The sequence below is a fragment of the Nilaparvata lugens genome, chromosome 3 (genome assembly GCF_014356525.2).
Source record: "Nilaparvata lugens isolate BPH chromosome 3, ASM1435652v1, whole genome shotgun sequence".
In the NCBI taxonomy this organism is placed as follows: domain Eukaryota; kingdom Metazoa; phylum Arthropoda; class Insecta; order Hemiptera; family Delphacidae; genus Nilaparvata; species Nilaparvata lugens.
This window is the reverse complement of record NC_052506.1, coordinates 41,664,807-41,778,077: the sequence shown is the minus strand read 5'-3', so window position 1 is coordinate 41,778,077 and position 113,271 is coordinate 41,664,807. Positions and strand designations below refer to the sequence as shown.

Genomic DNA, 113,271 nt, shown 5'->3' with positions numbered 1-113,271 from the left:
TGTGGCATCCATCGAAAACTTGACGGTAGGATCCAACTTCGACTGAATCGACACACAAGTACGACCTCGAACTTCACTAGTACCACCACCGAATCCACGAACAACGGTTTTCATGGGTTGGAATGGTAGTCTCAAACGCCGACACAATTTGGCTGTAACAAAATGACACTGACTCCCGGTGTCAATCAAGAAACGAACATCACAAAGCTGACCATTACAATCTCGAATATGTGCAGTGACGGTCGACAACACAACGGTCGAATTTTCTACATCATTGGATGTAGAACAACAACTAATAGGTGATGTGCCACCTGCCTTGGAGTTCGACGAGGACGCAGCACCTTCATTGGAACTTGATCTGGAAAAGTGCAATAAAGAATGATGAGATTCTCGACATTGAGCACACTGAGTTTTACTACGACAATTTTTACTCAAATGATCCACATCAAGACAACGAAAACAACAAAACTTTCCTTTAATCAAACAATAACGATCCCAAGGAGTCATTTTCAAGAAACTAGCACAATCTACTAACCGATGACCCGGTTTTAAGCACTTCAGACAATTTGGATTTTTACTAGATGCATCGTTAGATGAATCATTGGATTGAACCACAAACACCTTTGATTTATTATCTTTTTTGTGCTTCATATTAAACGATTCAGTCTGTTTCTCATCAGAAGGAAGAGTCTTAATTTGCTTTTCAATGAATTTGACATAATTGGCATAAGTTGGCATAGCCTTGTCACGTACGGCCGATTCAAAATTTCTACGAGAACTTGGATCCAGCAATCTCAAGCCATGATAGAGGAATATCGAGTCTGACAAATCAGTGAGTCGCAATCTCTTCACTGCATTGATGGAACTGCAAAACCCATCCAAAATCGCAATACAACCTGCCTTTGATTCAGATTTTATTGGACGAAATTCAAAAATTTGTTTGAAATAGGCATCGACTTGCGCTCGTGGATCGTTATAGCGGGTCAATAATGCCTGCCAAATTATTAGATAATTATTAGCCAATGGTGGCAAATGACGACAAATATTTGCTGCTTGTCCAGTAAGTCTACTTACAAGATATTGGACCTTCTGCTGATCGTTCAAACTCTTGTTGTCATGTACCAATGCCTTAAATAATTCATAAAACACCGACCATTGAGTCTGATTCCCATCAAATTTTGGAAGGTCGATTTTGGGCAGTACTGACTCGGACACGACCGGCTGTGCACTAGCTGCTGTAGCTGCCGAAGATTGAGCAATAGCATCAGTGGCCTCTTTCTGTTTGATAGTGTTAGCCGCTACTTCAATATACTGAAACAGATCTAGATGTGAGTCGTTGAATGCTACAACATAGTCTTTATTCAACTCAAGTTCCAACTCATTAACCACTAATTCTGTCTTTTCATAATCCGAAATGGTCTGAGACACCCGAGGATACAACACTAAAAATTGCTCAGCAACTTTTGGATCAGAGACATTTTTAGACAGTTCATAAATCCTTTGCAGTCTGGCATACAATTGTTCCAGTTTAGCGCGATGCACAATGATTTGTTTCTGTAATTTTTCCTCCATCTTGAACTCATACACAAAACAATTCAGCCCCGACAATACAAAACAACAGACAAAAAAAATGAGTTCAAAACTAAATGGAAGGAAGAATCACGACTAGTAAGTTATCAAAGTTAAACTTTGATTATCAATTCACAAGACAAGTTATTGCTGAAGACAAAACTATATGATTAGATAATGTTCTTCCAACAACTCACAAACAAACGATAACTTGTTGAATTGAACAAACAAAATCATGCTGTGATTAACCTTCACTAACATGTATCAAAATGGACAATACAAAATCCAACAAACAAATTCCTGAGAAAAGAGCACAATGAGCCTAGTTTCAGGAAAATTACAATTTTAACTGAAATAAATTTAATTTCAGACAAATACAAATTGACAAGAAACCTTGCTCTAGAACAAGGCTACAACAAACTAAAGTTGTGCATAGATCAGACAATTCTGAACATGCCAACATTGGACAAATACGAAATTGCTTAAATCTAATGTGTGTGAATTAATCAACAAATTACAAATTTAAATTCATCACGGTTCGGAGGCCAGAAATGTTCTGAACAAAGCTCAGGCTAGAGCTACCAGTGGACTGTAATTTACTATTCAATTTATCAAATAGAAACGAGGAGCAAAATTTAATCTTCAATTTGAGCCAGGTTATTGGTACAGTTAAACTCTGCATTAATGAACAATAAAAAGAGCAAAAACTCACCAGATTTAATCCAATTTTGTCTACTCGCCCTTCGAAGCCTTTATTAGGTGTTTTGGTCAGATTCAGGGGTGGAAAGAAATCTGGGAAAAAGATAGGTTTTCGCTTCCAGGCTGGTTTTCCGTGTTCAACTTGCAGGCTCCGTATACTGTACTATATTCCGAACGAAGCTCAAACTGGATTCTTTATAAATTCAAAACTGATGCAAATTAATTCAATTTAACACTATTTACGATGTTATATTTATAATCCACACACATGACACTTAAACAATCAATTAATTGAATATTGATGAGAAGAAGAATAAACTTATTATACATGCAAACACAAATACTATGAAGATTGAAATTCATTCTGATAAAGCTATTGATTTAACACGTGCTGATTCGATTGCTAAGATACTCGGTTTTGATAATGTTGTTTTGCAAGCAAATAAATGGCATTATTCCCAGCATTTGATTAACATAACAAGCATTGGCAGTACTGTACTCGAGTGTAATTGAGCATGTGGTAGTTACTCTGACGGAAAACAAAAACATATAATCTACAAATTTTTGCCAATGGTTCCTAGCGGTTATTTAATAAACAAAGTACCGTCACCAATTATTTATGTACCTTTGAATACTCATCGAATTCAAACTATTAATGTAAAGGTAACAGACCAGAACAGATCGTTTATTGATTTCTGTAGAGATACAATTACAATTAGGTTGCACATACGTGAAAAACAAAAGTAAACGTAATGGGTTATCTTGTTATCAATCCACGTTCAAATAAGACATGTACTCACAATGTCATTAGAGAGACGAACGTGAGAGTGTCAACACTAAAAACAAACGTGCTTTGTCGGCTAAAAGTGCGAGAATATTGGAAAAGTTAGGTTTTATAGTTGATTGGCGGAATGTCAGGGGGAGGAGCTGCAATTAGTGAAATTCTGGACGTGGAGACAGAGCTTCAGTTTTATAATGATATGACCAAATTCCAATTTCACACTCATACAGTTTATTCGGGACAAGAAATAAAAAACTCTGACGAGGCGCATATGGGCATAAATTCTTTAGATGTCTATTCTTTACCTTGCAAATCATTTATATTTATTGAGGGAACAGTTAGCTGTACAAAACCGGGAGCAGAGCCAGCTGCCCCACCGGTTGCAGCAGACTATAAATTAAGCAGTAACATAATCGGTAACCTTTTTGACGAAATACGATATGAATTAGCAGGTCAACAAATTTCTAAATCAAGATTAATTGGATTAAAATCTACAATTGAAGCTATACTTGTGAAGAATATGCTTGATAAAAACACATAATATCAGTTGGCTGGTTTTGACAGAGCAGGATATTCGCTAACAGATAATAAATTCACTTTCTGTGTACTGCTGAAATTAATCCTTTCGTTTTTTGAAGATTTTCAAAGAATAATTTTAAATTTGAAACAGGAACTCGTCTTATTGAGGTCACCGAAAGACCTAAATTACATTGAGTCCGCGACTGGAACAAGCATTAGTGTAAAATTACAAAACTGCAATGAAGACTGAAATTTTTGAGACGCTGAGATGCTGACACTCCACTGAAATTAAGTTTCCGCCATTGGGAAATTTGTAAATTACAAAATTTGCAAAATTCACTTAACCATTCTTGGGCAGTCCGCACCACATTGGTTTTTGATAGTCCAAAATATGTTATAATTGCATTTCAAACCGATAAGAATAAAATTAAAAAATCAATATCTAATTTCGATAGCTGTGGTATTTACAATGTGAAAGTATATTTGAACAGTGAGTATTATCCATAAGAAAATCTGCTAGGTAAAAAGGAACTATTGTACAGAATGTTTCTGGATTTCGCTCCCTCGTATTATAATCATACAATCAATAGCAAACTCGGAACAGAAATCGACTTTTAGACGTTTTGTGATTCAACACCGCTGGTTGTTGTGGATTGTTCACACCAAACAAGTCATTTGAAATCTTTGACAGATGTTCGTATTGAAATGGAATTTAATACTGCAGTACCTGCAAATACTTCTGCTTATTGCGTTTTAATTAGTGATCGTGTGATGGAGTACACACCTCTGACGAGCATGGTGAAAAAGTTCAGTAATTTTATTGATAGAGTGCACTGCGCGCAATATTATATAAGTTGTGCACCCTGACAAATTTGGCTCATTATCAGTTTCACCTTTGAACAGGTAACATCTAAAATGTCCTATTCTTTGTGTTCTGATATTTTGGAGAGTAAGAACAAAGTGCAATCTCAGTCTATTGGTATCCAGTGTGATCTCGATTCTGATAGTTTCTATTATGAGCCAAGGTGCAGTACATCGATTCAGAAGCCACAGGAGGTGGAGGAGCAGAAACGTGAGGAGGAGGAGGAGGGAGAGAAAGACGGCGGATTCGATGAGCCCGCCAAACAGAAAGAAGTGGACAAGCAGATGACTACGAAAATTGCTACAGTTGATCTTCACTGGTTTAAACAAGATTGTAATCAAATTATTGTGAAAGAACTTGCCATAATTGATCAGTTTAATAATTATATTGTATTCCATTTCAAATTGCCATTTGCAAGGACGGAATTGAGTGCAAAATTGTATAACAATGTAACATGGTTAGAACGTCACTATCATAAAATAAAATGGGAAGATGGAGATTTAGAATACACTGACTCATTAATATGTGATTACCTTGTAGGTTATGAAAAAATTTTTACAAAAGGAACTGAGAAAGCAAAGTTTTCAAGAAGATTGCATACTAAAGTTCAATGTATACCAGAGGATTTTGCAAAACCCAATTTCAGCTTTTTCACTAGTTCATGGTGTTATGGTGTGTGTAACATTCATAAAAATAGACCTGATGGAAGATGTGCTTTGTAAAGTGCTCAACATTATAATTCTTTGTTGTTCAAAAATATGTATCAAACAAATAATTTCATGTGTAAAAACAATTGAATGCAAAGTATGAAAATGGCCGCAATGTACACAAATTCACAGAAAAGAAACTTCGCTCATTATGGATTTTTCTATAATGGAAAGAGATTCAGTGTGTTTATTGCATGCATGCATTGAGACTGCATAAAGCACGTACATGTTGCCTGTCTACAATTAATGAAGAAAGACCGCTTAATTACTCTATAATAGTCCCAGCCTACACTTAGTTTTGTTCATTCACTTATCATGGACCCGAGAAAGTGGTTGGCTGCTGACAACGAGTTGGAAGTGAGGTTGGAAAACTGTATTGATTGGTATGATGAGTGTGAAAGTGCAATTAGGAAATCAACTTGTAAAAATTATAGTTTGGCGAAACAATTAAAAGACATTTTTCTAAGCATGGTTAATTTAAATGACATAAGAGACTATCTATGTTATTATCGTCCTCATAATTTGTGTATAGATAAGTTAATTAAAATTGAAGATAAAATTATGAATAGTTGTAGTGAAATGTGTAAATAAACTTTTTCTGTGTTCAAATGATTTTTCATTCCAATATTCCTCTCACTTTTTAGTTTAGTAGCAGCTCAGAGCTAGAGCTGATAAGACCAGCACGTGTGCCGCAATCTTCTTATAGAAGTGAGACACACCCCCCTCAGCCATCTGTTGATGCTAACAAGTATGCAACGTGCACGTTATCAATTTATAGAACAGAGACACATGCCAAACAGGCGCATTAACATGCAGTGTTATGGTTCTTCAAAATTCAGAAAATTAACTTGTCTCTTGATGGCAATTTCATTTAACGAATTTGATTCAATTGCGAAGAATATGGGAGAGGGGTGAAAGGGGGGAGGGGGATTTCGAGCAAAAAAGTGGCCTCAAACTGTCAGATTCCCCCTACTGAAATCACTACCTTTACAGTAATTTTAAAAACCTACCTTCCTTTTTGGGACACTATATAAACCAATAATCAAGTCAAGTGAGGCATTACTTACCAAGGAATTGTGTTTTTTGGAAAGCTTTCTATGAGGTGACAGGCAGACATAACTGGCACTTTTATTTTTAAAAAGAAAAACGTATTAGTAGAGTTAAGTAGAAGAAATAATAATCAAAAAGATTGAATGCATCATACTAGAGATTAATCTACTCTCAATCCACATAAAATTTATATTGATTTTTATTTCTAGGGGTTGCATCCATTTTGCACGTATCCTATAGAGCACTAGCTGTCTGAAGAGTGCAGCCTTAGTTGTCTTAGCTATCATGGCTGAAATATTCCCTGTTTTGATATTAACTGTTGAGTAGCCTAACAGATTGGTCAGAATGGACTCCCTACTTTCAAATCAGTTAATAGTGTGCAGGTGGATAGTGAAATAAGAATGGTGGTGTTATATGGCGGAAACTATGTCATTTTAAGTATTCATGTTCATCATGCAGTGGAAAGGTGAGCATCGAGGCTTTATTGTTGGAATGTTCTTTAAAAACAATGACAATGTGGTAGCGACACAGATTTTTGTAGGCGGTTTGGTTTGAATCTTCATGACAGTTCCTGATGCTAGAACCAATAGGAAATGGCTTACTACTGTTTGGTCGAAAGGATCTGCACTTCCTAGAAAACAAGCTGGGCAACCTAAAAAAGGTGGGGTACCTGAAAATATCGCGGCAGTGAGGGCGTCCATTGAACAATCCCTATCGAGCTCTGTGAGGAAACATCCAGCTCCACTTGGAATATCGTCCAGAAAAGCAAGGTGAATTTTACACTTTGATCTCCATTTACACCCCTAAAAGATTATGGTTGTTTCAGACGACTGGTTAAAGCATACAGATGCTTGCAACGCACTCTTAACCTCTGTGCAACACGACACTATTCTGTGGTCTACAGATGAAGCATATTTTCACATCTCTGGATCAGTAAATACAGGAAGTGCAGATCCAGTCGAACATACAGTAGTAAGCCATTCCTTAATGCTGTCGCATAGGTTCATCAGAAAGCCAGTCTTGATGATTCAAACCAAACCACCTAAAAAAGGTTTAAAAGTTGAATTTTTCAGCGTTTTGCTTCCACGCTCATATCTTGAAAACAATGCATTCAACCGACATAGCTAACTATTCAAAAATTAAGCTTGATACATTCTCTACACTTCTTGTTAAGTAGAATTTTGTGATATTCCCAACAGTTCCCCAGATATTTGCTCTTGAAGGTGTGTAATTGTTGAAATAACAGGTTTTTATCCAATGTTTTGCTCTTTCAGGGCTTATAACTCTCCAAAAATGCAACGTAAAATGGGGACTTTTGATATGTTCTCCTCCTAACTAGTCTCAACAAAGCTGAAAAGTCAAAATTTTTGTTTAAAACATTCCCTCCAAATTCCTTTGTCAATTGGTGTATTGTTGCAGAAATGGATATTTCACACTTAACACTAAAGCTGCTGCAAAAGGTATAGAGAAATTTGTAAAAGTGTGAAATTATACATCAAATTGAGGAGAATTTAATTCTCTATAAGTTCATAATCAACATGGATTTTCCCATCCATTTTTAAAAATTTATAAGAGCAAAAATAGAAAACAATATTGGTGGCAAATGTGTTTTTTTTAAATGTCACACCTTCAAACTAGAGGAGATATAAAAAAAGTTGTAGAATGAATATTGTAGGAAATTATGTAAGCTTTAATTTGTTATAATTATGACAGTTAAGTCCTTAAGATACATAGTTTTTGAGTTTTATGCGAGAAACCAAAAAATGGTACCTTTAAACCACCCCCACCCCCTTAGCACTGGGGTGGGGGCTTTTTATATGTTTACCTCCTTATTACACTAAAAAGATCTGCGGGGTCAAAAATTGTCTTCCAAACATTTCCCTCTATACCCTTTTTTGAGCATTCATTGCCTGGACTAAATGTCAACCAGGGGTTGGGTGACTTTGTCTAACTTTGAAAAATATATGGAAAAAAGTTAATTTTTAAGATATATACAAAGTAAAACCAAATGTCAACCTTTAAAATGGATAATTAAATTAAAAACAAATGAAAACCACTTTAAAAAATCACAAGTTATTTATTGAGGAATATTTATGTTTCTGCTGCCTAAAAATTTTTTGTAACGTTGAGGCATGTTGGTTCCAGCTACAGAATAAGCAAAAAATGAATATCGAGAACATATTAATTTTAAGCAAAATGAATAATTATGTTTTATCAGGTAGAAAACATTATATTTATCATATTTTGAATTGTATTCGCATAATATATCCTGCATAATAACACAATTTTTATATTGTGACAAAGTCACCATAATTTTAACCTAAAATGACTTTCTAAATGATCACTATCTATACCAATTAAAATAATAATAAAAAACAAAAATGGAATGTACTTGCCGATATTATAAGTCTTTTAGAAATAAGTTTTCTGATAGGCTACAGAGTTTTCAGACAACAAAATCACAAGATGAAGCAAGAAGCTAGGTTTTATGTCAATAATTCAAGTAATATATCAAGATTCGACAAGATATCAATTGTAAAACCTAGATAATGATGATCAGGGCTACGGATATAAATGTTAAACATCGATTTCGGATAACAGATATTGGAGATAAAACGATTTTAATCTTTTTCCGCAACGTGGGTCAAAGTCACCCCAGTCGACAGTATTTTACAAAGGTGACTTTCTAGAAGTATTTTAAGCCTAACTTAGGTGATGAAAAATGATACAATATAAGTAGTGTTATGATGAATGAGGTTATGTAGAGTTTTTTTTTTATTATTGTATTAACTTAATGATAAGTTAATAGGAAAAATATTTAAAAAAATAATAATTGCTATGGATTCACAAAAAAGCTTGTAGTGCACCCAATAAAACACAGAAAGCGAGATAGGCTAAGGGGCTGAGCTATCAATCTGTGATAATAGGAAAACAGCTACCATATAGGAAAACTTTATTCTCTATATGAAAACATAGAAAATCAAGTATAGGTGCCTCAGTACCTAGGTTTACTTATTGCAAATGTTAATTAATTTCATTAGATTATTAATAGATCAACTTATATTTTATAGCTTTTATAGAGTTTCTAGTTTTTCATGTTTCTGAAGACCTGGCATTACTGGCAAGCGCTGAAGAAGTTAAATCATAAAGAAGTAAATAAACCATTCACAAAACTTAGTTAAATCTAGTTTTAATAGGTTGATATTAAAAGAAAACTCACTTGTTAGGTTTTTGATATTCCATTAGCTTCATTAACTTGAGCCATTCGTTCACCACAGAAAACTCAAAATATAAGGTACAATATAGGCAGTAGTAAGGATAATACGCAGGAAAGCAATATTTCTATTGTTATCTGAAAAATAGTTTCCAATTAGGCCTAGCATAAATTAAATAAATATAGGCTAAGTGAATTATGATCAGAATAAAACTAAATAGCCAAAATAAGTTAAATAAATAAAATTAATATGGTATGCTACTCTAGTTTTAAGTTTGCTGTTTTTGAAAACATTGGAAATATAAAGTTGTTTTTCTTATTGTATTACTTTATGTGATACCCATGATTATAATATAAAGTGATAAACAATGAAACAATGTTGATCAACCAATCTCATTGATTCACAGTGAAACTTGCTTATTGTTCAACTTTATATGTATAGGGAAATTCTGTTAACTAAGTTAATGACCAACAACCTTGAAAAATAAACATTAATTGTTATCATAAATAAATAGCAACATGAACTGTCATAATATTTCAATAGAAAAATTAAAATTAACCTAAATAATGAAATACTTACCAACATGAGAGTCAGTTTCTTTCTTGTTATAATAACGATTTTACTTATTAGGTAGGCTAAATTATTGCTACTTTATTTTATAACTTATATCATAACCAACCGTGAAAACACAAATTAAAATTATATTGGTTTATAAAATAATAGTCATGTACATATTATGCAAGTTTTCAAAACTCTGTTATCTGTTTCAACAAACAAGACTGATGACTGTTGATGTGTTGATGAATTTATTTTAGGTTAATTATAGAACCCTTCATTTGTTTTGTGATAAATTTGTTTCATCCCACACCTACACAGTGACACAGTCTCGCTAATAATGATCGATATTGTGAATTCGTTCCAACTTTTCAGGAGAGCAAAAAACAACTATGAGTTCACACTCCCTCACTATTTCTGAGGCCTGTATTAATTTCAACAACCTAGAATTCACATATCAATGTTGTATGAATCTTGTGCTTCTACCAGTGCATTCATTTCGATGAATTATTGAAAATTCAATTAAATAAAATTAAAAATGAAATACCTTGTTCTAGTTACGCTATTGTGACCGTAATCAATTTCCAAAAATGTATCATTTTCTGGAGATAAGCTATTCTGAGAGTGATCAGTTATGAATAGTAACAATTTATTAAACTGTTCCATGTATTTTATAGATGTTTATTGACATTCAATAACAAAATATGAGAGATATATGATAATATATAAAAAGTATAGAAAATCACAGGTGCCTAATAAGTAGGTACGGCATTATTGAAGGACTGGAAAATTAAGTACTGAAATGAAATTATAAAGCTCTGAGAATGATTGAGTATAACAAAATATGAAACAATAACATTAAAACTAAATTCGAAAATTCCAGCCTCTTCATATAACACTTGAATCAAACTCGAAAATTTTACTATCTTCAATGACTACAGCCTATAGATATTTATCACCAAAGCTCATCATTTCTCAATGTCATTTTCTTTAAAGGACTGGAAAAGTGAATACTGAAATACAATAAAAATACTCTGAGAATGACTGAAAATCACATAATATTATGAAACAATTACACTAAAATTACATTGGAATCTCTCTCAATGACTCTCTTCAATGAATATAATAGGCTATTTATCACCAAAGCTCATCATTTTATGCAGGTGGAAATACAGGTGGTCCATAACAATGCTCTCATAGACCATGGCAATTACAGACTGTATTGTAATAGGTCTATAGTTTTTTACATCACCTCGATCTCCAGATTTGTATATAGGTACAGTACCAAGAAACTGTTTTTGAAATCTCTGGGGAAGACACCAAGCTCCAGCAAGGCAGAGCCAGTATGGCCAGGTGAATGGCCAGAACAGAAAAACCTAATTACAGGAAGGGATATTTCATCAGGCCCAGTTCCTCTGCCAACATTCAGAGCTTCCAATCTGCGTTGAATATTGATTGGAGTAATGCAGCAGGATGGAACTAACTGGTTTCAACCAAAATCAAATGTCGGGACATTAACCATGTCCTGCACAAAAATAGATGAAAACAGTGATGAGTTCACACTACTTATCAACAGGAGTTGCAGCACTTCTTGTGTCCAGTCTCATAAAAGTAGGTCTGGCTGAGCCTTTTCTCAAACCATCCACATGAGTCCAGAAAGATTTAGAATTTGTCTAAACAAATTCCTCTAATCCAAGTAAATAGTTATTGTATAACACCTTCTTGTCAAAACACGACATTGATCCCTCAAATTGCAAAAAACTTCATAGAGCTGAATACTACCAATTGCCTTATACTTTCTATGAGCAGTTTTCTTGGCTACAATCAATCTTCTTAATTCATTTCTCATGAGTGTGAACCTCTTGATGTGAAGCTCATATACCTACAGAAATTACTGAAATGTTTCTCAGCTCTAATGTTATCATCAAAATTTGCAACTGGGTAATTCATATTCTGAAACTCTAAAAATATGGAAGCTAAATCGCACTTGTGAAAATCAGGTATTTGTTTTACATAGCAGGGTTGTGTCCACCTCCTGTTCCAGGAGTATGTGATGAGTGCCAGTGAGGATGCCTGCCAGGTCGATTGTCTTTATTTAGACCTCTCAAAGGCCCTCGACAGAGTTAACCACTCTCTCCTGGTTGCCAAACTGGATGATTATGAGGTGCATGTGTCATGCTCAAGTGGTTAAACAGCCATCTGAGGGACAGAACTCTGAAGGTCATATGTCATCTCCTTTCCTGGCTCCCTCTGGAGTCCCTTAGGGATCCCATTTGGGCCCCCTACTCTTCAATTTGTTTATGAACGACATTAAAAGCTTCATATCATCCATGTTTCTAATGTATGCTGATGATGTCAAGTTATTCGACAGGGTATTGCAAGACTTAGGACATGAATCTCTGCAGAATTCTCTCAACAACCTTGATTTGTGGTGCCTTGATGATGGTATGGCTCTGAATGTAACCAAGAGTGTATTGTAATGTCTTTCAAGCGTGGAACAAGTATACTTGATTCTCAATACTCCTTGAGAGGCATTCCTTTGAAAAGAGTATGCAGTTTCAAGGACCTTGGAGTGACTATGACTCAGTCTCTTAGCCCACTGGATCCATAAGTGTGATCACTGGAGAGGCTAGATCTCTGCTTGGCTTCATATTTAGGTCCACCAGGGATTTCAGTTCGAAGCAGAGTGTCTTGGTTTTGTTTAGGGCTCTTGTTCTTCCAGTGTTGGAATATGGCTCTATTATTATAAATATTATCTGTGCACCATTCCATCTGTACCAGATTAACCTGCTGCAAAGTGTGGAGAGACGTTTCGTGAGGATGCTGAGCTGCAGGATGGGTTTCAAGTACTTTGAAGTTCCTGTGGAGGAGATTAAGGGACAGTCCATCTCCTCCCTTTGGTTCTGAGGTGGGAACACAACGACCTGGTCCTTCTTTTCAAGACTGTCAATGGATATTTGGACTGCCCTGAACTTCTGGCTAGTATTAACATCTGTGTTCCAAGAGGAATGTGTTCAAGGTTCTATTTTCCTAGATGCTCTCACACAACAGCCTATGCCTATGATAGTGGGCTTTCTAGAATACTTCGCTATGGTTGTGAGGCTGCTGCAGCTGATGTTGATTTCTTTGGGGTGTCCTTGAGCTTTCTCAGGAGAACTATGAAGAGATACCTGCATGTGTGATTTTAGTGTTCCCTTCCTTGTTTATGCCCCTTGTGGTAAACTTCCACGGGCCTTTTCACTTATATGTAATATTGTATGTTAACTATGATTCATTCTGTATTCTAATTTTTGTCTTTCAAACTATCCACATAGATGTCTTTTTATTGTTGTATATTATTATTTATCTATATATTCTTCGCTTGTATCTCTTTTTCTATGTTATTTTCATGTGAAATTCGTGTTGTACCGTTGGAAGTTGAATGAATAAATAAATAAATAAATTTTTTTCCAACTTACAATCATCAGCTTCCTTCAAGCATTTCTTTGCTAACTCACACGAAAAAAACTCCTCTGTTTTTCGTAATCATTGATCAGAATAAAACACAAACAGGAAAAAATACAGAAGCTAGTCTGATTATCTTGTTGAATCAAGACTTATGGGCTATGAAAGTTATGTTAAAATGAAGACTTATGGGCTATGAAAGTTATGTTAGCATTGATTTTGTGAGCTTTTTCGCGCTCAAAGTTACTGTCACACTAGCGTAAGTTGACACATAAGCTATTATGTAGGTCACTAACTGAAGCGTAACTGAAGATAAGTTTTTGTGTCATTCAGTTTTGTTCAAGTCAAAGAAGCGTAACAGAACATATGCTTTTGTGTCATTTATTTCATCACTCGATTGTAGATACGATATCCACTTATCTTTCCAATGGCTAATGCAATGAGATAAGCGTGTGTGTCACTAAATAGACCACGAAAAGTTATTTAGATAGGTCAGATAAGCTAAAAAGCGGAATTTTGTAGATACGCTACTATGACTCTAAACCCTCGCAGAGTTCCGCTGGTCTGCACAATATTTGGAGTTCCGCCTGACAACATATACATATTTGGAGCTCCATATATTTCCAATTCCGGCCAGCTGCAAGATATTTTGAGTTCCAGATATTCCCAATTCATGCGACCCAAAAAATATAGACATACAGAGTTATTGGAAATCATGGAGAGAGCTTAACATTATTTCTTTAAAAGGGTAATTTTAAATAAATAAAAACAAAATAAATAAAATTGAAAATCTGAATAAAATATCAAATTCTACCATTTGAAGTATTAACAAACCCTAAACTTATAGTAACATCTACCATACTTATATATTTAAAACTACTAAGAGAGAAGTCTGATCTGTAAAATTTCTAATGTGGCCTATCTACCGTACTCATTTATTTATATTTTCCATCTTTCCATGGTGTTAGATGTAAGCACTACTTTCCATTTGCGTTCATTTGTGCTGTTGTCACGTTTGAATCTGGCGCGCTTTCAGTGCCAACCTAATTTGTTTCAATATCTTAGTTCTGAGTTGACTGTCACGCACTGTCTTGAGTTATTGCTTGGTATTAGTATATTTTATCCTCTAAAATCATTTTATAGTTATTGAGATTGTATTTTGCAAATCTTGTTCAAGGCTTTCTGTTAGGGATGGGTATCAAAAGACAAAACATCAATGTTTTGAACATCGATGTTTTTTTCATCCTAACATCGATAAGTGAAAAACATCAAACAGTAAACATCGATGTTTATGAACATCAATGTTTTTAAACATTGTTTATCGCCATATGTTTTTATGGATGATACTATTAGTCCAGTCAATATAGACATAAAAAAAGGGGTGTGCTTGCAATTTATATTGTAGTTCTGATTTTTTAATATATTATTTGGGTACAAAAGAGAAGTCCAGAATCAATTTCTTCATGCAAGATTTCCTTGTGCTAGATACAAGATAGCCCAAAAACCTCGTATTTTTGGCTCATTTTCCAGTTTTCAGCTATTTCTGCCAAATCTCTCCCAGATTATATAATTCTGAAAAAAATGAGATCACTCGGAACTCTCTATCTCCAATGAGTACTTTGTTATAATTTTTTTAAAATGAGTAAAATTTAAAGAAAAAATCAATTTTGATGAATTTTAGCTTTTAATCAACAATATCTTCCGATTGTTACAATTTAGATGTATATTTCAAAATCTCTCTAGGCGTTTTTTTGTGCTATACAATCTGAGATCAGGTAGAGCCCTCTATGTCATATAGATTTCCAGATACACCTGACAACAATGTTCCTTGTATTGTGGAAAACACCTAATTTTCAGCTTCAACCATCATTACATCTACTTTGTCCTCACATTGATATTTCACATTGATATTTCGCACAATGACATAAGTTCATGGGTAAGAATCACCCGTTAGATGCACTCAATTTCAGTATTTCCTAGTAGAGGCATGCTTAAGGACACCTCAAGGATCAAAATTTCAAACACTTATAATTTCCTTTTGACACAATGCTCAGATTTCATCGTACTACACTTCATTCTTCTTGGCTTGCCAAGGCGGTTCTAAATCATGCATCAACAGTCAAATTCGGTTAAAAAATAGAAAATTTATTGTTGAGTGTAGGTACTTATTCATATTCAATACATAAGAAATGGCCAATTTCTATATTCAAAGCTATGTATCTCGGTAACCCCTTATTATAAAAATTATTACATTATCTTGAAATGTACAATATTCCATCTGCTGTAAACAATTCATGAAAAAATATGTTCGTAAAGTGAGATTCGATTGTTGAAAAAAATCCGGAAATTGTAGATATTTTTCTCATATTAACGGTTTTGGCAGTTCTATGATAGGGAAAAGTGATTCAAGATGGATTTTAGGCAACTGAGCTCGTAGAGGATGAATTTATCTACAATTTGTAATCAATCGTAAGTTTCTATGATATATCAGACTCGTTTTAGAAACTCTTGATCAACAGTAAAATTACGAAAAAAATGTAAAAACTGAAATCGCCATTTTTAAAATCTTAACTTCCAAATTGTTTTGGAATCGAAAGTATTATTTATTGGAGTGGGTAGAGGGAGACAATTTTCACATTCTCACTAGATTTGGAAATTTTATCTGAAGTATTTCACAAGACATGCAACTTTGAATATAGAAATTGGTCATTTTCTGTGTATTGGAATATGGGCTTAAGTACACTCAACAATAAATTTTCCATTTTTCGACCGAATTTGACTTAATATGCATGATTTTGAACCGCCGTGACGAACCGAGAAGGATGAAGTGTAGTACGATGAAATCTGAGCATTGTGTCAAAAGTTATGTGTTTGAAATTTTAATCCTTGAGGTGTCCTTAAGCGCGCCTCTCCACTAGGAAATACTGAAATGAAGTGTATCTTACGGGTGATTCTCATAGAACATAATCTCAAGAACTTATGTCGTTGTGCGAAATATCAATGTGAGGACAATGTAGTTGGTGATGATGCTTGAAGCTGAAAATTATGTGTTTTTCACAATACAAGGAGCATTGTTGTCAGGTGTACCTGGAATATGAGATAGATCGCTATTCCTGATCTCAGATTGTAGAGCACAAAAAGAGCTTCTAAAGTGACTAAAATTTTATCTGGAGCTATTGTTCCAATATTTCAACAGTTACTAACTGGAATCACAGCAATTTTGGACTTGTGGTATTCAAGTAACAGTCTTTCGAATAATTGAAGTCAGGTTGTGACTAGAAAGATACATCAACTCTAGTTCACAAGATTTGTCATCTTCATAGTTTAGTCTGAAACCTCTCGGGATATCCTTGAGGATTCGGTCTTGAAATTTCACCCTAAGCTAATTTTAGCAATCATTGATACTCATATCATATTCATTCAATACCTGATAGATTTTTTTAGGAAATGAAAATGGATTAAGTTTTTTTACATGGATATCTGCACTCCTTACAATACGAGGACCTCTTTTCCAGAGCTAGATTAATTATTGTTAAATACATGTTGAGGAAATAATTGTAGTAAGAAAAAACTCTTTCTTCCTAAGAAACGAAGAATACGACCTTTTATCCCATTCTAAATAACTAACTATCTAACCTTGACACGGGCCACAGAAGTAATGTAAATCTTCAAGAGTATCCAACAGTCTCACATAAAAATACAGAGAGCCTGATTGAAAAATAAAAATAGCAATCTGCAGGAAATCAAAACTTATGCAAGATCTTTTACAAGAGTGATCTATATTCACAAAAAACACTAAACAGAATACTACACTAAATATGATAGAGATAATGATTGTAATTCTGTTACTATTGCTTATTGCTCTCAAGATAATCCTCTTCAAACAAAAAAATAAAAAAAAACTTGCATCAAATTAAAAAACTAGAATTGTTTTTACTTTTTAGTTGGGAAAAACATCGGATGACCGATGTCTAGGTAAAACCATCAATAAGTGAAAAACATCGAACAGTAAACATCAATGTTAAAAACATCGATGTTTGATGTTGAAACATTGATGTTTTTAAACATCAATGTATCGATACCCATCCCTACTTTCTGTGAAGTTTTGAGTTCATACAGTGGTTGGTAGTGTTGTGGTTTTCTTGTCATTTCCTGTTCGTTTCACATCTGTCTGCTCGGTTGTAGGATGCGTTACTTTTGGCAAAATATGGCGTCTTGTTAACATCTTGCCCATGTCACTAGTCATTCAAAATTCTAAATTTCATCTTTTGGCTTTTATGAAACTTTTTGTGATCAATCTTGTTTCACTATTCATGTCTGACGTTTTGAGACATAAATTTTCAATTTTGCTCCTTTATTTATTGAAATAGCTCAATATTTCAATTTCATGCACCATGCCAATCACGCCATCATGTTCAACCTTCAATCAAGTGTTGTTTCATCGCCTAAGCCGTTCTCCTTCAGCATCTCCGACTTCCTTCTAAGCATGGCAGCTTAGAATAACCTCTACGAGGATTTGGTCTCTGGTTTGATCTAGTTCTGGGTCGTCTTCCATCTTCATCAGTATGGTCTTACCATGCTTTCATCTCTCGGGGGGGCCTTCAAACTTAGAGGGTTCCGTTGGAAGTACACTGCTGCTTTCAACATCTTCTGCTGTGAACACACAGTATTCGTCGTAGAGGGTCGTCAGGAGCTCAATCTTCATTGGGTGACTCCTGCCAACCAGTTACCGCATCATCGCCGGTCCCGGATCCATCATGGATCTCTTTCGCTTTCCTGTGCCTTACTCTGGACAAAACCTGGCCCATCATACTTTTCAGATGAGTATAAATGTCAACAGCATTTAATTTGTTTCATTGTTCCTTATTCAGAGATCAGTTCCTTCTAACAACGTGTTTTTCACTCCATTATTTACATTTTGAATATAACTATCAAGTTAGGTTATGTTTTCAGCATTAGATATTTTCTTATGGGATAATTGGTTGCTTAGTATTGTTGCAATCAACTTTGTGTACTATCATATGTTCACCCATATGAGGTGATACACGACAATGTGCACAATCTTGGAGATCATTCATTGATCACCAAGAAACCAATATTTTTGAACTTGAATCACTAACCTTACCAATTTCTGACCTAGATCTTATGTTCATGTTTTGGACTGTCTCTAAATTTGATAATGCTACACTTTGAGACTGGGAAAGATTTAATTCCTTGAAAGACGAGCCGACTCTTGATCACTTGTGGGAATTTTTTAGAGTCTCAACACAATGTAGCACTACAGTAACTATATTACCCACAGTATGGCCATTGACTGTCACGCATATGAATGGCTAGCTCAATCACTTGGTACAAATCTGCCATTAAGATTCCAAACAAACATTTAAGTCCTATCTTATAGCATTGCAAAATCTGAATTGATATTTTATTTTCGTGATTGTGAACATATTTTCCAACGTCTTATGAGTTTTTCATAGAGTTTTGGAAGGTGAGTTAATTATATTTCAATATAGAGCAGTAGAATTACTTTGAAAGTGTGTTATTATAATAAAAAATCATACGAGTTTGAACAAGTTTTTTAATGAGGTAACAAATAACTCAATAACAAATTTTGTGTTCAAAAACTTCAGTATTTTTGTTTACTTTTGTTATTGTATTAATTTTTATCATCTTTTGCAGGTTACATTTGGGAAATTTAAGCTTCCCTCTCCAGTAACAATGATGTGAAAAGGTTTGAGACCCACTAGAAAAAGCTGTATGTAGAAATATTTATTATAATAAAAAACTATAAATAAACATTAATAATTTTTCATAACTCTAGTCATCACTGTATTTTTATGATGGATTATAATTATATTTTAATCTAATTCCCCATCCAATCAAAACCTATTTAACTAATCCAATCCCAATAAAGAAAAAAGAGTCAATATGGAAACAATTTTTCAATACATAAAATATTGTTAATGTGAATATATACTCAATCCAATCCCAATAAACAAAAAGAATTAAAATGGAAACAATTGAAAGATTCAGAATATTATCAATGTGAATATACAGAGTGTGAGTCATATGTATGGGAACCCTTCAATAAGTTGTTGACTGTTGTAGGTATAATACTGCAACTTTCAGGATAAGTTATTGGTCGAATACTACACCTTTTAAAAAATTATTAGACAGTATTATATCTACAACAGTCTCCTACTTATTGAAGGCTTCCCATTCATATTACTCACTCTGTATAATTCACAATATTGATTTTTTTATTTATTTTGATGTCAACAATTAATTACTGGTATGGTGTATAATTATGATATATATATAATGTTTCAGATGGTTGCATGCTCAGCATTTGGGTGCCCAAATAGTTCTGAAAAAGGGTTTTTTGTAAAAAAATTTCCAAAGGACCCAGTGAGAAGGAAGCTGTGGACAGTGAAAGTGAAGAGAAAAGGATGGACCCCAACTGACAGATCAGTACTGTGTGAGGCACATTTTGAAAAATCGATGTGGGAGAAAACCAGGGAAGATGGAACGAAGAAACTGGAACTTAATGCCCAGCCAACTATTTCTGCTTTCACTAGAAAACAAAAAATCAGAAAACCTCCAAGAATAGGCCTACATGAACCATTGCAAAACATTAGTGCATCACTTGCCTTTGTGTCTTCCACGTCTGCTTGTACTGAACCTAGTGATGAAATATGCTTGGAAGGGGACATTGTCCAGTCAGACCTGCTGCTAGATGATCATCCAATGGAATGTTCTTCCACTGAAGTGGAAGTTCCTTCCACTGAAATGGAAGTTACTCCCACTGAAATGGAAGTTCCTCCCCCTTCACAAGAAGAGAACCCCAACTATTCAATAAACAAAGAATTGCTAGCCAGAAACCAGCATTATAAGAAGCAGTTGAGAAAGTTGAAGATAAAATTGAAACAGAGTGAAGCTTTAATGAGAGCATATTTTTTAAAGTTTTCAATTCTGACCAGGTTAAAGCTTTACATCGCCCATCTACAAGAAATCTGAAATGGAGTACAGAAACGGTTTCAAAAGCTTTGAAGTTAAAATTTTCATGTGGGAATAATGGATATGAAGAGTTATTGTGCCAGAATATGCCATTGCCATCATTGAGAACTCTAAGAAGACGCCTTGAAAATCTTGAGTTTGACAGTGGAGTATTATATGAAGTGTTTGAATTTTTACAGTTAAAAGTCAGCACATTCTCCTCTCCACAGGAAAGAGATTGTGTAATAATGTGTGATGAAATGGCGATCACACCTTCAAACATATATGATACCAAATTGAAAAAGTATTTTGGTAACATAACATTGCCTGAACATTCTGGCATTGCTTCACATGCTCTTGTTGTGATGCTAGGAGGTGTCACCTCAAGGTGGAAACAAACTGTGACATATTATTTCACAGGAGATAAAATTAATGCTTCTTTTTATGAGAGCATTTTTTTGAAATAATTGGAAAAGCAGAAGCTGTAGGACTCTATGTTAGCAGTATCACATCCGACATGGGGGCAGCAAATCAAGGCTTATGGAAGAAGTGGAAAGTCAGTGCTGGTCGTCATTGCAAACAAAAAAATTTCATAATGCATCCACAATATCCAACAAGAAAAATATATATTGTAGCTGATGTTCCTCATCTTTTCAAAAATATAAAAAGCATGATTGTGAAGAATGAAACCATTCTTATTCCACAAGACATATCAGAGAAAAATAATTTGACCAGTTGTATTGTGAATACTAAACCCATACAAGAATTGGTAAATTATCAAGAGAAAATGGAATTCAAGTTGGCACGTAAACTCACGCAAGATGATCTTACACCAACTCACTTTAAAACTATGCGAGCTTCAACATCAACCCACGTTGTAAGTCATGATGTAAGTAGTGGGCTGAAGTTTTTAGCTGATCAATGCTGTCAGTCAGAATATAAAACAACAGCTTGGTTTATCGACCAAATAGAAAAATGGTTCAAATTAATGACTTTATGACATCCAGTCCATGCACTCAGCAAGGAAAATTTTACTGCGTATGAAGATGCAACAAAATTCTTGAAAGATTTCATCGATTTGTTTGCAAGAATTAAAGTAGGCAAGAAGGGACATTGGAAGCCATCTCAAAACAGGTGTTCGAATTGCTACGCAGTCAATTCTAGACATCCAAGAACAATTATTAAATGAAAAAAAATATAAGTTCGTATTGACATCTCGTTTCACTCAAGATTGTTCAGAAAACTTGTTTAGTAGTGTTCGTTCTAAACAAGTGATCCCTAATACATTACAATTCAAAAACGTTCTCAGACTAATAAGTGTTTAACAATTTCTGAGCAATGCATCGAAAAGTAGCTATGAAGAGGATGATAGGGAAATGCTCAGTGGCTTTCTAGACATTTTGGAACATAAAAATAAAACTGCGTCTGTTGAACACACAAATTCAACCAACATTGAAACTGACTACGAACCCCCGAACGTAACATACAGTGAGCTAAGCTCACTGTACAATATCTGTGGTTATATAATTTCTAGCATTGTAAAAAATGGAAAAACCTGTGAGGTGTTTCTTGCAAGTGTAGGAACTTACTACGAGACATATTGCAATATGCAGGATTCACGCGCATCAAATGCTTCCGTGAAAAGTGCTTGTTTTTCTGTAACAACTTGACATATGAATTTGTTTGCAAATTAGAGAAAGTTTTCTTAAAGTATTGGAATGTTTCAAGAGATCGTGATATGAAATTGAAATACTTTTTTCATGAGAAGATGGAGATAGTTGAGGCAAATCACATACTTCCCTGCCATAGACTAAAACAGCAAATGGTTTCCAGATTTATTGTTTTCAGACTCAAAATGTCTAGTAAGAACAAATTAAAAAACATTAATAGAGCAATAAATTGGAGCAGTAAATCGGCAGCGATGCATTCCATTTACACAGTTAGTTGATGATGGTTATTCAATGTATTTTAGAAATTCAATCTAATTGCCATAAGTCAAATGTTGTGATTGCCATTAATAATGAAAACTTATAAAGATTTGCTAGATATGTAAATAATTAGATAGATGATATAAATATTTTTATTGTAAATGAATAAATAAATAGATTTGTAAATAGGTAGGTAGATATTTTCATTGTATATTTCAATTCGATTCATTGTACATAATATTTATTATTGTATAAAACTATTGTTAATATTTTTTTTGTATTTTCTGTTCACTCTCCAGTCCTGAGTACTCATAATAATAAAATGTTCAATAGCTGTTGATATCTATAAGTTTTGAGTCACAATACCACGAGCAGTGGTTAAGATTTGAAATATCATTAAATATAATTATATAATAATAGTTAGTTATGGGTTGTGTTTTCTTTTTCAACTGTTTGCATGTTTATTAAATTCATCAAGTAGTACTATGAATAGGAAAATTGGTTCTTCCAAAATTTATATTCAATAATGCTGTGTTTTATAATATTTTTTTCCAGGCTCTTGGCTGTCAACTGATAGAACAAACTATTTAAATATTATGTAATCTATTGTGATGAGAGTTCCTTCATATTTCTACAAATAAATATGAGAGCTTGATCACTTTTTATTGAACAAAATATATTACAATATCATGACATAATTAAAAAATGTTTTGGTATTTTTTTGGAAATTCAGCTTTCAGGTTACGTTACCCACCTTTCATTTTTATTTGTTATTATCTACGATTTACTATAAACAATTTCAATGGCCATACTGTGGGTAATATAGTTACTGTAGGTAGCACAAGCTATTGCTTTCAATAGTAATAACGTTGCAAGCGCCAATCAGTGGAGCACTCCCTCCAATCAACTGAGTTCTAGTAAACCACTTTCTCAATCGAAACCCAATAATTTTCATTTTGGCACCGCCAATGTATTCAACAAAATTGTTGTTTGTATTTTTTGTGGTGAAGCATCTCATAATGTGTTCAATTGTCCCACTTTCAGTAAGATTCCAGTTTCTGAACGAGGACAAGCTGTCAGACGCAAACGTCTTTGCTATAATTGCCTGCAACCGTTTGTAAAAGGTCATCAATGCAACGGTCAATGCCGCACATGCCAGAAGGCACATAACACATTGCTTCACGGAAGCCCATTATTGAATTGCAGGTATCGATTGTACAAGAAGGTAATTCTAACACTAAATAAATATAGTTAATAATCTTATCTTATCTAATAAGGACTTACTAAATAGAACTGAGGGATACCAGCTATTCATTATACAATACAAGAATAAGATATTATTGTAAGTGCTATTGCTACAAGAAGAGCTGGTGGATAGTATTTATTTATTAGTGTCATTCCAGGCAGGATGTTTTTTCCAAACAGTCAATTAGTCTTCACTACTTGCAAATAAAAAAACATTTAATTTGGAATTATTAAATTTTTAAAAATGCTACTATATTATTGTACATGGTCCCCTAGATTCATAGCAGCTTGAATTTTTCTTCTAGCCTGAAAATTAACTGTTTTATCAAAGAAGATGATCATTGAAATATTACACTTCAACTCTGTCAAACGACGGAAACTCTTGATAATTGCTTATGGACGGTGGAAATTATGTTTTTGAATAATTATTTTTTTATAAAGGAAATTAGAAAAGTAACCAATGGAGAAATATTAAAATGTTATTTAAAGAATAAAACTAGAAAATAATCATTGGCCTGTTACAATACTTCACCCAAATAATAAATTATGTTGACTGTGCTTTGATATTGATCTTCCGGTAAGATTTTCACTTTCAAGCAATCAAAGGATTTTTTGGAGCTGTAGTGATCAAAAAATCCTTGGACACGGTATGTCATAGTTATTGACACTCTTACGGTCAGCCTCCTAAAACTATGAAATAGCAATTCCTATTTTTCCTATTTATAAAAAACAATGGTCAGTCTAAATTCCGATTTTGATTGATCTTGTTGAATGGAGCTCCGAGTTTTTTTGTCTGTATTAGCATTTAGAATAGTAATTCATTGATTATGATTAGTTTGAGAATTCGTTGATACTGCCGTGCTACCAATTTATCCTAATAGGTTGGATAGCATTCACCTATCACCTAAGGAAAGTCATTGGTTCCTAATAAGCTTATATCTTGATATATCATGAATGGATCTAATGCTTATGAATAAGAAATCCAGTTCAGAGCGAAATTAAATTATAATTTTCATAATACTTGGGCAATTTACAACAAAAAATTACTGAACAAAACCATTTGACACTTTAACATAGAATCTTACAAGCTAAAATACTTATCTCTTCATATTGAATTAATTTGTTTGGCTACAGACTTCAAAATTACAGGATACATTCAACACACATTTAGAAAATGATCAAATTATTCAGATCTCAAATAAAAACATTTTAAATTTTACATGAACAGAAAATTTTCAACAGGACAAAAACGATTCTATTTCAGCCAGCAGCCATTTTTCCTGAGGCAGAACCATGACTTGCTTTCTCAAAGGACACACCTTAAAAACGTCATCAATGCCAACCTCCAAAATTATAAATTTGCAACTATTACAATTTATTATTCTCAATAAAACTTTATTTTTAAATTTATTTACACTTTATATTGTTCAGAATTATCTGTTTATTCAGAAATATAAATTTGTTACAGTGATTCAGTGGAATGTTCAACACTAGTATATATGATAAATTCCCTATGAAAAGTTTAGTCCGTATATCAATTACACTGATATTTGCTATCAAGTTTTTTTAATATCGAATTGAAGATTCAATTTTAATCGAGAAAAAATGTAATATTACAATACTTTAACTCAAAGTCCATAAAAATCACTGATATTCCACGAAGTAACAAATTATTTAATAATGTACAAATAAATATAAATAAGCACATCGAAAAATGATAATTTCAGTAAGATCCTTGACTATCAGTAGACACATCTTTCACTGATATTATACACTGATAATAGAATCACAAAATAATACTACTACTGCTCACAAAATAGCCCCTAGCATATTAATTGACCGAGCAAAGTGAGTTCTAAGACTCAAGTCAACGGTTTTGCATTTCTCTCTATGTTTATATATTTTATGTTCCACATTTACGGTGTAATGCAGCAATAGATTTTCATGAAATTTGACATGTATGTTTCTTTTTGAATTTCGTGTCAATGTAGCCTATAGGGGTGAGCATAAGTCAGGGTGCAAAATTGCAATTACGCAATAAAATGATATTGAAAACAACATATTTACTCAAAAAGTGATTTATGTTTATTTGATTTGTGTACATAGGTATAAAATAGGTATTAAACAAATTATAAAAGATGTTGAAAATGTTTACCATCTAACTCGATGCACTTCAGGTACCGTTGTACATTCGCAGAAACCATCTGACTCAACAAAGCAGGGTCTCCATTTATGAGGTCAAATTCGTAAGTGATGAGTTCCTTCAAGTGATCCAAGTTATTTATGTTATTTGCGAACACTCTGTCTTTAACAATGCCCCATACGGAGAAATCCATTAATGTTAGGTCAGGAGAACGTGGAGGATAAGCAGTACGGCCACCTCTTCTAATCCAGTCAGGGAAATTCTCATTCAAGAATGTGCGAACTTCAATTCCAAAATGAGCCGGTGCTCCATCTTGTTGCAAGATCATTTTATGGCCTTCAAAACGTATATCTTCATTCAAAGTCTGTCTTAATTCTACCAGTAATTCCAAATAAGATTCTGCATTAACATTTGTATCGAAAAAATAAGGTCCAACCACTCCGTGATAACTAACACCTGCCCAAACCATGACACCTGGAGCATTCACTTCTCGTTGCATGATTAAATGTGGGTTTTTATCAGACCAATAAACACAGTTGTGCCTGATAACTCTTCCATTCATTTTGAAGATGGCTTTGTCGCTCCAAAGAATATTGTTTGCAAATTGTGGATCAGCTTCATTCATAATGAGATACCACTCACAGAAATTTAAGCGCTTAGCATAATCTGATTCTCGTAATTCTTGCAACAAAACTGGCCGGTACACATTCAATCCGATCTCCTTCATTATCCGGTGAAGTGAACGACGTGTATTACCCATCTGCATAGCCGTACGTTTTGCGGACTGGTGTGGATTTAAGGCATAGGTCTGTGCGACAAGATTGGCATTTTCTTCTGTATGAAAAGTGCATGGTGCACCTTGGTGCGGAGCATCAGCGATACTGCCAGTCTGAAGATAATTGCGACCTGGTACACAAGAATCAGGAAAGTTATTCGAAAAAAGTTGTGTAATAACTTCTCTATCACCATCAAACTTGTAATAATTCTTTAACAAAAAAACACGTTCTTGAAGCGAATATTTGATTCTTTGGTTTTGCGCCATTGGTAGCACTGATAACATCAAACAAACACTTTAACACGTACTACTAGGCTTGCTAACTCCTACCTGAGTCATGCCACCAGTCTGGGAATCTTACCAACGCGTTATGATAGTTGGAGTGGGGGAAACCTGCTCATGCGCATTCTGAGACAGTGCACCCTGACTTATGCTCACCCCATAGGGGTTTTTTAAATTTTGCATTTTGAAAATAATTCATAAGGGAAAGGAGTCTCCTTCTAACGCCAATATTACCGTAAAAATCAGACTAAAGAATTATTCATCATAAATCAGCTGTCGAGTGGATTATTAATTGCATGCAATTGATTTCTTAAAGTAACTTGGTAAAAAATCAACTGCTATGTGGACTATTAATCGCATGCCTATTGAATGAAACTTTTATGCACTATTAAATGAACTATTAAATGCATGCAATTAATAACTAAAATAACTAGTATTGTCTATCAACCTTTCTCTGCTTTGAACTCGGGCTGACCTGTTGCCAGTGAATTAGTTTGTGTTTTATTTCTGGTTCAAAATTTTTCTTAATAACTCAATATTTTCAAGTTCTGAGAGTTCAATGTAATCATTCTATTATATACAATTTCTAATCAAATCAAAAATTTCTAGTTTTTTATCTCTAGACTGAAAAGTGGACTTGAATAAATTCAAGTGGACAGCATAACCTATAATTTTCATTCATCCATAACTCTACCTTCATTGTATAATCATTCATCCCATCATCATCATCACCTAGGCTTAAAATACTTTTAGAAAGTCACCTTTGTAAAATAATAATAAAAACATGTCTTGATGGGGATTAGCTTTTGATGTTAGCATTATTATACACCTACACTGCTACACATAAACACCAACCCCAACAGCCATTGGCCGTTTTCACATTGATATCTCGCTGACATGACATACAGACAGGATTTACTCTGATGGACAGTATAAGAGGAGGCTGTGGTTTATAACTGTGCGTGGTCCACTGTTTCTGTTCACAAAACTACTAGTTATGTATAGATCCACTCTCATTATTTGGAAGTTTTTTATTATTTTGTAAAATTAGTTTTTTTATCTTATAATCTTTGTTGTACAGTGTTTTAGTTTTACTAAGAATTGTATTGGAGGGTTAAGTGTAAGAGAGGGCCGGCTGCACCCTAACTTCGCCCTCCTAGGTTTTAATAAAGGCAGTCAATCAATCAATCAATCAATCAATCAATCAATCACTCTCTCTTACTCCCTCTCTCTCAATTTTCAATCTATCTGTATAGTATCTTAGCCTTGAATATTCTTCTCCAAGAATGAACGTGAATCAAATGAATTTCGATTATGATGCAAGACATAAGAAACTAACTTAATACAGAATAAGAATAAGAAGAATAAGAATACTTTTATTCCATTAAGGCAATATACAATGCAATAGGAAACGTCAATAAATATAACAAGAAGTCAATAAACATCAATAAAACTATCACAAGAAAAAATAACAAACATTATAAAAATATGAATTAGGGGATATAAAGCACTATGAGAATTAATAAAAGCAGACCTAATACAAGAGAAATGACATATCAATTCTTAAGTCTAAAAATAATCTAGCACGGGCAGATGAATGAACTCAGAAAAGGAATAAATGGGATTCTTTAAAAGGAGATTCTCCAATCTTTTCTTGAATGAAGCAAGTGGTAGTTCCCTAACAGTGATAGGGAGGATATTGAAAAGTTTCAGCGATAAGTGTCCAGGACTTGTCAATATTTTACTTAATCTTGTAGAGGGCACGTCTATTCTGATCCTATTCCTTGTATTGTAGCTGTGAATGTCCTCTCTACAATGATGGTTGTCAATATTTTTCCTTACATTCATTAAGAGTTTGAAAGCCACCATCCCATAAATAGTCATAATATTTCACTTATGAATAGTGGCTTACAGTGCTCTAGATAAGCTGCACCAGAAATAATACGCAATGCCTTCTTTTGCAACAGTAGCACCCTTTGAACTTCTGGAGCACAACCCCACAACACCAATCCATAACTATAGACACTCTGAAAGAATGCAAAGTAACACATTCTCAAGTAGTGCTTAGGTACACAATCTTTTATGTTTCGAAGCAGGTAAATCACTCTGCTGAGATTGGAACAAACATTTTCAATATGAGGGATCCAAGTAAGTTTCTGATCTAGAGTGATACCTAGAAGCTTTGCATTCTTTGCTCCATCACTGACCTGCCTCAAGCTGAGCACCAACATTTGGGTCTTATTTGTGCTCAGGAGAAGGCGGTGTGTCCTGAACCAAGCTGCTGCCTCATCCTGATGTCTGGACATTTTCTGCTTGAGAGCACTGAGATCACCATCAACAGCAACTATGGACGTATCATCTGCATAGCACACAACCCTTGACGCAATACTGGATTCGATATCGTTCATCATCACCAGGAAAAGCAGTGGCCCCAGGATAGAACCCTGAGGGACGCCATATGGTACAGTTAGAGGCTTTGAAAAACTTGAATTGACACAAACTGTCTGACTACGACCTTGTAAAAATGACTTCAAGATATGAAGAGAATTATTACGAACCCCAAGATATTCCAACTTGCTCAACAGAATGCCGTGATCCACTACATCGAAAGCCCTACTTAAATCCAGTAGAAGCAGGCCCACATATTTCCTATCATTGAACCCATTCTCAGCATCGGTCACCACAGAACTAACAGCATCTATAGTACACCTACCTTTTCTAAAGTCATAATGAGAATTCGAAAGCAAACCATTGGACTCGAAGAAATCATATAGTTGAATGGTAATAACATATTCGAAAATCTTGCTGAAGATAGGTGGAACAGATATAGGCCTAAAATTTTCCGGTGAGTTTTTGTCCCCTTTCTTGTGAATAGGCATTGTTTTGGAATGTTTAAGCAGAGATGGAAAAACGGCTTCTCTTATGCAGGCGTTTATACAGGTTGTTAATGGCAATAATATGAATCTGATGACTTGCTTGATCAAAGAGCTAGAATGAGAATAAATGTCTTTACTGGTGGAGGCTTTCATCTTGGAGACTATATCGAAAATTTGATCACAAGTTACCTCTTTCATTTCAAATAACGCCTGTGAATTAGGAGTAGAGACTAGAAGCTCCTCGTCGAGATTTTCGGGTGCATCAATTTCTTCATGAATTCTCTCCACAGTACTTTGTTGTTTGGAGACTGTACATTACAATAAAATATTGAAAAGACATTGAGATTTCTACTTAAATTGTGAACACTTAAATTGTTTTGTTAAGAAAAGGAATTGCTGAACTGTCTAAAAAATCGGTTTTATTCATGGACTGATGTAAGGATTGAATTGGAAAATCTATCTCTGTAAAGATTGTATCTTCGAGAGTTGGGTCACAGGATGCAGGTGAACTTGGTGGGATGGGTGTCACAGGAAAGGAACCAATGTATTGAATGTCGAGAGATTCAGGAATTTCGAGGGATTGAATCGTATGCTGCCTTGTGGAAACCTCATTTACAACGGACATAGACACGCTGTTAACATTATTAATAAAATTCTGCTTAACAAATGTTATTAATTGTTTTGAAATTAGTCTTTTTCCTTGACGATTGAAATGTAGACCGTGTCTCGTGAAATGAGTTCTCTGGAGGAAGATGTTTATATCGAAGTAGTGAAGCTTCATTTTGCCATTGCAGTTGCGCACCATACAAGACAAGTAGGAATTGGAGTGGAGAATGTTTTCATTGAGCCGCTGGTCATCATACCGTAAGGGCACACTACACACGATGATGTTCGTTTTCAGGTTTAATTCGAGAAGAGAACTTATTCCTTGAAACAGGGTTAGCTGATAAGGTTCATCCAAGTGATGATCGTTTGAGCCAGCTAATATGATGATAAAATCGTCCTCAGTAAAATCGCTAACAAAAACAAGCCCATCTTGAACAACATGCTTTAGTTTGGCTCCTGGCTTGGTGTAAACGAAGACGTCGAAGTCATCATCGAGATGCTGCAGATATCCACTCAATTGTTTACCTTGACTATCTGCCATAATAGTTACTCTCCTTTTCTTTTTGTTGGAGCTATTGTTGCCTACTCTGCGTTTTGAGAAAGATTTATTTTCGGGTGTAGTGGATCGATGTATTTGCGCCTTGACCAGTAGTTTATCGGATGTAGACCTATTTGAGCAAGTTGATGTTGATATATTTTCTGAGAGTACTGTAAATCTGTTATTCAATTTAATAGCACAAGTTGCATTGTTTCGAGCTCCAACTGTAGTTCTCGGAGTGATGAAATCGTCATTATTATTTGATGAATCGATTGAATTCCTCCTCATAGATTTCAATTCAGTTTCCAGTTTTAAAATTTTTTCAGCAGCATTTTGCGCATCGTTACTCAACAAATTGATTATTGCGTCTTTGGAACTAATTTCAGTCTTTAATTCATCAACTGATGTCATATTGAAACTAAGCTTTGATTTAAGTTCACTAATTTCAAAATCTGCTTTCTCCTCATTGGTAATAGACTCGTCAAAATCGTTTTTTCTGTTCTTTTTCTCTTGTAATAGTAATTTCTCTAGTGCAAGTTTTTCTGAGGACAAGTCGGTTAATATCCTTTTCAGGTCCTCATTCACTTTAACCGAAGCATCATATTTATTTAAAAGTGATGTAATTTCGGGGATTATGTCAATCACCGCATCCTTTGAGAATTTATGCGATATTGTGTCAAGTATTCCGTGTAAATTGATAGCTATCTCTAACACTCCGCTATTGAAAACATTTTCTCTCAGATTATTTAGATCATGCTCAAGGTTTGTTATAGGATTATAGCGTCCAGTACGTGTAAGCATGATTGTGTGTAGCCAAAACCGGACTTACAGAAAATGTCGCGAAAATGGATCGCGATTTATATCCAAATGCAAACAGCTGAATGGAAAAACACAACTGTAGCCCAATCCAATAGCTTTAATGATAGCATATTCTATTATTGCGGGTAGGGAATATAGAAAGGATGATTGAAGCCTAGAGAGCCATCAAGACAGGAATATATGGAAGCTCCTGGAAAATGAAGGATCAATGACTATATGGGTAAAAGGTGAAGACAATCAGGATAGCAATAATATGACTCAGCTCAGATGATTTTTCTTATTTTATGGGTCATAACAGTTCTAGAAAAGAGTGAAAGTATTGCAGTACTTATCTGAGATTAGAGGCTGACAAGTGATAAGCTCACTAACACTAACAACAGGCTTTGAAACTGACCGGCACAGAAAAATTTTGTAACCTGCAAACAAGATACTCTTTAAATTGTCGACTGAATAAAACAACATTAAATCTATTAACACGTCACTTCAGATTATTTGAGACGTTGAAGTTGAAGCCCGTACTTAGTTGATCACAATGCACTAACACACGACACTGAAATACATTAATTTTACAATGAAAATGGATTAATTATACGGAGCTGCACAAAACTCGACTTGACACGGCCAAGCCTACTGTTATCTTCATAACATCCAATACAGGGGCGGCTCCTGATAAGGTTGCAGGGTTGCACAATCCCCAGTAATCTTTAAACAAAATAATGAATACTAGTAGGTAGTTTAAGTTAAAATTACATTCCATATTCACATTCATTTGCACACAGATCGACAAACGATTTACGTTCTGATGTTTGGCGCGGGAAGAATGTGTTTAAAATACCGCACATAACTATCGGAGTGCATGCACCAGGCCTACTAATAGATAATAGAAGAATAGCAGAGGAATAAATTGTTGTTATTTCGGATTCTACTGTGGTTGCCATGGCAACGTTTGCTTTGTAGCCATATTTCTAGGTTGCAGAGTGCTTAGCAACTATGCTACCGGGAGCGCTAGTGTATTTTGTAAGTGTCGTAACGTAAGTCATAGCTCAAGAAGGCATTTGAACTTCCTAAATTATTTTTGTTATTGGATTGCAGGTTATGTTTGTTTGTATTCATGTGGCATGTGGCATAAATATTTTGTATTTTTGTTTTGCATAGTTTGATCTTGATGTTGTTATTGTGTTGTTGTTCCTATGAAAAATGTGATATTGATAGTTATTAATAGTTCAGTGCTTCGGTTGATTGGTTCTATGACTTATCGGATCCAATGAAAAATGAATTCAGTTACAAACTTACTGGCTGCTTCCTTCAATTCACGGCTGCTTCAAGAAAAGATTGAAATAAGAACATTATGTAGGCCAACACCGGACCTCCCAAATTTCATTAGAATTGTAAAATCAGGGAACATAACTTTTAATAGGAAATTCAACAGAGACTTATACAATAAATGCATTTGGCTCTGTGGATGTGAGACTAAAATGGCACTGTTTTGTTTCCCCTGTCTATTGTTTGGAGGTGAGGATACATGGACAAAAACTGGATTCAAAGACTTAAATCACATTTCAACAAGAACAAAAAAGCATGAGGTTTCAGGTGTACATATGAAGAACAATTTAAAATTAGCATTATTGGGAACTACAAACATTGTAGAAAAATTAAATAATGCCTACAGACAAAACATTCTACTGCATAACGAAAAAGTCAAGCAAAATCGGTATGTTCTGAGTATCATTATAAACTGTGTACGAGCTTGCTTTAAGAGGGCATGATGAATCTAAAGATTCATCCAATCCAGGGATTTTCAGAGGATTGATAGATTTTAGTGCAGAACTTGATAGTGCTATGAAAACTCACTTGGATTGTGCTACAGTTTTTTGTGGAACCTCAAAGACAATTCAAAACGAACTTTTAAATGTAATGCTTGAAGTTTGTCATGAAAAAATTTCACAAGAAATAAAAGATGCTAATTTTTTAGCAGTCATTGCAGACGAGACTAGTGATGTCTCAAATGTTTTTCAAATGGCTGTAGTTTATAGATATATTGTGAAAAATAAGCCAGTAGAGAGATTTTTGACTTTTGTTAATCCTCCACAGCATGGTGCTGCCGCACTTGCTTCCTGTATTCAAGATCAATTGAAGCTACATAAATTGAATGAAATGCCTGATAAGTTTATTGCTCAGACTGGATTCTCTAATGGTGTACAAGCTATTGTTAAAGAGGCTTATCCTAGTGCTCACTTTATCCACTGCCATGCACATCAACTCAACTTAGTGATGATGAGAGCTGCTTCCATCAACAGGGATGTGCGAATATTCTTTGCAAATGTGCAAGGTCTATGCTCCTTTTTTCGAGTAGTGTGCAAAGAACGTCAGTATTAGATGAAGTTGTGAAGAAAAGATTGCCACGTTCTGTTCCTACCAGATGGAACTTTCAATCACGCAGCGTAATGACAATTCATGAACACAGACAGGACCTCATTAATTGCATGAAGCCTCTTTTAGAGTCCGAAAACATTAAGAATGACAGTACACTATCTCAGGCTTCTGGACATTTAAAAGTTTTAGTAAGTGAAAGTTTCATTTTTTGGTTGTCACATTTTGAAGAAAAACCCTTCCGTCTCCAGTTTTTTTAATCTTTTTAGCCTTATAACTTTTCAACGATCTATTATGAAAATCCGTGCTAATCATGAGCTCATAGAGCATAAAATTCTCTACAATTTCATTTATTTCCTCATTTTACACATCTCCCTACGATTGTTGTAGCCGTTATAGTGTTCAGTATGAAATCTTCAGTTCAACAATAGATCAATTGACAGGGAAATTTGGAGGGAACGTTTGAAACACAATATTTGACTTCGTAGCTTTTTTGGACTAGTTAGAAGCTAAACATATTAACAGTCCTCATCCCTACCCCTTGTGCTTCAGTGATGAGGGTGGTTTAAAAGTTTCGTTTTTTCTGGCTTACACACATGTATCTTGGAAACAATGCATTTCAGCAACATGACTAACCGAACAACAATGAAGCTAGATAAATTTCCTAAAAGTTTTGTTCAGTAGAGTTTTGTGATATCTCCTTTAGTTTTCGAGATATTCACTTTTAAAAGAGTGTAAAATCTTTGAAAAGCAAGTTTTTCTTCCAACTTCTTTTACATTCAGGACTCAACAACAATGCATCGAAAAAATAAGTACTGAACGTTGGGTTGTAGAGGATACAATTCTCTTCAATTTGAAGTATTATTTCAACATTTATAATAAAATGTGGTTCCCATTCCAAATGAAAAACTACTTTCTGTCACTTTAAAACTTTTGTCCGCCATCTTGGATTCGTCATAAATGGATCCAACTTCATTTCGAATCCAGCATCATTTTGAATCCAAGTTCATTTCTCAAATGGGAACGTGGTCATGCGATACATGATTCGATACAGAATTTTGAAAGAAAACTGATGGCGGAACTCGCACATAAATATCTCAAACCGTTTTGATGATCTCAATATTTAAATATAATCATAAATGATAAAAAAATTAAATAAATGAGTAGCACACGTACATTGGATAATCAAGTGTTATTGAACACTAATAGTTAATTGCTTCTACTCAAAAATGTACGGTAACACTTTAAAAAACCTTTTTCATAGCAAATTTTTCAACGTCATAGAAAACTGCTATCACAAGTAGTATTATTAATTACGCATAGGCATATGTTACAGGCAGACAGACAGACGTTAACGGAAGCGAGAACTTTTAAATTGAATATGTTGTGTATTATTCATCTGAAATAATAGTGAGAACTCTTGTTTTTAAGGTAGAGCGTATTAGGTTTGTTCACTCCGAGTCGAGAGAATACTATTTAGAGCAAGTGTTTACTAAAGGAGAGAAGACTTAATTGGGAAGAACTACAGTAACTATATTACTGTAATATAGTTACTGTAGGAAGAATGTACTAAGTTGAGTATACTCGTTTTATTCACTTGGCCCATGTTTTTTTGCTGTGATTATATTAATGAAAGAAAAGGAGGAAGATAAAAGGAGTCAGTGGCGGCTGGTGCTCAAAATTATAGGGGGTTGCAAAACAAAATCATCTTTGAAGATGACCCATTTATTATTCTGAAATTTTTTTCCAACTCAACTTAATTCATTTTCAATGACACTTGAAGAATATATTTCATACAATTATTTTATTTACATGTTGATAATTATCACTCACCATTACTTGAAGAGGAAGTCCATCCGTCTTTCTTTGAGGTGAGCGAATTTTTCAATCACCTTTTGATTGAAATCAGGAATTTCCATTAGCAGATCCATCTCAATTGACAGCATAGCTAATGCTGACAATCGCTCTTGAGCCTTGCTGTTTCTTAAGAAGGTTTTCACTCTCTTAAGAGTAGAAAAGCACCTTTCTGCTTCAGCTGTTGTCATGGGTATGGTGATAATTATTTCAAGAAGTTTCATTATTTCACTGAACGTTTCATTTAGTTTATTGTCTTTCAAGAAGCTATACAATGCCACAGCTCCTGATATTCCTCTGAATTCAATTGCACTGTAAACTGTTATAAGTTCAGTGCGAAGTTTTTTAATGTCTAGAAATTTGTAAGCATTGTACACTGCATTCAACTTGTTTTCAGGAAGAAGTTTTTCATAAGTTGGAAATCTGTCAGGAATGAAAAGACTAGCTGCCACAAGATGCCCAGTAAAACTGAATCGTTCTTTCGATTGGCAAATTATAACATCACAGACTTCTATGGCTTGTCTCCTCCATTCGATTCTGTTGATTTTTCTTTTTTTTAATGTTGAAGGTTGTTCCTCAGTTGTTTCTGTAGAGGTTGAAGGGTCTGTTTCGATGCTATTGCGAATTTTTGATATGTTTTCTTCAAATTTTGAAAGAGATTGTTCAACTTGTGTGGGTTCTATTTCAACTTTCTGTAGCTGGCCAAACAATAATTACAAATAAAACGATAATTACACTATAAATCTCAAAAGATGCTATTAAAAGGTATAATGTTGTAATGACAGCAAACGTTTGCTGAGATCCAAAGAGTAAATTAAGACTGACAAAAGGTACAGAATTTACTAAGGAATCAATAAAGAGGTTGAAACATCGATACTTGACAAAATACAAAATATTATTGTTCAAATTCATAACAATTTTTGGAATATTGAATTGATATTTTCAATTCATTTAAATCGTGCTTTTTATTGAATTGGTGTTGGTGTGGGACTGTTCCAGTCATAGATTTTTCCATCGTACCAAACATAGTCTCCCTTGGGGCGAGATGCATTTTCTGGGAGGGTTGCCAACATAATAGATGCTTCTGCGCCCTCATCTGGCGTAAGAGGTCCTGTTCAAAAAATGAATAGTTTTCAAAAAATCATTGAAAAGTATTTTCAATAATTACGAGTAGGCTATATTCTGATAATTCAAAGAGATTTTTTGTATAGTGTTCATGAAACATTTCCCATTATGAAGCTCAATGAATTTAGCACAATCAAAGCTTACCCTTGTGACTGGTCATGTCAGTATCAACGTAACCGGGATGAACACAGTTTACAATTATGCCAGGCCGTGGATCGTTGAGCAGTAGCTTTTGCTGAATGAAGGTCAATGCAGAAACGGCCACTTTTGAGACATTATAAGCTGAGCACCCAAAGCCTGCAAACATGAGCATAAGTATCTCAAATTATTGAGTAACAAAAATGATCATAACATAAACTAAGCTATAAAATCATAAGACTACATGTTGGCCAATTGTTTGCAGATTGAACAATAAATACCACAATTTTATAGATTAACTTTCAAATGTGTTTGCTCAAGATAAAATAAATTTACAGTTTGCATGTTCGATAAAATTCTGGCACAAGACATTAATGTGAGTAGAACCTCGATAATTTTAACCTCTATAATTCGTATTAGAATATTCGTCCCATCAACTACGAATTATGGAGGTTTTACTGTATAAACTATTAAGTAGTACAATCATAGAACAATATATTTTAGCACCGCTTCATGCGCTACAATGTTAAACTATGTCATAGAACTAAAACAGGAGTTTTAAAATGTTAGTTGATTTGAATGATTCAATCATACAACAATGTTTATTATTATTCTCTTCCTATTTTGATAACTTATTTTTATTATTGATTATCATTATTTATTCTAATTACAGATGATTTGAAATTATGTTAGGGACGTTCCTTGTCCTCCATTTTCCTTCTACATTTATATTATTAAAAATGGGATTTAGTTAATCGACTGCTGCAGGCAGTTTCCAGAATCAGACCGAGGTAGTCGGTCTGAGAAAGCCATGGTGAAACCACAATATATTATGGCACAACCACAACAGTGAGTAAGCTATGATTTATAATTTCTTCAAGGTTTTCATCCGGACTTGAACTATTGGTAATAGACTTCGTGAAGCACTTCCTTCACTTTTACAAAAGTACTCTTACTTTGTACTACCGACGTAAAAAGTACGTTTGCTTACTTTATAAGTCTGGACGCGTTTCAAGTCGCTGAGCGATATATTTAGCAGGTAAGGAGTACCTTAATAGTCAAGCATCAAGGAGTGTCAAGATACTCCTTGCCTGCTGAAGATGGGGCTCAGAGTACTGAAAAGTCCAGCGTCCAGACTCGAAAAGTGAGTAAAAGTACTATTGTGAGAATGAAAAAAAAAACTTCATAAAGTATATTAAAATTTCTACCCACTAGGTGTCTGAACAAGTACCGTACCGGTCACTAGGATAAAACTTTGGACTGCTCCATAGTGATTAAATAACAAATTTCGTCTGCTAAAAGATCAATATTTTTTCTGAAGTATCTCAAGGTTTTTTCTTAGTTTTCTCCAGGTTTCTTTGATTCAGTTGACAGAAAACTCAATTCAGGTGCGCCAAAGTTACAAGAAACAATAGTCAGCTTAAATGAAAAAATGCAGGAAATCAGTAATACACCACCCAGTTTTGCTGAAGTGATTGAGTTACCAAAGAAGGCATCAACAGCAGAAAAAATAGGAAACGTAAGGAGAATCCAACCTAAAGAGCATATACTTCTTCCAAAAAAATTGGAATTGGTAGGAGATAATGAGAATCAGAGTAGTGAAAAAATAAGGAAAAATCTGAAGGAAGACATTCCAAAGAAAGAAAATATAAGAGTGAAGAAAACTGTTAATGTTCGAGGTGGCGGCCTTCTTATTGTTCTGGATACATTGGATGATAAGAATAAATACTAACAAACAAACGCTTACAAAAAGGAGGGATAAAAATCACGGAGCCAGCAAACAAGAAGCCAAGGATAATCTTGTACGATGTCCCATCAGATGTAAATAAAGAGGAGCTGTCAGAGATCTTCTATGAAAAGAATTTCTATAACTCTGGAATCCAAAAAGAAGACTTTGTCAAAGGCTGCTTCCCATCATTCAAGTTAGGCCCAAGAGATAAAGATATCCTTCATTGGGTGTTTGAATGCGATCCTGAAATGAAGAAGCTAATAATTAACAAGGTAAAGCTGTTTATCGACTTTACATGCTGCAAAGCTAGCGACTATACTGTAGCTCAGAGATGCTTCCGGTGCCATGGGTTTAATCACGTGATGAAGCATTGTAAAAAAGAACAGGATGTCTGCGGGCACTGTTCAGTTATAGGACATAATTCTAAAAACTGCCCTTTCGAAAAGGAAATTCCAACTTGTGTTAATTGTAAAAAGATTAATAAGCCAGCTAATCATAAAGCCAATGACGAAAAATGCCCATGTTATAGAAGAGCACTGCAACAAGTTATTGATAGAACGAACTATGGGATTGCTTAAAAAAATGAAAAATAGGACACTGAAAAAAGAAACTCTAATTAAGCCTAGCATCAATAGAAGAGGAGCCGTCGACTATTGAAAAATCTCTAAAAAAGATAAATAAGCTACATGTAAATAAACAAACGTCAAAAAGTAGAGTATCATTAATTCAGAATTACGGTGAATATTCCGATATTAATTTAGCGTTTGCTTACGTAGGAGAAAATAATATTCGAGTCTCAGATGGATTCTCGCATGTAGCTACTAAAGTCAAAATCGCTTACGCCAGAGGAGTGGTGTAGCCATGAGCCAATTAGTCTACAAAACAAATGCTCGGCGATCTTACTGAAAACAATCAACACGCCTGACAGTAAACAATTAATTCGGAATTACTTAAGGCCAGTAAATGATTATAATGCTCTAGAAGAAATTAAAAAAGTGCTATTGGAAATAAATGAATGGGCATCGATGAACTATCCACTTGTTGTAGGCATAGATGAATTCAGCCAGCTAGCAGATTTATCCTCAATTGATTTACTCAGTTTTATCTTATCAACTAATCATTTGAAATATATATTTTATCATAGGGGCACTAACAGCATGAATTTACTCAATATTCCAGAACCAGATCGGCCAGAGGAAAAAGTATGCCCAAGAGGTTATCTACCAGAAGATAGCAAGCACCATAACTTTCTAAATTGCATGATTGAATTGAAAAATCTTTTACAGCAATATGATAAAATAAACGCAGATATTTTCAAAGAAGCTCTTTCAACACTTCGAACCGAAAATCTTCATGCTTCATCGTCGGTCTTCAGAGAAATTGAATTGAGGAGTATGAATGTTTACGATAATGAATTGAAAATGTTCCTTCTACCAACTACTTTAAAATATAGAATGGGATTCAGTATGGAGGGAGGCGGAGCTTACGTATCGTTTGACAACAGTTCTCGCAGATTTAGAACCAATGAAGAATATATTATTGTTAGTCGAGACACTCAAGTGATGCTTAATGAGGAACTGTTGGATGCTGTTTCGAAAATTGATATATCTCGATGCAATATACCAAGAATCAGATGGATTGATGGAGTTCCGGGGAGCGGAAAAACACATCTAATTGTTGATAAACATCGACCAATGGAAGACCTCATACTAACTCAAACAAGAGCCGCAATCAAAGGAATAAGATCAACTATACATGAGAAACACGAAAATTAATTCAACTCAAACATCAATTCAATTTTCGTGCTGTTGATGCCTTCTTTGGTAACTCAATCACTTCAGCAAAACTGGGTGGTTTATTACTGATTTCCTGCATTTTTTCATTTAAGCTGACTATTGTTTCTTGTAACTTTGGCGCACCTGAATTGAGATTTTCTGTCAACTGAATGATAGTAATAGCCCTTGTTTCGATTCTAACGACAGATTCCGTTGTTTCAACTAACATCTCAGAAAATCTATCATAATCTACTCTTAAAAGTTTTTTTCTCTCATATTCTCCTCCTCTTCTTCGTATTCTGGAATCACTCCATATGGTGGTTTTTTTGGTGAATGCATTTGTTGAAAAGACACCACACTATAATGTTGATGGTACTACACTATATAGCTGATGTTAAACTAACACTATTCTATTGACCTACTTTTCACTGTTATTGAAAGCTACTCTACTCGCTAATTTAGATTTACTGTACGACTGCTCGACTACGACTCTGAAGGAAAGAAGGAAATAATGAAGAAAAGAACTGGCTTATACGCGTATACACTGAATATTATAGGATAGGAGAATTATGTTTGACGCATCATCACGTCTGTACTACTGAACTGATTTACTTGAAATGTTGCATATAAATTCGTCATTAACCGAAGATTGTTAGGCCTATTTTCAATTCTTCTAGATTTTATTACGTCAAGTTTTCAGTTTGTCAAGTTTTGAAATAGACCCTTGCGAAGCACGGGTTACCTGCTAGTCAGTCATAATAAAGCGGTATCATATTCCTCTTGATAGCGTTTTACAGATATTTAAAATTTATGCAATAGATTTGTTCGTGCAATATACATACTGAATCAAAGAAACCTGGAGAAAACTAAGAAAAAACCTTGAGATACTTCAGAAAAAATATTGATCTTTTAGCAGACGAAATTTGTTATTTAATCACTATGGAGCAGTCCAAAGTTTTATCCTAGTGACCGGTACGGTACTTGTTCAGACACCTAGTGGGTAGAAATTTTAATATACTTTATGAAGTTTTTTTTTTCATTCTCACAATAGTACTTCTACTCACTTTTCGAGTCTGGACGCTGGACTTTTCAGTACTCTGAGCCCCATCTTCAGCAGGCAAGGAGTATCTTGACACTCCTTGATGCTTGACTATTAAGGTACTCCTTACCTGCTAAATATATCGCTCAGCGACTTGAAACGCGTCCAGACTTATAAAGTAAGCAAACGTACTTTTTACGTCGGTAGTACAAAGTAAGAGTACTTTTGTAAAAGTGAAGGAAGTGCTTCACGAAGTCTAATACCAATAGTTCAAGTCCGGATGAAAACCTTGAAGAAATTATAAATCATAGCTTACTCACTGTTGTGGTTGTGCCATAATATATTGTGGTTTCACCATGGCTTTCTCAGACCGACTACCTCGGTCTGATTCTGGAAACTGCCTGCAGCAGTCGATTAACTAAATCCCATTTTTAATAATATAAATGTAGAAGGAAAATGGAGGACAAGGAACGTCCCTAACATAATTTCAAATCATCTGTAATTAGAATAAATAATGATAATCAATAATTAAAATAAGTTATCAAAATAGGAAGAGAATAATAATAAACATTGTTGTACGATTGAATCATTTGCGAACACTCTGTCTTTAACAATGCCCCATACAGAGAAATCCATTAATGTTAGGTCAGGAGAACGTGGAGGATAAGCAGTACGGCCACCTCTTCCAATCCAGTCAGGGAAATTCTCATTTAAGAATGTGCGAACTTCAATTCCAAAATGAGCCGGTGCTCCATCTTGTTGCAAGATCATTTTATGGCCTTCAAAACGTATATCTTCATTCAAAGTCTGTCTTAATTCTACCAGTAATTCCAAATAAGATTCTGCATTAACATTTTTATCGAAAAAATAAGGTCCAACCACTCCGTGATAACTAACACCTGCCCAAGCCATAACACCTGGAGCATTCACTTCTCGTTGCATGATTAAAAGTGGGTTTTGTTTGCAAATTGTGGATCAGCTTCATTCATAATGAGATACCACTCACAGAAATTTAAGGACACTGGTCGACAAGGGATGTCTAAGAGTTATCTACTTCTCTCTAGCACAGTCCCTCATGCTGTATGGGATTGTGGGATGGGGAGGTGCAAGCTTCTTGCACATCGAACCGCTCCTCAGGGTACAGAAGCTGATCATGAGGGTCATCAACCAGAAGCCTCCACACTATTCATCAGACCAGCTATTCAATGAGTTTGGCGTGATGGATCCAAGACAGCTTCACTCCAAGGAGATACTATGCAGATTACACAAGAGCCCAACAACATTTCAAACCAGAAACCACAACCACAACACCAGATACAGGAATCTTCTCATCACCAGTGTTGCAAGGGAGGCACTATACCAGAGACATTTCAATCATTTAGTAACAAAATTATATAATTTACTTCCTGCAAACTTTAAACAGATTAATCATCCTAGAAAGTTTAAAACAATAGTACACATTGATTGATGAGCAAAGGAAGACAGAACATAGAAAACATTATTTCAAACAACAACTAACCACCTAATGACTTACTAAACACTAACTAACTGATAATACACACAAAAAACTGACATACCTATGGTACTCTAGAACATGCTACGCCATAGTGGAGTAGGTCAATTTCCACACAGAAAAAACTAAACAATTAGAGGACACATTATAAGAATTTTTTGTAACTAACTATTGTATGTAATATTGTAATTTATCTAATATTCTGTGTAATTGATGTTGTAGTTTTGGTTTTTTTTTGGAAATGAACATTTATTTATTTATTATAGTATAGAAGATGATAGATGGATTATACAGTAGAAGCTCTCTTAACCAACCCCTACAGGACCAGACCGTGGTCGGATAATGAAAAAGGTCGGTTAAACCGAATAATATTGTAAATAGTCGTAATAGGTGTTAAAATCATTCAAACACGTGAAAAAAGCTTTTAAAAACTGTTCCTGCAGATGCACCTGGGTCGGCTGACAGTTTTTCACCGCATATACTCAGAAAATGGATACCATAACGTTTCTTCCATCATGCTAGCTAACCGTCACTCGCCGTGAAAGTCCAGCAGTTTTCAATTTTAGTGTGTAACGCCTTTGCCTTTTCCTTCTAAATTGGCCCACTAATCAGTGTACCTTTCCACTGCTCTTGAAAACCACAGCCATAATGCATCGTCAATAATATCGTTTGTAGGTTTCTTTAAAGTGCAACGAGAGGTTAAGATTTTCTCGGATTCAATTTGGGTGCAGTAGTCCTGAATGGATTTTTTATTACGCTCCCAGTCCTTGACCGTTGTAACACCGACACCGAGTTCATCGCTAATGCTTGTAACAGATTCCCCTTTATCAAGCCGTTCTATTGCTTTTAGTTTTTGTTCCATCATCACAACCAGTCTCTTACGTTTAACATCACTCATTTTACACTACTGTTCTTTACACTAACAAAGTCAATTACATAAACAATTAAAAAAACAATTACGGTATCAAAAACTGTTAAATATCAAAGTTTTCAAACACAGTTAGCACACTAGAAACTGCCCGCACATGATATTGAGAGCAACTGACTGAACTTTGACTTGCTACGGAATCATATGTTCGACCTGTTGAAACATGAAAGTTATTTTTGTATCGTTATCGCAGCAGCAGTGGAAGTTTGTATATTCCTGGAAACGGTCGGTTAATCCGACAGGCGGTTGATCCGAGGTCGGTTAAGAGAGCTTCTACTGTATATCAGTAACTTTGAATGATAATAACTTTTGAAAGGTTTGAGATATCGATGTGTGGTTTTTACCATAGTCTACCTTTTCTCTTGAAATCATGTATCATATGACCACTTTCCAATACAAAAAATGAAGTTGGATTCAAAATGGCGGTTCAAAAATGGTGGACAAAATTTGGGTCGACGGAAAACCTGTTTTTTATTATTCGAATAGGATTCCCAATCATACCTATTTTCTAATTTCCCTTTCAAAAGAAATGTTCAGCTGCTTCCATACAACAACTGGAAGCATGACAAATTGAGAATGTGATGTAATCAAATCTTGAAGAATCGAAAATAGGCCTATAACCATCCTCGGTTAACATGCGAGTAGTTGCATGGACTTGCAGAACCTCAGCGATCGCGTGTGAGCATTTTGCTCACACTCACCCTTAAGGTTCCCTAGACTATAAACAGTTGGTTTCGACAATACTCTTTCAATATTTATTAATTCCAAATTTTTCTCAACGTGTATATTAATAGTATATATTTATATTAATATTTAATAGTATATAATAACATAATACATGGAGGAGATTCCAAAAATACGTACATACTGCATTTATTGTTAGAATCTATCATTTTATGGGATAAAATAGTGTGCTCATGAATGGAATGAATATACTTTCTTTATTTGACTCATTTTTCGACACTAGATAGAATAAAAAGATAATGAAAGTTTAAATCAGAAGATGGAATATAAAATAGGAAGATAATACCTTTGTTTTGAAATTAGTCAACGTTCATTCTGTAATCCTCAAACTGTTCAAGATTGTGTAGAGGACAGTCACAGCGAGTATTACATGAGCTGCCAACCTTGGAAAACAAAAATTCCCAAAGCTACATACAAAAGTTAAATTGTGCGGCAATTTGATGCAGGCATGACTTCTCACATGTTAATTAAGAATCTATAGGCAAAATTTAAAGTTAATCAGTCCAGTAGTTAATACGTATGTAAGTAGTTAATGAATCGTTTTTCAGATTCAAATACCGTTCAAAAGTTACAAGCGATTGAAAAAATGATTATTTTCATTTTCTCATTTTTTCTACGATTTCACTGTTATTCAAGAGTCTCTCAAGTAAGATACATGATAGAAACTTGCGATTGGTCTCAAATGGAAGAGAATAAGATGCTCTATAAGCTCAAATCCATCTTGCATGACTGTTTAATTTCGAAAAACTGTCAAGACTGTGAAAATGAGAAAAATATTGCAAATTTCTTGATTTTTATAAACAAACGTATCGTACTCCACGATTATTGTTTTACAAAATTCATTAACCTCACATGAAAGAGGAAATTCTGTTCTTCATATCAAGACCAAGTACCATTTTTTATCATTTCGGGTTACCGAGATACACAGGTTTGAATATGGAAATTGGGCATTTTTCAGTGTATTTAAATATGGGATAAAATACACTAAAAGAGGATTTTTTTATTTTTTCATCAAATTTAAGTTATTATACATGATTTTGAACCGCCTTGACGAGCTGAGAAGAATGAGCTGTAGAACAAGGAGATCTGACCATTCTGTCTAAAGTTAAAAGTGTTTAAAGTTTTGATCCTTGACATATCCTTATGGGTGCCCCCCACCTGGAAATAATGGAAGTAAGTGTATCTAACGGGTGATTCTCATAGGAAATAACCTTCTTCTGATGATTTCAGCCGAAATATGTTTTTTTTTCTGTTAGGAAGGCCTTGAAAAAGTATTATAATGGAAAATTTGTATTTTTACTGAATGATTTGTTTTCTATTTTTGGGTGTAACCCCCTACCCCTCCACTAAATTTGAAAATTCTCAAGTAATCCTGTTCAGAATTAATTTCTCTTTCACATGATGTGTGGTTTTGCATCATTACTAATGAAATATCCAAGTTGTATAGGGTGAAAGTGGTGAGTTTGCATAATTTTGAAAGCCCTTGAAAAATACCCCTATTTTGAAAATTTGTAGCTCCAGAACCAAAAACGGTAGAGTCCTGCGCGACCACTCAATTCATTTGAAATTCTATTATCTTCAATTTTGTCAAGAATGATTTCTCTTGAGAAACTCAAGGTTTTCGAGATTGAATGAGAAATTCGAAAAAAGTCTGAAATTTTTGGGGTTTTTGGAGGTTTTGGGGGTGAAGCCGCCCTCTGGCATGTCAGCAAATTTTGGATTTGAATTCAGTGCCCCAAAATACATATAGAACCATCGAGAAAAATTCTTTCGGGGCTGTTTCATGAAAAACGACCATTTGACTGGTAGTCCAGTCACTATATACTGTAATATTACATTTTTTATCAATTAAAATTGAATCTTCAATTCAATATTCAAAATATTAATAAAACTTGATAGCAAATATCGGTGTAATCAATATATGGACTAAACTTTTCATAGGAAATTTATCATATATACTAGTGTTGAACTTTCCACTGAATCACTGTAACAAAGTTCTATTTCTGAATAAACAGATAATTCTAAACAATATAAAGGTTAATTAAATTTAAAATAACTTTAAAAATAAAGTTTTATTGAGTATAATAAATGAAATTTGTAGAGTTGTTTTCTTTATTAGTGAGGTTGGCATTGATGACGTTTTTAAGGTGTGTCTTTTAAGAAAGCAAGTCATTTTCTCCCTCAGGAAAAATGGCTGCTGGCTGAAATAGAATCGTTTTTGTCCTGTTGAAAATGTTCTGTTTATGTGAAATTTAAAATGTTTTTATTTGAGATCTGAATAATTTTATCATTTTCTAAATGTGTGTTGAATGTATCCTGTAATATTGAAGTCTGTAGCCAAACAAATTAATTCAATATGAAGAGATAAGTATTTTAGCTTGTAAGATTCTATGTTAAAGTGTCAAATGGTTTTGTTCAGTAAATTTTTGTTGTAAATTGCCCAAGTATTATGAGAATTATAATTTAATTTTGCTCTGAACTGGATTTCTTATTCATAAGCATTAGATCCATTCATGATATATCAAGATATAAGCTTATTAGGAACCGATGACTTTCCATAAGTGATAGGTAAATGCTGTCCAACCTATTAGGATAAATTGGTAGCACGTCAATACATTGGTGCATGCAATTTATATTGTAGTTCTGATTTTTAATATATTATTTGGGTACATAAAAGAAGTCCAGAACCAATTTCTTCATGCAAAATTTCTTTGTGTTAGATACAGACTGGCCGAAAAACCTCATAATTTTGGCTCATTTTCCAGTTTTCAGCTATTTCCGCCAAATATCGTAATCAGACAGAAAAATTAGCTCTTGCCTTTTTTCTAGAATATGAAATTCTGAATCAAATAAGATCATTCTCTATCTCCAATGAGTACTGAGTTATGATTTTTCAAAAATGAGTGAAATTTGAAGAGAAAATCAATTTTAGATTTCGATCAACAATATCTTCCGATTGTTACCATTTAGATGTATAATTCAAAATCCCACATTGATATAATGTTCCTAAAAATATACTGTATTAATAACATAATTATAGTCCATATTCCAGTCAATATAGACATAAAAAAGGGGTTGTGCTTGCAATTTATATTGTAGTTCTGATTTTTAATATATTATTTGGGTGCATAAAAGAAGTCCAGAACCAATTTCTTCATGCAAAATTTCTTTGTGCTATATACAGAGTGGCCAAAGAACCTCGTAATTTCGTCTCATTTTCCAGTTTTCAGCTATTTCTGACAAATCTCGTAATTGGACAGAAAAATTTGCTCTTGCTTTTTTTCTAGAATATGAAATTCTGAATCAAATAAGATCATTCGGAACTCTCTATCTCCAATGAGTACTGAGTTATGATTTTTCAAAAATGAGTAAAATTTGAAGAGAAAATTAATTTTTGATGAATTTTAGATTTTGATCAACAATATCTTCCGATTGTTACCATTTAGATGTATAATTCAAAATCCCTCTGAGCGTATTTTTGTGCTCTACAATCTGAGATCAGGTAAAGCGTTCTATCTCATGTAGGTTTCCAGGTACACCTGACAACAAAATTTCAAACACTTATAACTTCTGACACAATGCTTAGATTCCATCGTACTACACTTCATTCTTCTCGGCTCGTCAAGACGGTCCAAAATCGTGTATTGGAATATGGGCTTTAGTACACTCAAAAATAAATTTTCCACTTTTCAACCGAATTTGACTTATGATGTATGATTTTGGACCGCCTTGACGAGCCGAGAAGAATGAAGTGTAGTACGATGAAATCTGAGCATTGCGTCAGAAGTTATACGTGTTTGAAATTTTGATTCTTGAGGTGTCCTTAAGCGCGCCTCTCCACTAGGAAATACTGAAATGAAGTGCATCTAACGGGTGATTCTCATAGAACATAATCTTATGAACTTATGTCATTGTGCGAAATATCAATGTGAAGACTATGTAGTTGGTGATGATGGTTGAAGCTGGAAATTAGGTGTTTTTCACAATACAAGGACTCTACCTGATCTCAGATTGTAGAGCACAAAAATACGCCCAGAAGGATTTTGAATTATACATCTAAATGGTAACAATCGGAAGATATTGTTGATCAAAATCTAAAATCCATCAAAAATTCATTTTCTCTTCAAATTTCACTCATTTCTGAAAAATCATAACTCAGTACTCATTGGAGATAGAGAGTTCCGAATGATCTTATTTGATTCAGAATTTCATATTCTAGAAAAAAAGCAAGAGCAAATTTTTCTGTCCAATTACGAGATTTGTCAGAAATAGCTGAAAACTGGAAAATGAGACGAAATTACGAGGTTCTTTGGCCACCCTGTATATAGCACAAAGAAATTTTGCATGAAGAAATTGGTTCTGGACTTCTTTTATGCACCCAAATAATATATTAAAAATCAGAACTACAATATAAATTGCAAGCACAACCCCTTTTTTATGTCTATATTGACTGGAATATGGACTATAATTATGTTATTAATACAGTATATTTTTAGGAACATTATATCAATGTGGGATTTTGAATTATACATCTAAATGGTAACAATCGGAAGATATTGTTGATCGAAATCTAAAATTGATTTTCTCTTCAAATTTCACTCATTTTTGAAAAATCATAACTCAGTACTCATTGGAGATAGAGAGTTCCGAATGATCTTATTTGATTCAGAATTTCATATTCTAGAAAAAAGGCAAGAGCTAATTTTTCTGTCTGATTACGATATTTGGCGGAAATAGCTGAAAACTGGAAAATGAGCCAAAATTATGAGGTTTTTCGGCCAGTCTGTATCTAACACAAAGAAATTTTGCATGAAGAAATTGGTTCTGGACTACTTTCATGTACCCAAATAATATATTAAAAGTCAGAACTACAATATAAATTGCAAGCACACCCCCTTTTTTATGTCTATATTGACTGGAATATGGACTATAATTATGTTATTAATACAGTATATTTTTAGGAACATTAAATCAATGTGGGTCTGTTGGTTTCGTCTGTTTGAATATTAATAATTCGATTGTATGTGCAGAAATGGGGGCGATGTCAGTATACACCACCGTCAAAGTTAGACACATCCATCTTATCACTGAAAATCAGTCTTGTATTGGCGGTGGCTGCTTTTGTAGTTCTTGTGTTGAAAAAGAAGTGTCTTTTTTTTGGCGGGGCGAGTCCGTGACTAATTTCTCTACCTGGAAAACAGTCTCTGGTTGTCGCTATCATTTTTTGTCGGCTATGCCAGTTTTGCGGGAAGAATGGCGAGGAAGTCAACTGGTTTGCATTTTGGCACAGATAGTACCTTCTTGGAAATATTCTATTTATAACTTAGTGTGACTGGAGAAGTGTGTGTGACCATTCATAAGACAATACTCCTGCTTGACATTGTCTCTTGTCTCAACCTTATTCAGTTCTGTTGCTTCCTCTCACTCTCTCTCTATCTCCCTCACCCTCAACCCTCTCTCTATCAGTCCTGCGCCACTCTATCTCACACACACACACACTCACACACACACACACACTCTCTCTCTCTCTCTCTCTCTTACCCGGTTGTGTGCTGATGGGAATGATACTATTTTATATCCTTCTCAGAGAATCGAAAATTCAAATGGCATTTAATCATTATTCTAATTATTAAATTTTTCATACAAGGAAATTAGTCGTTTATATAATACTGTCATTTGATCTAAATCAATGTATAAGGTACAGTTTATAGTTCACTATATTATTATATTATCGACATTCAAATTGCATTTCATATTCATTGTGATTGGTAATATTTTTCATACTTCTCTCCTTTCTTTTCTCTCAGGGTTTTGTTATTATTTCATACAATGCTTCAGAGATATTATCTTCTACCTATATTGTATTTGACTTTCCCATGCCTACATTTGTAATTTTTTTGTATCAATTATATCCATTACTATCAACTCTTGCTTGTAACATTGTGAATTCCCCCATTCCACTGAGTAGGATTGTATAATATAATATTGATGTAGCATCATACTGGAGAATGCGAGAGGTTGAATGTGAGAGAAGGCCGGCTGTGCAACAAAACTAAAGCAGTGATTCAATTGATTCCTCTCTTCTTCACTTTCTCACTATAGGACTATATCCCTCAGAAACATTAATAATTGGCAATAATAATTCAGCAATATAGCACTAATCGTTTTAATTTTAGATTACTCTCTCCTGGGTTATTGAAATCTGTGTTGGAGATTCCTCAGTGATTGCTGCATCATCTGAGGAAACCCCGTGAAAGTGAGCTCTGTTCGAAATTAACAGAATGCTCAAGTATAGAGATTTAGAAGAAAACAACCATTTCATTTAATGTTCATTGAAATCGACCACATCAGTATTTCACTTTTTGTTTAGTTGAGAAGTAGATATTGTGGTAATTATTCATATTGAATGAAAAAGACTAAGAAATTGTCAGAAAGCCACAGGTTTTTCTTAATCAGATTAATCTGTGGTTTTTTGACAATTTCTTAGTCTTTTTCATTCAACATCAGTATTTACTCATCAATTACCGGTAGCGTATTGTTAATGTATTAAGGTTTGAGAAGATAATATGAGAAACTTTTTGGTTTTTCTCTCAATGATTGTAATGGACGGCTTAATTGCTTTTAAATAATTATAAAAATATCACAGTTTATTGACCGAACATAGTGAGGTCTATGTTTTAACTCAGATTTTCTTTTGTCTGTCTGTATGTAACGCAATTACGGCCAAACGCGTTGATAGAATTAGATGAGATTTGGCAGGAATATTCCTTTTTCAACTGCGCGTCGATGTATAAGTTACACAAGGTTCTTTGAAATTTTGAATATCAAGGATAATGGTAAAGACAGTTATCGTGATTTCCTTCCTTACCCCCACCCCTCCCTCTTTTCATTGTAGAAGGAAGCAGCCAAAAGCAGCTTCCCCCTCCAGTTTCAGTTGGCATGAAGTTCACGAAGCTACACCATCATTGCTGCTTTGAAGCCCCGGTTTCAACTGTATTTTCTTCAGTTTTTCAAGTGAGTTTTCGTTTATAATCACACAGCTCTTTTCTTTTGTTCACCCGCGGTCCTCCACTTGTAAAATTTCTGTTTCTAATCACCAGATAATATGAAAAGAAAAGGAATTCCTCCATACTCTGATATCACTGTATATATATCATCTACTCTGAAGATAGGATTAATCAGACTATAGAATTATTCATAACAATCAGCTGACAAGTGGATTACACAGATGTCTGGAAAAACCGTGTCAATTTCTATAAGGTCTACAGTTTCAATTAAAGACCTTAAAGAGATATGCATCTTTTAGGTCTTTGGTTTTAATAACTTGTTTTGCAGTCATCCTATTACATTAAGCAAGCAATTTCTGTATATCTGTTTATATTTTTATATCTGGTTATTTATGTTCAACGGATTTCGAAAACGGCTCTAACAATTTTAACGAAATTTGGAACATATACCGTAGTAGTTTTATGATATAAAAATTTGATTGCACTAGGTCTCAACCCTGGGAAAACTCACTGAAGGACATGAAAAGGATGAAAATAATTCATCCTTGGAAAAACAGATGATAATTTTGTCGTCTGTCGAAACAGAAGATGCGTGTGTTGGAGAGAGACAGAATTATTTCCAGCTGTGTAATCAATCAGCGAGAAATATTATCTACAAATTTTAATCGACTTGATCAAAATAATCTGATTTGTTGACATGACATGATAATAAATTATTCTAAACTAGAGTATATAATAGGTTTCAAAGTTATTCATTATTTGACAATTTTGAGTGATTAGTGAGTGTTATTTTGTTATTCAATTTGTTTTAAATATTCTAAATTAGACCTTTTTTGTTTTTAAATTTTTGGACTGAAAATTGAACCTGAATGGAAGTGTATGTAACATAGCCCACTTCCTGGACTATTTATAGTATACAAAAAAATTAATGTATAAATAAATAGTCGGGGATGAAACAGTTTTGGGCTGTGCCTGTTAGTCCTTCCCCAATCATTTTTAAGAATTGTTTTCTTTTTGTCAATAGTAAATAAATAACGAGCGAAGCTCGGTGCCCCGATATTGGTATTATTATGCGTGCCCATCATTATCAATATTCTCACTTTTGAAAAAAACCAATTTAATAGTTTATTGAAAATGATCAAATGAACTTAATAATGCTGAAGAGATTATGCTATTTTTTATTGTAAAAAAATAATTCTCATCAGATAGAAAGATTATCACAGAACTGGATGAATTATATCATATGGAATACAAATTCAAACGTGAACTGAGTTTCTTTTCAAAAAGGTGACATTGGATACTTGTGGATGAGAAAACTGCGTGAGGTCTACTGTTCACAGAACTACTCAATACATTCCCGTACAATTATCTTGTTTCACAATCCAATATCAGGGCACCGAGCTTCGCTCGTTATTATTTCATTTATTGATAAACAGAACAAAATGATTGGGGAAGGACTAACAGGCACAGCCCAAAATTGTTTCTTCCCTGAATTTTTATTTTGAGGTCGTGTTTATATTTTACAGCTGGCTATACGTCAGTTTACGAATTTCGGGGATGAGATATTTTGATTTTCCACAGATGTACTCGCTCACTCACTTTATTATCCACAGACGACGGAAATCTCAGCTTTTTTCCAAGGATGAATGATCCTTTTAAAATGTCCTTCAGCGAGTTTTACCAGGGATGAGACCTAGTGCAATCAAATTTTTATATCATAAACCTACTATATTCCAAATTTCGTGAAAATCGTTAGAGCCGTTTTCGAGATCCGTTGGACATAAGTAACCAGATATAAAAATAACCAGATAAATATAAAAATATATACAGAAATTGCTCGCTAAATATAATAGGATTTCTAAGTAGAGTTAGTTCATAAGTATCGTAATCTTGCCATACAATTACCATACAATAATTGAAGCTGATTTCATTCAACTTTATTATACTTTTCAAAGTTTTTGTACAGTATTCTACTCATTTCCATTGACAACATGCACACATATCCAATCTTCCAGGAATTCTATCTTATACAAATATGCCTCTACATCCCCATATTCCAAGAAAAGGGTATTTCTATGTTGAGGAAGCACATACTAAAATTAGCTTATAACAATCAGGTAGTTTTTAGGGAATATGAAAAAATAGACCAATTGTCTCAAGTCTATTGCTGGTTTTCAAATGAAAGGAAATTCAAAATGAAAAACAATACTAAAAAAAACTATTATCTTCAAAATACTAATTGCTGGTTTTCAAATAAAAGGAAATTCAAAATGAAAAACAATACTAAAAAAAAACTATTATCTTCAAAATACTAAATGTTCAAGTATATTCACCCTCCAGTAGACTACATTCAACACAGTAGAACCTCTATAATTTGTAGCCTACGGGACCAAGTGTTGAATACAAATTTTGGTGGGTGACGAATATATATCAAGCTCTGCAATATCAATATATATTATATATCAGGCTCTGCAATATCGTGGCTGGTAGAACAAAATAAGAAAAAATTGTATCATGGATACTGATCCCATCATTACCCATAATTAATTCATAATATAGCCTCTATGAATGGATATTAGAAAATATTGTTATAATAATATTAGTTTGACATACTTGTAAAAGATTTCAGAGTTCAATACCTGTTCATGAGCGACTTATTTAACCCAGGGTGTCTCTAGTTATATTATTATAATTATGTGAATCAATAGAGCTTTCAATGAACTCATAACTGGAGTTATCAGTGTTACAATGGCATATTAGTAAATTTATCTTTATGGGAATACTAATTACAGTGTTTTTGATGGCAAAACTACGAATTATAGAGTTATTGAGAGGTTTCAGTGTACTCACTAATCTTGATAATTTAACTATGATTTAATATAGTATTTTTATAGTAATATTTACTATAATTAACTAGTGTAACCTAACCGTCTTGTTTTGAAAGTGTCAGAGATTCGATGTGTCTGACTTTGTCGTTTCTGTACGAATGTAAAAGTGTCCGGTTTTGGCGCCTAACGCACACGCCAATTCGAGACTCTTTCAAAACAGTCTTTCCCTGTCGCTGGCGTACGGTGTCGATGGATGAGATAGTCGCTGTTCACTCCTGTCAGGTTCTGGGTGTGTCGGAGGACTAAGGTGGCGTGTACCCACAGAAATGTTTTAGTATTATTCCATAACTGAAATAATAAAACCCTGATGTTGTTGTCAATACCAGTATATTTTTTGAAAAATATTTTTTCATAATAAAACAGATCAGTTGCAGTGAAGATATGGCAGGTGTTGCCATGAAACTTGTCCTGTAATTTGAATTATTTTGGAACAAATATAGTGGTATTGACAACATCAATGACTTATTCTATCAATTTTTGAATGATGATGCACATATGAGAAATCTTGTGCATGTTGCATAAAAATGAATGTATCATTTGGTAGTTAGGTTCACATCAAACCTTTTTCTTCACTTTTCCCTTCAGCGGCAGCGCTCTTGAAATTTTCCACTATTTTAATCAGCCCTTCAATGGTTAGATTTTTATCTGCGAATTTCTCTCTTTGTGGACCCTCAGGAATTTTGGATAAGTGGCCACAAGAGCTGGACAGATTGACAACCCTGGCATGGGGTCGCAGCAGAGGAAACAGAACTTCGCACAGTCTCAAAGTGCCGTAGAAGTTGGTTTCCACCGTCTCGGTAGCTTGCTGCGAGAAAGGTGCTCTTGAAGCTACCTATCAACATCAAAAATGGAAGATTCTATAATAGTAGGATACTCCAATTAAGAGAAACATCAAATTGTCATAGTATTTACTTATTTATAGTATAATATGAAATATATTAGACTTAAAACTTCTTCCTTCCGATGTCATTCTCACGGTCGTGGGATCGGGGAATTGTCAATGGATTTGGTTTCCTCTGTCTGAGTCATCAAGAAGGTGTGTAGAGTATCTTGCACTATACTCTAAGGTGGTGGTACATATGATCCTCAACCTTGTGCCACTCTGCATTACTCTGTACCACAAAAATTTCACCCTGGATTCTCCATTACTAGTATTGACAAACAACTACTATTAACTACTACCTACAGACTGCTGACACAGTCTATCTGGGTTTTCCCAATCAACGACGAAGAATTAAAGTATTCAAGTTAGTTAGAATTGTACATTGGAGTATAAATAAAAAATGAGAAAGTGATATAACCTAGCAAGGTAAATTTGGACTGCTGTATAAATTGGAATTGGAACCGTTTAGGGCTTAAGCCTGTGGTACGTTTTTAAAAGTTGTGAGATTCAGAATAATTGAATAAACTTATAGTGAGTAAGAAGCCAGGGAAGAAAGTATAAGCATAGGTACCGTACTTTTACTGTGTAGAAAAATATGTTATACTTTGGATGCTTTGTAACTTATGTGTGAGCAATCTACATGAATATTGAAGAAAATCCAGGGTTATGTCGTGGGGCAAAATTCTAGCCGGTGCGCTCCCCCTTTTATCTCAGTTATTATTGAAGATATCGACTCAATTTTTTTTTAAATGAAAGAGGAGGAAAAAATAAAGCGCGCTAGCCTATTTTTATACAATTTGGTTAGATTTTAATATTAGAAATAGCTGTTTCAAAACTAACCTTATTTTGAAGAAAGGACGATTCTAAATATATTATTATCTCAACTATTTTTGAAGGTATCAACTCAATTTTTTTTTCTGATGAAAGATGAAGGAAAAATAGGTGTTGCTTCTATGAATTTTATTTTTAAAGACTAATTAAAACATTAAAAAAAAACAGTTTGAATTTCTGAAGTGAGACTCAACAATGAAGAATGAGGTTATGCTAACAATGAAGAATGAACTGTGAATAATGAAGCCAATAGCACAGCTGACTCATATATATGGCCGAATAAAGATTTCAAAATAAGCAATTGCTCGAATGAATGTTCGCATCAATTCAACTTCTTTGAAAGTGATTGAAGAGTACCGGTAACTGCAGGCAAGCATGGACATTGGAATACAATATAATTGATTAATCGATGAATAAAATAGAAAATAGATATTATTCTGGGGAGTTTTCATTAAATTAACATTAGAGTATCTAAAGCTGACCATGAAACAGAAAAGAAATTGGTAATTTTTGATATATGTGACTAACAATTGTATCTCACAATATTGTATGGCACAATTGTATCTAAACTATTTTTGAAGATATCAATCAATTTTTTTTTCTAATTGAAGAGGAAGAAAAAATAGGTGTCAGTAATATAAATTTTTTCCTACAATTCTGATTTAAACCTTAAAAAACAATTATGTTCTGGTCAATTTATGTCAGGTTCAAGTCATTTACATTTATAGTAATTAAGATGATTGAATAGAATAATTGAACATTGAGATAGGATTCAAGAGTTGAGATAAAGAGATTTTTCAAAAGTAGAGACTCTTGGAGTATGGGAAGAACTTTAAAGTTAAGAACTAGGAGTTGAAGAAGTGGTGAACAATGTTCAAACCTTTACTTTTGATCACATTTTCTTATGACAATGATAAATTTTGATTGAATGAAACTTGAATCAAGTCAAATAATTACTAACCTGAACAAGTCTGACCAAAACTTACTGAGCCTGGGACAAGACCAAATCTCTCCTAAACTAAGCTTTTTCTAATCTGAGATTTTCCTATCCTAAGCTTTTCCTAACCTTAGCTTCACCTAACTTGAGTTTTTCCTAACCTAAAGCTTTTCCTAACCTAAGCTTTCACTAACCAAAGCTTTCCCTAGCCAAAGCTTTTCTTAACATAAGCTTTACCTAACCTTAGCTTCTCCTAACCTTAGCTTCTCCTAACCTTAGCTTCTTCTAACCTAAGCTTCTTCTAATCTAAGCTTCTTCTATCCTAAGCTTTCACTAACCCCAACTTTTTCCTAACCTAAGCTTTTCCTAACCTTTGCTTCTCCTAACCTAGGTTTCTACCAACTCAAAGCTTTTCCTAACCTAAAGCTTTTCCCAACCTAGGCTCTACCTAATGTTAGCTTCTCCTAACCCAAGCTTTCCCTAACCTTAACTTTTCCTAACCAAAGCTTTTCCCAACCTAAGCTTTCACTAACCTTAACTTTTTCCTAACCTAAGCATTTCCTAACCTTTGCTCCTCCTAACCTAAGTTTCTACTAACTCAAAGCTTTTCCTAACCTATAGCTTTTCCTAACCTAAGCTTTCACTAACCAAAGCTTCCCCCAACCAAAGCTTTTCCTAACATAAGCTTTACCTAACGTAAGCTTTCCCTAATCTTAGCTTCTTCTAACCTAAGCTTTCACTAACCCCAACTTTTTCCTAACCTAAGCTTTTCCTAACCTTTGCTTCTCCTGACCTAAGTTTCTACCAACTCAAAGTTTTTCCTAACCTAAAGCTTTTCCCAACCTAGGCTCTACCTAATGTTAGCTTCTCCTAACCTAAGCTTTCCCTAACCTTAACTTTTCCCAACCAAAGCTTTTCCCAACCTAAGTTTTTCCTAACCTAAACTTTTCCTAAACTAAGCTTTTCCCAACTCAAGCTTTTCCTAACCTTAGCTTCTCCTAACCTAAGTTTCTACTAACTTAAAGGTTTACCCCAACTAAGCCTTCACTAACCTAAGCCTTCACTAACCAAAGCTTTTCCTAACCTAAGCTTCCCCAAACCTTAGCTATACCCGACCTTAGATTTTCCTAACCTTAGCTTCTCCTGACCTAAGCTTTCCTAACCAAAGCTTTTCCTAACCTAAGCTTTTTCCTCACCCAAGCTTTTCTCAACCTAAGCTTTTCCTAACCAAAGCTTTTCCTAACCTTATTTTTTCCTAACATGGGCTTTCCCTAACTTTGAATTCTCCTAACCTCAGCTTTTCATAACCTATTTTTTTCCCAACCTAAGCTTCCCCTAACTAGTGCTTATCTTAACCTAAGCATTTCCTAATCATAGCTTTTCCTAACCTAAGCTTTCACAAACCAAAGCTTTCCCTAACCAATGCTTTACCTAACCTAAGATTACTCTAACCTTTTCCTAACCCAACAGTTCCCTAACCTAAGTTTTTCCTATCTCAAAGCTTTTCCCAACCTAAGGTTGCAAAATTACTCAAAAATTTCCAATCTGTTGAGATTTGAGTGGAATATTTTTGTTTTTAATCAGTTTTTAAATATCAAAATTCAAAATTTTTAGTTTAGTCTTTAGTTTTGAAGTGGAAATTGGACTTTTTGAAGTAGAAGTGAAATCTTAACCTTATTCTTTTTTGAAACTTTTATTTGCAAAAATTTGGGAGAAGACAGTTTTGGGCTATGCCTGTTGTCTTCTCCCAATCATATTATATTTATTATAATTATGATCTGTAATGACAATGGAATAAATAGAGGAAACTGAATCTGTATCTCTCTGAGCTTTCACTAACCAAAGTTTTCCCTTACCAAAGCTTTTCCCAACCTAAGCTTTTCCTAACCAAAGCTTTTCCTAACCTTATTTTTTCCTAACATGGGCTTTCCCTAACTTTGAATTCTCCTAACCTCAGCTTTTCATAACCTATTTTTTTCCCAACCTACGCTTCCCCTAACTAGTGCTTATCTTAACCTAAGCATTTCCTAATCATAGCTTTTCCTAACCTAAGCTTTCACAAACCAAAGCTTTCCCTAACCAATGCTTTACCTAACCTAAGATTACTCTAACCTTTTCCTAACCCAACAGTTCCCTAACCTAAGTTTTTCCTATCTCAAAGCTTTTCCCAACCTAAGGTTGCAAAATTACTCAAAAATTTCCAATCTGTTGAGATTTGAGTGGAATATTTTTGTTTTTAATCAGTTTTTAAATATCAAAATTCAAAATTTTTAGTTTAGTCTTTAGTTTTGAAGTGGAAATTGGACTTTTTGAAGTAGAAGTGAAATCTTAACCTTATTCTTTTTTGAAACTTTTATTTGCAAAAATTTGGGAGAAGACAGTTTTGGGCTATGCCTGTTGTCTTCTCCCAATCATATTATATTTATTATAATTATGATCTGTAATGACAATGGAATAAATAGAGGAAACTGAATCTGTATCTCTCTGAGCTTTCACTAACCAAAGTTTTCCCTTACCAAAGCTTTTCCCAACCTAAAGCTTTTCCCAACCTGAGCTTTCACTAACCAAAGCTTCCACTAACCAAAGCTTTTCCTAACCTGAGCTTTACCTAACCTAAGCTTCGCCTAACCTAAGCTTTCCTCAATTTTAACTTTTCCTAACCAAAGCTTTTCCTAACCTATGCTTTTCTCAACCAAAGCTTTTCCTAACCTTAGCTTCTTCTAACCTAAATTTCTCCTAACTCAAAGCTTTTCCTCACCTAAGCTTTCACTAACCAAAGCTTTCCCCAACCTAAGCTTTACCTAACCTAAGATTACTCTAACCTTTTCCTAACCCAACAGTTCCCTAAACTAAGTTTTTCCTATCTCAAAGCTTTTCCCAACCTAAGGTTGCAAAATTACTCAAAAATTTCCAATCTGTTGAGATTTGAGTGGAATATTTTTGTTTTTAATCAGTTTTTAAATATCAAAATTCAAAATTTTTAGTTTAGTCTTTAGTTTTGAAGTGGAAATTGGACTTTTTGAAGTAGAAGTGAAATCTTAACCTTATTCTTTTTTGAAACTTTTATTTGCAAAAATTTGGGAGAAGACAGTTTTGGGCTATGCCTGTTGTCTTCTCCCAATCATATTATATTTATTATAATTATGATCTGTAATGACAATGGAATAAATAGAGGAAACTGAATCTGTATCTCTCTGAGCTTTCACTAACCAAAGTTTTCCCTTACCAAAGCTTTTCCCAACCTAAAGCTTTTCCCAACCTGAGCTTTCACTAACCAAAGCTTCCACTAACCAAAGCTTTTCCTAACCTGAGCTTTACCTAACCTAAGCTTTGCCTAACCTAAGCTTTCCTCAATTTTAACTTTTCCTAACCAAAGCTTTTCCTAACCTATGCTTTTCTCAACCAAAGCTTTTCCTAACCTTAGCTTCTTCTAACCTAAATTTCTCCTAACTCAAAGCTTTTCCTCACCTAAGCTTTCACTAACCAAAGCTTTCCCCAACCAAAGCTTTTCCTAACCTAGATTTACTCAACCTTAGATTCTCCTATCCTCAGCTTCTCCTAACCTAAGCTTTCCTAACCAAAGCTTTTCCCAACCTGAGCTTATTCCTAACCCAAGTTTTCCTCAACCTGAACTTTTCCTAACCTAAGCTTTTCCTAACCAAAACTTTTCCTAACCTTGGCTTCTCCTAACCTGAGCTTTTCCTAACCTTATGTTTTCCTAACATGGGTTTCCCTTACCTTAGATTTTCCTAACCTTAGTTTTTCCTAACCTATTTTTTCCCCTACTTGTACTTTTCTTAACTTAAGCATTTTCTAATTGAAGCTTTCCCTAACCAAAGCTTTTCCTAACCTAAGCTTTCACAAACCAAAGCTTTCCCTAACCAAAGCTTTTTCTAACCCAATTTTTTCCTAACCCAACAGTTTCCTAACCAAAGTTTCTCCCAACCTAAGCTTTTCCTAACCTAAGATTCTCTCAACCTAAGCGTTTGTAAGCTAAGACTTCCTAACCGAATCCTTTCTTTGCAAAATCTTTCAAATGTAATCTCCCCTTGCCAAAGCTCTCCTAACCTAACCTTTTTCAACCTAACCTTTTCAACCTTAACCTTTTCAACCTAAACTTTTTCAACCCAAACCTTTGTAACCTGAGTTTTTTATTATCCTCAACCTAACAAAGCCTAACTCAAACTAACAAATGCAGTCCAGCCCAACCATTGAGCTCCCCTCTAACCAAGCATAGTCCAACCTAATATAACAAAGCCTTACCAGATAAAGACTGAGCAACCCTCAGACTTGCTCAGTCTTCATCACTCAAGGTTTGATAGTCACATCAAACTTTGGTAGGTAGGGTTTCATCAATAGCATTAGATACAGGAGAAAATGTGATTAGCAGTAATGGTTGGCTCCATTTAAAAATATTCACAACATTTTTCAGGCAAAAACCGGCACATTTTTGTCCTTCTCTATCCACGTTATTCCTCTTTCTTGTCTTCCAGATTGCATTCTACTTTACTTGCTTTATTATCGTTTCATTCCACTATGATTTTTATATTTTCCAGATTTCCTATCAACTTCATCAATAGCATTAAATACAGGAGAAAATGTGGTCAGCAGTAATGGTTAGCTCTTTGATGGAATTAGAATAATTTTTTTACAAATTTGATATAATATTTGAATTCTAATTCAAAATTATTTTTTTCCCATAATTGGAATTTTTTTTTGAAAAAATTTAAGATAGTGAAAATTATAACTGGAACCGGTTTAAGCATAAGTTAGACTGTGGTACTTTTCTGTAAGTTGTATAGTTCTGAATTATTGAATAAATGAATAAACTTTAATTATTAATACCTGATTGAGACTTCACAAATTTAGTACCCATTGGGGTTACCAATTTGAAAAAAATTGTAGATTAAATTAGAATTCAAATATATCAAATTGAAGTTTGTAAAACAATAACAATAAAATGAATATTGAACTCTTGAATCATTAATCGAACAAGTTGAAATCATCATCATACTTATCGAGTAATTTCAAAAACCGATGACAACTCTATTTAGCATGCTTCAAATTTGTTACCGTTAGAGAATAGAGCAGCAACTCTATAACTCTACAACTCTATGGTGCTAGTAAAAACCACTGAACTCTAAGGCTACTTTCACACGATAGGAGACGTGCAACTTGAACACTGAACAGTGTTCACGTTTCTTTGTCGAAGTACATTGAGTGAAATCGTGTCTTTCACATGGTGACTCCTATCCAGGAACCTCATTTTGTCACGTCTTTTCCCCTCGAGGCAAGCAGAGGCAAGATCTAACAACTACGCCGACGTTTGCTCAAAGTATGACTCATCACTTTTTCTCAAAGTCTAACTTCCTTAAAAATATAGATAGAAGATTTCTGATTTCGGATTTGGATTCAGCGACCCCAAATTCTTTAAAGCGTAAGTCCCATTTTCGAAAATATCCGAAAACAAGGAAGTTATGGCTGTTTTTAATAAAGCTTTCTATTATCATATAAACGAACGGGTAAAAACGAACAGGTACTGTACTATACAGTACGTAAGTACTGTAGCTATTATAATACAACTTACACTGTATTCGTGTAGGAAATTTGGCAGGTTATTTATCTTGATTTCTGAAAATACCCCAAAATAAGGGAGTAAGATAACTTTGAAAAACCAAAGTTTTCCTGCTGATTGAAGAAACATTAAAAATTAGTCTAAGACATATTATGTCTTAGCATAAAAACGTGTAACAAATATCAGATCACTATTCAAGCTATCAAGCTTTTCATAAATTTATTTGTCTCCTCATGGCAGAAGGTTTGCGCCCAACGTTTTCACTTAAACATTTCTATGATTAAATTGTGATAGAGAACATTATTGTATTGATCTTCTAAATCCAGTTACATGTACATCGATTTTCGTAAAATTGATTTTTTACCATTCCTATGAATTCTAAGAATTCTATGAATTGTTTATACAGGTTCATCACAACTTCTTAAATAACATTATGTTTGCTTCAACAGAATTCATAAGGACGACAAAACATTGAACAACAAAAAAATGTAGTCCAGCTCTTGCTAGCCGTTTTTAACGCTGAAGTTTGTGTCGATGGTATACAACATAAAAGGCAAATGCTCGTGCTTGGTCCATAGTTCTACGACTGAGGATTGAGGATTTAGGTCAGCAACTAAAATTGACAAGCCATGATTGTCAATCTTACTCATGATACAAAGCTTTGTACTATGATACATGGTTTTCATTCCGTATCATTCTTTAATAAAAATAAAACAAGATTCCGGTTTCAAAAGCATCAAAGTCGCCAGGCTGGTCTGAGCTATTCATGACTTTTTTTCAGTATGCATTATCAACTCAGCAGTTCTAATACACAGACATCACTACTTGGAATGCCATGACATTTTCTATTCTTTCAATTCAGCTATTATTACCATAGATCGATTCAGATCAGCACAATGTTTATAATGTATGTTCATAATAGATTTTCCTGATGGTAAAAAGAAATAGTCAATAATTGCTGGGAATTTAAAGTGATATTCAACGATTTGAACCTGATAAATTGGATTGTTGAATGACAATTGAAATTCAGTGAATTTTACTGTACAACATTCCTTTTCCTCCTATTTTATTGGGTGATGAGTGGAGATGATTTATGATTTCATATTTGGATTCATCTTTTCAATATTTTTTTGGAAAACTAGAACTTTTAAAAATTAAAAATGTTTATGTATAAACTTCTCAGGTGTTCAAAAACTTCTTAAAACCTTTGCCTGTCCCTTTGTGAGGCAGGAGTATTATTATCTTAGTACGTACTATATAATCATATGATAATGGAAAGCTATATTAAAAACAGCTATAACTCCCTTGTTTTTGGGTATTTTTGAAAATGGGACTTACGCTTTAAAGAATTTGGGGTCACTGAATCCGAATCCGAGATCAGAAATCTTCTATCTATATTTTTAAGGAAGTTAGACTTTGAGAAAAAGTGATGAGTCATACTTTGAGCAAACGTCGGCGTAGTTGTTAGATCTGTCAGCTTATTCCTAAGATCCCCATGTGAAAGTACAGGAGAGCTGCAAAATATGAAATATGATCTTCCTTGATATGATATTTCAGGAGCGAGGTCTCTGCCATGTGAAACTGGCCTAACAAAAACATGATAGGATCATCGCCTACTAGATCTACATGGCCAGAACATACAGCCGATCATCTGTTCAAAAGCGTACACTTCAACCCGTGTTTACATTGAAATCCCTATGTGGAATGGAATTTTTCATGAATAAACGTTAATAATTCAACTGATAACTACTTTTTCGAATAAAGGGTTGTTATTTTATTTTACCAATACAATTTTTATCCTTCATCATGAATTTCAAGGGTAGTAATCATTGAGTTCTCTTATTATTCTTAGTTATTGGTTAACCAATTTGTAGGTTACCCTTGTTTTAAATTAGCTTTTTCAAATTCAAACACGTTTCAATTATTATTGTCAAAATATATAGTGTAAAGTTGAGTTGCTTGAGCTTTGAATTAGGCCTACCTATTGTTTTTTCAATTTTGATTACAGTATTGCTCAATTTCTACGAGAGGAATTACAACCATGGCTTTTGTAGTATGCTAATATTTATAGCTTTATTAGATTTAAGAAATTTTAAGATTAAACATAATTTTTTTGAAAAGGTAGATTGGTAGGCTATCACTCATCTCTATACTTATAAAAGGCTAAGCCCCGACAGACTGAAATCACACCACAGCCCAAACTACTAAGCCTAAAAACTTGAAATTTTGCACGATTGTTTATGGTAGCCTGAAAACATCCACAAGAAAGGATTTTCAGAAATTTGCCCCCCTGAGGGAGCTGGGGCCCCCCCAAAATTTTGTACTTTTTAACCGCTCATTGCACAGCAAAGTCATGAGGAACTTTTTTGTTCAGCTATGAAAAAACATTGGATCTATGCGGAAAAAATTTGATCAGGAGCACAGGGGGGTCCAGGAGAGGGCATTTTTCGAAAATTTTGATGTAAAATCACACTACAGCTCAAACTAATTGTCCTACAGACTTGAAACTTTGCACAAGTATTCTTCAAACATGCTAGATGCGCACTAAGAACGGATTTTGAGATATTTTGCCTCTAAGGATTTCAAAGGATGAAAAAGGATCCTATTAAGTAAGGTTATGAACATGGTAAGGTGAGTGCCATATGGAAATGAGATAATTTATTTATTGACATGTGATATTCAAACATATGTTGTAATCATTGGAAATAACAAAATAATATGATAGAAATTCAAAAAAAAGAACATCTGTTCTATTATTGCTTTCTACCTAATTCCACTCAACCTCAATAATATTGTTCTGATAATTGATAAATATGTTTAAGAATATTATTATTATTGATATAATAAAAGTATTGTTTTAATAACTAATTATTATCATTAATATAATAATAGTATTGTTTTGGTAATCAATAAATATTTTTATTTTCACAAACTCTGTATAATTTATAACGGTTAATGTGAAACAGCTACATCAAAGAAATTATCTCAAAAACATATGTTTAGGAAAACCATAGTTTTGAACTTCGTTTTCCTGATGCAATGTATAAGACTACACGTGGCATGTATTATTAATTTTTCAGCTAGAACAGTTTTTTGAGACTGCTAAATAAACGTCTACAGTTTTATCACTGCTGTATCGGCAATATGAAAACGCATGCAGTTAATATGTCTTTAAATAAAGGTGTTGATATCTATATGATAATTATTCTCTGCCATTTTTATTTAATTAAAATTTCAGAATTATTCAAGCCTTGATAGAATGATTGACTCACTGTACAGTCAGTCGAAAATTTTAATATTGAAATGAGGGGTATTTTGGCAAGCTGAACAAAAAAGTAAGGTCCTATGCACCTTATTGATATTATTTCTTCAAATGAAAAATGAGTTTTATGGGTTGTCAAAACTCCCCCTGAAAGAGAACTATTCATTTTATCCTATCTTTTAGTAAAATAACAATGATTTCTGCGTTGAATATCATTTTACTTGCCAACAAGAATTGAACTCTTTGTGAATTTAGATACAGTATGACCTACACTTTAGATTTATATAATTCTATTAATAAATTCATGGAAATTGAAGTACTTTTTTCAGTTGAAATTGATTATCAATAGAGAAAACTAGCAAGAACCCGTGCTTCGCAAGGATCTATTTTAAAACTTGACAAAATGAAAACTTGATGTAATGAAATTTTGAAGAATTGAGAATAGGCCTATAACCATCCTTGGTTAATTAAGAATCTATAAGCAAAATTTCAAGTTAATTAGTCCAGTTGTTCAGACGTGATGATGCGTCAAACATAATCTTCCTATCCCGTACGTGCATAAGCCAGCTCTTTACTTTATATAATTATTATAGATATAGTTAACGACTGCAAGGGATAGGACTGTGGAACAGAATAGTGGTGAAACTATGATAGCGCCAGAAGTGTCTCAAACACAATAGTAGGTACTACATGAACTTTTTGAAAGTGATTTGAATAAATGTTAAAACAAAAAACTGAATCCTTATCATTCTACCTTCATTTAGAGAGGCTTTTGTTTGAGCCGAATGGAAATCTATTTATAAAAAATGAATGTCTGTTTGTGTGTTTGTTTGTATGTTTGTTTGTTCCCTGTAGACTTGAAAACTACTTGACATAACTGCATGAAACTTTGGGAATATGTTGTGAGATGATTTCTGAACAGAAATTTTAATAGGGGGGCTAATAATAATTATTTATTAATCCATTTTACAGACATATGTTTTCGAAATTTTCGGCCGAGCGGCTACTGAAGAACAAAAAGATGATCATGATTCAAGATCATATTGTGATAATATGATTTTAGCATCTAAAGTTACCAGCTGTAATAAACATATCACCCTGCGATAAACTATTGTGTACTGGTATTAAAACGGTAGTTTGGAGTTGAAGTGTAGTTGATTGGTACCAGCTGTTGATAATGGTTCCTTAGAAGACCTATACAAATAATTATCACTCCCCTATCGTTGAGAAACTGGAAAATGTTGAAAAAAATTATTCACCTAATGAAAGAGAGTATATATGTATAGTATTCATATTGCATTCATTAGTTATTACTGAAGAATGAAAGAATAATTTACAATTTTTTGAATTTAGCTTAGCTTATATTCATCCTAAAATGGAAAGAATATGGAATTCTGTGTGATTCATCGTACATCACATATTTCCTGGACCATATATCAACAATCTACAGCTATGAAAATATTGAATATTTTTCTTTGAAACACTGATATAACCTTTTTTCATAAATTATTGTATACTGGTATTAAAACGGTAGTTTGGAGTTGAAGTGTAGTTGATTGGTACCAGCTGTTGATAATGGTTCCTTAGAAGACCTATACAAATAATTATCACTCCCCTATCATTGAGAAACTGGAAAATGTTGAACAAAATTATCACCTAATGAAAGAGAGTATATAAATATTGTATAGTATATATGTATAGTATTCATATTGCATTCATTAATTACTGAAGAATGAAAGAATAATTTACAATTTTTTTGAATTTAGCTTAGCTTATATTCATCCTAAAATGGAAAGAATATGGAATTCTGTGTGATTCATCGTACATCGCATATTTCCTGGACCATATATCGACAATCTACAGCTATGAAAACATTGAATATTTTTCTTTGAAACACTGATATGGCCTTTTTTTAATTGAAAACTTTACTGATAGATATTACTACCAATTGATTGAGAAGAATAATATGTTTTCGGAATAATGAATGCTGCATGACTAAGCACATAGGAAGTCCGTATTGAGATGAACATGATTGTCAGATAAATTTCATGATTCACCAAATAAAGTCAAGTGTAACATGATATACATTGGCGGTGCGAAGTTCGCTGGGTAAGCTAGTTGTAAATTAAGCTTTATTATTAATAAACAACGCTGAAAAAGACAGGATCAATCACCAGGAATACTATAAATCTGTAGAACGTTTACCACATAAAACACGTGGTAAGCTCGCGCTCTCAATCAACGCAAAATCAATTCAATCAGCTAATTGATGAAATTGTTTTAAGCTGTCCAATGATTACAATATATGTTAGAATATCATGTGTCAATTATCTCAGTTCCATATGGAGTTCACCTTACCATAAGCTTACTTAATAGGATCCTTTTTCATCCTTTGAAACCCTTAGAGGCAAAATATCTCAAAATCAGTTCTTAGTGCGCGTCTAGCATGTTTGAAGAATATTTGTGCAAAGTTTTAAGCCTGTAGGCCAATTAGTTCGAGCTGTAGTGTGATTTTACATCAAAATTTTCGAAAAGTGCCCTCTCCTGAACCCCCCCCCCTGTGCTCCTGATTGGAATTTTTCTGCATAGGTCTGATTTTTTTCGTACCTGAACGAAAAAGTTCCTCATGACTTTGCTGTGACACATTGCATGAACGGTTAAAAAGTGAAAATTTTGGGGGGCCCAGCTCCCTCAGGGGGGGGGGCAGATTTCTGAAAATCCTTTTGTAGTGGATGTTTTGAGGCTACAATAAACAATTGTGCGAAATTTCAATTTTTTAGGCTTAGTAGTTTGGGATGTGGTGTGATTTCAGTTTGTCGGGGCTTAGCCTTTTAGATATAGGTAGAGAAGAAGAAGAAGAAGATAGATTATTATGTTGCTTTGGCCTGTGATCTGTATAAATGTCCTGTAACAACTAAAGGTGCGTCCACACATGCCAAACCGAAACTCGAAGAAGAAGAACAAGAAGAAGAAGAAGAAGCAGAAGAAGAAGAAAAAGAATAAAAAGAAGAAGAAGAAGATAGATTATTATGTTGCTTTGGCCTGTGATCTGTATAAATGTCCTGTAACAACTAAAGGTGCGTCCACACATGCCGAACCGAAACTCGAACCACGCAGCAAACCGTGCATTCCTCCGAACATCTTGCCTTTCAACGAACATGAGCATAATTATATTTCATAATGTTAAGAATCAGCTGTCAATCATTCGCCGTACCGTACTCCGAACCATTCGCCATGCCGCTTGTTCTAACTGCTCGCCTCACCTCACTCCGAAAGCTGAACTTTTCAGCCAATCAGAGCCCTCGATTATAATTCGACGTGCAGCTCGCTCCACAATATTTTGGCTATCCATCACAAGTGGAAAACATGCTAACATGAATACAGTATGGGCAATTTTTTATTTGATTAAATTCATGTTTTGAAGAATTCATTGTTACGAATGATAAATTGATAGGAGCTTATAAATATTTTCTAATTCAAATGGAATAACTTCTGAAATAATAATGATTGGATAAATACCAATATTGAATTATTGTTGACCAAGAACTCAGTACATCGACAATTCATTCAACTAATTCTGTATTGATGGAATTATAATAATTTTCTCTATTGATAATCAATTTCATCAACTAACTGGTAAAAGTACTTCAATTTCCATGAATTTATTAATATATCTATATAAATCTAAAGTGTAGGTCATACTGTATCTAAATTCACAAAGAGTTCGATTCTTGTTGGCAAGATAGATGTTATTCAATGCAGAAATCATTGTTATTTTACTAAAAGATAGGATAAAATGAATAGTTCTCTTCCAGGGGGAGTTTTGACAACCAACAAAACTCATTTTTCATTTGAAGAAATAATATCAAAAGGGTGCATAGGACCTTACCGTACTTTTTTGTTCAGCTTGCCAAAATACCCCTCATTTCAATATTAAAATTTTCGACTGAATGTACAGTGAGTCAATCATTCTATCAAGGCTTGAATAATTTTGAAATTTTAATTAAATAAAAATGGTAGAGAATAATAATCATGTAGATATCAACACCTTTATTTAAAGACATATTAACTGCATGCGTTTTCATATTGCCAATACAGCATTGATGAAACTGTAGACGTTTATTTAGCAGTCTCATAAAACTATTCTAGCTGAAAAATTAATAATACATGCCACGTGTAGGCTTATACATTCCATCAGGAAAACAAGTTCTAAACTATGGTTCTCCTAAACATATGTTTTTGAGATAATTTCTTTGATGCAGCTGTTTCACATTCACCATTAGAAAGTATACAAAGTTTGTGGAAATAAAAATATTTTTGATTACCAAAACAATACTATTATTATATCAATAATAATAATATTATTAAACATATTTATCAATTATCAGAACAATATTATTGAGGTTGAGTGGAATCAGGTAGAAAGCAATAATAGAACAGATGTTCTTTTTTGAATTTCTATCATATTATTTTGTTATTTCCAATGATTACAACATATGTTAGAATATCACATGTCAATAAATAAATATTATCTCATTTCCATATGGCACTCACCTTACCATGTTCATAACCTTACTTCATAGGATCCTTTTTCATCCTTTGAAACCCTTAGAGGCAAAATATCTCGAAATCCGTTCTTAGAGCGCGTCTAGCATGTTTGAAGAATATTTTTGCAAAGTTTCAAGTCTGTAGGACAATTAGTTTGAGCTGTAGTGTGATTTTACATCAAAATTTTCGAAAAATGCCCTCTCCTGGACCCCCCTGTGCTCCTGATCAAATTTTTTCTGCGTAGATCCAATGTTTTTTCATAGCTGAACAAAAAAGTTCCTCATGACTTTGCTGTGCAATGAGCGGTTAAAAAGTACAAAATTTTGGGGGGGGCCCCAGCTCCCTCAGGGGGGCAAATTTCTGAAAATCCTTTCTTAGTGGATGTTTTCAGGCTACCATAAACAATCGTGCAAAATCTCAAGTTTTTAGGCTCAGTAGTTTGGGCTGTGGTGTGATTTCAGTCTGTAGGGGCTTAGCCTTTTATAAGTATAGAGAAGAAGAAGAGATGATTATAATTTTATCAATACAGAATTAGTTGAATGAATTGTCGATGTACTGAGTTCTTGGTCAACAATAATTCAATATTGGTATTTATCCAATCATTATTTTTTTCAGAAGTTATTTCATTTGAATTAGAAAATATTTATAAGCTCCTATCAATTTATCATTCGTAACAATGAATTCTTCAAAACATGAATTTAATCAAATAAAAAATTGCCCATACTGTATTCATGTTTGCATGTTTTCCACTTGTGATGGATAGCCAAAATATTGTGGAGCGAGCTGCACATCGAATTGTAATCGAGGGCTCTGATTGGCTGAAAAGTTCGGAGTGAGGTGAGGTGAGCAGTTAGAACAGAGGTAAGCGGCATGGCGAATGGTTCGGAGTGCGGGACGGCGAATGATTAACAGCTGATTTTCAACATTATGAAACATATGCTCATGTTCGTTGAAAGGCAAGATGTTCGGAGGAATGCACGGTTTGCTGCACGGTTCGAGGTTCGGTTCAGCATGTGTGGACGCACCTTTAGTTGTTACAGGACATTTATACAGATCACAGGCCAAAGCAACATAATAATCTATCTTCTTCTTCTTTTTCTTATTCTTCTTCTTCTTCTTCTACTACCTATATCTAAAAGGCTAAGCCCCGACAAACTGAAATCACACCACAGCCCAAACTACTAAGCCTAAAAACTTGAAATTTCGCACAATTGTTTATTGTAGCCTCAAAACATCCACTACAAAAGGATTTTCAGAAATCTGCCCCCCCCCCCTGAGGGAGCTGGGCCCCCCAAAATTTTCACTTTTCAACCGTTCATTGCACAGCAAAGTCATGAGGAACTTTTTCGTTTGGGTATAAATAAAATCAGATCTATGCAGAAAAATTCCAATCAGGAGCACAGGGAGGTTCAGGAGAGGGCACTTTTCGAAAATTTTGATGTAAAATCACACTACAGCTCAAACTAATTGGCCTACAGACTTGAAACTTTGCACAAAAATTCTTCAAACATGCTAGATGCGCACTAAGAATGGATTTTGAGATATTTGCCTCTAAGGATTTCAAAGGATCCTATTAAGTAAGCTTATGGTAAGGTGAACTCCATATGAAACTGAGATAATTGACACATGATATTCTAACATATGTTGTAATCATTGGAAAGCTTAAAACAATTTCATCAATTAGGTGATCAAATTGATTTTGTGTTGATTGTGAGCGTGAGCTTACCACGTGTTTGTTCCATCGTTGTATGCTTGGCCAGTTCGGTTTGCACCTTCTATCAGCTGTATATGGAGTCTCATACACTCTGATTAGAACAGAGCACAAAGGTTTTCTTTAGTTAGGAGTTTGTTGATAATTCTTTTTTCAAATTCAAATTTTATTGCCATTAAAAATCACATTGAAAACTTTCATAATAGACATTCCTGGTGATTGAGCCTGTCTTTTTCAGTATTGACTATTAATAATAAAGCTTAATTTACAATTAGCTTACTCAGCAAACTTCGTACCGCCAATGTATCTCATGTTACACTTGACTTTATTTGGTGAATCATGAAATTTATCTGACAATCATGTTCATCTCAATACGGACTTCCTATGTGCTTAGTCATGCAGCATTCATTATTCCGAAAACATATTATTCTTCTCAATCAATTGGTAGTAATATCTATCAGTAAACTTTACAATTGAAAAAAAGGTTATATCAGTGTTTCAAAGAAAAATATTCAATATTTTCATAGCTGTAGATTGTCGATATATGGTCCAGGAAATATGTGATGTACGATGAATCACACAGAATTCCATATTCTTTCCATTTTAGGATGAATATAAGCTAAGCTAAATTCAAAAAATTGTAAATTATTCTTTCATTCTTCAGTAATAACTAATGAATGCAATATGAATACTATACATATATACTATACAATATATATATATATACTCTCTTTCATTAGGTGAATGATTTTTTTCAACATTTTCCAGTTTCTCAACGATAGGGGAGTGATAATTATTTGTATAGGTCTTCTAAGGAACCTGATATGGCGGAAGGTGTGGCTCGTTCATCAATTGGGCTAGTCAGTTGGGTCGAGCGAAGTGTTTGTTACCACTGTCTGGAAAAATGGCTTTTGGTGGCCCTGAAAAGGGCCAAGATTGTTGCTGGTGGCCCTAAAAGGGACCAAGGCAGGCTAGATGTTTAGTAGTCGTCAACTGGCGCGATACCACGCCGCGCGAGGGTCCCGGGCAGGTCCGTCTGGTGTGAGAGCAGGCCGGCAGGGGCTCAAGTCAATGGTTCGCAGTCCCCATTCTGGTTTACCCGGGCTACGGAGAGGGCTGACCGGGTGATCACTAGCCAGAGGTCGTGCCGAATCTCCGCCGGGAGGACCTCCTCGACCACTTCCTCGTTTAGAAGGGGCCTTCGGTCAAACCCCGGGCAGGCAGGGTTGTAGGCTTCTGCTGCACACACTCTGATGTCGGTTCGGCACCCAACCCACACATCCAGAACCGCGCGCCAGTTGTTAGGCTGGGGCGCTAAGTCTTGGGGCGCAGCTGGCGCGGCAGTGTACAGCCTCAGCCTCTCCTCCACCTGGCGAAGCCGACGTAGGGCCCTCCTCTTCTGGATTCGGCGGCCGGCTCGGTTCCTCCTAGGCATCGGCTGGGTAGTAGACAAGGAAGACACCTCAGGTTGCGGTTAGTCTCGCTGTGGTTCCCTCATTGGCCTGCTAGCTGCTCTGCTCCTGGTCTCGGTAGTGGTCTCGGCTGGTAGTGGTCTCTGGTAGTGGTCTCGGCTGGTGGTCTCTTCTGGCTCTTCAGTGGAAGGCTGCTAGTGAGCAAGTGCTATCAAGGGTAGCTGAGTAGCCCCCTTTTATTCACGGTCCCCGAGTTCACCTGCGCTGTTATTGGCTGGCGGTGCTCGGCCAATAGAAACGCAGGAACGGGTGGCGGCGACTGAGGCGCACCCTGGTGGCGGGTGGGTCAACCACTCATTTGGTTGATGCATGGCGTGGGGAGCAGAGCAGAGCGGCAGGCTGAAAGGTAGCGAACTCGAGGGAGGTATCAATTCCCCCCCCCCCCATTTGAGGTAGCCATGGCGAGAATTTATTGATTGCAAAAAACAAGATACAATGTTTACAAAATATACAAAAGTGCCATTGGGCGATAATTTTACAGAAGTGAGACCAGAAGGGTCTCCCCCAACAGGTGGGTTGTGGTCAATAATTACAGAAATAAGACCAGAAGGGTCTCCCCCAACAGGTGGGTTGTTATTCCAAGAGATGTTGCTGGTCGGTGGTTGGAGCTGGGCGTAGTTGAGTCTTGTACACCTTGATGGTCTCGTTGTCATGGGTGATCCAGTAGACAGCTCCTTGGTTGTGGGCGACCTTATATGGTCCCTTCCATCTGGGTGCTAGGCCCGCGTGGAATTTCTGAGCCTTGTTTGAGAGTTGATGATTCCGTGTGAGCACCTGGTCGCCGATCTGGTAACGAGGCTGTGTCTCGGTTATCGGGTCTCCCTTCCTATTGAGATAATTTTCTTGGTTCAATACGGCTTCGCGTTGGATTGCGGTTAGCGTGTGTAGATGCTGGTTAATATGGTCTTTGTGCGGTTCGAGTTGATTTTCGGGCCAGTGGCTCCATTCCCCTGGCCGTGGAAGGGTTTGGCCAAACAGGATTTGACTGGGGCTGTATCTTGTTGCCGTGTTCTGTCGATTTCGCAGGGTGAATAGCACGGATGGTAGTTGGTTCTCCCATTCTTGGTGTTGTTCTTCTAGGCGGATCCGTAGTCCCTTCTTGAGTTCCTGGTTCCTTCTCTCGGTAGGGTTGGCTCGGGGGTGATAAATTGGTGTATTGGTGTAATGTAATGTAAGACTCCCCATTTGAGGCAGAGTTCGTTCCATAGTTTCCCCGTAAACTGAGTGCCATTGTCGGAGAGTAGGATTTTTGGGTATCCCCATCTGGGAAACAGGTGTGTATCCATCGTGCGGCCAATCGTGTTGGCGTCGCCGTGAGGCAGCGGGTAGGCTTCTATCCACCTGGAGAAAGAATCAGTGATGACCAATATGAATCGATTTCTTCACTTGGAGAGTGGGTAGGGGCCCATCAGATCGAGACATATGCTTTCCCATGGTCTAGTAGACCGTCGCGGTCGTTGCGTAGGTTCGTGATTCTGGTTGTACGCTTTTGAGCAGCTACACAGCAGGCAATTTTGTACGTATGCGGTTATCTGCGCCTTCATACGGGGCCAAGTGTAGTATGTAGCGATGTTTCGGTAGGTTTCGGCGTAGCCTGGATGTCCCATTAGATCATCGTCGTGATAGCGGAACAGTAGCCGGGTGTGAAAGTTGGGCGGTATGACTATTTGCCAACCGTCGCGTGTCTTCTTCTCCCAGAGTCGGTTGTGTAGGTGGTAACTGGTGAGGAATACTTGATCAGTTCCCGTTGATCCTCCAACGGTCGGGGTTTGATCTCCATCCATCGTTGCACCTGCGTGTTGATCTGGTCGTCTGTGGCCTGTGCTTTCCGAATCTCTTCTAACAGTTCAGTTTCGGTTGCGATGCTTGCTAGCGTAGCGGGTTCACTGGTGACTGGCAGGATGTCGGGAGGCATGGTTCGTTCTAGTTGTTGACTGGTCTCCTCAACTTTTTCGTTGTCGGGTTGCCGTGACAGTGCGTCGGCGAACTGATTCTCTTTACCCGGGCAGTGTTCTAGGGTGAAGTCAAATTCTTGTAGGAGCAGGGCCCATCGAGTGAGTTTGGCGCGGCTGTCCTTTGCAGTTTGTAACCAGGTAATCACCTTATTGTCGGTACGGAGTATGAATGGCCTGCCTTCCAGGTAAGGGCGATATCGCTTTATTGCCCAGGCGACCGCAAGGCACTCTTGTTCGTTACTGTGATACTGTTGTTCCGTGTGGTTCAGCTTGGCACTGGCGTATGCGATCACCTTACGGTCATTGTTGATTTCTTGGTATAGGACAGCCCCTATACCGACCTTGCTGGCGTCTGTCTGTAGGATGAAGGTCTTGGAGAAATCTGGTCGACAGAGTGGTTGGATGTTGGCGGTCAATGCTTGTAGGCGGCAGAAAGCTGTCTCTTCTGTTGGTGACCATTTCCATCGCGTCTTCGTGCTGAGTAGCTCAGACGGAGGCGCACAAACGTCAGTGGCATTGGGTAAAAATTCTCGTAGCCAGCCAACTACTCCGAGAAATTCTCGCAGTTTCTTTCTGGTGGTGGGTGGTTGGGCAGAAGTCACAGCTGGGATGGCCTGCGGTTTTGCTTGGTTGCCCTCGGAGGTGATTATGTGACCGAGGTATTCAAGTTGCTTGCGGCCGATCTGGCATTTTGCTGCTGAGACAGAGAGATTGTATAGATTTAACCATTCAAACACTTTGGCTAAGTGGAGTAAGTGTTCTTCCCAGGTATCTGAGTACACAATGATGTCGTTGAGATAAGCGTAGCAGAACTTGTCGACGTATCCACTCAGTACCTTGTTCATCATGGATTGGAAGCAGCTGGGTGCATTTCGTAGGCCGAAAGGCATGACCTTAAATTGTAGCTTTTCGCCGTAGGGAGTGGTGAAGGCCGTGTAAGGTCGAGACTGGGGTGCGAGTGGTACCTGCCAGTATCCCATCTGTAGGTCGAGTGAGCTGAATATTTTTGAAGTTCCCAGGCTTCGAATGATGTCCTGTAGGGTCATCTGCGGTGCCTTGGCGGGAACGGTGATGGAATTCAGCCATCGGTAATCGATGCAGAACCGTGATGTGCCATCCTTCTTGGGGACAACGACGATTGGAGAGTTGTAAGGCAAATCACTGGCTTCTACCAGGTTGCGTTCCTTGAGGGCGGCAACTTCAGACTCGATAATTTGCAGTTTCTCCCGTGAGTATCGGTAAGGCTGCTGGCTGCGTATTTCTGAGCTGTTGAGTTGAATTGTCATGGTGGCGGCCGTGGTGATGGAGGGTGGCATCTGCTCCATGAACAATTTTGCGTGTTGTTGCAGTAATACTGTTAACCGTCGGTGCTGGTCGCTGGGCGTGTCTTCTAGTAACTTGTCAACCAGGTGAGTGTCCATCTCTACTGAGACTGGTGGTTGCACTATCCAGAAGATCGTATCTCGCTGCGTCTTGCCGTAGATTAGCCTGTCTTGCTCAAAGTCAAGCACTGCCTTATTTTCCCGAAACCATGGTCATCCCAAGATGATGTCTTCGCGTAGGTCAGGTAGACCTAGGAAGGGAATATTTTGAATGTGCTGTTGGATCTGGAGTCCCAGATGTCCTTGTATGGCCGTTTCGCAGCTAGTGGGACGGTTGGCCAGCAGTACAGGTAGCTTCAGCGGTTGGATCCGTGTACCGTGGTCGAGGTGGGCAGCTCACACGAAGTTGTGCGTTGCGGCTGAATCGAGTAGAGCGTGTAGTTGTTTACCCGCGAGGATGACAGGGATCCGGGGTAGAGTCTGTCCGTCTATCTGGATCACGGCTAGGTTCAGTGCTTGGCTGGGCAGAGGGCTGGTGATGTGGTTGTTGACTACTGGGGCAGCAGTGTTGATGACCTTGTCGGTGACTGCGGCCAGGGCAGTGTTGGTGACCTGGTGGCTGACTGCGGCTGGGGCAGTGTTGGTGACCGGCTGGTTGACGGCAGCTGGGTCAGTGTCGGTGACCTGGTGGCTGACTGCGGCTGGGGCAGTGTTGGTGACCTGGTGGCTGAATGCGGCTGGGTCAGCATTGGTGACCTGGTCGTCGACTGCGGCGAGGGCAGTGTTGGTGGCTCCGTCCATGACAGCGATCCCGGTAGGTGGCGGGTGCGTGTGGGTCACAGTTGCATGTTCCTCCCCAGGCTGGTGGTCGATGACGCGCTCATCATTGGCTGGTGATGCTGTCCTCTCGCGGGCCAGTAGAGGCGCGGCGGCTGGGTGCTGTGGAGAGTCTCTGTCAGCCGGGAAGAGAAAGGGGTCTTCAGTGACATTGGAAGGAGACTTAGCGACGCTAGCAGGGTCTACAGTGGCGTGACGGTTAGGCAATCGATCCGTTGTGAGTGAGACGGTCATGAGTGACGGCTGGGTGGTTGACGCGCAAGGGTGTGCCGGACGCGGTTGCTGTTGTGAGATGGTGACCCGGGTGATGACTGGTACTGGGTCATTCTTGATAGCCTGTGGAGGTGCGGCTGCTAGGTACCGTGGAGAGTCTCCGTCAGCCGAGAAGAGCGAGGGGTCTTCGGTGACATTGGAAGGAGGCTTGGTGACGCTGGCAGGATCCATGGTGGCGTGACCAAGGAATGACTGGCTGGCAGGTTCGGTGATGGTTATCGCTTGTAGTTGGGGTGGTGACCTGTGAGGCTGGCACTGCAGGTCTTGCACCTCATCGTTAGTGTAGTGGACTCCTACTTTCCGTGCTGGAGGGGTGGAGTCTGAGTCTCTCCATTATCGCCGTTTCCCTGCCGTTTCTTCGCGAGTTCTGGGCAGTCGTGATGAAAATGCTTGGCCGGGCAGTAATGACACTGAGGAAGCTGGTTGTAGTTGAACCTTGGCGGCGGCTCTCGATGGGGTGGCCCTGCGGGTGCCATAGGTTGAGGCGGCTTATATTTTGGTCGACTGTTGAGGTCGGTTTCCAGGTCGTTGGCGATCATGATCAGCTCTTCATAGTTCGTGGGACAAGCAGCTCGAACTAGGGTGCGAAGCTCGGAACTCAGCTGACCGATGAGCAGGGCGATCACCTCGTCTTCAGCCAGGTTGGTTCCTAAGTGCTACTGTAGTTGGAGCTTCTGACGGATGAATCGCTCCACTGGCTGGTTCGGTTTGTGGGTGGTGCCATAAAATTCCGTGTGAGTGGCTGCGATTTTATGGGCTCCTGAGAAACAGGCCTGAAGTCGGTCACGGAACTGTTCCCAGGTGGTGACGAATTCTCCGTAGTCTCTTCACCAGGCGGCGGCATTGTCTTGTAGTTGCGCTTTTAGAAGCATGACCCAGGTATAGCTGGGAATGTGGTGACCCTGTAGCAGCTCGGTGCACTGTCGCATGAAGGTGATGGGGTCGTCATGGAGCTTGCCGCGGAAGAACGGTAGCAGGGTCACTATGCTGGTCAGCTGGCTGAGGTTGCCGGTGTAGCTGACGGCTGGAGCCGGTAAGTTGGCCATGTTGCTGGTTGCGGTAGTGGCATGACTAGAGGTTGACGGTGGAGCAGGCAGGTTGATGGTCAGTGCGCTGGGTTGCAGGGTGGTTGGTCAAGTGGGCTCGCTGGTGAAGGCGGGTGGCTGCGTTGCCCCGGTTTCGCTGGTGGAAGCGGGCGGCTGCGTCATGCTGCTGTCGGTTTGACCGGTGGTCTGTGTAGGCCAGCCAGCGAATGTAGACTCGGTGTGCTGGCTGGTTGACTGCATCGAATCTTCGGTGGTTGTATCTCCACTGTCTCCAGCTCCGGTTCTAGTCGCTACCATGTTCAGGTGTTATGGGCGCCACTGGGAAATTGCCTGTTACCAGACAGGTATTCTGAATTGAAAGATTCAGAGACACATTTTGTTGAAAGAAAATAAGTTTGAATTTTTTGTGTGAAAAATTCAAGACATACATTTAGATGGAAAATTTAAGACATACATTTAGTTGAAAATTTAGGTTGACATTTTGTTTGAAAAAAAAGTTTTGACAGTGGTAACGGGTTACTGTATCTCCATACAGTGAGTGGCCCCACGTTAGCAGGCGCCAATAATTGATATGGCGGAAGGTGTGGCTCGTTCATCAATTGGGCTAGTCAGTCGGGTCGAGTGAGGGGTTTGTTACCACTGTCTGGAAAAATGGCTTTTGGTGGCCCTGAAAAAAGCCAAGTTTGTTGCTGGTGGCCCTGAAAAGGGACCAAGATTGTTGCTGGTGGCCCTAAAAGGGACCAAGGCAGGCTAGATGTTTAGTAGTCGTCGACTGGCACGATACCACGCCGCGCGAGGGTCCCAGGCAGGTCCGTCTGGTGCGAGAGCAGGCCGGCAGGGGCTCAAGTCAATGGTTCGCAGTCCCCATTCTGGTTTACCCGGGCTACGGAGAGGGCTGACCGGGTGATCACTAGCCAGAGGTCGTGCCGAATCTCCGCCGGGAGGACCTCCTCGACCACTTCCTCATTTAGAAGGGGCCTTCGGTCAAACCCCGGGCAGGCAGGGTCGTAGGCTTCCGCTGCACACACTCCGATGTCGGTTCGGCACCCAACCCACGCATCCAGAACCGCGCGCCAGTTGTTAGGCTGGGGCGCAAAGTCTTGGGGCGCAGCTGGCGCAGCAGTGTACAGCCTCAGCCTCTCCTCCACCTGGCGAAGCCGACGTAGGGCCCTCCTCTTCTGGATTCGGCGGCCGGCTCGGTTCCTCCTAGGCATCGGCTGGGTAGTAGACAAGGAAGACACCTCAGGTTGCAGTTAGTCTCGCCGTGGTTCCCTCATTGGCCTGCTCGCTGCTCTGCTCCTGGTCTCGGTAGTGGTCTCGGCTGGTAGTGGTCTCGGCTGGTGGTCTCTTCTGGCTCTTCAGTGGAAGGCTGCTAGTGAGCAAGTGCTATCGAGGGTAGCTGAGTAGCCCCCTTTTATTCACGGTCCCCAAGTTCACCTGCGCTGCTATTGGCCGGCGGTGCTCGGCCAATAGAAACGCAGGAATGGGTGGCGGCGACTGAGGCGCACCCTGGTGGCGGGTGGGTCAACCACTCATTTGGTTGATGCTTGGCATGGGGAGCAGAGCAGAGCGGCAGGCTGAAAGGTAGCGAACGCGAGGGAGGTATCAATTCATTATTAACAGCTGGTACCAATCAACTACACTTCAACTCCAAACTACCGTTTTAATACCAGTACACAATAGTTTATCGCAGGGTGATATGTTTATTACAGCTGGTAACTTTAGATGCTAAAATCATATTATCACAATATGATCTTGAATCATGATCATCTTTTTGTTCTTCAGTAGCCGCTCGGCCGAAAATTTCAAAAACATATGTCTGTAAAATGGATTAATAAATAATTATTATTAGCCCACCTATTAAAATTTCTGTTCAGAAATCATCCCACAACATATTCCACAATTTTATTTATTTTATTTATTTTTATTTATTTGAGTATTACAATAGTGCGATAATATCCCTCTAGCTGTAAGCTATTTGAGGGATATATAAAAATAATCCTTTACATACAATAAAAACAATCAATAACAATAATAATATTTCTTAATTACCTGATTATATTTCTTCATTTTTGTAACTGATTGTTCTCTTTTGTCCATTGCACCATAAATTAACTTAACTTAAACCGACTTAACTAAACGAAATAAGACTTATAAAAAAAAGACTTTACTTGGTAAGCGACAATTAACAAGATAATCACTCTGGGATATTACCTAATGTATAAATAATATTAATATTAAATATTAATAAATACTCACTCTGAACATAAATATTCATTAAACCATAATATACCTTCATTGAAAAACCAAAATTATTTTAAACTCAAAAAATATAATAGATAGTCAATAAAAAATTCATAAACTGGAATAAACACAAAAAACAAAACTCAACTAATTTCCTGAAACTAATCAAAATGATTTATCCTTATGAAGTGCACTTTGAGTTTTGTTTGAATCTCATTCCTACTCTGCAACATTGTCAGCTCTAATGGCAATGAATTCAACAGAAATGGTATTCTGAATTCTGGAGCTCTTTTACCATAGGCATTATTATATCTCTGGGTTCTATAATTCCTATGTCTCAATGTATATTCTATTTCGTTCATTTCTCTATATTCGTTCTTATAGTAGTTTCGTGACAAATCTGTGAACCTGGCTAAAGCTTCCACCGACATAATTCCGAACAAGTGACGTTCAACACCATTAAAAAGTGTTTTTATTGATCTCTCTACGGCCCTATGCAGTGGCTGTTTTATATATTTGGGTGCTAAATAATGGATGGTGATTCCGTAGAAGAGAGTGCTCTGCACCATTGAGTAGTAGATCATTCTTTTAGTAGTAATGGAAAAGTGATAGCTAATTCTTGAACATTTATAAAGAGCAGCTCTCATTATTTTCAAAAGTGATCTATTATGGGATCTGAATCTCATATCATCATCAAACATTATTCCTAAATGTTTTAAACTGTCACAAAAATCAAGTTTTTGACAATCACATCCGTTCATGTGTGGATTATCTAGACATTCTGCTTTATGACCAATTAACTTAACAAATTCATTCTCATTGACATTAAGTCTCTGATTTCTGAATACTATTACTTTAGTCTTTTGTGAATTTAATTTTAAACTATTATTAAAGAAATATTTAATTGCCAAATCCAGATCTTTCTGCATTAAACCTAACCCTGCTCCTAAATCTTTATGTATTATATATAAAATATTATCATCAGCATATTGCATAACTTTACTTTTAAATTTAAGGCTTGCGAAATCATTTACATAAATATTGAATAAAATCGGTGATAGTATGCTACCCTGAATCAATCCGCATGATTGTTCATAACTGCTACTAATGTAGGTACCTATTCCAATTTGCAGAGTTCTCTCCACGAAATAATTACTGAATAGCCTTAGTAGTTTGCCTCCAACACCTATTCTTATTAATTTCTGAATCATGCTTTCATAATTGACAATGTCGAAAGCTCTTGTCAGGTCGGTTGCTACAGCTATAACAAATTTATTTTCATTTAAAGATCTATTGATGTCACCTGTCATATTCTCCAATAAATCAATTGTCGATTTTCCGGGGATAAAACCAAATTGACTCTCATTTATTATTCTATGTATGTTTAGATGTTGTTGCAATTGTGCACCTATGAAATGCTCAAGAATCTTCATGAAAACTGAAACCGAACCCACTGGCCTGTAACATCCCATATCTTTTTTTGAACCTTTTTTGAAGATTGGTCTAAGATGCGTTACCTTCATAAGTGGTGGTATAACTCCAGTCTCAACAATTCTGTTAACTAAGTGTATCAATATCAATCTAAAAGTAAAATATCTAATCAAAGTAAAATACATTATTGATTAAATCTTGTGGCTTGATCTTGTCTGGACCTGGTCCTGATTTTCTGTTTAGTTTATTAATGACCCAATAGAGTGATTCTAAGTTCATCTTTTTGAAATTCATACTTAATCTTTCTCCTACTGTATAATTTCCATAATTAAAACTATGTGCTAAATCAAATTTTTGTCCTATCATCCCATCATTGATGTCCTCAATTGCTGATTTGAAATTATTTTTAAATTTTTCTGTCAAGTATTGTATGCTTTTATCATCTACCACTTTAAAATCACTCTTTATTGAATCTATTATTGTTGGTTTTCGTTTTTTATTGATAAATTGATTGATAATTTCCCAAGTTTTTTTTGTGTTATTAAAATTTTTAGAAAACAAAAACAGAAAATTCCCAAAGTTTCATGCTGTTATGTCAAGTAGTTTTCAAGTCTACAGGGAACAAACAAACATACAAACAAACACACAAACAGACATTCATTTTTTATAAATAGATTTCCATTCGGCTCAAACAAAAGCCTCTCTAAATGAAGGTAGAATGATAAGGATTCAGTTTTTTGTTTTAACATTTTTTCAAATCACTTTCAAAAAGTTCATGTAGTACCTACTATTGTGTTTGAGACACTTCTGGCGCTATCATAGTTTCACCACTATTCTGTTCCACAGTCCTACCTCTTGCAGTCGTTAACTATATCTATAATAATTATATAAAGTAAAGAGCTGGCTTATGCACGTACGGGATAGGAAAATTATGTTTGACGCATCATCACGTCTGAACTACTGGACTAATTAACTTGAAATTTTGCTTATAGATTCTTAATTAACCAAGGATGGTTATAGGCCTATTCTCAATTCTTCAAAATTTCATTACGTCAAGTTTTCATTTTGTCAAGTTTTAAAATAGATCCTTGCGAAGCACGGGTTCTTGCTAGTTTTATTATATAAGTCACTATTGGAATAAGAATTCTTCTCAAATCATAACAAGAATGGCTTGAAATAGAAAACTTTTGCATTGTAGGTGCCACTTTTAGTATTAAAACAGAACATACTGTACGGTATTTCTAACAATATTATTATAAACGAAAATATGTGATCAATTATTATACTGCTAGCTTACTCAGTAAAGGATTTCAATATTCAGCCTGATCCAGTAACTTATATAAATCATTTTTATCTAATCTGTTTCTACTCATAACAAAGAGAGTTTGACACTATTTGAAAATTTGACGATTCCCTGATCCAAGACCGTGAGTAATACATCTTACTCATCGGAAGTAAGTACCGGTAAGTAAAGTGTTCTTTATGGGTTATGGATAATCGATACAGAGTAAATAATAATTTGTTGCAGAGTGAGATATCAGAGTTTTTTTATTTATATCATATGTAAGACAATGTCATATCATGAAAAATCTATGTATATTCTTCAATAGTGCTAATGAACCAATGATATGTCTATTGACGCTGTGGTAGGATACTACTTGAAAGATTTATTCTTGGTCACAACAGTAATAATATGAATAATATCCTGATACATGAGAATAAGGGTATGATCACATTGAATGGACAAGTGCAAATTTACGTCGAATCATGCATGACCCAAAAAACAAAATTTGAAAAATGCTATTGAAACACGTTGTTCACACAGAACGCAACCAAGTGCACGCTTACAGTGTGAGTGTTCCTTTTGCTCTTTTCAGATATTGTACGGTTCTCGTCTGCATGCTTGGTTATGCATAATTAAGCGCGCTCTTGCACAAATTATATTAATATTTATGATGGTCTCTTCTAACATGCAAAGGCTAGAGTCCCCAAGCTGAGTTAAGATTATCTGCTAAATGGCAGGGGTATCATTATAGCGCAATTAATAACTCAATTCAGAGTTGCTATAGATTTGTCATTTCATTCCTTGAACTGTTATTTCATATGCTAAAAATTTGAACATTTTCTGCTCATTTGGTTTTGAAAATCCTGATAAAACACAGATAAACACTGGAAACGCCAATTTCTAGCACACCTTCTAAGCCCTTTCGATAGCCTACATAACTAATACACCTCAAGTTACCTGAAATTTTGTACCAAACGTAAGAATTTTCTCTTGAATTTTTAAAAAGCTGAGAAAACGCTGGTAAGAGCAGAAAAATTGCCTATTCTGGGCAATATAGAAGACAATAAGGTTTAGTTATTTTGAATTTCTAGACCCTATAAATGAACTTGTATTCAACATTTTTCTGTCAATTCTTGAAAAAGCGCATACCGTATTGGTCGTCTTTGAATTTTTTTTCAATTACAGTCTCAGTCACTACACCTCCGAGTTTACGGAGGTAGTGTCTTAGTGCGCCTGTAGAAGGTTGAACATTAACTATATTTCATTTTGATAACTTTAAAGTGAAAAAACACTCACATTCTTTTGGTGTGGCGACGACCGTTTCGAGTTTCTGTTTGGCTTGAGAATGTACAACACCAGCAATAAACGGTCGTCGTTACACCAAAAGAATGTGTTTTTTCAGTTTAAAGTAATCAAAATACAATACATTGTAATAATATTGGTAAAAAAATATGGATAATCAACAACGAATCAACTGAAACACGACTTTCTTACTTATCCGGGTGAGTCAATAGATTAATGGGTGAAAGAATGAGTGTCATTTTACTTCTACCTAATTTATATTAATATAAAATATAATGTCAAAAACTGATATGTTCATACTTCATTCAGTTTTGAAGCTCTGCTATTCGAATTACAGCACTATCTTTAATAACTTCTGCTTTATCAATTACTCACAGTTGTGGGATCAGAGGAAACACATACCGGTACCGTAATTCAAAACACTACAGGCAGATTTAATAATTCTAAACTTTGAAGAAAGTATATAGGTATATACAGTAGTTCAATTGAAATATTATTCATGATTGTAAATGTCATTATGTTAATAAAAAAAATACGGTGTTAAACAATACAGTTAGGTAATTTTGTAGACCTACCAGGTTACACTATTTTATAAATTGTAACTCATTCTCTATTAAATGTATGCCAGCCATGAATCATATTAAGTCTAAAAAAGCTTTGATAATAGCCTAATATATATATATAATATTTGTCCTACACGATTCAAAATCAACACTTTTTTACTTGAAAGTTTTGAAATAATAATGAATTTAGTCAAACTCCAGAATAGAGTTGAGCGCACCTGTAAATACATTGTACTTAAATTCGTCAAAAAGAAACTAATTTAGTTTATCAACAATGTTTTTATAATTTATTGTTGTTCAATAACATGATAATTGTTATTTATAAACCATGACTCTGATAAACTATTTTTTTAAAAGAAGTAAGTTTGAATTTGAATAAGCTATCTTGAAACAAGTAACCTACAAATTGGTTAACCAATAACTAAAAATATTAATATAATTCAATAACTACCCTTGAAATTTATGATGTAGGTTAAAATTTGGATTGGAAAAATAAAATAACAAGTCTTTATTCGAAAAAAGTGATTATCAGTTAAATTATTAACGTTTATTCACGAAAAATTTCATTCAACATAAGGTTTTCAATGTAAATACGGGTTGAAGTGTACGCTTTTGAACAGCTGATCACCTGGTACTAGTAGGGACGTTCCGATACCGCCATTCTTTCGATACTTGGTATCGAATCGGTATCGAAAGGAGAGTATCGATATTAGTAAAGTATCGAAAGAAAAGTATCGATACCACGAGTATCGAAAGAAAAGTATCGATACCGATACCACAAGCATCGAGTGAGCATTAAGTATCGGAATTACCAACTAAAATACTTATCTACTAACTGCAAAACTGCAATCTATCAAGTATAGTCTCAATAGTCTGTCGAAACAAAGAAGACCCTCTGGCAAGATGGGAAAATGACTCCAGCTTGGTCAATAAGGGTATCAATACGTTTCTTTCGATACTTTACTAATAACGATACCCTCCTTTCGATACAAAGTATTGAAAGAATGGTGGTATCGGAACTGGAACGTCCCTAAAGATGTGTAAATGACTCAAGCTCGGTCAATATTGGTTCAAAAATTATCAATTTGATTTCAAATTGTAGGAATATTTGTTCAAGAATTATAAATGTGGTCTTAATAGTAGATCAAATTGATAATTTTTGAACCAATATTGACTGAGCTTGAGTCAGTTATGTACTGTTTGTTATTAGTGATGTCATAATGTCTGGTAACTGCTACACTGGGCTATAATTTAGAACTATAATTTTCATCTATATTAATCCTTATAATCTTCTAAAATTTATATAACAATTTATTTATGATTATGTAATTAATTGAAGTGAACTACTTTTTTACCCATTTCGCCATTCGATACCGTTTCGATACTTCAACTTGCGTATCGATACCAGTAAAGTATCGAATCATTCGATACCACCGGTATCGAAAGCAAAGTATCGATACGAGTAAGTATCGAAAGTATCGGAACGTCCCTAGGTACTAGCCTTGTAGTTACGTAAGCGACGATAGGATTATAGGTTAGACAATAATTCAATACTTGCTATTAATATTAATAAAATTAAATTTCATCGATTAGAATTGGGATTAACTTTGGAATATGGGTTGTTTTTTAGTACTCACTTTGAATGCGATCCCTGCATTGTTCACTAAAACGTCTAATCCTCCATATGTTTCTTTTAAATATTTGGCGAAATTGTCTCTACTTTGAGCAACTGTAATATCCAACTGATAAAACTCAGGATTGTATCCAACTTCTTTTAATTTTTCAACGGCTTGTCTACCCAATTCTTCATTTCTAGCTGTTAGGTAAACTTTTCCTTTAAAAATTTTACAAAGTCCTTTGACTATACTAAATCCAATTCCCTTATTTCCACCTGTAATCACAGCAACTCTTTCCATAGTTTTTGACATTACAACTAAACAACAACTAAAAATAAAAGCCGGAGTTTAAAATATCACCGATATAATATATTGAAGTGTTTTTATCTCTAATACTTATTTCCCTAGCAATAACAAGTTCAATTCCAGTGAAAAGTCAAGAGATAACATAAACACTTCTAGGCTCTATGCACATTTGCGACACTAGCCAGTAGCCTTGTACACACGTCCGTACAGATTCGCGCGAACAATCGTATGTACATATGCCTCAACATTCACTGTACGTCCTTGTAGACGCGATCCACGTATGCCTCGGCATTCAAAAAGCTATATGATTTGCAGACGACACGAAGACATGGTAGATGTAGATTTTCCACATGTCAACAATGGCGTCATTCCATCATTGAAGATAGTTATCACAAATATTGCAGCAGTATCATTTTATTTCAATGACTTATATAATAAAATCAAAAATAAAACTTGACAAACGATGTTGGTGGGTTGAACGATTGTAGGTTGAAGTAAGGAAATAAATTGCTACATGACATAAGATTGACAGTTCAAACTTTATTAGGTTGTCAAAACATTATCTTGTTAATATACTGAATCTAATCCAACTAGTTATCTAAACAATAATGATATCATCATGAGGGAATCAATAACTCCACAAGAACGATTGGCTCTAACTTTGAGATTCTTGACATTAGGCGATTCATTTGTTGGTTTCCAATATCTATTCTGAATCTCAAAAAAAGAAAATTTCTACAATAATTCCAGAAGTTTTGATGACCTAATCAAAGCACTTAACACTGTCTCACAAAATTTACAGCCTTCTTTAAGGAAATTAGCCATAAATTGAATCAAATACTAAATTGCTGCCCATTTTAAACTAACTCTGCTCATACACATGACAAAACAAGATTCTCCAAAAGATTAGCTTCAAGATTTACCTTTAAGGGAATAGTCTACTAGTTCAAAGTTTGAATAAATCTCTCTATAGATAGCCTAGCTATCTAAAACGTATAATATCATATTGAAGATTACAATTTTAATTAACAACTCTGATTGATAACATGAAACAAACACAAGATGATTTGATAGCCACAGTAAAATAATATTTGAGCTATAATTTCTTGTAGGAACCCTTTAGAGAAGCTTTTTTCACTTAAATTTATTAGGCAGTTCTAAATTTGTTAATCATGATACAAATTATATATTCCATGCATGTTTCTATTTAAATATTTGACAATCAACATATCCTACAAAATTACAAAAATCCTACAATTTACAATTAGTTATTGGATCACAATTTGATTTGTCATTCATTAACCTAATTCATTGGAATCAGGTTATGACGCCTTCAATGTTTACGTTTTGACTCACCCGTATGGCAAAATCGCGTCCACACGTACATTCAATGCTCGCCCGAGGCGCCTTTGAGCACGCCAAAATACCGACAGGGTTCCGGTTCGCCCACATGCCTCAGCGAACAGTGTCCACACGTGCGAATGCAAGCCCATACACGTATGCTCACCCGAGGCAAACGTACGAGTGTACACCGTTTAACGTTTTTACGAGTGGAGCAACTCTCTGTCTCTGTTAGAAGCCAATTTCAATTCAGTGCACACTTGCGCGTATGGACAGCGTCTCACTGTCGAGCGACGTCAATTTGTACTCAGCAATTTTCGCGGCTTGGGCAACTTGGCCATTAATCGTGATAGGAAAGTTCTGATTTCGAATTTTCGAAGTTTTTTGTGATACCGGATATCAGCAATTATTATAAAAATCACAATATTATTGAAGGTACCAATATTCATCAGCAGTAATAAATAAATTAATCGGCTAATAACTAAAATATCGAGATGAAACAAATGAAGAGGAAATGGTACAGAATTTTAAAAAATACCATTTATTTCTTTTAAAATACAATAAATCTCAAAGTTATAAAAAAATCTGGTGTGGCGCACTCACACAACTTTCCTTGCCATTATGAAAATTGATCACCTGACGCTAGTGTTCCTGCGCATCTCAAGTCTACTATTCAAAGATCTAAACCAGCTGGTGACAGGACAATAACGCTGTAGACACACGAGGTCTGCTATCTCTGCATAGTGAATGATTTAATAGAATCAACAGTTTGTAATTGGATAATCACATTTTCTCGAATTTTGAGCTTATTTTCAATTTAAGGTGAAAATGCTACTGAACATTAATAGTAGAGACTTTCATGCTCAATCTTTTCCACTTGGAATTTCTTGTTTAAATTGTATCTGAAGCCTGATAATTGGGAATCTAAAATCAAACTTTGCATTGATGGGGCAGAGCTCCCGAAATTTTTACAGATATGAGACTTGTGGCAGTTGATAGACCTTTCCAATTATCATTTTGGTTATAAATTTGATCAAAATCGTTGGAGCCGTTTTTGAGAAAATCTCGAAAAACCCTGTTTTTGACAACATTTTCGCCATTTTAGCCGCCATCTTGAATTGCATTCGATCGAAATTGTTTGTATCGGATCCTCATAGTGTAAGGACCTTAAGATCCAAATTTCAAGTCATTCCGTTGATTGGGAGATGAGATATCGTGTACACAGATGCACATACACTCATACACACACACACACACACAACACACACACACACACACACACACACACACACACACACACACAGACACACACACACACCCATACATACAGACCAATACCCAAAAACCACTTTTTTGGACCCAGGGGACCTTGAAACGTATTGAAATTTGGAAATTGGGGTACCTTAATTTTTTTTGGAAAGCAATACTTTCCTTACCTATTGTAATAGGGCAAGGAAAGTAAAAACCCTTAAATCTTTTAAAAGCACTTACCACCATCTCCAGGTGAAAATTCAAAATGAATAAACATCAGTGTTGACTTGGTATTCAAAACATTAAAACATTAAAAACCTTATATTATTTATCTCTTTTCTGTATAGGGCTACTTGTAATATGAATATGAAGAAAATAAAAATCTCAGTACCCTTTTTTTGAAATATTTTTCCAAAAATTGTGCGCCCAAGATGCCCACATTTGGGGCATTTGCAGGGGGAACCGCCTTTTTGATCACGGTAACCCCCACGCCAGGTAAGTATATTATGTTTTTATAATCAACAAATTGATATGTATTGTTTTAATAATCTTGAGTTAGTCAATACTGATTCAAATTCATTTTATTTTGCCATAATATAATACAGATTGATAAAATAAATATTCTAACTTACTTAATGACACTACCAGCATACAACTTGTGCGCCGGCAGTGAGTTCGAACAACTTCTAGGTACTGCAAACAAGTCAATAGAAAGAAAATAGAGCTTATTCAAACCACTAAAATAAATGAAATTACGGAGACTAGGTCACATCTCAATCTTTATGAACAACAAGCCAAAGTAACAAAATTACAAGCAAATGATGAATCCAAAAAGACAACTACAAGGAAGATATTATGACATCTTATATTATGATGTTTATTTATTTCGAATTTGTACCTGAAGACAGGACAGAAAAAAGTCCCGAAATGTATAGTGCTTCAAATTATCAATTGTCAATTGTTCTATAATAATTCAAAAAACCATATTGTTGTTTGAAAAATGGTAGGGTACCGTACTATTCCAATTCTATATATATTAATACAGTATATTATATAGTATATAGCATAGTATATACAGTATATATATATATAATAAATCAAATAAATATAAATAAAATATGAAATAAAATAAATATATAATAAAATAAATATAACATTGGAGTTAACAATGAGAACATCTGTATATACTGTATATACAGAACATATATATAGCTCTCCTAGTTGAACAAGATAAAACCAAAAAAATAAATATATAATAATTTAATCTATTAAAAGAAAAAAAATATAAATAATGTCAACAACCATAATTAAAACCACAACAAATACATAAAATTAAAAATATATCACTCAAACGATTAATAAATAAAGTTATATATATATATATAAAGTTATATATATATATATATATATATATATATATATATATATATAATATATATATATATATATATATATACTGTAAAATAATATATATAGATTCGGAATAGTACCCTACCATTTTTCAAACAAACAATATAGTTTTTTGAATATATATATATTATATATATATATATATATATATTATATATATATATATAATATATATATATATAGTATGTTAACAGTATATACACAGCATATAGCCTACAGTATATAGAATAAGTATTGTATTCGCCTCCAGAACATGAGATGAAAGAAAACCAATAATTCTAAGAACTGGCAGAACAATCATAAAAATTACTTTGAATACTGTGTTGCATATACATTCATTTTTGTTTACATTACGTTCTTCATTCTACATAGATGTCGAATATTGCTACTCCAAATAGCTAGCAACACTATTGTGTTGAATAATAATACCATATACTAGCTAGCAACACTATTGTGTTGAATAATAATACCATATACTATTATATATTATGACATACATTACCAAGAAGTGTTAGATTTCAACATAAACATCAATCTAGCCGACTGCAAGCCGATATTAGGTAGATATTTACCATATATATTATTTCAAATGATCTATTGTTCCAATTAGCCTTCAGATTGAAGCTCCTATATTTAATAATAATAATCATGATCAGAGGAAACAGAAAGACAAAGTATGAATGGGAAAATGGAGTTAACAATGAGAACATATAAAAAATCATGGGAAACTACTCGGAGCTCAGCTGAATTATTTGAGGTCACATACACATCATGAATAATAGTTCTTAGAATTTAATTCAGAGCAAGATGTTTATCAACAAGTACTGTAATAATAGTTATTATTCTTGGACTATTACTTTTACCTCAATGCAATAACAAAGTATGTTATTGTATTAAGATCAACTCCCAAACAATATAATATAACTTGTTATTATAGATTTTCATCAATCTATGACAAAAAAAAATCGAAAAATATTGAGTACTGTACATATAGAATGGCTTGATATCCAGTAGAACCAAAACTTCTTCAATTATGATTATTTTTGATAGCCGCGAGGCCACTTGACTAATTTGGAGGCGCTGAATCCGAATCTGAAATCACAATTTCTCTATCACCATTTTCACACGTTTTATGTTTTTGAAGTAGAGAATGAAACGCAGATTGCCTGCCATGATTTAAAGAAAGTGGCGTCCGGCATGCGTCAGCAGAGCGTAAGCAAAGCGTAAACGGGTGTGCGACGCTGTAATGTGCACTGCTCCATACGGAACCTATATACTTCTAACAACTTTTAGAATGCCAGTGAGCTAGTTGTCGCTCTGGTCGTAAAACCACAACCACAGAATGGAAACTTGTAATCAATCGCCTATCTAACCAATGCTTTTTACATGACGCCAATACTAATTACATCACGTGACCTTGGGTAGTTCCAATCCTGGTCTTCTGATTGGCTCGTGGCAGTGAATGAGATTAATTGATCTGGATCATTAAAGTGATCCGAACCTACCATCAATACTATTACAAAGCGGCGCTTCCTAACAAGATGGCGGATTTTAGCGTCAGGGTACTAGCCATGTTTCCATACTGTATACTGTGCCGCGACGGGATGCTAGAAAAGTGGGTCAACGACAAAGTGGGTCGATACACATTCGAGACCGACGACAAACTGGGCTAACGACAAATGCGGTCAGCGACAGAGTGGGTCACATTCCTGAGGTGACCGCATTTGTCGTGTCAAGAGGCGACAGATGCGGTCGATTTTCATTCCTGCACCTCCCGACAAATGCGGTCAGCGACAGAGTGGGTCACATTCCTGAGCTGACCGCAATTGTCGTGTCATGAGGCGTCAAATGCGGTCGATTTTCATTCCTGCACTTCCCGACAAATGCGGTCAGCGACAGAGTTGGTCACATTCCTGAGCTGACCACATCTGTCATGTCAAGAGGCGACAAATGCGGTCGATTTTAATTTCTACACCTCCCGACAGATGCGGTCAGCGACAGAGTGGGTCATTTTTTATCGATATATCGAAATGTTCGATTTTCATTTCTTCCTATCGATTTCAAAACGTCGTTACATTCATTTTTAGGATTGGCAACCCTGTTTCTAATCATTCCTTACCATGTTGTTTGTTGTGAACAAATGTGATATGTGAATAGTTAAAGGAAAGAAGTGCTATAAAATAGGAGTTGATTCAATGACTTTGTTTTCTAGTGAGCTGAATTCTGTGTAGGCTAATTTATTTATTAAAAAATTATTAATAATATGTTTTTGTTAATGTGTAACGTTATGTGCAAGTCAATTCAAATGTCTCAAAAATGTAACTCAACTTTAGTGGGAATTTAGCCTTGTTTTTCAAATTGTAGTTTATGAATTGGGTTGGTTGTTCAATACAAAACACCAAATTTATATTAATTAACAATAAATATGGTATTTGCACTCAATTGATATCAATGAATCTATAACCTTTATATTTGCTCACTTTTTTGTACAAACCTTTGTACAAATTGAGTAATAAACAATACAACTGAATGTAATTGGGGAATAGGAGTTATTATGTTCAGAATGTCCTATTCCCTCATTACATTCATTTTCGCCATTGCAAATGGATTGAGAATAAATAGTCTAATAAAAATAAATGTAATTGGGGAATAGGAGTTCTTATGTTCAGTTTTGTCCTATTCCTTCATTACATTTATTTTTGCAATTATATTGCGAATGGATAGAGGAATGGATGATGAAGATGATTGTAATGAGGTTTCTTCTTCTTCTCCTTTTAAGCTGAGAATATTGTTACATTTAAAGCTGGGTTTTCGTTTGTGCGTAAATGCCGTCGTCGGACCGTCGACCATAAGGCTAGTTTCACACTCATTCGGTTCGTTTCGTTTTCGGCGAATTCCGATAAGTGTGAAACGGTAATTCGGTTTGAATTCGGTACCGAATAGAAACCGCATAGAACCGAACGCCCACTTGACTCTAATAAATTCCATCACGTTTCAATTCGTTGCTAGCGAGAGGCTACTTTCACACACTTCCGGTTCATTTCGTTTTCGGCAAATTCCGATGAGTGTGAAATGATGATTCGGTTTGAATTCGGTACCGAATAGCTACCGCATAGCACCGAACGCCCCCTCCACCCCCTCGACACGAATAGGTTTCATTAAATTCGAATTCGTTGCTAGGGAAACAGGAGAAAACAAAGTCTTTCACACATGCTTGCCTTTTTTGTTTTTATTTTAACCTGATATCGTGATTATTTGTTTCAAAATTTTCCAAGTCAAAATCATATGGTTAATTCATTTCTGTTAATTCACAGAAACATTTTTTCTCAATGAATAGTTTGCTAGAAAAATATGAAAGATATAAATTAAAACTTAGGGAGAATTTATATTTTTCCACAAATATTACATGATTTCATCAATGGAGAGAAGAGATGAAGTTTTTTATACCATGTGTCAAAACAAGGAACAAATTTTCAATTGAAAAAAATAATCTTTCTGAACTTCCAAAATTAACATAATCAAAAAGAAACTATTCAAATAATTCAGAATTTTCAATTAACTTTAAAATTCTGTTGTTCAAGAAATAACATCTTACAATTTAACACCAACTGTTATATTTAAATATACCAGCATGAACTGAGAAAATCACAAACACAGCTGTGTTTGAGAAGAAAATACCTAATTTGAACCTGACATTTATGAAACTTCACACTCACACAAACACACATACCTTCTTCAGAGATTTTGTACTTCTTCTAGCCAAACCTATTTTTTATAGGAACGGCTAATGGATTCTGAAGTTACCAGGCTATCCTGCCGAGCCTTTTAATGAATATGTTTGTCAATGTTGAGACATTTTGAGCAGAAAACATGACATTTTCGACATGCTAGAAACTTTTTTTTCAAAAGATAAAGTGGTGGTGGAAGTGAGAAAATTTCTCAGAAGTAATTGAAATTATTTTTACAGTTGTCAAAAGTAGTCGAAATTAGTGGAAGTAGTGGAAGAGCGAAATTGTCAATCTTTCGTAAAAGAGCTCTCCCCTAATGAAAAATCTATTCACAGTTACAGGCTTCCGTAACTAATTGATTGTTGTAGGTTTAGAAAGTTTTGAGTGCTAGACACTTACTGTGAGAAGATTCACTTTCAACTGTCAGCATTCCTTATGAATAACATCAATGCTTCCCATTCAGTCAATGCTGACCGACTTGGGTACTCTAAAGGGTAGTTCACTTTCAGCAGTCAGTATTGCTAGTGAATAGCATCGATGTTTCACCTTTAACCAATGCTGACAGTGTCTCACTGTAAAGCTGCTTGGTTGTGTGTCAGGTACCTTGTGAATAACATCAGAGCTTGTCACGTTAAACTAATGCTGACATTTAGACTGAATCTCACTATAGAACAGCTTGGTTGAGTGTCAGCATACCTCGTGGATGATATCAATGCTGTTTCCGTTCAATTAATGTTGACAGTTCAAGATGAACGTCACCATAGAGTAGCTTGGTTGTGTCAGCATACTTCTGAATAGCATCAACGCTGTTCCCTTCCAACTAATGCTGACAGTTTTAAGTGAATCCCACTACAAAGCAGTAGCAAATAGTAGCAAGGAAATTTGGACGAATGTTGCTTCTACAGTCGCCCGTTTGTATGTCTCAGGATGTTACAATATACTGGCTTATAGACTAATTTACAATAAATGACAGTATTGCTAATTTGATGTTAAATTCCTACGCATAACAACGCCCCATGATTCTGAGAGAAGAGGTATTCAAGAGAAAAACAAATAATCGCGATGTTTCCAATTTCATAAAACAAGTTCAATTCCCTTCTAATCCTTCAACCCTGGAACTTTTTTAGCACTACTGGCATATTGGGGATGATATTCTACTTTAAAATCTGACGTTAAACTAGAAATTTGAAAAAGTTGCAATTTTACACGATTTGGAAACCATGTAATTTCTTCCGATGGAGAGCCAAGTCTCAACTCATTCTACACGCATAACAACTCCCCATGATTATGAGAGAAGAGGTTTCAAAAGAAAAACAAATAATCGCGATGTTTCCAATTTCATAAAACAAGTTTAATTCCCTTCTAATCCTTCAACCATGGAACTTTTTTAACACTACTGGCATGTTGGGGATGATATTCTACTTTGAAATCTGACGTTGAATTGGAAATTTGAAAAAGTTGCAATTTTATACGATTTGGAAACCTTGTAGTTTCTTCCGATGGAGAGCCAAGTCTCAACTTATTTTACACAGAATATATTATTGTTTTTTCAGTTATTGAGTATTCATTGACAAGAGGTAGGCGCATTCAAAAAGCATCGACAAATACATACATCTTAAATAAAAAACGAAACTCGATCATTTTTACATGGTCATAGTTGTCAGAAATGAGATTTAGAATTTACGGTTGACGGCTGTTACAACCTTGGTGGGACAGTTTCTGTATTGTATACTACAGAGTGCCTTGTAAATCTCTGAGAATACTACAAGTTTTATAGTACCTACCCATTGAAACAAACAGAAAAGTACCCACAAACTTTCAGAAATTCTTTGTTACCGAGATCAAGATAGCGGAATATTGCACCTTTTTCTCCAAATTTATAATTATATAATTTTGTAAGGGTTAAACGAGGGTACTAAAATGTTTAATCCCTATGTAGAATCAGTTGAGGAATCCAATATGAAACAATTATGTTCTCTTCATAGAAACTATGGAATCAACATTTTATGACTATACACTTAATCTGCAGTTAGCTTACAATATTATTGTCTAGCGTACAGGAATGAAAGATATCCAAAACAAATAGGTATACAAAATATAAATAATCAACGATTGTATTATATAATGGGATTGGAATAATAGAATATCCAAATATACTTGTAATTGACTAGAAAGATTCTCTATTACATTTTGATACTCTAGTTTTGGATATCTTCCAAACCCATTGATTACAGTCCTATCATTCCATTGTTTATGATGTTTGTACTTGAATTCACTGATAAGAACCTCTGTTGTCAGTATGTCTTGAAGGATATTCGATTTTGATGTTAGCATATTTCATACACCAACTCTAACAGCCATTAGCCGTTTTCACACCGATATCTCGCCGACAAGACACACAGACAGGATTTCCTTTGATGGACAGTATAAGAGTAGGCTGTGGTTTATAACTGCGCGAGGTCTACTGTTCACAGAACTACTAGTATAATAGGATATTAGTACATGAAAATATAATCAATTAATAAACACAATGTATTTAGAAGGGATTATATATAACATCAATATAGGCCTATAACGTTTTTGCCGAAAAAAGGTTTATGCCCCTCAAAGCATGGGCGCATTGTATTCAGTTTCGAGGTGCTATTGTACAGTTCTATGCGTTTCAACAGCCCTTCCTAGAATGCGGATAATGACTCCCAGAGACTTGGTTCCATTAAAAAAGGATTTCGTACGTGCTTGACCTTGCTCTAAGAATTTTAGTGAATATCGTTAAACCCGTCACTAATTTGACGTTAATAATTATGTTACTGTCATCTATTCAATATAGAAGGCAACCTTTGCCATCTTATTACAATGTTCTTTTCTGTTTATGGTCCTATAGTTGGCCAAACGAAAATGGGTCCTTCAAGGTCGAAGCTTGCTCTTGACACCACCACCCGTCTCTACCAACACTGTTGCCACTTTGTACTAAGGGTGGCTAGTAAGAGAGAAAGTGAATGTGTGTGTGAGAGAGGGTGTGATAGTGAAGTATTGTTATTGTGGGGAGTATTGTTTGCCTTCTCTGGATTGTTGACTATGACGAGGACAATATAGTTCACAGTTTTACAAATGTATTGTACATAATGCTTTTATACTATATATTTATAATACATATAACTTTCAACAGCTGTGCTGGTGTTTGAAAAATAATAGAAGCATGAAAAGGAGTTGAAATGTGAATAGGCCGAGTCAAAAATATATCAATGAGTTTTTCTGAGAAATATAATAATCACCTCCTCACGCATAAATGAACAATTCTGGAAAACACTATGAATACCTTCAACCTTTCAACACCATACTGGCTATACTGGCGAGAGGAACTCATTCTGTCATTTGCAGTTCTGTAAGCAACTTCGCTCCGTAACTGATTTATATTGACTGTGGAAAATAGCAGAGTAGTGAGTTATAAATTTTATTAATGTTTGTATATATTAAGTTATGTTCTAAATTCAGTATAAAGTGGTAGAATAGTTAGTTTGTATATTTTGTATATTACAGTATGCCATCTAATTTTTTATAGTGTTTTTATAGCCCAAAGATTAATTTATTGAAATGGACTGTACAATTGAAATTGAAACACCGCACACACCGCACAATATCGAAACACCACCCAACATCGGAATACTGCACACACCTCCAACTAAATCAGGATCACGTAGAGGAAGAAGTGATATTGGGAAGCAAGAAAGGAATATCATCTGGAATGTCTACAGATTCTTCCAAAAGATAGCCGAAAACCCCGATAGACTTGAATTGATCAATTTTCGAAAAGTTCAAGAGGTTACAGCTGAAGCATGTGGAGTTGGTGTTACAACTGTAAAGCGAATACGGAGACGTGTAGATGACTCGGATGAGGAAGTGAAATTTGATACGCCTCGAAAAAAATACTCCAGAGATGCAAAAGTGGTCAACATGGACAGTTTTGATAAGGACATGGTGCGCCGATGTGTATTTCAATTCTATGATAATGGAGAGTATCCTACGTCTGAAAGAATCAGAACTGTTTTGAAAGAGAAGATTAATTTCAGTGGGAGTGTTGAATCCGTCAGAAAAATCATAAAGAGTTTGGGTTTCAGATTTAGGAAGTGTAATGATGGTCGACAATTGTTAATGGAGAGGAGAGACATTGCGTGTGCACGAGCAGTTTTTCTCAGAAAAATGCACGAGATAAGAAGAGAAATTAATCCCCGACCAATATTCTACATTGACGAAACGTGGGTCAATCAAAATCATAGCCGATCGATGATATGGCAACACGAAGACGGAAGTGGTGGATTGAAAGTTCCAGTTGGAAAAGGAGGCCGATTGATCATTCTTCATGCTGGATCAGCTCAAACGGGGTTTATTCCTGAGTGCAAACTAATTTTTAAAGCAAAGAAGTCCACTTCGTTAGATTATCACGCCGAAATGAACGCTGACATTTTTACAGATTGGTTCCGGAACTTTCTCAATCTCCTTGAAGAGAGTTCAGTGATTGTGATGGACAATGCAAGTTATCACTCTGCGCTGACAGAAAAAATCCCTCGCACCAACTGGAAAAAGGTGGATATCCAGAATTGGCTAGAATCGAAGAATGTTTCTTTCTCTGAAAATGAGACAAAGGCCGAATTATTGTCGAGAAATGAAATAAAATACGCCGTGAAGGAGTATGAAATTGATAGTATCGCACTGGAAATGGGCCATGAAGTGGTTCGTATGCCACCCTATCATGCTCACTACAACCCGATTGAGCTTGTGTGGGCACAAGTGAAAAATTATGTAGCCACAAAAATAAAACATTCCGATTGGCAGATGTTGAGAAACTTATGCACGAGGCTATTGAGAGGGTGACTGTGGAAGATTGGAGGAAATGTGTAAAGCATGTAGAAGAAATTCAAGAAGATGATTTGAAAAAAGAGTGCCCTCGTGATTTGGCAATGGAATCACTTGTTATTACAATAACAGGAGACAGTTCATCTGGTGATTCCGAATTTGAGAGTGATTAAGAATGAAGAAGCAGAAAAATAAATTAATGTATACATGTGTAAATAATGTATAAGTGTAAATAATGTATATTAATGTATATGTGTAAATAATGTATATGTGTAATTAATGTATTGAAATATGAGATGAAAAAAGATGAAATGTGAAAAAAGTGAAAAGAAAAAAGATTTTAAACACGCCTGATTGTACAAGTACTTTCAGCCAGTCCAAAGCCTGGATGAAGTGTGATGGGAATCAAATGAGAATTCATGCAAACTGAAAAATGCAGAGTGAAGTGGGCACTACAAGAATATTGGCTAAAATAAATAAAATTACATCACTCCACTTCCAATTGATTATTATAAAAGTCTTCAAGTAACCTTTATGAAGTAATAGCTCAGTTTATAAATAGTTGCATTTATAAAGAAAAATCTAATCATCATTATAAAATTGGATTTATTGATGTCATGACTCAAGAAAGAGTTATACATTATACATAACAATATTATTTCCTTCATTTCATGATGTTGAAGAAGATAGCGGAGGAGGGGAGGAGGTAACGGGGGATGTTATTGTTCTAACTTCAAAGAATGACACAATAGAACTTTTGTACCTGACGTGCTCAGAAGAATTTGTGACAGGTAGTGACGGAAAAGAGGAAGAGGGAAGGTTTGAGAAGGAAAGAGCGATGTTCAGGGTGTAGAAATATAGTCAATGTATATAGACTGGTCGAGCGAGGGGTGGACAAGAGTGGCAACATTGCAGTGGCCTTGAGGGATCCATTTTCGCTTGGCCGACTATAGTACCTTTTTCACGCACACTCAAAGACACCCAAGCAAAAATATACCCTTTGTCATATAATATATCAATGCCAGCAAGGCCAGCATTTTTCTATTGAATCCTTTCACGAAACTGTCCTTTGCATATACTAAAGAATCAACAGTCCACATATGGATATTCAAAAGAAGCTAACTTTTTCAATAGTTGGGTTTCAAGATGACGCCAACAGGATTAAACGATATTTCTCGACACTTCAACAAACAAAATACGGACTGCTTTAATTTGAGTTGTATTTGGAATTGATGATAAGCCAAAAAAACTGAAATATGATAATAATGATTGTAGTGGTTGCAGAAAAATTTCACAAAAATCATGAATGTCTCTAAAGAATCTTCAATACGTGATCAGAGATGTTATTTGATGAATTTTACACACAGTTGACTTTTTATATTTTTCACTCGAGGGACCAACGAAAAGTTCAATAAGATAAGAGTTCAAATACACATGAGGGAGTCACGAAAAAAAACTTCAACGAACATTGATTAAACTGCAATGATTTTCCTGGTCAATGTCACGAAATCAGCACTTTAATCATTTTCTCCCCTCATAACTTTGGAGAGGGACAATACTCAAATTGTCAGAGTATTTGAACAGACACTTTACAAAAATCGATGTGTAATTTCAATAGAATCTAATGATTAGAAGTGCCCGGTCAATCGGTTTTTTCCTGGTCAATGTGACGAAACTAGTACTTTGACTACTCATTCCTCCTCTCATAAGTTTAGAGTGGGTCGATATTCTCATCTCAAATTCACAGTATATTTGAACAAGTAGTTTGAAAATATCTATGTGTTATTTCAATGAAATCAGATAATTAGAAGTGCCTGGTCAATCGGTTTTTCATGGTCAATGAGATGAAATTTGTATTTCAACCATTTCCTCCTCTCATAACTTTGGAGAGGGTCAATATTATTATCTCAAATGTCAGGGTATTTGAAAAAACACAGTTTATAAAAAAATGTGCTAATCTGCATGACTTTGAAATGAGACGAGTTTCAAAAGTGATCAGTGGTAAACAGTCTGAGCTTCATATCATGGCTCCCAATAAATACATTTTTCTGACTAAGGTACCGTATTGAATAAATGTGCTCGGAATGTGTTTTGTTGATATGCAGTTTACGAAAAATGTACTAATCTCTTCCTCTGCTTTGAAGTTGAACCATTTTTGAAAATACTGGTTTTTAAAGATAATTAATCAATGAAGATAATTAATCCATCATATTCTTTTATTAATGCTTCACACATTCATTTCTCAATTATTTCTTCAATCTCGTCATTTATTACCTATACGATTAGTCTTCTCAATGAAAATTCCACACAGAAGAGTGAAGCATTAGCAAAATCATACAGAAATTGGAATCTGGAGCAATTTATGTCTCTTCCAAGAATCTAATATTCCTTCTGTTCGTTTGATCAGCGGAAAAAGGTGGAGTACGATTCAAAGTGATTCTCGCATATCTATGTATATAATGCATAGTTCAACCCTGAGATGTCAGTAACCACTGAATCAATCATCAAGTTGAATACGCCAAATTGAAGGGGATGATGTGCACGTTTGCTGGCGCGGATCCAGGGGGGGATCGGGACGATTGGTGTTTGAAAAATTTACAGTTACTCAAGTCCAGGTAATATATACATGAAAAAGGGGGTGTGCTTGCATTTTATATTGTAGTTCTGATTTTTCAATATATTGTTTGGATACATAAAAGAAGTCCAGAGCCAATATTATCTCATGCAAAATTTCCTTGTGTTGGATACATGATGGCCCAAAAGCTCTTATTTTCGGTTCATTTTCCAGTTTTTAGCTATTTCTGCCAAATCCTGACACAAAAATATGTTTTTGCCTTTTTTAGGTAATGAAATTCTTAATAATGAATTATCCATTGTCATCGTATTAAGATTTTGCATCGTGATAAAAGTTCATTGGATTATGTTCTATGAGAATCACCCTTTAGATGCTCTTAATTTAGTAGAGAGGTTCGCATAAGGGCATCTCAAGGATCACATTTTCAAACACACATAGCTTTTGACACAATGATGGGGTCTCATTGTACAGCTCATTCGTCTCTGCTTGTCAGGGCGGTTCAAAATCATGCATCATGAGTCGAATTCATCATGAGGGAATTTGAGTTTTCATCGAAAATTTGAAGTTCTCCCAAATACCAAAAATTCTCAGCCAAAACTATGAGTTCACTGTGAAAACTGATGCATACTACACTGGAGGCTACGGGAAAACCTCCAGAACTTCCAAATTTTGCCCCCCGCCACCCCTGTTCACCCCAAATTTTTGGGACACATTTAAATTTGTTTCCCACAAAAAAATTATAATAAGCTTTTTTGTTCAGCTCGCCAAGTTAAGTGTAGAACCATAGCTAAATTTCAACCAAATTCAAATGACGACCCGGAAAATTGAATTTTCATCGAAAATTTGGAGTTTTCCCAAATACCAAAAATTTTCAGCCAAAACTATCAGTTCACTGTGGAAACTGAACACCAAATCTGTTGCATACTACACTGGAGGCTACGGGAAAACCTCCAGAACTTCCAAATTTTGTGCCCGACACCCCTGTGCTTCCCCAAATATTTGGGTCAAATTCAAATTTGTTTCCCATAAAAAATCTATAACAAGCTTTTTTGTTCAGCTCGTCAAATTAAGTGGAAATCCATAGCTAGATCACAACCAAATTCAAATGGCGACCCGGAAAATTGAATTTTCATCGAAAACTGTGTGTGTGTGTTTCAGAGATCTCCCGTTCAACACTCCCTTCATCTTTTTCCTGGCATCATTCCAATGTTCTTTACTGATCAGCAGGTGTGATCCATAATTTATTGTGCGCACGATGTGTGTAAAATACTAGAAACTGTGGAAGAATAATGGGTTTCTCCTCTTTATGTTGAAATTCATGTGTTATATATAAATAGTAATTAGTTATACTTATGTAATATTGCAAACTCTTATTTCTCATTTGTATTATTACTAAAATGAATGATGATGAAATCTTTGATTCTTTGAATGATGAATCTGATATGGATTTTGATGGGACAATGATCTTACTTAGGCTAGCTTCACACGCTTTCGGTTTCATTCGGTTCGGTTCATTTTCGGTTCGGTTCGGCTCGTTACCGAAAACGAATGAGGCTTTCATACATGTCAGGTTTTAATTCGTACGGTTCTAATTAGGTATTTTCTTCTCAAACACAGCTGTGTTTGGATTTTCACGCATCTCCCCACGATTTCTACAGCCGTTATAGTGTTGAGTGTAAAATCTTCAGTGTTGAGTGTAAAATCTTCAGTGTTGAGTGTAAAACATTTTGCAAACAGTTAAAACAGTTCAAACATATTAATGTATTTGTAAAGAACATTGCAAATATAACAATTAAAATACTCAACTCACCCTGATGGTTATTGACCAAGGGTTAAATGCCATGGCCATTATTGACCATGGATTGAAATTCATAATTTGTAATGTATGTTTTCTGATTAATCAATAAAATCTATTCTATATTCTATTCTAGTAGTTTTGGAATTCACTTGTCTTTATTTATATTGGCGCCTCGTTTTCAAGGTTCATTATGAAAGACCTTCCCTAGTATTCAATCTATTCATATCACTAGGTTTTTGATGTTGCCGCTTCTTACAAATTAAGACTACCCAATCAACGGTAAAGCTGAAGAAAATGTTTGCAAATTGGCTAGGGAAACAATAGTCCCATCTGTACTTTAGACTTCGAAGAAACTAACTCTACTAGAGTGTGAGGGTCAGCTATTGTAGATATTTTTATTGTTAAGGATATTCGACACCTTCTCAGATTGCAGACGGGACAGAGTCCAATCCTCCATTGAGCACCATGTTTCTTCCGAAAAGAGTATCAGCAAGTGAAGGTTTTGTTTGTTATGGAATACGTTTGAACCTGCGACAACATCCCCCTATGTTTTTGGGAACCCGGTTCCCACATAGGGAGTCACGTTCGACTCATTTATGTAATTCTAACAAGGATGCAGCTTTCAAAGCCAAACAGTTCAACACCAATGAAAAGAACTTCCCTCCTTTTCAACGCAGTTGAATGAGTATTTCAAGATGATAACACAATTTTCCATATACCGTACGATTTGTTGATAATACGAATGGAGAAGAGAATTACAATCATATTTCTTTCTCTTATCATCATCTTCACTCGCACAGTTGAAATAGCTCTTTCCTGTTGAATCTAAAAATAAAGATAATTGAATCTATATGATAAGAAAACATGAATTATCTAGATTTCCGAGTTTCAAATGACCATTAAAAAATTTGTAGTGTGGAATTTATCGATTGGAAGTCAACAGTTCTGTAATCAGCAGGGTGATTTCCCCTGCCTACAACTGTGGTTCTCACCTCTCAAATATCCAAATTCAGTGTTCTTCTGGTCAAAACGTGAATTGTCTCGATTTACAAGTTTCAAATAGCTATAAATAATTTCGTATTCAATTTTTTGATTACAACAAACTCACAGGTCGGACTATAAATTTGATAGGCCATAAACCTGGTCTTGAACATAACGAACACAACTCCTCCTCGTACTGCAAATGCAGATGCATTTGAATGCATAGAAATGCATCCATACAGGTATGGTATATCTTATTATTATCCATTTAGGATAATAATATATATACATATATATATCTTAAGTTGAAATGTATAAAATTGAATATTAAAAATTTTATCGATTTCAATAGTTCAGAGAGAGCAAAGCTCTCAAGATAATAAGTGAATTATGAATAATGAATTCTATTTCCACCACAAGAAACAATATAAATTTCACAAAGACTTGTCGAAAATTAACTGACCACAAAATCAATTTATCGATATAGTTCATTTTCCATCAAGATGTGCAATCTATGAGGTCCTTCTAGGGAATACAATTATTAGATAGTTGAATACACTACTGTTAAGATTTAGCTGTGAGCTGTTATCCCTAGCTAAGGTCGGGAAACATCAAAGGGGTATCAGAAAGTTCAAATTTCTGAAAAGACTATTCATTTTCATGCATATAGCCCACTATTGTGGCTACCTTTTTAAAGGATTCAGGGGTGAAGTACTTTCAAGATGAAGAGACACATATAAGAGCATCAACCCTTGAAAACAAGCCATGCATTCTGTCGTCAAGTGTAAGAATTCTTCTTTTTCTTCTTCTTCCTCTTCTTCTTCTTCTCCCCTACCATCATTCTGCATTCTGTCGTCAAGTGTAAGAATTCTTCTTTTTCTTCTTCTTCCTCTTCTTCTTCTTCTCCGCTACCATCATTGTTCCTCTTCTGAATCGAGAAGTAATTCAGTTACAGAAAATGAGAGATGAAGCGGAACTCAACGTTTTGATATTTTCAGCAGTCAGTCACATAGGGTCGACATTTCTTTTGTTTTGCTAAATTCCGTTTCAAACACTGAAATGTCTTGAACTGACCAAGCGTGAAGTGGGAACTATGACAAGAGGGGTGTCCCTTTCAAGAAGTACACGTGCCCAGGTACCTCGCATTTAGCATTCAGTTCAGTCTGTCTTCTAGTCTCGTAGATCGTGGTTGTAGCTCTCGCTGACTATGGAGATCAGGAAGGTGATAGATTCCAGAAAGTCAATTAAGTGGGTAGGCACCGATGCAAGTAGTATAAAAGGAGGACTCTGGGACACAAGTGTCCCAGAGTCCTCCTTCACCTCAAGGTCACCCATGACGTCATAACCTAACCTAACCCAAGTTTTTGACCTAACCTAACCTCAAGGTCACAAAAAAAAAAAAAAAAAATTAAAAAATTAAAAAAAAATTAAAAAAAAAAAACGATAAATAATAAAAAATCAAAATTAAATAAAAATAAATTAGAATTAATTTGACGACCTTTGGGAGTGGTGGGAGACTGTTTGGGTATATATATGGGAGCTCCTAGCCATAAGAGCTATCATTGTGTTGCTGACTAGTTGAAGACGAGTTGCTGTTTTTAGTGTGTGTGTGCTACAGTGCAGTTGAATAGCAAAAGTAAGTACAATCTATATTGTTTATTATTATTGTTGGTTATTATTTTAAAAGACCCATTTTGATGAAAATACTTTATGTGGGAGACTTTAAGATGTCTCCTCACACACACACATCATGATGATCATTCAGTTTGAGAGAATTTTAAAAGACCCATTTTGATGAATTCTATATTGTTTATTATTATTTCAAAAGATCCATATTGATAAATACTTTGTGTGGGGGACTTTAAGATGTCTCCTCACACACACACACATCATGATGATCATTCAGTTTGTATACTATTCATTTTTTTCTCCTTATTATATAAAAAACTATTCTTGTTGAATGGGCATTGTAAAATCCAACCCTCCCATACTAGATAACCACCCATACAATATTAGAGAACCACCCATACTAACAGCATGTATGTCGTTTTCATGAGCGGCAATGGTTCTAATGATCAGGAGCACCCATCCTACCTTCCCCCTATCACGAAGTAGATCCTAGACCCCATTCACATTCCCCCACCATACAGCTCCCTACCATCATCCCCTAGAACATTTAACCCTTAACTGCTATTCACATAGATCTACAGTCAGAGAAAAATTCACAAGATGTGCTGCACACGTAGATCCACGTTTTTGACTTTACCAGTCAATTGCCATATATTTACTGTCACATCTGTTATGATTTGTACTACTCATGCCATCTATTGGCAACAATTAGGAACTAATTAGAACTCTCCACATTATTTCTTCAACCTTCTAAGCTGTCAGCTGTCATGTTCTGCATAGCCTACTGCAGTAGCTACATATCCTATGTAGTTTGTTTATGTTACAATTCAGAATCAGATCGGTTTGTTCACAGTTCATGGTTTTGTTTGTGAGTTGTGACTGTAGAAAATTATCATTTTATAATATTTTGTAAATCAGCACAGAGGTTACTACAAGAAATTTCTCTGCTCCTCTAAATCAGCAGCGAAAGGGTTAATATAAACATCTATGAACCTCCATCCCCGACACACACCCACACATCCGACCCTCGATCCTAGATATTGATACCGATACTGATTCACTGCCTTCATCCCCCCACATCTGTTGATAGAGATGAAGGTATATATAGAATTGAAGACTGCATACCATAGGTATACAATATTGTATTGCATTGTTCCAGATGAACAAAGCTGCACGATGTCAACAAACAGCAAACTCAGTGGACGAGTTTGTTGTTCTGGAAGAGGCATTTAAATCTCGGCTCAAGACTCTATACTACAATAATGCATACAAGGATGAGCCTGCCAAAGATTTCCACACTTTCCTGAACGGTCTGAAGGATAAAATTGTTCACATCATCAGTCAGCAACACCAGACACATGGAGCAATGAAGTTCAATCTAGTATTGGAGGCAACATATTTCTGCAGCACCCTTGATAAGAACATCCTCGAACAAGAAGAGTTTCAGAATGTCACCTTCAAAACTCCAAACTACACCATCTTCAGTATCATCAATCTTCCAGACATCATCAACAAAGCGTGCATGACCCTACTGGATGAGGAGTCGAAATTCGAGGGAAATTCCAGTGGATGGAGTTTGCTTATCATTGATGGATTGCTCATCAGGATTAGCAGACATATTCCCCTACGTGGATCATCCTACATCAGTCTTTCACCTCTTCTATCAGCATGAAAGGCAATCATCAATCCTATAAACATGGACCAGCAATGTTTCAAATGGGCTATCCTCGCCAAACATGTACAAGGCAGTCATCCTGAACGAGTCAATGACCGATACCATCAATTGGAGGAGAGATACAACTTTTCAGGCATTGGATTTCCCACTACCATCAGTCAAATCAATAGATTTGAGAAAGATAATCCGGGGGTATCAACTGAGTTGTGGTTGATGTTGTGCAACATTTAGATTAGCACACCAATAGATTTTATTTGTAGCGGAGTGAGTTCATTACTTTCATATCAAAGTTCTACTTTTTCCATTATGATATAGTACGACTACTGCAAAACAATGTCTGGTAGCCCTGGTAATGTAATGTAATGTAATGTAATGTAATGTAATGTAATGTAATGTATGGTTGATTGGAAGTCTCCAACCAGCCTGATCAGATTTCTTAGTGGGGCCATTGGCAAACATTTTGAAAAAGCCCTGATATTATTACAATGACTTTATTCCTAGTAGATAGCATTTCTAGTAGATGGCTGAATATTCTCGTTACCACATTGCAAAGGATGTTCAGTGAGGTCTACTGTTATCTGGACTACTAGAGTATTGTAACTCCTAATGTCAGACTGAGTAAGAGCTTGAAATTTATTCCTATCTAGTGTACTCCATGTTCAATAATCTGCCTTTATCTTATATTAGAAGAAACTTGCCTCTGAATAAATTAAAAAATGCACTAAATGTAATTCTGAATGAAAATGCTTATTGTTCCGTAAATTAATTTTCAAATTGTTTAAAATGTGATATTCAGTGCTGTGAGTTTATAAATAGTTTATGTCTTTTTTCAATATATGACTTAATTTATTCAATTGTACTGGGTGATGATAATTATGACTTGATAAGACTGATTTGATGAATGATTACACTATTCATAAGATGACTACTAAGATGTTATGAATTGAATTGCTCATTTATTGTATAACAGACTATAAGCTGAATCCTTTAGACAAGGCCTATTCGCCTAATCTACATCCAAATTGTTTGTATTTATCGGTCAATATATTTCTTATTCCTAGGCGCCAGCTAAGAAAGGGGTTTCAATTTTCGTAGAATAAGCACGTAATTCAAAACTGTATGTTTTTCAAAAAATGTTGTGATTTCAAATTCAAATTTCGTTTATCACACACATAGGCTATACGAGAATTAAGAATTAATGAGAAAGTGTCCCGGAATAAGGTTTATGATTTTTGTTCTTCTGTATTTATACTAAGTGACATATTTATCAGTGATGGCTCTGAAACTGTAGGTTCATTGTTAAATAACGAGTTTGGAGCACCAGAAAAATGGGATTATATTTTATTATAATAAATATTCAAAATTACGTTTCCAACCCACAATTATTGTCCTATTGTCATGTCCTTAAAGTTACTGTAAACCATATCGGTTGGGACTAATCAAGGTTTATTTAGGGTGGTTTTAATTATTAGTTTATGTGTTACAAATAGTTCACCTAGATTTAGATGGCAATTGAAACATTATTGATCTAACTAAAGCATGATATTAGTGTCAAAGACAGAAATCTGCGTTTTAATTCATTATCATATGAGAGAGAGAGAGAGAGAGAGAGAGAGTGAGCCCGAAGGAAAGGGTATGTGTAAGAGAGTGATGTGGTTTTGAGTGGGAGTGACAGAGTTCGATATATTATATGCTATATGGTGGGTGAGGAATAATAGTGTGTCCCTTACGCTACACTCACAGATATATATATATATATATATATATATATATATATATATATATATATATATATAGTACATAAACCATATCCATAGATTTTGGAAGCGGCATGCTATCTTTTCAATCTTTTGAAACAGCATTTATTGTCTAAGGTTGGTGAAAGAAGTTTTCTGCATTCCATAACAACAATCTGCAGACTGACGTCTCGGGTATGTGAAATTGCATATATGAGGAGTACTGTATGTTTAATTTGTTTGTTATCCATGTCTGCATCTATTTTCAGTTTGAAGAACTGGATATCAATCTTGATTATTCAAATTTTTTATTGCTCAACATACACACACATTATTTACATACATATAAAAACAAGATGATACACAATTTTTTTAGAACAATAATGCTCAAGGTAAAAACCTGTGAGGGGAGAAAAATCTAAATTTTCACATGAAAACGTCACTCGAGAATAATTATATCACCCGGCCTCACAACAGAGAGTCTTAGGGGCGATTGCTGAGATCGGGATTATCTCTTGCGCTCGGCTAAAAACCGGTTTTTGCGCCGCAGATCAAAGATCGGTTTGCTGAGTTTGGGATTAACCACGCTCGAGCGCAAAAGTTGGCCGACCGGCAATTATCGCAGGGAAAAACCTGCAGTCTAAAAATCGGTTTGCTGAGTTCCAGTCTAGGCTAAAAATTAATCTCGGTGGATTGCTGAGTTCAAGCGTAGATCAACTCGGGTTTAAAAGATAATCTCGGTGGATTGCTGAGATCGGGATCAGGCTAAAATGTGATAATCTCGGGTGCAAAAATGATGATTTTAGACTCCAACTTAGACCTGCTAGGAGGCAGGTTTAAGTTCGGGATTAAGCTATTAACTTGCTATTGTTTCGATTTTATCAAAAACCAGTGTCAAATTGGGGTTCGTCTTTGAATTCTGAACAATTTCATTACCCATAAAGTCATATATTTGAAATGTTTTTCTACTGATTTTTAAAATATTATAACATAAGAGAGTGAAAATGAAAATACCTTCAAACAACAAGAAAATTCTTTACCTCTCACGAGAAGGGGTCCGAGGGGCCTCCCCCGGAAAATTTTAGAAAAATACCCTCAATTTGGTATGATTTCAAGCAATTTCTACTAGAAAATCTACATCCTAATAATGAAGTTCCTTCATGTTCAGTGGGCTTATTATTATTCATTTTTTCATAGAAAATAATATATCATAGGCCTATGATATTTCAGTTCATATAACAAATAGAATGGAAATATAATTTTATTAGTCATTCAATTGTTTCAAAAAATAGTTTCAAAGTTATAGTCTTCAAACCTATGATTTTCATGATTTTTACTCAAGTACAAACAAATATTTGGGGGGGGATATATCCATGTTCCCAGATATTACAGGAGATTTGTATATCCTCCTGTCCCCGGTGGAAACTACTCTTTAATCATAACATTACTGGGACATTTTGTGGGTACCATACTAAAAAAAAGGTGCTGAAGCATTGGCTGAGGGAACTACGTTTCAATCACATGAATGATTTACATCCATGATCTATTCATATTCATGCATGGAACTGAATGAACAATTATCAATACATTTCATATTGAACTTTCAATTAGATTATATAAAACTTTCAATTTAAATTAGAGTCCTTGACTTAGAATAGTTAATCTCACAGTTGTACAGTCAGTGTGAATGAGATTTTCTGCACACATCATGCGTGAATACGCCGGATGGATCGACTCTTATAATTTGAGGATGGTGATAATGATGAGGAAACATGATTCTGTTAAAAGGAATAGTCTCCATTTCCATTATATTCTTAGGGATTTGCTTGTGATCATGTTTCTATAATTTTATCAATTCGAAGATCAGCCTTCAAAAATTTAGGTCAACTTATACATTTCAACTCACGTTGCTACACGTTTCAACTTAGCAAAAGGACAGAGGGGATTAGTATTATTATTCTCTAGAGCCCTGGAAATATCTCTGTTATTGTTCTTGGTACCTTATACAAAAGGGACTCCATAATACAAAAACAAATCAGTCCTTGCCGGACAAAGCTAGAGGAAGAAGAAAAAGAAGAATAAGAAGAAGAAGAAGAGAAGAAGAAGAAGAAGAAGAAGAAGAAGAAGAAGAAGAAGAAGAAGAAGATGACAGGAGGAGAAGAAGAACAAGCGAGAAGA

The 113,271-nt window shown here is 35.4% G+C and overlaps 1 protein-coding gene and 1 pseudogene across 3 annotated transcripts; both read right to left on the bottom strand.

The window, feature by feature from the left end:
- Nucleotides 1-29,977: 29,977 nt before the first annotated feature.
- LOC111056525 (carbonyl reductase [NADPH] 1) lies at nucleotides 29,978-88,296 on the bottom strand. 3 transcript variants are annotated; one of them, XM_039423813.1, is made up of 4 exons: nucleotides 87,834-88,296; nucleotides 55,281-55,551; nucleotides 37,103-37,255; nucleotides 36,708-36,944 (listed from the first exon to the last, which is right to left on the bottom strand). In XM_039423813.1, the coding sequence occupies exons 1-4, from the start codon at nucleotides 88,122-88,124 to the stop codon at nucleotides 36,799-36,801; spliced, it is 861 nt and encodes a 286-aa protein (XP_039279747.1). In that variant the 5' UTR covers nucleotides 88,125-88,296; the 3' UTR covers nucleotides 36,708-36,798. The 3 variants fall into 3 exon arrangements, with proteins under 3 accessions (XP_039279745.1, XP_039279746.1, XP_039279747.1); XM_039423811.1 differs by lacking the exon at nucleotides 55,281-55,551 and having other exon boundaries at nucleotides 29,978-36,944; nucleotides 87,834-88,292; XM_039423812.1 differs by lacking the exons at nucleotides 55,281-55,551; nucleotides 87,834-88,296 and adding an exon at nucleotides 45,111-45,409 and having other exon boundaries at nucleotides 29,978-36,944.
- Nucleotides 88,297-91,110: 2,814 nt separating this feature from the next.
- Nucleotides 91,111-91,213, bottom strand: LOC120350728 (annotated as a pseudogene).
- Nucleotides 91,214-113,271: the final 22,058 nt, after the last annotated feature.

Coding starts and splice junctions, on each gene's coding strand:
- LOC111056525 (XM_039423811.1), bottom strand. CDS start 31,591: ATGCTTACACGTACTGGACGCTATAATCCTATAACAAACCTTGAGCAT.